Source organism: Biomphalaria glabrata, chromosome 1, assembly GCF_947242115.1.
Source record: "Biomphalaria glabrata chromosome 1, xgBioGlab47.1, whole genome shotgun sequence".
Classification (NCBI taxonomy): Eukaryota; Metazoa; Mollusca; class Gastropoda; family Planorbidae; genus Biomphalaria; species Biomphalaria glabrata.
The window spans coordinates 47,763,899-47,866,311 of record NC_074711.1 but is presented as its reverse complement, the minus strand read 5'-3'; the positions used below and the strand labels follow the sequence as shown (position 1 = coordinate 47,866,311).

Sequence of the window (102,413 nt, the reverse complement as noted above, 5' to 3'; positions counted from 1 at the left end):
TGGCCGTTGGCCATGAACAATGAAGTGAACATAAAGGCAGAGTACCCATTGTTATGACATGATTAGAATATAGTATTTGTTTCGGGAATAAGGGAAAAGTTTTACTTAGTGACAAGTGACGTGACAGATCTTTAAAAAACAAGAACGCTCTAAGTTACGCTATAAACAAGACGCTTTGTGTAGAACATTAGGAGTAATCAGTAGTAGATATACGGCTTTACTAAAAGACATTCGACGGATCCCTTCTTAAGTATTAAAAGTGTTTATTGTTTAACACTAGCGTCGACCCCATTTATCGATTGTTGACCTTTCGTCGGTGTTCATGTTCAGCATTGAGTTCGGTGTTACCTCGTTTGGGATATGTTCCTAAACACCGCGGAAGAGCACAACACCGTCCAAGGGGTGCGACTCTCATCTAAGTAAAATGGATAAGGAGAGGTGTTTAACTAATCTTTCTTAAGCGAAGTCTTAATGCGTTAGAAAGTCATCAAGGCGATCAGCCGAGATAAAAGAAATAGAATAAGATGTACAAATATACACAAGGTTGCGACAATGATCAATTGAGCAATGTAAAGATAATATTAACACATGGTGAATGCAATATATAAATATGTACATATGAAATGGTTAAGTTTCTTACTTAAGACAGTGAGAAATACACAAAATACACAAATTCAATGCAAATGAAATCAGTTAAATACACATTACCAGAGTTCAATAGTGAACATAATCTTACCACAAGGTCCAAGTGAAAAGAAGAAGGGTAAGGGAGCACAATAAATAGGATTTGTAAATGAACGCCCATCAACGTTCTCAATAAAATGTCACCACTGCTCGCGATCGGGGCAGCAGTTTCAGCCTTATATGCCGCTCGGCCGGAAATAGGAATTGGGATGGACAGCACGTGATAGATCACGAGATAGGTCAAGATAGATAGTGCGACATCCGGTCAAGATTAGCTCTTCTCATTCATTTGTCAATTAAGAACACCTGGCTAGAGGTCAAGCGTGACGTGCGCTCAGGGTCTAAGACAAAAGGGAAGGGACAGTCTGGCTGCCTCGCAAGATGAAGGGAGCTTAGATATCGCGCTAGTGATAAAGTCAACAAGAATGATAGACTACATGGCAAACTGGTGAGTAACAAATGTGGTGTGACATTCGTACTAAGAGAGGGGAGATAAGCCAATGAACATGACAACTTGGTCGCCAATGTGGTGGAGTAAATCTAGCGAGAAGAGGAAAAGGTTTGGGGGTAACATTGGACTTACAAAGGGAAAATACTAAGGATGAATAATACATAATAATTAATGTTGTGATAAAATTGAGTGACTCTGTCAGCAAGCTTTTGACCTGTGACAGATCTAATAACACAAATAACAACAATTGGCAAAACAACAGAAATAGTAACAGACCTAATAGTAACAATAACACTAACAACAATGTAAATAGACAGGAATCTGTAGCCTACATGCAACCCAACATGGCTAAGCTGAGTCTATATCCCTCATATGTAAATAATGTGAGGGTGAAGGCCCTCCGAGATACAGGGAGCAGTGTGATTTTAATTCGTTAAAAACTAGTAAAACCTGGAAAAAATTGCCAGAAAAAGTAAAAATCACACCTGCCAATGTAGAGAAATTTGATATCTGTGAGACTTCAAAATTATATGTGGAATCTCCCTGAATTACTGGAGAGGTAGACGTCATTGTCTACTGGATACTCCAGCACAAGATTTGATACTTGGGAATGTGAATGGTGTTAAAGGCATAACTGATATGGAAATCATATCCTGGGTAGGAAAAAGAAAAGAAATATCTATCTGAAAAATAAACAGAAGTACTTATGGTACAAACCAGAGCACAAAGTAAAATTATTGTACCTCAACTAGAGTATCCATCACTTCTATTCAATGAGGTGAGTGTTTCTAGAAATGATTATATTAAAATGCAAAAAGAAGATCCCACAATCACAGATCTACTAAACAAAAACTACAACTTCATTAACAGAAATAATCATCATCTACTCATAATGATCTAGCATATATCTAAATCCAATCTAAAATAGATTTAAATTTATAGATAGATCTAGATCAAGATTTAAATCATGACAATAAATAGAATCTAGATCTAGACCTAGAAGAAGATTCAATAGGCAATAGATCTGGATCTAGACGTTAGAATCATGAGCAAGTTTTCAAGTCTGTACTAAAGCCTAGATCTAGTCCTTGTCCTTATTAAATTCTATTTTTTCTTAGAAATCAATGTGTCAGAAAAAATGTTTTGGCATGATTATGATTAAATGAAGCATTAGCGCTTAAAACCAAACCTAAGCAATAAATGTTAACTATAAATTAATTTTGCATTCATTATTTTCATTTCGTTCTATTAAAACTAAAGGCGATTTTATGTCGCATTTTGGACTTTGCGGAATAAAAAAGTGCCAATGTAGAATGGCGGAACATATTGAGTTTTTAAATTTAAAAAAAAATGTTTTTGAGGGATGGTTCCGCTAAAAGTGGAACGATAGGTATATCCGCAAGTACCACATGAAATTGCACCATATCTAATACCCAACGCAAGGAATTACTGACGACATATATAATAGAGTAGGATGATCAAAAATAAAATAATTTAGTGATGATGTCTTACTGTAATAAATTATATCTACGATATTAATTTAAAAAAAAACAAAAACAATTCTTACTTGATGTTAAAAAATTATCATTACTAAATTGGTTATGAAATTCAATAAACCACTCGACTTAATTTTTATTTATTTTGTCAAAAACATCTGTACTCCTACCTTTCCTTAAGTATCAAACGCATTTCTCTCTCTCTCACACACACACACGCTTTATAAACACTAACTATTTTATAAAGCAAACGATAACTTGCAAATAACAATAACAAGCAAATATTATTAAGACTATTTAATTGAAAGTATAGAAAATGTAGACCAACCAAGATCATATAATATATATATTATATATATATATGTATGTATGTATGTGTGTGTGTGTGTGTGTATAAGTATTTGTAAAAATAATAGTAGATTTAAATCGAAACGGTATTTTGTATGTAAACAAAAAGTTTAAAAACAATGTGACTAGGTGAATGGACTACATAACAGTGCACTGTTTATCTTTCTTGATGGACTCATTCACAATGGTATTGCTGTCTACGTCTTTTTCTGTTTTATTTCGTTCTTGAAGGTTCTCATTAAATGATTTCACTAAACAACTAATTTGTTTATAATTTTCTTTCAAGTCTTTTCTTAACTGATGAGTATATTTTGCAAATGTATTAGCAGCAACAGTGTCAATGGGATTTTGAAATTGAAAGTTATTGGCCAAAATGGATTCAGATTGACGCACCTCTAAGTCATCTCTTCTTTCCTCGGTGCCCTCTTCACTATTTTCTTTTAGTTTCTCGTCTTTGGTGGCCTGTATAGTATTGTAACAATTCCGACATCTCTTGACCTGACACGTACAAGGGGAAGACTCCTCGGAATACGACTTAGTTAATTCAGGTGACCAGTGGTTTGTATTCTTAGTTGTGTTAGACAAACGATCACATTGTTCCTTTCGACTATTTTGGTGACGACGTTTCCGACCATTTCGCCTGTCATCACCTTTTTCATTATAAGTCTCTGTGTGGTCTTCTTGAGTCCATTCTGTAGAACATGCTGTAGTTTCATGACTAGCTTGTCGGCCATTACGTCCAACTACTACACGTCTTCCAACGTGTCTATCTGTAACAACTGTCACGGGTTTACGGTGAAGAGCTTGAAATGTATGGTCTACTTTGTCACTGTCTGGAGTCTCGTAGTCTACGTCCTTTTCATACACATTTTGACTTAATTGTTCATTGTGGCCAATGTATTCCTCAGTGGTCCTGTACTCATCTTCACAAGTCTCTAAAACTGGATGCAACTGTTTACCGTCAGTCATTTTATTGTCTGAGTTCCCCAGTCTCCACATAACTGAGTTTTCATTCCATCTTCTTGTTTCAGAATGTAAATCATTTTGTTTTCTATCAATGATGTCATATGGCAAGGTGCGAGATCTTCTACCAATGATGTCATATGGCAAGGTGCGAGATCTTATATCAATGACGTCATATGGCAAGGTGCTATTTCTTCTATGAATTAGTTCGTATGGTAAACAGGTTTGTCTTGTCTCGATTCCCTCATATGGTAAACTGGTTTGTCTTGTCTTGATTCCCTCATATGGTAAACTGGTTTGTCTTGTCTCGATTCCCTCATATGGTAAACTGGTTTGTCTTGTCTCGATTCCCTCATATGGTAAACTGGTTTGTCTTGTCTCGATTCCCTCATATGGTAAACTGGTTTGTCTTGTCTTGATTCCCTCATATGGTAAACTGGTTTGTCTTGTCTCGATTCCCTCATATGGTAAACTGGTTTGTCTTGTCTCGATTGCCTCATATGGTAAACTGGTTTGTCTTATCTCACGTGACAAGCTGTTTTGTTTTCTTTCGATTCTCTCATACGGCAAGCTGACCAATAGTCTTTCTATTCCATTGTACGGAAAGGTGGTTTGTATTCTTTCGAATCCCTCAGATGGTTTGTTATTTTGTGTTCTTTTTATTCTCTCGTATGGCGTAATTGTTTGTCCTCTATAGATTCTCTCATGTTGATCAATTTTCTCGCACGGTTTGCTACATTGTCTACAATAGCTTTCCTCCTTTTTTTCACCATTTGAATACAGCTGCATTTCGTCAAGTCTATCAGATGCCAAGCCGCTGTGTTTTTCATCAATACTATCACATGTTATACCTTTGCATTTTTCATTTCTCTCTAAATCTTTGTTTACAGTATCTTTCGAAAGTATTTCTTGTCTACCATTTCTTCCATTAGTAGTACTTATTGTTCTATCTTTGTGTCTCTTATTTGTTGTCTCCCCATGGCTTTCATCTGTTCTATTCGCTTCAGTGTACATGTTTTCTCTTACTACAGTGGTATTGCATTGACCTGTTCTCTGGTGGTGGTCAGAGGCTCCAGGAAACTAGTGGAAAAATAAAATATTAATCTTAGTCATTGATAATAAGTTGTTGGCTGTCGAGGCAGAAAAGAAATAAACTTGCTCGTAAAATCAGGATTTGTGAGCGGTAAGGAAAAAAAGAGTTTTCATTTCATTTTATATGAATTAGTATGCTTGTTATTAATATCATCTGATTAGGGTTACTTAACATGAACATGATATGAGTATTTTTTTCTTCCTTGATTGCTAATGACTTCGGTCAGATAAATTGTAATGAGAGACCATCTTAGTATTTATTGTTTAATTTGTATGACCCAAACGTCCTTTGTAGCTTAACAATTGATCTCAAGGCCCTTACGTCCTTTGGAAATTTAGGTTACCGGTACGGTTATTTTGGCACATCGACACACTTTAAGCCAAGCCGTGCCCTTAAATCCTTCAAGACATCTACAAATACATAAATACTAACGTGGCGATAAAATTAACTATCTCAGATTCTGGCAGTAAGCCCCACTTACTACCTTTCGCAAATTACCGCACTCAGACTGCGAATATTTCAAAAATTGTTTCGTAGCTAGCATCTTATACTTAAAATAATGTGTACAAAATTTCATGCGAATACCTTCCAAGGTTTTAAAGATCATATAAGGGGTGCACCGAATAGTAGCTCCGGCTCTGGTTCCGGCCATTTTTCGCTTTCCGACCTTATTGGGCTCCGGCCAAGTATCACTACATGATAGTTGGCCGGATAGTAAAAAGTACACCTTTTTCTATTAATATGTATAAATTGGACCTCGTTCCATTAATGTTCTTATGGAATTTATTAACTTTTATATTCAAAACATAATATTTTCAGTTTCAATATCACTGCCTGGTATGGCAATCTGAGCATTAAAAATAGGAATAAACTTAATAGAATCCTCAATGTTGCTGGCAAAATCATTGGCAAAAAACAAACCCCATTTGGGCAGTTGTTTGAGACAAACATCTATAAAAAAGCTAACAAGATCCTCGAAATAAAGAATCACCCTTTGTGTCAGGATTTCGTGATTTTACCATCACAAAAGAGATACAAGACACCGATAGCAAAGACAAACAGACACAAACACTCTTTTGTTCCCCTGGCAATCAAATCATTAAATAAGAAAAATCTGGTATAAACTTTGTCACATGTAAATTATGAGTGAGTCTGGTGTGAATGTACACTTTGGTTTCTTATAGTTATAATGTTTTTTGTTTGGTGTAATGCACAAATTGTAAGACAAATTTCCTTACGGATAATAAAGATTATTATTATTATTATTATTATTATAAAAGTGAGGCGTCATTTGACACTATACTACCCAGATATGTTAAGTGGTCTACCACGTTAAGGGGCTGTCCGTTTACGGTGATCTTTAGGGCTAAGTAGGTTTTATTGGGTGACTTCTGGAACATGACTTCTGTTTTTCCGAGATTTATAGATAAACCGAAAGAGGCGGCAGCATATGCAAATTCGTTGACCATATTCAGGAGATCATGTTCATTGTGAGCTAGCAGGGCGCAATCATCGGCATAGAGAAGCTCCGTTATGACCATCTCCTTTGTTTTTGTATGGGATAGTAGACGTAGATGCCTTCGTGCAATCGCTGCCTCATTTGACAAAGCATTACGCCAAAGAAGATAGCGAATAGAGTAGAAGCAAGTACACAGTCATGCTTCACGCCATTTTCTATTGGGAAGTGATCAGACAGGTGACAATTGTGTCTGATCTGACCTTTTTGTCCCACGTGAAACTGCTTGATAATGGATAGGAACATAGGTGGGCAACCCGGTCTGGCAAAAATCCTCCACAAGCCATCGCGACTGACCATGTGGAAAGCCTTGGCGAGGTCCACAAAGGCAACGTATATGTTTCTGACAAGTCAAAAGCTTGCTGTCAGAGTCACTAAATTTTATCACAGCATTAATTATTATTATTTATTTATTTTAATTATTTCCCATTTTTAGTCCCGATTTCCCTACCAACCCCCACCCCTTTTCCTCTTCTCGCTAGACTTAGTCCACCACCTTGGCAACAACTAGGCCACGACTTCTCGTTTATCTCCCCTTGACCGGGGAAATCATCAAACAAACAGTCACTTACTTTGGTCTTAGGCGCCGGATGTCCGACTATCACGTCGAAACCACCTGAGATGGAACACGTTTCATTAAGTCTTCTGCCCCACCCACGTCTCTCTTTGATCAAGTAGATTATTCGTGTCACCACGCCTCTTGACCCTTCCAATGTGCATATTTCGTCGGACTTTACCCACGTGAGAGATAATCCTTAGTCAATCGCATTTCCTGTTTCCGCCCATCTATTCCGGACCCTTATAACATAGAATAAGGCGGGACAGACACTCTCTCACTTCTCATTTTCGCTGACCAGTTGAGTCTGGACTATTTCATTCACTCTTACTTCTAGAGGAATACCTGGTGGTAAGCCGAACTTAATCACAGTTCCATCTTAATTAGTCTGTGTATATTTCTCACTGGATATTATAATGTGGATTTTATTATTTCATTTATATTTAATTAGTGCATTGTGTATTTCTTACTGTCGTTAAGTAGAAAACATGAAATGGCATATGTATATATCTATGTATTACATTATTCTGTTAATGCCACGTTGCTCAATTGATCATTGATGCAACCATGTAGATGTTTGTACATCTTAGTTTGTTCCCTTTAAAGGCACATTCCTCGTTCCATATGCACAAATATTCCATGTATATTCCCTAGTGCTATTAGGGCATGAGCTAGCCAGGAAAACCAGTGACTTGGCAGAATTTAAGTCATTGGTTAATATGCATGACTAAATGCATGGCGCGTAGGACGTAATCATCATCTTTTTGAAGTAACGTCTGTATTATATAAGATAAGATAAGAAGATATCTAGGCTGACCGCCTTGATAATTTTACTAGCGCACTAATAATGCGCTTAGAAAAGAGATATGAATTATCTCCCCTTTAGTCATTCTACTTTGACGAGAGTTGCGCCCCTTGAACGGACGCTCTCCCCATTCAAGCTCGCTCCTTTGTTTATGGCCGACGGCCATGTGTAAAAATAAGGGTCATGGTCGCTGACCATCGTCCATTTCTCCCCCCCCCCCTTTTTTCTCTTCCAACTTCTGATGTTTAATTGAGATTATTATCTCCCTTATTATGTACATTTTATATTGCTATTATTAGCCATCTATTTTTCCAATCCCATTTGTCATTTCCCCATTGTACTCAAAAGCAATTTTACCCATCTGACAAATGCTTCTCGGTCGAGGGATCGATAAGATGCATGAGACATGTCCTAACTTGTCTTTGTTTATCTGCAGCCTCCCTCAGGTGTCTGCCTATTTGCCTTTCTAGTATCAACTGCCTATTGAGTATCATCTACCTGCCTATCTATTTGGCCCTACAACTTGGCGCTATCGGCTCTACCTGCCTGCCTATTTGACAGTCCACTGGTCAACCTATTAGGCACGACGTTCCTATTGACCACGTGTCTGTGCGAGACGTCATAGCTTCGCCAAATCTCCGCAACTCACTGGACTTATCCTGCTAACGACGCTGCCCTCGGCAGATCAGCTCTGTCCGCAGTACACTTGTGCCCACGGTAGCCGGCCACCCGCCCTACTGATTGAGACTTCACAAGAACTGTATCACCGGCGACCCTCTACTCGCTAGAGCGCCACCTCCAGCTGTCAGACCTCCGGTCAGAATCACAGCCAGCTACAGCCTCAGCAAGACAACCAGCTAAGTGTAGAGGACAAAAGTGACATACTCTCTAATTAAGTGCTTAGTATGATGATACAATATGCTAACGATTTAGATGCAATCCCCTCCCCCATTTTATTCTACTTTGTATATTTATGTAAATAAATATTCTTTAATTTTACAAATTTGTATCTTTCTCCATTGTTTGTCTCGTTGCGTGTCTGCTCCCGATTTATCTCTGATGGACCAGTCTGTGGCAATTCAAAAATAATCATCCCCTAGTCACCAAACAAGCCAATCACACACATCATACACGAGGTCCGTCACAAGGTTTAGGTTCTGCTCTTTGCATTTTTCTTGTAATTGTCGCAGAACAAATATCAAGTCAGATGTATCTCTACCTGCTCTGAAACCACATTGGCTCTCAGATAACACTTCGTCCACTGAAGAGTGGGTTAGTTGGTCGAGCAATACTCGAGTAAAGATCTTTCCTGCTACTGACAGAAGTGTAATGCTTCGATAGTTGGAGCAGTTAGACTTGTCACCCTTTTTGTATAGAGATATGATTACGGAATCTCGAAGTTCAGGTGGTTCCACGCACTTCTCCCAGCATAGAGCGAACAAGTCTGTTAACCTCTCGCTTAGGGCGACACCACCCATTTTAAATATTTAGCCGGAAGTCCATCAAAGTTAGGTGCTTTGTGTTTTTTGAATTTATGACTACCTCAATTGTCGGTGGGTCGTCGAGCTCCTCTCTCATAATTTTCTTAGGGACATTTGCCAGCAATAAGTGCCTTTTATCACTAAATAGCAGGCTGTAGTGTTCTGTCCAGCGATGTTATATGTCCGCCTTGCTAGTTAATAGGGTAGAATCATCGGATGATCTTTGCGGTGTTGTAGTCTGGTAAGTTGGGCCATAGGCACATCGAAGCGACTCATAGAAAGAGCGCGTGTCACCAGTGTCAGAATGTCTCTGCATGTTTACGGACAGCTCAAGCCACCAATTTATTTTTACTTCCCTGAACTTTGACTGCGAAGTGTGACAAGAAGCTTTGTAGAGAGTTCTGGATGCATTTTCATTAGGGTTCGCAAGAACAGAGCGATAGTATTTGTGCTTTTTTTTAAACAGTTCTTGAATTGCGGTATTGTTCTCATCAAGCCAGTTTCTATTTGGGTTTACTGCAGTATCCCACAACTTTGGCTGTCACGTCCTGTAGTATCGTTTTTAGCTGGCTCCAGTTACTCACTGGATCATCGTCCTAGGGCTTTCGGAGATCACCCTGGAGTAGCACTCTGGTGCTCTCGTAAGTCAGCCAGCCTATCAAAATTTAGCTTCTTTGCCCTAGGCAAGCCACCTTTTTTACCATCCTGATGGTGATGTTCAGCTTCATCCGGACAAGACGATGGTCCGTGTAACAGTTGGTACTCGGCATTAATTTAGTGTGCACTAGACATCACCTGACATCACAATGTCCCACTATTATGTAATCCAACAGGTGCTAGTGCTTTGAGTGTGGATGCATCCATGTGGTCTTGAAACGGCTTTTTGTTGAAAACCTGTGTTGAAGTCACCCATGATAATTTTGTCAGTGGTGTCTACCTTGCACAGGACTCTCCCTACGTCTATCTGACCAGGTTGTTGCAATCAATCGAACATTAAGTCTATGTTTTTTTATTTTGGTAGGGAGGTTGTGGATGAGTTGTTGTTTTTCTTCTATAGTTGGTTTTCCTAATGCTCTTAGATTTTTATAACAGTAGATCTAAACATAGATATCAATAATAGGCCTACAACTAAATCTATGCTTCGCAACATCTAAGGTTCAAGATATAAATAGGTATAATTGATGTTCCCGTTGTTAATGAAATATTGTTAGCCGCTAATGGATTAATAAATATATGACCTGCTACGCTTCAGATTCCAACTATTAACTAACAGCTACTATCAGTATTAAGCCCTTGAAGCCAGAACCAGAAGCGGTCTTTGGACTTTAAATTACAAGTCTGATGAACAGGTGTTGGTCTGAAATTCTTGAACAAGCCAGATTGCACTTTAGTTATGAGAGATTTACATTAGTAACTAGTTAAATATATATTAACATATTTTACATTGACCCTCCAAACACAGCCTTTATAGTTGGTGGTTTCGTACAGACACGCTCATTCTACACAGATTAATTTGTGATAGGCCTATCTGTTTATAAATATTGTTAAGCTCTAATAAATATATCAGTAACATAGTTTAAAACAATAAGGTATATAAAAGGAAAAAAATAATACAAACCAATATAGGTATGTTATTTAACAGTTTCGTAAAATGTTAAGCAACACAAGCTATTTACAAGACACCTAGGTATTAGGCTCCGGCCGAATATCATTTTTTACTATTCGGCAATATTCGGCTCCGGCCGAATAACCAAAGGTATTATCCGGTGCACCACTAGTGAGTATATCTCCAGAGGTAGAGATGAACAACTCCCAACCCCTTTTATTTGTTTAGTCCATCACATTGAGTTCATTGATAGACAGGTGACCACAAGTCAAATAAGAGGGAACTGAGGGAACTTGGTAGCAAATATTAATTAGGGGGCTGGACCTCAAGCCACACCTCTACACGGGTGCCGAGTTTGCTTACTTGGAGATAAATCTCAATTAGTCCAGTAAACCTGCAATTAATTTTGCTGTATATACAAATACAAGGCTCAGATATGTGTATATCAGCGTAAAAGATACTGACCAGGGATATTTTAAGTGAGAGCTAAACACCCCCCCCCTTCAATCTTTATTTTATTTTTTTAGTTCTTGACACTGAATCCATTGATATACATTGACCATATTGAAGTCCGAATGGATAAACGTAACATGCTAATTTAAGACAGCGTACTGACTCTGTAAATAGATATTCTCTCGAATTTACTTTATCGTGTTAATTTCGACTATTACTCCTATTCTCAATAATTCGAGAGTGTCATTATCATCGTCGTTATTTCTGCTTTTATTTTCAAAATATACTTGACCACTATGTATCAGGGTAGGACCCGACACAACGCCTAGTGTACGGGTATAATAGCTCTACATACTTGACTGACCATGCCACTGTGTTATTTCCTTGCCTCAACACTATTGCGTATGCCCAAGCAAAAAAATGCGTGATGGTCATCATTACACTAGGACTACTTGTGTAGGCCCACTACGTCTATCTGACCAGGCTGTTAAAACAGTAGAAAACTGTATATTTACCTTTTAGGTAGGGAGGTGTGGATTAAGGGTGCGTGTGTGTGTGTGTGTGTATTTTTGCCAAGTATTAAAACCTTTAGAAAGAAAGCTTTCATTTTTTCATTCTATTGACTTCCTATCTAGTGGAAAACCTTACAGTTAATTTTACATGACATAAAATAAATTAATCTATTATCTACATCTGGGGTTGCCAACCTTTTGCTTTCATGTGCCAATTTTTTTTTTTCTAATTCAGATGCGCCACCTTAAATTATAGAAGTTTCAGATATTTAAAGCATGGTAAATTATACATATTTGATTTGATACACACAGTAGTGTACAGTACAGGAGGGGATTTCAGAAATTAAGTTTTGTCGTTGTTAACATTTTTAGTCTGCATTTATTATTTTAATTTATTATCTGTAATAATCTGTAATATTATCTGTAATATTAAGAGTTAATTTCATGACTTCAGTTTGTTTTTTGATTATTTTCATGGATGAAAATGCGTACCGTATCTGACAGACATCACTATGGGCAAATAATTAGCATTAAGTATTTGATATTTTGGGTTTTTGGCACATCGGCTCAATTTATGCCATGTCGTCCCCATAATCCCTTAAGGGTTACTTTCCCTTTATAGCGTGCTAAAAGTTATACAAGTAAGTTATTAAAAATAAGATCCTTTCACAACTCAAATAGTAAACATTTATAATTTCATAAAAATCTGTTGTAAATATGTGTATATCAACAAGTACATTGCCAGATCTCAAATCAAATTTGAGTGATGTAGGTGTGGCCAATCCAAAGTCTGGACATGGTCGTGGTTCCACGCTGTGCCAGACTCCCAATGTTGCAAGGCAGGCACTTGATTGGAATCTGCAAGGAAAGAGGAATGTGGGCAGACCCAAGCAAACCCGGAAGAGGTCAGTCAGTGTAGATGAGGATACTGGAATGACATGGGAGCTCAGAACCGAGTTCGGTGTAGATGTGTGGTTGCGGCCTATGCTCCTATGGGAGTGCACAGGATTAAGTCAAGTCAGTTAATACATCCCTCAAAGAAAATGTTTTGCATAGTTCATGACAAGAAAACATCTTTCTATGTGCTCATCTTACCTTTGTGTTTTTCGTTTCACTTTTTTCACTCAGTGTCGATCTTTTGTCTGCTGAATTCTTTCTGTTTTAGAAATAATAATTTTTTTAAGATTTTCATCAAAGAAAAAAACATTAAAGTAGATATATGTTAAACTTTCTAAAGTAGTCCATCCCACGTCTTGATATCCAGACTATTAGACCTTGGCTGAGGATTCAGTGCCATGACACTTGCCTTAAGTTTGTGCACACGTCTTCACTCCTCTGAAGGTTCCGTAGCGTAACACTTCCGTGTGACCTAGAGAAGGTCGGTCGACCTTCGTTGCTTTAGCTACATCTTCCTCTGTTAGATGTGTTTGTGGGATTTGTTGGTCTTTTCCTGGCTGGCGCGCATAACTATTATTAATAGCTTGACTATGTAATCAAAGCAGATGCAACCAAGCCTGCGTTCCCCAGCTATACTCAGTGTTATGGAGTTGCGTTTGTGTGTGTGTTTATATGGTGACGATGGGAAGAGGTTAACAATTGGTTGTGAATGATGCAACACAGGTGGCATTGTCGTCACTAGATCTTAATTAGGACAGACGACTCCAGATCGTAAAACTCAAAGATTGTGTTATTGTAGTGAGATTTTGTGAAAGAATATTATTACTAAAATCTACTACATGTATTTCATTTAATCTCAAGTCAATTTTGCCTATATTATAAATAAAGTTCTATCTATTTAGCTTTGTTCACAAAAGGAAGTTATTCAAGTTATTTGAATTTTTTTTTAGTAAACATACTCTAACGTTTCTCACTATCCAGGCTCTCTAGAAACTACAACACACGACACAACCAATTAAAAGAGCTTGACAACTCAGGGCTCCAAAGTATCGTAACAGTTTAATGTCAAATACATCACAGCCAATACTGTACAATTGGCAACAACATAACACTGACAGTACAAATCTTGCCTCTGTTCCGGACCGACTTAACACCGTGCTGGTTCCGATTTCGCCTTGTAATTGTGACATTGCGAGATAACGTGGAGCCTTGATTCTTGACACATTCGCTATCATATAGAGTCCCTATAGGCCTGCTAGAACCTGATGGAAGTCGCTTGACAATTCTGGTAAATCACATGACTACATTCACCTGCGTACCATTCGCAACACAGGTCCATCCCAAACTGGAGTATACTGTCACTCGTCACGGCTAGTCTAGCACTGGCCGGAGCGATTTGCGTCGGCTAAAAACACACACAGCACTAACCCATCTGAGTCAGCACCATGTTTATAACAATACTTTACGCCTACAACGGTTTGTTGCTTTAAATCAACGACTGGTAACAACACTCAGGCCCTATCGAGAGCACCAGCCTTCCCAGAACCACAACATTTCTGACATATACATGAGGTTAGCGGGACATGTTCTCCGACAAAATGAATTACGCAAAATAAGAGTTGCGATGACATGGAGGCCATTACGAGGAAAGCGAACAGGGACATCCTAGTATAATTTGGCGCCACACTTTCATGGAGGACCTCAGAGCAGGTGGGAAGAGGCTTCAGACATTGTCAGTGACAGATTTTTGTGGAAGCAGCTTGCCGCCCTATGCGACGAACGGTGCCTGAGGATCTAAGTAAGTAAGAATAGAAGATTATGTTTTTGAACTAAAACTTTTTAATAGCATGATAATGCGCTGTAGATACCTCAGAATATGCATTTTGTTGGCTTTCAGAACCGGAAATAGTGCTTGGCGTCGAGGTTCCGCCCCGAAACCCGCTGGGGGGTCTCAGCACTCCCCCAGACCCCCTTGCTGGCAAGGTCGGGGAGTCTACAATTTTTCCACTAACTCCAAGAAAAAGCTGTTATAGGGTACAATAAACGTCTTCCAAAAGAATGAAGGGTCAGAATGTAAAAAAGTTTAATTATGTATACACACACACACACACACACACACATATAAATATATATATATATATATATATATATATATATATATATATATATATATATATATATATTGGCAGGGGTTAGGCCCCTCCCAGGAAAAAAATCTTGGCTACCCCCATGTCACGATGTATTAGACCTACTGTTTCGGTTGTTTTCTGCCCAGCCATGACATTTTGTTCAAGACGAACTTTCCAATCATCGACATAAAAGACTGCAACACTATTTATTTATTTCCAGCTTTCAATCAACGCGATCTTTTTCTAGTTACCATTTTTTCTAATTCGGAAAATGTTTTCCAACTATGGTTTACTATGGTCTATTTCTATAATTGTGCCAGTTATAACATTATGAAATGGAAACTCACAGAAAGCAAATGTTGTAATTGAAATAAAATAAGTTTGAAATATTTGCTAAATGATGACCAATGTTACCTCAGCTTTTTAGCTTTCTTCAAACTGTCTGCTGCAAACATTCGTCCTTTTGTCATTGGAAGACTTTTTATTTTACGCTTGACAACTTTGTCAGAAGTGGACAGAAACTAAAGAAGAAACGAAATCTCAAAGTTCAATATTTGCTGATGTGTATTTCTGTGTACTTCTGATAGCAGTGGGCCAACGCCCGTGCAGGATGTGACATGTGATATGTGACGCACGGACCTAGATTGTGGTTTTGTGATTGTGGATGGCTGCCTGGTCGTGCGGTTTGCGCGCTGGACTGTCGTTCGGACTTATCGATAGTCCTGGGTTCAAACCCTGCCCGCTCCCATCCCCCGTCGTCCTGCGGATAGTTTGGACTAGTAAGTAATTATCTTTAACTCTGAAGGAACATCCGAAATATGTAAAACATTTTACAAACAAACAAACATTTTTGAGCACATCTTGACTATTAATGTTTTAACCATTCACCTACAACCTTTTTATAAAATAAAAAAAAAACTTCATCGCTAGCGACGTTTTTCTGAAGTTGTTTTTTTTGTATAAATATACCATTCATGTCTGTTCATTGCGGAGTCTGAAAAATCAAGTTTAAAAACTTGATTGTAGTTGCTGTAGCTTTTAGCTTTCATGTTGTTGCACTACATGACCTTGACACAAGAAACATCGCTCCCAAAAGTTATCGAAAATAATAACGAAAAATTCTGTCGCGAGTCTGAATCGGCGCAAACACCTCACGAGAAAACACACATCGAATGATCATTTTCTTGTACACTTTGAAATGCAAAAACAAAAAGGCTCAAGAAAAATGTGACTTCCCGTAAAAGCCATAGACATTGCCTCCTTCAAAATGGATGTGAACTCAGTGCTGTTGCAACAGAGCAACACAGACGTTCTGAGGAATTATAATTCTTGCTTGAAAACGTAGCTTGATAACCATGCACCGCTTGTCACTCGTACAGTTTCAGCTAGGCCAACTGCACCCTGTATGTAAGAAGACATAAAGACAGCTAGACGTCTTCGTCAACGTGCTGAACAAACATTTCGAAAGACAGGTCTGACGATAATTCGACAAATCTATATCCAAGAGATAAAAAAAAGGTGAACCGACAAAAAATTGAAACCTCTGATTCTTCCTAGGAGCTATTTAGGATCACCGCTAAAATGTCAAGCGGAGCAAATAACGAACGTTTGCAGTCATCTCTCCCTGTATCTGAGCTCCCTGATTCTTTCAATACATTCTTCATTGGCAAGATTGAGCAGATGAGAAAGGACATGCCATCCCTTTCATCACAGTTTGATCACTATCCAATCTTTCCAAATTCTCCTTTTTGCGAGTTTCAGTATGCCTCTGAAGATTATGTCAAGAGTCTTATTTTAAAGATGCCAAATAAGTCATGTGACCTTGATCCCATTTCAACCTCCTTGAATGTTTGGATGAGATGTACCTACAATTACTAACATTGTGAACTCTTCACTGACTTCAGGCATGGTACCACAGCAATTTAAAGCATGCACTTGTCTGGCCCTTATTAAAGAAATCCAATTTTGACCATGAATGTCTAAAAAAACTATCGCCCGGTATCAAATCTTCCCTTCCTATCAAAGTTTCTGGAGCGCATTGTGTTAGCAAAAATTCTTTCTCATCTTGAATGGTACTGTGTCTTGGATCCTACCTGACTGAACACACCCAAGGTGTCGTTATGGGACAGAATCAACAAGCTTATTCTTGAAGAACGGAGTACCCCAAGGAATAGTTTTAGGCCCAGCAATGTTCGCTATGTATACTTACCCAATCAGCGGTGTTCTACAGCAAACCGGCATCTTATACCACTTTTTTGCCAACGACTCACAATTATATGATTCCTCAGTACCCTCAGAGGTGTCGCAACTGGCATCAAAAGTCAGTGGTACCGTTGCAAGGGTGAGCGATTGGATGGGAACATAAGCTCAAGATGAACGAAGACAAGAAAGAAATAATTAAGATTGGCACTCGGAACAACATCTCAAAATCCCAGAGCACAGATTCACTTTTTATCACCAATTGCCAGGTTCCTTATGTTCATGCAGTTCACCATCTTGGAGTTTTCTTTGACTCAACACTATCTTACGACCCACACATACGTCAGCTCTGCAGTCTTTATTCGCAACTTCGAAATGTTTTTAAAGCCGACATTATAATTATGAACACTATTATACTTCCTTCTGCTTTAAGCACTTTTTTGGAGCGGAACCTTCTTTCGTTGCAGTTTTTATTTATCGATTTAGTTTTATTAATCGCATTTATTTATTTCGAATGCATCTAGATCCTCTTCACCTTCACCATCACCTACCCTGTCTGTTGAACCCGTTGAGGCACCACACACGATCTGTTGACCCTCTTTCTCCTTTCCTCTCTGTCTTTTACCTTGGATAGAATTCCTTTCAATGACTGGCCTATCCATTTCAATAAAGAACTGAAAAGTCGATGAGATTGTATGGAGGATTATTTTCTAGAGCGTAGTGAGAAAGGAGGGGGAGAGAATAAGTGATACGGGTAATCGAATTCAGGGGTAAAAGGTATATGGTTGGGAAAGTAGTTTTATACAACGGGCCGGGCCAATTAGATGTAACAGATTATAAAATTGCGGTTTTTAAAGGAGGGGGGAGCGGAGCAGAATGTAAAAAGTAAACAAGGTTACAAAGATAGTTTGTGTGGAAACACAAAATCGAGATCGTCCTCGATGTGGTCCAGCAAGGCAGGTAAAAGGGCAGGTTTCATTTTTTTTCCAAAAGAATATTAGAATGAAATTCTACCAAAGGGAAATGACAAAGAAGAATGGAGAAAGAAGGTTGACAGATCTTGTGTGGTGCTCCAAACGGTCCAGCAGACCAAGGAATAGGTGAAAGTGTAGTTCGATGTGAGCCTGGCCTAACTAATGTCAAATAAGGATCAATCTCTTATCCACAGCCTCAAAAAGTAAAACGATGGTGTCCGCCGGTTCATAAACGCAATATTCTGGAATTATATAATTATTAATTGATGTTATAAATTATATTCCAATTATATGCATAATAAATAGTTTTTTTTCTCTTTAAAAATAAAAATTTGTTTTTTTTTTTGTAAATCTAGTAGTTACTATGATAGAATTTACAGAACTTAGCAATAAAATTGTAAAAAAAAATTTAAACAAAAAATCTAAAACCGTTTGTGTTAAAAATATGGTAAATAGTTATCTCCCTTACTAAATAGCCTCCCGTGTTTTGTTACCATTAATAGTGAATAGTTGTAAAAATGTTGTATTTTTATGAAAAAAACTGCTTGCATAGTTGATTTTTAAAATTAAGTTTTTCGTTTTTGAAAAAGAAAAAGTAGCCGTTGCATCAGAACTTTGAATGGTCTAAAATATTATGATGTGGGATTTTCATTCTCTTTTCTAGTTTACGAGATCTAAACGGGGCGGACGGAAGGACGGACAGACATTCCACACAAAACTGCTAGCGTTTTTTTCCCCTTTCGGGGGCCGCTAAAAGCAAAAAAAAAAACAGCTTATATATTATTAAAAAAAACAAACAAGTTCGCTATCAGAACTTTGCAAGCTCTAAAATATCATGAAATGGGATTTTAATTAATTTTTTTTTCTGAGATCATAACATGACAGAGGGGCAGAAAAGCCGCTACAAAATAATCAGCTATTAAGGAGCGATATTAAAGAAATTTAATTGGAAAAATAGCCAAACAAAAAAAAAACGTTTTGCCGTGATAAGGTCAGCGTTCTTTTCCTTCATATGTATGTTTGAAAGTTTGAAAGTTTAGATTCGTTTGTTTTAAATTACCTGTTCATCCATCTTAACGAAGAGCTCTACTCCTGAAGTGGATAAGGAAAGGCTCACTGGTTTCAAAGGAACGTCATCTATTTTGATTCGTGTGATTCCCGACAGTCCTTTGTTTAATTCTGCTTTGTCTGTCGTCTGCTTTAAATTTGTGGTAATAGAATCCATATTTCACTAGAAATTAAATATAAAAATAGAAAACAAAAAACAAAAACAAAAAACATGGCAAAAATAATTTGATTGAAACAGAAACTCGACCGATTCTATTGCTCAGTAATTATGGGCCTATTATCCACTACATTTCTCGAAAGGGAAAAAGCCGCTATTTGTCTCGTGTGCTCTATCTATCCGTCTGCCCTTTTTTAGAAAAGCTTCAGCTAGAAATGCTATTGAAAATCCAATTTCATGATATTTTGTAGCTTTCAAAGTTTAGGCTACTTTTTGTTTTTTATTTGGAACTAAACTGTCAATTTATTAAAAATTAATAAGTAAGGTTAAACCTCCTACATTAAAAAAAAATATAGAAAACAATAGTTATTAAACTTCATCAGCGTAGTCATGTGGATTTTGAGATTAAAACACCCCTTCAATAAAAAACTAAAAACTAGAGTCATCAATTTCCATACGCGTAGCCAAATCGGATTTTGAGGTTAAAACACCCTCCAATAAAAAGAACAAAAAAATCAAACAAAAAAAAAACAACAACATCCAAATAAAATCCATGAGCGTAGCCTCGCGGGGTTTTGAGGTTAATTCACCTACCTTCCAATAAAATACTGTAGCAAAACTACTTTCACAAAATTTATGAGCGTATCCTAAAGGGATTTTGAGGTTGACCCCCGTCCAACAACATAAAGTACATCAACTCTCGTCGAACTATTAGACCAGTTCAGAAATTAAAATTGTAATAATAAGACAGTCCTTGTAGCTAGAGCCTGATGGTATATACCACTAAAAAGATTTAAACTAAAATTATGTATTTAAATCATAAGGTAGACAGGTAAAAGTGGTGGAGTTAACTTACACATGGAATTCTGTGTTAAACCGGAACTTTTCTAGTCCTTTTCTTTTTCAAATGCAACTCTAAAATTCTATGTCGATTTGATAAATGCAGTAAAAAGGGACACTACAAAAACGTATGCAAATCAAAACTTTTTACAGTTTACAGACCTAACTCTGATTCAGCAGCATATACACTGTCTTTATCTCGTGCTTTAATGAAAATACAAGCTAACAACATTACACTTGATGACCTCATCGATACAGGTAGTTCGGACAGTTACATTTTTTCCTCGGCTGTCGGAAAGTATAGATTTAGAACTTTTCACTCATCAAAACTTATATCAATGGCTAACATAAACCTCACTGGTTATACTCGCGGCCATGTTAATGCTGACATTAAGAGTAAAGGCTCCACTTATAAAGACTTCAAGCTACACATATTTGACAACCTCTGTGGGGATGTTATTTTATGCCATGACTTCCTTGAACAATATGAGAGTTTAAAGATCACTTTCCAAGGGCCTAAATCAACAATGGTCTTAAATGAAGTGACAGTTGCTACTGTCGAACTCGATCCTCTTTTCCAAAATATGCTTAAAGAGTATCGACCTATCGCTACAAAATCAAGAAGTTATTCTGCAAATGACAATTCAGAGTTTGCAAGACTCTTTAGCCTTTCCAAACGAAAAATGGTAGTGGACTATAGCCAAACTGTAGTTTATCCCTTACCCCAAATTGATGATATGGTCTCTCAAATAGCTAAATACGAAATATTTAGCACCCTTGATCTTCACAACCCATACCATCAGATACTACTAAGGAAGACTGATCGCCTTTAAACTGCCTTTGAAGCTGGAGGAAAATTATACCAATTCTATAGGATACCCTTTGGAGTAACTAACGGGGTAGCCTGCTTTTAAAGGACAATCGACAAAATCATAGAACAAGAGTCACAGGAGGGTACATATGCTATTATTGACAACATCACCATTTGCGGTAAGGACAGAGAAGAGCATGATAAAAATCTGCTTAGATTTCTTGGGGCTATAAAAATATGGACTAACTGGAAAAGTGTGCATAAGCTTCTTCAAGAATACGCTTACTAGGGTATGAAGCCTGACCCTACAGACTACCGCCTTTGCGTCAACTTCCGTTGCCCGATAACCTAAATGCACAAAGGCGAGCTGTAGATCTATTCTCCTACTATGCCAACTGGATAGGACATTTCTCAGATAAGTACACAGCAGAACTTTCCCACTGCCAGAAAGAGTCAAAGATAAATTTAACGCGTTAAAAGAAGAACTAGAAATGGCGTTTGTCACTAATGTAGACCACAAAACGCCTCTGAAAGTTGAAACAGCTGCATTGGATATTGCTATATCCACTACCTTATCCCAGAACAAAAGACCTGTTGCTTTCTTCTCCAGAATACTATCTCCTAGTGAGAGACGTCAATCCTCCGTAGAGAAAGAAGCAATGGCTATCGTTGAATCAATCAAGAAATGGAGACATTTTCTATTAGGGTCGCATTTCAAACTCACCACGGTTCAAAGGTCCGTATCCTTCATGCTTAACCCTCGTCATCACGGTAAGATTAAAAACGACAAAATTCAGAGGTGGAGAATAGAACTATCAATGTACAGTTTTGATGAGTGTTACCGGCCGGGGGCTGACAATATGGCCGCCGATGCTTTTTCTCGCGGCTTCTGTGTAAGTACAACCACCCCTAGGTCTTTGAAAGAACTTCACAACACTCTTTGTCATCCTGGCATAGTGCGAATGCTCCATTTCGTCCGGTCAAAGAATCTCCCGTATGCAGTTGAAGAAATAAAGAACTGTAACAAACAATTGTCCCATCTGAACAGAGATAAAACCTCGTTTTTATCAAAAATCTGCTGGCAGATTAGTAAAAGCTACATCATCATTCGAGAGAGTTAGTGTTGACTTTAAGGGACCACTCCCTTCTACCACTAAAAATAAATGTCCTGATGAGAAGGCATGCGAGGCAAAGCAAACATGATCTGCTGGTAGATCAAGTAGAGCTTATTGAAGCAAATCAGAGCTATGTCCACATACGTCTTCCAAATGGACGGAAAGAAACTGTCTCACTACACCATTTGGCTCCGAGAGGCGACTCATCTTCAGAGTCCGCATTACATAATTTCGCTCCGAGAGACGTTGAGACATCTTCTGGGGTCTCAACATCAATTGGCTCCTGTGGTAACATTGAGACTTCTCCGGGTGTCTCCCAACACTCAGTAGCTTCAAGGGGTGACATGGGGACATCTGCAGAGAACATGGTTCCACCTGCTTTAAGAGCAGAGGAAAACACCATTGAAAATGTACAAAAATCAGTTGCCAGAGAAACGCCCGTTCAGCACTCGTATAAACTCAGAAGTAGAGCGATAACGGAGTGCTGTGTATTTATGTTTCTTGTTGTGTGTGTGTGAACTGATCTGTTCTTGTGTGTCAAAAATCTTGGTGTCCAGGTCAGCTTGCGTGTTTGTGTGTACTGTGTTATTCTGAACTGTTTTGTCATTCTTGTTCAATAAAGCCAAGGATCAAGACAAGTCTTCCTGTAGTATTTTATTAGGTTACTACATCTACCATATTTGTATATCCTCTGTTACGACAAAAATCGGTACATACTCGTGATTTAAATAGATCAGACTACAATGTTCAAATATGTAGTGCAGGGGTGGGCAAATTACGACCCGCGGGCCACATGCGGCCCGCCAAAGTGTTTTATGCGGCCCGCCGACGCTTAAAGAAGTCAGGTGTTCCCACACATTACACATAAAAAAATGCAAATATATTTATATAAATAATTGTAAATATCTATAGATCTAGAAATAATTGAAACTTCTGTTTCTTATCACTTATCATGAAGAGGCTAAAGAAACATTGTCATTAAACGTCATTCTAAAAAGTTTAAAGTAAACGAAGATTATTCTTAATGGCAATATTTCGAAACATTCAGTCAAAAACAAACACAAGCCAGTATTTCTTCAATTCAGTCAAAAACTGTGTTAAAAGAGTTGGGTCAGCTTGTACTAGATGGCAAGTGTAGGTTTTTTAATAAAATAAAGCATTGAATATCAAATATATTGTTGGAATTGATTTCTCAATGATTTTATTATTGACACAGGGCCAACCTTAAGCATAGACAAAGTGCTTAGGGTCACCAATTGGTGAGGGCCTTGCACTGACTTTCTAATTATTTTAGAGAAGAAATAGCGAAACTTGTCCTCAATGTTATTGTTGAAGTACAATAGGTTTTTAATCAATTTAATAATTTTACTGTTGTCGCTTTTTTATTTTATTTTATTTGAGGCCACCAAATTCACTTTGCCAAGGGCCTCCAATTATCTGCCGGCCATGACTGGCAGTTCCGAGAAGTACTTGAAGATTTGGAACAAGACATTCCGATGTTCGATTACACAGTAGTATCCGCTAGCCTAGAAGAATATGGAATCTCAAGGAAGAAATAGTTCATTGAAGGACATTGACTGTGATTTTGTTACTAATATTTCTAATGAAGAGTTAAAGACAGACGTCATGTTTATCATTGGAGACATTGCAATGTTTTGTTTGCAAATGAAATGTATCTGCATCTTAAATCTTTTCAAACAAAGTTAGTCCACTTCTTGAGGCAGCGAGTGAAATGGGGTCTTATCATTTTCCTTAGCTGAAAGGTGAAACTTTTTCTAGTGAAATGGATGAAATTACAAGACTTATTTGGATTTGTTGATTGTGGAATTTGAAAGCAAATTTTAAGACGTCAAGATCTTGGAACTAGTTTTCAATACCATCAGCTCACCATTTAATGCAGAAGCTGATTTAGCTCCAGATGACATACCTCCAAGCAAATTATGATCTGAAAGAGTCATTCCAGTGAGTTCTTTCACAGAAGTTTCATGACTACCGGAAGCTGTATTCACATACTTAAGAAAACTTTGCTGCGAAGCTGTCACATTATTCGGAACCTAATTAATCTGTGAACACACTTTATTTCATTTGTTTGAAAATTATGAAGTGTTAGAACAGGTCGATGCTCACTGACTGTAATTTGACAGCAGTCGCAAGAACAAAACAACTAGTAAGCTAGTTCTACAGTTACAGAACATTATGAACGGATGTAAACAGTTAAATGCTTCACATTAAGTACAATTGTACATTTGTGGTGAAATGTTGTGATGTAAAAAGACAATAGCAAAATTAAAAAAAATATTCGTAAAATTAGTTCAAGAAATCGCTAACTGTTGTTGTCATTCCTCAATTGGGTATAAAAAAAATTTGTTTGCTGCCCCCAGTCCCCAATTTTTTTTAATGCGGCCCTCGGTAGAAAAAGGTTGCCCACCCCTGACGTAGTGAGTCGAATAGACGCACTCTAGTGAAAGTGGACATAAACTCAGCCAATTCTAATTCTGTACTCAAGCGAGTAAGAAAACAGTTATCAAGAGGCGGCAATGGAATACAGATCGTTAACAGAGAATTGTTTACTTTTGAAAATTTTAAAACTTTTTTTCATTTAATTAATTATCGATTTTAATATTTTAATTGTATCTTTTGTAAATGCATTTAAGTTGGTGTTGGTAATAAAATACATTAAAAAAAATAAAGCCCAAGAAAAAGGCAAAAGCCCAATGATTTCAAGGATGTAAACAGCTCGACAACTGATGTCACAAGAAAAACTGAGGTATCCTAAAAATAAATGAAAGAAAAAAAATTAACCATAGACCACCATCAAAACCTTAAGGATATTAATTAACTACTCATTGTAATACTTCACTATATATATATGTAGATCAAATAATTAAAAAAACAACTAGACTAAACAACAGGTTAGATCTATTTCTAACCAACAGACCTGGATTGGTGGTACAGGTGAAATAATCTCTGGACTATCGTTAAAATGCACAGTCAAATAAAATCAGTAACCCGAAATAGAAATCTTACTCCGGAACAAATGAAAACTGACACAACTACACCAAGGTGCATTAAATTTTCAACAAACATTCTTATCAGAAAAAGACATTAACCAACCAGTTCATAAGCCATCTTAAAAACATGATAGAAAGTCAAATACCAATTAAATACTCATCAAACAAAATATGGCCATAACTAAAATACCTTTGCATTAGTGGTTCATTACATCAATGGATTCAAGATTTTCTAATAGGAAGAGAGCAAACTAATTGTGATAATAGCTTCAAAAGGAAGGATGTGATAATATTAGAAGATATTACGTCATTGTTTGTTGTTTATGTTTTATGCGAAAGCAAAGAATCGGACGGAAATAAAAGTTAGTTATATATGTCTACCTTGATAAAGAAAGTCTCGTCATTATCATTATTAATTAGAAACGTCTACAGTAATTTATTATTAATCTGTGACAACAGAACACTAATAATTTATGGCTCCAAATCAACACCAACAATAGGTGTACCTTAAAAAACAGTCTTAGGCCCACTGCTGTTTCTAATTTACATTAACGGTCTACCAAATTGCATTAGTTCAGTAACAAAAGTCAGATTATTTGCAGACGACAGCATAATATATAGGAACAATAAAACAACACAAGATTATGAAATTTACTATACGAATTAGAAGAATTATAAAAATGGGAATCATATTGGAGTACGTCTTTCCACTCAGAAAATTGTCAGTTATTAAGAGAAACAAACACGTTTACAAAGACAATTTGTGTGGAAACACAAACTCATAATCGGCCCCCTAAGTGGTCTACCTAGAATCTTCACCAGGATTCAAACACGGGACTTCCGGTTCCCAGTGCTTTATCCCTCAGCCACAGTATCTCCATATATTCATTTAGCGTACACTTGTATTTTTTAAATTAATAACTATTAACCTTATCCATACATTTAAATTAATAACATGTTACATGTAATATAGAGAAACTAAAAAAAGATTTATTCTTCTTACAAAAAGAGTCTTGGACAAGTCATTCCCCTCGCAAAAAAGACAACAAGGTTACAAAAGACAGTTTGTGTGGAAACACAAACTCAAAATCGGCTCCCGAAGTGGTTCACCCAGGCAGGCTTCAATATTTTCAGAAAGAATATCCGAATGAAATTATATCAAAGACAAATGAGAGATAAGAATGGAGAAAGAAGGTTAACAGATCTTGTGTAGTGCCCAAACGGTCCCGCAGATCAAAGGATAGTTGAAAGTGAATGTAAAGTTAGATGTGAACCTGGCCTAACTAGTTCCCCTTTCAGACCTTGTGGTCTATAGGGCAGATGATGTAAAGTTCATCTGTTTTTGTGGCCTACGGTTAACGAGGGTGTCATGTAGCCAGCACAACGACCAACCGCCGTTACTCTTCCCCAACTAATGTCAGGTACCCATTATAGCTGAGTGGACTCAGAGACGCCCAAAGATTCCAAAGTTGAAAATCCCAGTCTTCACCAGGATTCGAACCCGGGACCCCCAGTTCGGAAGCCAAGCGCTTTACCGCTCAGCCACCGCGCCTCCCCTGGCCTAACTGATGTCTTATAATTCAGGGCCGAACATAGGCCATTGCAACCTATGCGGTCGCAGTGGGCCCCGCACATTAATAGGCCCCGCGCTAAGTATAGGTGAAACCTATCTTAAAACTTGTATATAATAGCAGGTTTTCCACGGCTTCCTGATTTTCCATGAGCTCCCGGAAATCTCCTGTAATTGCAAAATATACCAAAAAGTCATGGAAATCTCCTGAAAACTCATAAAAATCTCCCAAAAAATAAACAAAAGCTTCATTTTGGGGTGCCAATTTTACTCGCGATAAAAAATGGCATTTTAAAAACGAATGTATTTTTCTATTACAAAATCTTAATGTTGACCTTATGCTTATCCCTACCCAGACTGGGCCCCGCGCAATCCGTTTCGCATAGGGCCCCGCCATTGCTAGGACCGGCCCTGCCTGTATTTCATCAAACAGGAAAAAAAAAGGTTTTCCTCAGTGTGTCATCATCCATAGACTCCAAGAGGTGTCTTGGTTCAAAAAGAAACCCAAAGGTGTCCATAAGGTTTTCCAGCCTTTGGACTCTGTTCTTCATCTCCATATGAAGTCTGTCCAGCACTTCTGTCGCAACACGTTTGAATTGCAGTTCTAATGGCAGAACTCACTCCCATCAAGTCTTTTCTTTCTTCTGCTTATTTTGATTACAGGAACTCCGTAGCATTCACTACCTCCTTTTGCTTTTACGATGGATTGGGAGATCAGTTTCATCCGCTACTCATCATTTTGCAGAAAGCATGAAAGGGTTGTAATTTCTTTAACAGCTTCCCGAATGTGCAGTCTAGACGTTTCTGAACTATATTAATTGGGTACAATTTTCCACTGCATAAAAAAGATTCTGTGCACTACTTCTAGTGTCCATTCTTTCAGTTGTTGATTCAGAAAGTTTCTCCAACTGCTTGATGATTTTGTCGAGATGCAAGGAAACTGCCGACGTAGCTTCTTCTCTTGCGGACCACCTTGTATTACTCTCCTTTTTTAAAAAACTCCAGGCTCCAGCTTCTTTCGGTTTGGTGAATCTCTGGGGTGGATTGGAAAAAAAGTTGAACAATTCAAGTACAGTTCCAAAAAAGGTGACCATTGCTGGATCTATCTCAGCAGAATGAAGAGCTGTCACACTGACCTACGCACAGATCAAAGTCCAGTCCAATGTCTCTAAGAGTTCTTCATAATGTTGTCCATCAGGTTTCAAAATTTCAAAGTAACCAATGAATGACTCTTATTTAGAAATTATCAACATCCTAGTAACGAACTATTAGGGCTACCTGTTCTAGATGAGAATTAAGCATCAGAGAAAAGTAATAAACGTGCTTGACAATTGATTCCCTAACTTTATTACCCATCAAGTTAATAAACTCATTTTGAATTTCTGGTAACAAATAATGTGTCTTCCCATATTCGATTCTATGTAAGAGGTGTTTGGTAACTTCATCAAATTCTGCAAGAAATTTCTAAGATGCTAGGAAGTTCCTAGGATTGGGTGAATTCAGTTTTTCGTTGTGACCACGTAAGCTTGAGTTTGTTTTTGCAAAGTACTTAATAGTTCCTGCTACACGCTTCAGAATATCTCTCCAATACTGCTGATTTTTCAAAATTTGCGTATGAAACATATGTGACAGTTCATCTGCTTCTGCCTTAAGCTATTCTTCTTATAACTTTCTCTTTAAAAAAGCTTGTCAGTGTTTTTTCAGTCTCTCAGGTTTCTTCCATTTGATGAAACCAACTCCAGGTTTGCTCAATGCCCTAGATGTCTTTTCTGATGCTTCAGAAAACAGTACACATGTAAAACAAAACAGACATCCTACGTGTGGAGAGAAGAAGAGCCAAGATAGGTTGCAAATTTCTCCTGTTGGAAGCTATCTGGTGAACCATGATGTCAGACTTCGAGATTTATTTTGGGTAAACCCTAATGGAAAAAAATACCGTTCGCAGTTCCTCAGATAAAATTCCAGGCTGGATATATCCGAAGTCTTTGTACTTAATTACAGCATCTTCCTCTTCTGGAGAAAGCAATTTTGGAAGACCATCACTTGACTCATCATCACTTGCTTCAGATGTTTTCTCTGACTATGGTAAAATGTATTCTCCTAGAGTTTCTTCAGCACTACTTCTCTCATCAAGAGACATTTCACTTCTTCGACTGCTGCATCTCTGTATGAATTATCTGAATAGTGATACTTTTCTTCGACACGTTCATGGTATCCTTTGTTTTCAGTGCTCTTATCAGCTTTCTTCTTAAATGATAAGGATGATGAAATAAACTACACATATACCAAGTTACTTCCTGAGAGTAACACGGAACAGAAAGAGTTACTACTCTGTGTGGAATACATGCAACAGGGTCACTGACTTATATAACAACTTGAACAGCAGGATTACATGACAGTGACGTAATAGTTAATTTATTTAAAAAACAAATTTCGGACACTCATTTGGGGCCCCCCTCAAGTGGGGCCCGGGGGATCTTCAAATTCTCCCCCTCCTCCCCCCACCCTCGCTACGCCACTGTCACACAAACTAAAACCTCAAAATATCTAGTTGGAATAAAAAATGAAATTCCCATATTAATGAAATTAACAATATTACAATCTCAGAGAAGGCCCCCCATCAAATTCACCAATTGACCAGGAATATTCAAGCCCTAGTCATTTTTTTGTGATCGTTTAATATTAAAGTAATAAAAGTTTAAAAATCATTGGGCACTAAAATAAAATTAAATTTTCTCTTTTAAAGTTTAAATCTTTCAAAATAAATATAGGTTTTGACCTAGATTAAGCTTAGATTCATTTTTTTAAATTAAGTAAAATACATCTACTTTCACTAAACATTCTTGATCTATCAGTTTAAGGTTGAATTTAAGGTTCAATAAGCTTATTATTTTATGTTAGTATATTTAATATCACCCATATAGAGCCTCATTTGCCTGTCCAATCACAGTGTGTTTTCACTGCGCATGTAAGGTTTGCGCGACACATTAATGAAAATATTAACACGAATGTCAACACGGCATTGCAGCTGCCTATAGCGAACGAAAGTATGAAAAATGCTTTAGAAGAACAAATTTGAATGTTAATTTGATTAAAATATGAAACGAATGGACTATAATTAGTATGTTCATGTGTTAAAGTATAAAACTATCTTTGCGAAGAGAAGTTATATCATCTTAGAGTTGAATAGAGTTTTAGACCTAAGAATGGAAAGATGTGTAACATTACTCATTACGGTATTGTCTAATGAAAGAATGTTCGTCAGGAAATCTGAATTCACAGATATAAGAAACGAATTTATGTAAAAAATGCTTTGGAAACACCAATTTGATTTTAATTTTATTAAATAATGAAATCAATGGACCTTCTTTTGTATTTTCATGTGTCAAAGTAAAAAACTATCTGCGCAAAGTGTAGTTCTTTAAATTAGATCTAGATCTAAATACTTTCGATCTTTTCTCATGTAAACATAGTAAACATAGCCTAGATTAATTAAATAGCATACTTTCATAGAGTCGGACAACTTTTTCTTTTTTTTTTTTTTGGGGGGGGGGGAGGGGGTCTTGAGTTTGTTTTAGGGTTACATTACATACACTCCTGTCTAAGTTAGTACCCAAGGAACATTTCTGCCAAGTTTTATGAAGATTGGTCAAACGGTTTTGATTTCTATTCATACATACATACATACACCTTACTTTCTACTTTATATATATACTAGACATATGTTACCCGCGACACAGGGGTCTTTATTTGCGCATTACTGTCGATATAGTCACTGAGAGTGTTTTGTAAACAATTAAACGAAATAATAATGTAATAAGTAAAGCGAATGTGTCAATGCAAAAATAGTGTGACTGAAGCTATCAAATCAAAATAGCTAATAGGCTTAAATCCATTTTTTCAAATTAAAACATTTGCTTGTAGGCTTACATATATTTGATTAAAATTTGAGATGAATAGACTTAATTTTGTGTGTTCATGTATTAACGTATAAAGTAGATCTTGAGGTAGACACAGATCTAAATCTACACTAATCTATAGTTAAAAATTGGCTTTTATAGAGTTCATTCTGTGTGGCACATGCGTGACCTTTTTCATGAATGAATACAGGCATATCTCAACACGACTAGGAGCAGCTTTAGCGAACAGCAAACGAATGTATTAAAAATGCTTTAGAAAAACAAATTTGAGTGTTAATTTGATTAAAATACGAAATGAATGGACAATAATTAGTATGTTTATGTGTTAAAGCATAAAATTATCTTTGCGAAAAGAAGTTTTATCATCTTAGAGTTCAATAAGAGTTTTAGACCTAGGCCTAGGAATAGACTCAGTAGAGAGATGTGTTAATGTGTAACCATTTGCTAATGTCTAATGAAAGAATGTTCGCCAGGAAATCTGTAGTCACAGATATCAGGAACTAATTTATGTAAAAAATGCTTTTGAAACACAAAATTGAAGGTTAATTTTATTAGGCCTATATAATGAAATCAATGGACCTTCTTTTGTATTTTCATGTGTCAAAGTAAAAAACTATCTGCGCAAAGTGTATTTCTTAAAATTATATCTAGGTCTAAATCCTTTCGATCTTTTTTCATGTCAACATTGTTAACCATGGCCTAGATCCATAAATACTATAGCTTTAATAGAGTCGGAAAACTTTATTTTTTTGAGGGTCTTAAGTTTGTTTTAGGGCCACAATACATACACTACCGTCTAAGTTAGTACCCAAGGAACATTCCTGCCTAGTGTGACAGGTGGGGAAATGTGATGTGTGTTTGGCGCGTTTAATGTCTAGGTGATGATTATTTTTAAAGCTATCACACCCCCACTTATCAGCATATGAATCGGGAGCAGACACGCAACGAGACAAAGCAATGAAAGATAGATACAAAAGTTAAAAATGAAGAATATTTATTTACATAAATATACATATAAGAATAAAAAGGGGAAGGGTTTGCATCTATCTCTAATTAGTAAGGTATTTTGATCATCACTCTAGCACTTAATAAGAGAGCATGTCACTTTGTCCTCTGACTTAGCTGGTATTCCTGTTGATGTCGCAGCTGGCTGTGTCCTGGCTTGAGGTTCTGCAGCTGGAGGTGGCGCTCTAGCGGATAGAGGGACGCCGGTGATATAGTTCTTGTGGAGTCTCAATCCCCAAAATCTAATATCTGTAGTGGGCACAGTAGGGCGGGTGGCCGGCTACCGTGGGCACAAGGTTACTGCGGGCAGAGCGGATCTGCCGTGGGCAGCGTAGTTGACAGGATATGTCCAGTGAGTTGCAGAGGGTTGGCGTAGCTATGACGTCTCACACAGATCTGAATCTATAGGGACGTCGCACCTAATAGCTTGACAGGTGGGCTGTCGAATAGGCGGGCAATGCCGATAGCGCCAAGTGGTAGAGTTGAGTAGATCTCAGTAGGTAAGTGCAGTGCTGAATAGCACTAAGCACAGATGCAGGTAAATAGATCGTTGATCCAATAAATAAATGGGCAGGTCAGTGAGCTAGTGCAGTGCTGAATAGCACTAAGCACAAAGATAGTATGTGATTCTTGATATCAAACAAATAGGCAGGTAAGTAATCCGATAAATAGGCAGACACCTGAGGGAGGCTGCGGATAAATAAAGACAAGTTAGGACATGTCTCTCATGCATCTTATCGATGCCCTCGACTGAGGTGCATTCGTCAGATTGGTGAAATTGCTTTAGAGCACAATGAGGAGATGATGACAAATGGGATTTGGGAAAATAGATGGCAGATAGTAGCAATATAGAAATGTACATAAAAGGGGAAATAATAATATAAAAATGTACATAGAAGGGGAACTAATAATCTCAAATAAACACCACAGGTGGATAGAGAAAGAAGGGGGGGGGATGGGCGGTGGTCAGCGACCCAGAAGGTTTGTTTACATATGACCGTGGGTCGAGAACAATGAAGCGTGCTTGAATGGATAGGGTGTCCCTTCAAGCGGCGCAACTCTCCTTAGAGTAAAATGAGTACAGGGGAGACAATTCACTACAGGGGAGATAACTCGTATCTCTTTTCTAGACGCAGTATTAGTGCGCTAGTAAAATTATCACGGTTGTCAGCCGAGATAAAGGAAATAGACTAAGATGTACAAATATATACATGGTTGCATCAACGATCAATTGAGCAACGTAGCATTAATAGATTAATGCAATACATAAATAAATACATAGGACATGTTTATGTTTTCTACTTACGCCAGTGAGAAATACACAATGCACTAATTAAATATAAATGAACTAAGCAAAATACACATGATAGTCTCCAGTGAGAAATATGCACAAAGTAACTAAGATGGAACTTGTGATTAAGTTCGGCTTACCACCAGGTATTCCTCTAGGAGGGAGAATAAATGATATAGTCCAGACTCGATAGCTCAGCTCGAATGAGAAAGAGAGGGTCTGACTTGATTTAATTTACCTTATATACAAAGGCCTGGAAAATGTGAGCGGAAACAGGAAATGTCCTAGGCTTAGAATTATCTTACACGTGGGTGAAGTCCGACAAGAGATGGGATTCGCACATTGGGAGGTCAATGGGCGTGTTTGTCCTCGTGGTCTCCTAGATCAAAGAGAGACATAGGAGAAAGGGGGGGGGGGGTAGTGACCTACATTCCACCCAAGGGGGATGTCACTGCGGCGGACATCCGCGGATAAGATTAAAGAGATTATCTTTCCCCGATCAAGGGCAGATAAATGAAAGGACTGGCCTAGTTTTCTCCAAGGTGGTAGACTAAGTCTAGCCTGGTAGAGAGGAAAAGGTGGGGCGGGTGAAGAATTGGAGGTAGGATGGGGAAATAATTAAAATAAAATAAATAAATAATGAAAAATAATAATTAATGCTGTGATAAATTTGAGTGACTCTGACAGCGAGTTTTTGACTTGTCACACTAGTTTTATCAAGATTGGTCAAGCGGTTTTGATGTCTATTCGTCACATACATACATACATACACGCCCCCCCCCCGCGGAAAAATATTATATATATATATATATATATATATAGATATATATATATATATATATATATATATATATATATATATATATATATATATATATATATATATACTAGACATATGTTACCCGCGACCCGCGGGTCTTTATTTGCGCATTACTGTCGATATAGTCACTGAGAGTGTATTGTAAACAATTAAATGAAATAATAATGTAATAAGTAAAGCGAATGTGTCAATGTAAAAATAGTGTGAATGAAGCTATCAAATCAAAATAGCTAATAGGCTTAATTAATTCCATTTTTTTTTCAAATTAAAACATTTGCTTGTAGGCCTACATATATTGGATTAAAATTTGAGATGAATAGACTAAATTTTGTATGTTCATGTGTATAAAGTATAAAGTAGATCTTGAGGTAGACGTAGATCTACACTAATCTAGAGTTCTGTGCTGCGCATGCGTGAACTTTTTTTAATGAATGAATATAGGCCTATCTCAACACGGCTACGCAGCTTAGGCGAACAGCAAACGAATGTATTAAAAATGCTTTAGAAAAACAAATTTGAGTGTTAATTTGATTAAAATACGAAATGAATGGACAATAATTAGTATGTTTATGTGTTAAAGCATAAAATTATCTTTGCGAAAAGAAGTTTTATCATCTTAGAGTTCAATAAGAGTTTTAGACCTAGGCCTAGGAATAGACTCAGTAGAGAGATGTGTTAATGTGTAACCATTTGCTAATGTCTAATGAAAGAATGTTCGCCAGGAAATCTGTAGTCACAGATATCAGGAACTAATTTATGTAAAAAATGCTTTTGAAACACAAAATTGAAGGTTAATTTTATTAGGCCTATATAATGAAATCAATGGACCTTCTTTTGTATTTTCATGTGTCAAAGTAAAAAACTATCTGCGCAAAGTGTATTTCTTAAAATTATATCTAGGTCTAAATCCTTTCGATCTTTTTTCATGTCAACATTGTTAACCATGGCCTAGATCCATAAATACTATAGCTTTAATAGAGTCGGAAAACTTTATTTTTTTGAGGGTCTTAAGTTTGTTTTAGGGCCACAATACATACACTACCGTCTAAGTTAGTACCCAAGGAACATTCCTGCCTAGTGTGACAGGTGGGGAAATGTGATGTGTGTTTGGCGCGTTTAATGTCTAGGTGATGATTATTTTTAAAGCTATCACACCCCCACTTATCAGCATATGAATCGGGAGCAGACACGCAACGAGACAAAGCAATGAAAGATAGATACAAAAGTTAAAAATGAAGAATATTTATTTACATAAATATACATATAAGAATAAAAAGGGGAAGGGTTTGCATCTATCTCTAATTAGTAAGGTATTTTGATCATCACTCTAGCACTTAATAAGAGAGCATGTCACTTTGTCCTCTGACTTAGCTGGTATTCCTGTTGATGTCGCAGCTGGCTGTGTCCTGGCTTGAGGTTCTGCAGCTGGAGGTGGCGCTCTAGCGGATAGAGGGACGCCGGTGATATAGTTCTTGTGGAGTCTCAATCCCCAAAATCTAATATCTGTAGTGGGCACAGTAGGGCGGGTGGCCGGCTACCGTGGGCACAAGGTTACTGCGGGCAGAGCGGATCTGCCGTGGGCAGCGTAGTTGACAGGATATGTCCAGTGAGTTGCAGAGGGTTGGCGTAGCTATGACGTCTCACACAGATCTGAATCTATAGGGACGTCGCACCTAATAGCTTGACAGGTGGGCTGTCGAATAGGCGGGCAATGCCGATAGCGCCAAGTGGTAGAGTTGAGTAGATCTCAGTAGGTAAGTGCAGTGCTGAATAGCACTAAGCACAGATGCAGGTAAATAGATCGTTGATCCAATAAATAAATGGGCAGGTCAGTGAGCTAGTGCAGTGCTGAATAGCACTAAGCACAAAGATAGTATGTGATTCTTGATATCAAACAAATAGGCAGGTAAGTAATCCGATAAATAGGCAGACACCTGAGGGAGGCTGCGGATAAATAAAGACAAGTTAGGACATGTCTCTCATGCATCTTATCGATGCCCTCGACTGAGGTGCATTCGTCAGATTGGTGAAATTGCTTTAGAGCACAATGAGGAGATGATGACAAATGGGATTTGGGAAAATAGATGGCAGATAGTAGCAATATAGAAATGTACATAAAAGGGGAAATAATAATATAAAAATGTACATAGAAGGGGAACTAATAATCTCAAATAAACACCACAGGTGGATAGAGAAAGAAGGGGGGGGGATGGGCGGTGGTCAGCGACCCAGAAGGTTTGTTTACATATGACCGTGGGTCGAGAACAATGAAGCGTGCTTGAATGGATAGGGTGTCCCTTCAAGCGGCGCAACTCTCCTTAGAGTAAAATGAGTACAGGGGAGACAATTCACTACAGGGGAGATAACTCGTATCTCTTTTCTAGACGCAGTATTAGTGCGCTAGTAAAATTATCACGGTTGTCAGCCGAGATAAAGGAAATAGACTAAGATGTACAAATATATACATGGTTGCATCAACGATCAATTGAGCAACGTAGCATTAATAGATTAATGCAATACATAAATAAATACATAGGACATGTTTATGTTTTCTACTTACGCCAGTGAGAAATACACAATGCACTAATTAAATATAAATGAACTAAGCAAAATACACATGATAGTCTCCAGTGAGAAATATGCACAAAGTAACTAAGATGGAACTTGTGATTAAGTTCGGCTTACCACCAGGTATTCCTCTAGGAGGGAGAATAAATGATATAGTCCAGACTCGATAGCTCAGCTCGAATGAGAAAGAGAGGGTCTGACTTGATTTAATTTACCTTATATACAAAGGCCTGGAAAATGTGAGCGGAAACAGGAAATGTCCTAGGCTTAGAATTATCTTACACGTGGGTGAAGTCCGACAAGAGATGGGATTCGCACATTGGGAGGTCAATGGGCGTGTTTGTCCTCGTGGTCTCCTAGATCAAAGAGAGACATAGGAGAAAGGGGGGGGGGGTAGTGACCTACATTCCACCCAAGGGGGATGTCACTGCGGCGGACATCCGCGGATAAGATTAAAGAGATTATCTTTCCCCGATCAAGGGCAGATAAATGAAAGGACTGGCCTAGTTTTCTCCAAGGTGGTAGACTAAGTCTAGCCTGGTAGAGAGGAAAAGGTGGGGCGGGTGAAGAATTGGAGGTAGGATGGGGAAATAATTAAAATAAAATAAATAAATAATGAAAAATAATAATTAATGCTGTGATAAATTTGAGTGACTCTGACAGCGAGTTTTTGACTTGTCACACTAGTTTTATCAAGATTGGTCAAGCGGTTTTGATGTCTATTCGTCACATACATACATACATACACGCCCCCCCCCGCGGAAAAATATTATATATATATATATATATATATATATATATATATATATATATATATATATATATATATATATACTAGACATATGTTACCCGCGACCCGCGGGTCTTTATTTGCGCATTACTGTCGATATAGTCACTGAGAGTGTATTGTAAACAATTAAATGAAATAATAATGTAATAAGTAAAGCGAATGTGTCAATGTAAAAATAGTGTGAATGAAGCTATCAAATCAAAATAGCTAATAGGCTTAATTAATTCCATTTTTTTTTCAAATTAAAACATTTGCTTGTAGGCCTACATATATTGGATTAAAATTTGAGATGAATAGACTAAATTTTGTATGTTCATGTGTATAAAGTATAAAGTAGATCTTGAGGTAGACGTAGATCTACACTAATCTAGAGTTCTGTGCTGCGCATGCGTGAACTTTTTTTAATGAATGAATATAGGCCTATCTCAACACGGCTACGCAGCTTTAGCGAACAGCGAACGAATGTATTAAAATGCTTTAGAAAAACAAATTTGAATGTTAATTTGATTAAAATATCAAATGAATGGACAATAATTAGTATGTCTATGCGTTAAAACATAAAACTATCTTTGCGAAAAGAAGTTTTATCATCATAGAGTTCAGTAAGAGTTTTAGACCTAGGCCTAGGAATAGACTCAGACCTCAGAAGAGAGATGTGTTAATGTGTAACCATTTGGTAATGTCTAATGAAAGAATGTTCGCCATGAAATCTGTAGATATCAGGAACTAATTTATGTAAAAAATGCTTTTGAATAATCTAGTGGATTGGATTTATATGTATGTTAAACTTAGCTAATGATCCTTTCACGTTATTTCTCTTTCGCTACGAAAATAAAATTAGGTTTGCGAAAATGGGTTTACCCGAAGTCGATACATTCTTATCTATTAAAAACGAAAAGAGCGATAGCTTTGTTAAATGAATGGGATTATAAAGTGAACAATTAAACGAAATTATATTTAGTACGCGATTCATGAATGAATATAGATCTAGGCCTATCTCAACTCGGCTTCGCAGCTTTCTTACGTGGATGTAGCTTTAGAAAACCAAATTTGAATGTTTATTTGATCAAAATATGAAATGAATGGACTTTAATTAATATGTTTATGTGTTAAAGTATAAAACTATTTGTGCGAAGAGAAGTTTTATCATCTTAGAGTTGAATTAGAGTTTTAGATCTAGGGATGGGATTATAAAGTAAACAATTCAACGAATTAATTTTTAGTACGCGATTCATTACGGTATTGTCTAATGAAAGAATGTTCGTCAGGCAATCTGTAATCACAGATATAAGGAACTAATTAATGTAAAAAATGCTTTTGAAACACAAAATTGAAGGTTAATTTTATTATATAATGAAATCAATGGATCTTCTTTTGTATTTTCATGTGTCAAAGTAAAAAACTATCTGCGCAAAGTGTATTTCTTAAAATTAGATCTAGGTCTAAATCCTTTCTATCTTTTCTTATGTCAACATTGTAGACATGGCCTAGATCCATAAAATACTATAGCTGTAATAGAGTCGGACAACTTTATTTTTTTTGAGGGTCTTACATTTGTTTTAGGGCTACAATACATTCACTAAGGTCTAAGTTAGTACCCAAGGAACATTCCTGCCTAGTTTTATCAAGATTGGTCAAGCGGTTTTGATGTCTATAAGTAACATACATACATACATACACCACACATTCTACTTTATAATATAGATATTAAACAAGATATTATACCTCCATTATTATACTTCAAATATAATAAAATAAATAAAAAATTAAAATTCAATACAGGTATAGAACACGGTCAACTGCTTGAACGTACGCATTTTCTGATTCGACCAGCGAGGAAGGCATACCTCTGAGATTATTTATTGGTATATTCATTACATGGACATCTAGATCTAACACTAGACATAAAGTTTTGATTTAGAACTCTCAAAATCTAGAATCTAGATGTAATCTATAATATAAAGCAGAAAGTAAGGCGTATGTATGTAACCGTTTTCCCAATCTTGATAAAACTTGGCATAAATGTCCCTTGCATACTAACTGGAACAGTAACATATGTAAAGTAGCCCTAAAACAAACTTAAGACCCTCAAAAAAAAAACAAAAAAAAAAACGTTGCCCAACTCTATGAAAGTACTACTATTTCATGGATCTAGGTCATCAGACCTGCCTACCAAAAAAAGTCCAAATGCGTAACGCTGATGGTCAAAATGCGTATTTTGGCACCAGAATGCGTAACACTTACGCGATCCACTATTTTGGTCAGTTGTTGTCCGCCCCTGACGGAATCCACACTGGTAGTTGGAGATCACTTTATTCCTCTCCAGGTACCAGAAAAGCCTTCTGTTAATCATTATTTCCATGGTTTTGCAGATGCAGCTTGTTAGTGCTATTGGTCGATAGTTAGCTGGGTCAGAGCCGTCTCTTCCCGGTTTAGGTATCGGTATAACTGTGGCTTTCCTCCAGCTGTTTGGGAAAGCGCCTGTTTGCCACACACAGTTATAGACCCCTAGCAGGACTGCCAATGAGGGTTCGGGAAGGTGCTTGTGGAACTGGTAATGGATTTCGTCTTCTCCAGGCGCTGTGTCATGTGACTTGTCCAGCGATTCCCTCAGTTCCTCAAGCAAGAACGGTTTGTTGTAGTCTTCATTGTTCTCTGACCTGAAATCAATGGGGTGTCTTTTCTCCCTGGTTTTGACTTTTTGGAACTCTGGCGTGTAGTGTGCAGTGGAGGACTTTTCTGCTATTGAGGATGCAAGGCAATCAGCTATTTCTCTGGAGGACGTGACCGTTCGTCCTTGGTTTTTCAGATGCTCTATTGCATTTGATTCTTTCCCTTTGATTCGCCTTACTGCCTTCCAAACCGCTCTAGCAGAAGTTTTGGCATCCAGACTGCCGACAAAACTTCTCCAGGAATTTTTTTTGGCTGACCGTATGGTTTGTCTAGCCTTTGCTCTAGCTATCCTGAATAGCTTTAGGTTTTCCTGGGAAGGATTCTTTATAAATGCAGCCAGTCGTTTTTTCCAATCGCCAATAGCACTTTTGCAAGTTGTATCAAACCATGGTTTGCTAGGCTGTTTTGGATTTGCGGAGGTTAAGGGGGTAACTTTCTTGGCTATACTAAGTAGCTTGCTAGTAAAGGTAGCTGGGTTCTGTTCATCAAGGATATTTTCTTAGATATCCCAATCGGTCTTATTCAGTTTTCACCGCTGAGGTCGTCCCAATGAGGGGGGATTGTTAGTAATGATGATTAGGAAGTGATCACTTCCCCGTAGATCATTGCTAACTGACCATTTAAAGTCGTCCAGAAGTCCAAGGACGCATACGGTGAGGTCAATGCATGTGAGAGATCCAGTTCCTGGGTGCAAGCAGGTCGGAGATGCATCATTAAGTATGCATAAATCATGTTGAAGGAAGATATCCTCCAGCATACGACCTCTTGTATCGGTATTGTTGGATCCCCACATGGCGTTATGGGCATTGAAATCCCCAAGGATTATATAAGGCCGGGGGAATTTGTTTCAATAGGTCCTCCATGTCTGTTGGGTTTAATGTAGCGCCTGGTGGTAGATACAGGCTGCAGCAAGTGCTAACCTTGTGAAGGTTTATCCTAGCTGCTACGGCCTGTAGTGTGGTCTGTAGTTCTACCCTCTCATGGGGAAGCTGTCCTTCACAAGGATACAGACTCCACCTGATGCTCTTTCTGCATCCTCAATATTCTTGCTGAAAGCACTGTAGCTACGGAAACTGATGCTATCTTTCAGAAATGTTTCCTTTAAGCAGACAGCTACAGGGGTCTCAGAGTCCATCAGTAGCTGCATTTCCTCATAATAGCCTTGAGGCCTCTACAATTCCACTGTACAATTCTGGAATCCATGGCATATTCTAAATGACCTACTTGGAGCTATTTGGCCTTGGGAGGCCCCCGGAGGGGTTTCCCTTTATTCCAGTGACCTTGGTATTTTTATTCTTGGATTTGGATGGAGAGTAGGACAACCCCCTTTTGGGGGAAGTCTTTCTCTCTGGAGAGGGGAGATCCCTCTGGTTAGAGCGGAGGTTATTTCATCCTTTCTCACCTCGGGCATCCTCTCCGCTTTGATTTCTCCCGTTAGGGAGTTGGTTAACCTCTAATTCGGTAGAGGTTGGGGTGTCTGGCTGGGTTCTCTGAGGAGAACCTGTGTCAGACATGATGTCTTCGGGTTCTCCCGGAGTGTTGGTTTTGACATGCTGCTCAGTCTCCATGCTCTCATCAGCGAGCACAGAGAACCCGTTCTTTAGCATGACAACAGGGCTTTCTTTTTCTTCGGAGGTGTGTTCTTTGGCGGTGTTTTCTTCTGAGTTGGAGGAGGAGGAGGGGGTGGTGGGGTCAATGTGTCCGTCTGTGTGGTTATGGATCTTCCTATCTTAGCAACAGCCTGGGCGTAGGTCTTTGTCAAGCCGAATTGGCCCTTGGGTAGGGCCAATACAGCCAATTTCGCCTGGTTTAAGGTACATCCATTTCTTGCCTTGTACTCCTGCACGGCAACCTCCTGTTTCCACACAGTCCTTGGAGTAGGCTGAGTGGCCAGCGTGACAGTTTGGGCATTTGAACTGGGCTGTGCAGCCCTTGTCCTCATGATCCTCTCTAGCACATCTGGCACACACAGTGTTCCTCTTGCAGACTGCCGCGCCGTGTCCATAACCCTGGCACTTGAAGCACCTCATGGGGGTTAGGTATGTAGGGCCTCACTGGAACTCGTAGGTATCCTGCCTTCACATACTCTGGCGGTGTCCTAGTTCCGAATGTGAGGATAATAGAGGCGGTTTTGACCTCCTCACCATCCCTGCTCCTGGTAATGCGCCGGGCAAGGGTGACTCCTTCAATGCCCTCCACTATTTCCTTCTCGGAACATTCCAGTAGGTCCCTAGAGCTGATTACACCTCTGCTGGTGTTCAGACTCTTGTGTGGCATGACTTCCACTTGGAGATCACAGATTCTTCTGCATCTTAAAAGCCCATCAGAGTGTATCTTGCTATCCACCTCTACAAGAAGTTCCATCGACTTGTATAGTTTAAACACACTCTTGGGCTCTCCCACTACTGACTTGAGTCCCTTATAGATAATAAAAGGGCTCAACTTTGTCAGGCTTTTCCCCTCCTCTGTGCAGAAATGATGGCCATGTGGCACAGCTTTTTGAGACCTCCTCTTTTTTATCATCAATTCAAAAACAAATCTGGGGCAAGTAGTTTTGTGTGTGTTTTTTTGTCCATGTACGTAAGTAGTAATTCGGCACCTGTGCTTCCCACCCGCCATCGAGTCCAACAAGGGGACGGGCCATTCGGATGTCCAGAATGAGCCCGCCAGGGCTACACAGGTGCTATACTCAGTCAGCTGCTGCATCGGGCATGTGTCCGATACAGCAGCTCCCTGATTGACTCTCCAGACTTCGCCCTCCAGCATAGGTCTTGGACCATCTGGGAGCAGGCCATCTAGGCCTCAGGTCTAGGGGAACTTGGAGCCAAAGTTTTGTGTTGTGGTGGTTTATCCTCGGATAGCCACCACTCACACCAAGATCTCTTTATCCCCCCCCCTTACCCGTCGCAGTCCACGGCAAACGGACTGGTCTAGGACGTAGTGAGATTTTAAAGATAAGGAGACAGTGATAATTAATGCATGCAGACTGAGGAACAGAGGAGGCAGACACAGTGATAGAAAATAAGTAGGGCACTTTTGAGATCCAAAAGTTCTAAGGAAAGAGGAGAGCAGTTTAACGTCATGTCTTTGGACGTCATTGAAGGTTAAACTTAAAAACGAATAAGGTAACAAAATGAGCTCTATAAAATCCTATGTCTCTGAATTGAAAAAGGATATGGACAATTGAAAACAACAACTAAGGAATGAGGTAATTGAGCTTAAGTCCCAGATGGTTGAGGATGTCGATTCTAAAATTCAACTACATCGTAGTGAAATGAAGGCTGAGCTGGAAAAGAAACAAGATGGCGGGCCCACTGTGACTGAAATGACTGGGAAGACTAAACCGCCGGTGTTTGACGGCTCTGTTTCTTAGTCGATGTATGCAGTTTAAAGCGGCCGCCAAAGTCAACAGATAGAATACTAAGGCAGAGAAAGCAACTGGTCATGTGTTGGCAAGGCAGCCAAATTGTTACAGACAATGAAGGATCAGACGGACTTCGATACCATGGTCAAAACATTGGAACTGCGATACGGCGATGAATACTTACAGGAAGTGTTTAGAATACAATTGAAAAGCCAACATTAGAAGAGTGGAGAGATTCTACAGGAATTAGCGACAGACATTGACGAGGATGACTGCGGGAGGACAAACCTTGTACAACATCGTATTGATACAGGAAATGCCAGACCCATTCGACAACCACCGCGCCGTCTACCGCTGGCAAAACAGCAAGGAGTCACCGAGCCATCCAAAAGCCCGTGGTGTTCTCGGTTGTGCTGGTTAAAAAGCAAGATGGGACTTGGCAGTTTTTGTGTTCATTACCGGGCATTGAATAATGTCACGCAGAAAGACAGTTATCCTTTTCCCCGCATTGATGACACATTGGACACACTCGCTGGATCACGAGTCTTCTCGACATTGGACCTCAAAAGCGGATATTGGCAGGTAAGGATGCATCCCAAGGATAAAGAAAAGACGATATTTTCAGCTGGAAGTGGCCTGTGGCACTTTAAGGTGATGCCATTTGGCCTATTTAATGCACCAGCCCCTTTTGAGAGATTGATGGACCAAGTTTTAAGAGGTCTTAATAGGAATACTTATCTAGTATATCTTGATGACATTATTGTGCATAGGAGAACATTTGATGAACATCTGAATAATTTGAGAGACGTGTTTCAGAGGATTCCAAGTGCGGGCATGAAGCTCAACCCAAAGATGTGTGACCTATTCTAGAAGGAAGTAAAGTATTTGGGCCATGTCGTATGAAGCGAAGGTATAAGAACGGATCCAGACAAAAGTGAAGGGTAAGACAATGGCTTGTCCCTGGAAGTGTACAGGAATTGAAAAGTTTTCTGGGTCTTTGTACTTGGTACTTATTACAGACGCTTTGTTCCTTGTTTCTCTAGAATTGCGAGAGTTCTACATCAACTGACAGATTATTACTCCATCAGTTTGTCATTATAACTTACATTCATATCATTAAACTATTACATAGTAAACAGTGAATCAATTATTTATTGTAAGCACGAAGGTACCTGTTGAATGTCAGGGCCCCGGCAAACGAACAAAGGCTTTAACACAACCCTGACAACCTAGATCCATGAAATAGTAATACTTTCATAGAGTTGGGCAACTTTTTTTGAGGGTCTTAAGTTTGTTTTAGGGCTACTATACATACGTTACGCCACCGTTACGGTTCAAATTAGTATCCAAGGAACATTTATTCCAAGTTTTATCTAAATTGATAAAATGGTTTTGATTAGGTTCTTACATTCATACATGCATACATAGATAGATAGATAGGTATAGAGAGAGAGAGATGGAGAGGGAGATCCATATATGAGGCCATACACATAGACGTTAAATAAATATTGCAGAAGTGAATCTACTTCTTTTAATACAATCTATATAATTTTAAAAGAACGCAGATATAATTTCTTAGCAAATAGATCTACACGGGGACTGTGATCAGTGTTCAATGAAAAGCAAAGCATAAAAGCTGTGTTCGGCGTAGGTGAATGTTTGTAAAATGTTTTTAATGTTCCTTCTGATTTGAAGATAGTTTACTGCTTACTTCCTAGCCCAAACCTCCCGCTGGACGACAGGGGATCGGAGCGGGCAGGGTTTTAACCTGGGACTATCGATAAATCCAAACAAAAGTCCAGAGCGCAAACCGCACGATCAGGCCCCCTATTTATTTAAAAATAAAATCTTAAAGGGAAACTCCGATGGTTTTTCAAATTTGAGTTATTGACATATTTAAATAGGCCCTACTGCGTAAAAAGTTGTAATAGTAAACATTTTACCATTTTGGATTTAAATGCTTAGAAACATTTATATTTAATAAATTAGACAGTAAATTCTTGACATCTCCAAAAAACGGGGTTCTTTGAGATTTTGTTTTAGGTTAGGCATAAGTCACTTCCCTCAATTATACTGGAAGAGAAACTACATTTAACCAATCGTATCGCTTCATTCTTACAGTAGCTGTTAGGCTGTTAAACTTAGTGACGGCCTAGTCCAGAACTATGGTACAGTTGTATATATGTAGAGAGAGAGAGAGAGAGATCTAAAAGCATTAGGACAACCAACTCGAGAAAAAAAAAGTAACATTTTCATCTTAGCCCCTCCCTGTCCTAAAAAAAGTAAATAGATCGTCTGTCTGACTGATTCTAACAAAGTGGTCAGTGTAAGGCTAGTCTAGACTACGTGTAGTCGGTCATGACAAGACAACCAAGCGATAGTGTTTGTATGTATTGAGTGGTCAGGCGAGAAAATACACACTGCCGTGGTTAGTCAAGGATGTAAATCTACTTTCAACACGTATTTTTTTCTTTGGTTACAAGATCTAGATCTAACTGCATAGACGAAGATATATTTTTTTCATGAGAATGTAAACTTTACTGCATGGTCTCCTGTTATACAAAAAGTCAATAGATTAAATTATTAGGTTCATGTAACGTCACATAGAAACTCGATAAAAATCTGATCGTTTTGGATGCGCAGAAAAAATATGTCAGAGAAACATCAATTACTAAGTCATTATTGCAAGTTAAAAAAAAAGAATAATATATTCATTATCTGTAAATCAAAACACATCTATATTAAAAATTGTTAAAACCAGTTTTAACTATGAGTAGTAATACCAAAGTACATAACTATTGTTATTGTCCATTGCTACCGTCAGTTTAAGAAAATGAATCTTCTTTCAGATTTTTTGTAAGTTAAAACTTCATGAAATTAAAAAAATGACCTAGTGTAGGTCTATAACTAAATCTAGCTCCCGAAAGTCGGTGTTGGGGTATAAGAATCTACGATATAGATCTAGATTTAGTTCTAGATAATAGTAGATAATAAATTCTAGAAAAGATTAAGATTCGTACAAGAATTTAGTCAATATCATTATTAAACCGGAAGTATTTTTAAAACCTACTTCAATGTAAATATCCTCAGTTCTACTAGATCTAGATTTATGTAAATATCATCAGTTCTACTAGATCTAGATTTATGTAAATATTCTCAGTTCTACTAGATCTAGATTTATGGGCACACACAAGAGGCTTCAAGAGCAGTACCATAGATCTAGATCTAAGCAAAAATCAGAAACCATGTGACGTCAATTAAAGATTCGCGTCAACAAACTTCCGTTTATAGGGTTTTCAAATCATAAAAGATCGGTATCAAGGATTCTAATGCCACCAAAATGTGGCTCTTTGGCTATGTTTCTTTTTTTTTTTTTTGGCTTATCTAATAAAAGCATTGCCACCTGCTACGGTCTTTGATTTGTTCCAAGGCCATATATTTTTTATTTAGTATCACTCCCTCCCCCCCTCCAACTTTAATAAGAAGTCTTACGTACATTATCAGTGTATCGATCAAACAAAAACTGCAAACGTTGACCGCCGAAACTGTTAATATATTTTACTAATGAATGCTTCTCGTCGCGATGGACAAGCTGTCAATAAAAACTTATCGAACAGTTCTGATATTCTTCTTTACGTTGCAGCTCTTGCAACGTTTTAGGATAAAGACAAAGAAAGTTGAACTGAGCATTATTATTGCTCGAAAAGCGAGACGTGATGAAGAAACTAATGAATCAAGATATATAATTTAAAGGCGTTTTCTGTAATATCCCGAAATCTAAACATGTGGTTTTTGCTCAGTGTGTCTGCCGACTGCCAACTCTCGGCAGCACCAACTCAATACCCGGTACCAAGTTTGTCTGCCATCCATCAGTGTTCCTCAGCATGGTCAAGTTGGTTTTTGATTATGGCATTAATGTGACTGCTGATGTGCTTTGAGCGGTCGTTATGTTAAGTTGGACAGCCTGCAACATCAGGGAAACTGGTTCAATAAATGACGAATAAGTGACGACAATTAACAGGTAAATCCTGCAGATTGTTGGCGATATTTTGCTTTATCATTAAGCCTCCTCCAGATTGCTTGTTTTCCGTGGAGGATTTCCCAGACCAGTAGAAGGTGTAATCAGCTCACCCCTCTGTTGACCTGCCTGGCGTACCTCACTAAGGGGAGAAGTGTCCAGTGCAGATTTCCGCTGCGGGCAGTCATTCGCGTCATTGTCCTGCATTATTCAAATATTTCAACATGCAATTTTGAGAGATAGCCGCTTTTTTTTACTCGGGGGTGATCCGCCATTGCGGGATACCATGAAAGGTATCCAGCCTGAGCTATGTAGTTTTATAGTGGATTGCGCAGACCTAAACCAATCTTTAGGTCAAATGTCGAGCATAGTATCTCAGTATTCTGAGACGGCTGCAGATTGCAGATGGCTCTAAGTTTTATATTGGGATTTTCATCTCCTAGACTAGCTGCCGACCAAGGCTATGGAGCCTAGTCTAACTCTCGACCACAAATATAATTCCTTACAACAGCGTCTTCGCGTAGAATCAGTGAGAAGGATCTATTTTGTATAGCTAGACAATATAAGAACTATCAATAAATATGCGAGGTATTGTAAAAAGACGGAAGTTTTATTGAACATTTGTATTTAAGCTTCATAATTACTGAAACAAAAATATTAAGGACAAAATAAATCGGAAAAAATAATGGATAGAAGTCTGGAAATTCCCGAAACAGGCAGAAAAGATGATAGTGTCCTACCAATGGACCTCATTCACCAATCGTAAACAAACAACATTTAGCCACGTGAAAATATTGATAAAACAACGAAAAAATAGGCATTGTGTATTACGTAATTTGTATAGAAGAAAGAGAATCACGTGGCTAAATGTTGTTTGTTTACGATTGGTGAATGAGGTCCATTACGCAGATATCTAGAATTCGATCCCTATATTTTTTTTTCAATGACAATCCTGTTCGATCAGGTTTGATCGAATCAAATGTGATCAGATCCATTCCAATGATCCGATCCAATCAGATTTGATCCTATTTAATTCAATGAAATCTGATCCGATATGAATCCGATCCTATTCGAACTGATTAAATTCTATCAGATCCGATCATATCCGATGCTGGTTGGGTTTGTTCAGATTCGATGGTCAGATCCGATCCAATCAGATCCTATCCGATATTATTTTGACTGATCAGATCCGTTCCAATCAGATCATATCCTATACACTTCGAACTGATTATATCCTATTCGATACAATTAGGATACGTTCAGATAAAGGCATATTTTTTTATTCCATATGCTTGGACAATTTCGTACGAGTACTTCTTCTTCCCTAGGGCCATTAGAGAATGGAAAGAGATGTCTGAACTAGCTACGGAAACTAAAAACTGAATGTTTAAGTTTCTAGCGAAAACCCCGACATGCGAGACTTGATTAATACTTTTATACGTGTAGGACGTTATTACCTCTCTTTTGAAGGAACATTTGTAATTTATACGATTCGATCCAATCGTATCCAAATAGAATGAGAAATCAGCTTGATATGTTCAAAACTGATAAAAAAAAATATTGCTTGTTTTATTCCTGTTACGTTATGCTCTACTCTCATGTATTGTTGAACAAATACATTCAAATATCAAATATTTATTTTTCAAACATTTTTTTAAATCTATGAATGTATTTTTTGTTTAGGAAGAACTTAGCCTTTAAACCAAAATCTCGCTGGTTGCCTCTGGTTGGTGAAACATTTCCAAAAGGTGGATTGTTTTTTATTGGACGTATCCAACTGACGTATTTGTTTTTCTTGGTAACTGTGCTTCCATATTTGAATTTCCACAACTTTTGATTTTTTTATTGTTGATTTAAGAAAACATTGAAACGCAACTGAAATTGTTTGCTGCGAGAAGTTAGATCTAACACAGGATGAGAGAAGTTATATCAATTCATCTTGGACAAGCTGGGGTACAAATAGGTAATGCTTGTTGGGAACTGTACTGTCTGGAGCATGGAATACAACCAGATGGTCAAATGCCTTCAGACAAAACCATTGGTGGTGGAGATGATTCTTTCAATACATTTTTTAGTGAAACTGGTTCCGGAAAACATGTTCCTAGAGCTGCATTTCTAGATTTGGAACCCACAGTAGTGGATGAAGTAAGAACCGGAACTTACAGACAATTGTTTCATCCGGAACAACTTATATCAGGTAGGAAATGGCGAATAGTTTTGTTTACACATTTGCACACCTATCTACTTCTTAAGCTTTTGAATTTCATAAGCCCATAAAGATAACGCACTTCTGGTTAGTTTTGGCTTGAACCATTTATTTTGTTATCTTTAGTGGAACTGTGCAGCCAGCATTACAATCCTATGACCTATCCCAGCGTGTTTTGGTATCCTCCAGTGGAAGCCCTCCTCCACACACCCACACACTTTTGGACTTTGAACCTTTGTTCTCAAGAATGATACAATTTTGAATAGTGTGACCAGACCCCGCCCCCTTTTTTTTCTAAATCTCTTAATCGAAAGGCCAGTACTGGAAAGTTTTAAGCAAAGCACACACTTCTTTGTGTCATTACTCCTAGATCTAGATTCTAAATGAAAGGAAAGGTAGCATCGTTGGACAGCCCGCATTATAATGACCTTCGTCCGCTCACAGTTTTGTGTGAATAATTGACTGCAATAATTCTGTGTACTCTACTTGATCTAAATATAGATTTATATTGTCTAATAAAAGAATAATATCTACACAAACACGTGCGCGTGATCATAGATAGTTCTTGAACTTGATCTGAAAATACAAAAAAAAATCAATACATTTTCCTGTTTTTATTGTTTATTTCTGCTGTGTCTACCAACAACAACAAAAGTAAAGGAAGTGAGAACGTAATGTGACATCATTTAAAACTGAGTTGTGAATTAAACATTTTAAAAAGTATAAGAAAGAAACTTCTAATGAAAAATTAACCGCTGCAGTTTCAATCTTGAAAAAAAAAAGGGCTTAGATGTTGTTTGTACATAGTAAGTGATAAAATATTCTTTTTCATAATTGTCCTTAAGTTAAGTCTAAGACTTAAGTGTAAGGAAACTTGTTTCCATCTGCCCGTCTGAACAAATTTCTGTCAGGTAACGAACCTAGCAGATTTAAATTTTACATCCCTATTACAGATAGTTCGTATTCTAAGACACTCGGGTCAGAAGCGAGGCCAAAGGCCAAGCAAATATGGGAAACTCGCCCATATTCCATCTCTGTATCACATCAGCCATACAGGTCTCAGCAATAAAAACTACTCATAAAAGAATGGCATGTGGATAGTGACTTTTATTTTTAGCGGCCCCCGAAAGGGCAAAAGACGCTATTAATTTTGTGCGAAATGTCTGTCCGTCCGTCCAGTTTAGATCTCGTAAACTAGAAAAGATATTGAAAATCCGACATCACAATATTTTACATCATTCAAAGTTCTGATGCAACGGCTACTTTTTTTTTTCCTGAAAGCGAAAAATCTAATTTTTAAAATCAGTTATGCAAGCAGTTTTTTTAAAGAGAAAAAGCTAATTAGTATGCATTATAAGTTAGACCTAATTTAAAACGAATAGTAATCTTATAAACTTCCTATTTCTTGAACAACTTCTATGTAGTGCATACTCCGATTTAAAAAAAAAAAATTGAGTCTTTTCAAAACAACTACATTACTTATAAGACTATAGTTAGACCAGGAGAGGCTCGGTAAAGCACTTAGCTTCCGAACCGAGGGTCCCGGGTTCGAATCTTGGTGAAGACTGGGATTTTCAAATTCGGAATCCTTGGGCGCCTCTGAGTCTACCCAGCCCTAATGGGTACCTGACATTAGTTGGGGGAAAAGTAAAGGCGGTTGGTCGTTGTGCTGGCTACATGACACCCTCGTTAACCGTAGGCCACAAAAACAGATGAAATTTACATCATCTGCCCTGTAGACCACAAGGTCTGACAGGGGAACTAGTTAGGCCAGGCTCACATCTAACTTTGCATTCACTTGCACCTATCCTTTGATCTGCTGCACCATTGGGGCACTACACAAGATCTGTCAACCTTCTTTCTCCATTCTTGTCTCTCATTTGTCTTTGATATAGTTTCATTTGGATGTTCGTTCTGAAAATATTGAAGCCTGCCTGTGTGGACCACTTCGGGGGCCGATTTTAAGTTTGTGTTTCCACACAAACTGTCTTTGTAGCCTTGTTTTTTCTACCACAAGTGGGAGAATCAGTGATGAGTCAGCCAGTGAGCTAGGGCTTTAAAATGTAAATATAAGGAGTACAATTTACCTAATGTTATAAATCACCGACAAATCTGAATGAAAATTGGTATGAAGGTCCCTTAGATCTTTGCGAAGCTCCTATGATATGATAAGTTGCCTTCCACATCCGAGGAACTTTGTATTAAAAAAATAAATTTGCATGAATTGTTATGGCATAAGGAAATAGTAAAGATAATTATGAAATAATTTTTTTCAAGTAATTAACTAGATCAGGGGTGGGCAACCTTTTTTCATCGAGGGCTGCATTAAAACAAAATTAGGGATGGGGGCCGCACATATACATATGTATATATGTGTACTTACAATTTAGAAAAAAAATGATAACTAACTATGTATACTATCTTTTAATTCACATATGTACTGCAATATACATTTACTTTAATTTTTTTACACTACCTATTGAAAAACTACAACAAGAATTAGCCATTTCTTAAATTAATTTTACTAATAATATCTTCATAGTGGTCTCCAACATCATAACATTTCAACACAATGGCTTTGTCTGAACGAAATGCGGGAAAATATGCAGGTCGCAACTGGGTTTGCGAAGTCATGTGAAACACTGTACTCGTCCTTAATCTTCAGAATCGAAGACATTGCTATTATAGTTGTTCTCAATATGAAGTATTTGACTGTTTACACTCGTGCATAATGTTCCTGAACTGTGGAACTAGCTTACTAGTTGTTATCCTCTTCCTCTTGACTGCTTACACTTGTTTATTTTCAATCATATTTTCAAAGATATATGTGGACCCTATAATGTGAATTTTAGCAGCAATGTTTTTTTAAGTTTGGAAATGCAGTTTCAAGAAAAGACCCGTAAAACTTCTGTGGAAGAACTGACTTAAACTTCTCTTTCAGGTCATAATTTGCTTGGAGGTGTGTGCTCTGGAGTTGAATCAGCTTCTATACTAATTGATGAACTGATGATATAACTGTTTCTAAGTTCTTGACTTCTTAAAATTTGCTTTCAAATTCCAAAATCAAAGAATAAGTCTTGTACTTTTCAACCATTTTGCTAGAAATAGTTTTACATTTCAGCAAATGACAAACCCTGTCTTTATTTGCTTACCTGGAGAAATGGGATGACTTTGTTTGAAAAGATTTAACATGCACATACATTTCATGTGCAAACAACCCATTGCATTGATGTCGATGGCAAACATGAAGTCTATCTTTCACTCTTCATTAGAAATATTAGTCACAAAGTCACAGGAACAAAACAATTTCTTCCTTGAGATCTCAAGTTTTTCTCATTACCTTGAACATGCTAAGCTAGCGGATAATACTGTAGTACCGAACATGGGAATGATATGTTTCCAAATATATAAGTAGTTCTCTAAACTGCATGTGATCAAGACCCCTAGCTCTGATAAGTTTAAGCTCTGAGATAGTTGGGTCTATAACATGTCTAATATTCAATGCAGCTTTGCACAAACTTTCCAGTGTAGAGGTAAGAGTGTATGGTTGGGACAATATTCTTTATTTTATTAAGAAATCTATGTGTGTGTGTTTTTCTCAGTCAAAGCTCGGACACCATGTTGTTGACTCGCCATCTTGTTACACTTTCAATTAGTTCTTCATAGCAAAAAATGGCCTGAATTTGTGTCTTTGACTAAATGTTTCGACATATTACCAATAACAAAAATCCTCCTTTACTTTAAACTTATTAGAATGACATATAAACACAATGTTTCTTTAGTCTCTTCGTCATAAGAATTAGAAGTTTCAATAATTAAAATAGATATTTAAAATCATTTATCTTTAATATACATGCATTATATTTTTACATATTATGTGGGCATATATAATGTTTGTGGGTGTGGGTTAGGGTTAGGGTCGTAATTTGCCAACCCCTAGATTTAACTTTTTTTTTTGTAAAATTCACATTCAAACTTTTTTTTTTTAAATTTTGAGATCCCATACATTCGTATTAGTTTTGACTCTATATAAAGTAATATAAAGTAAATTCTTTGTCATTTCTGTAATGAGATGTCCAAATACACGTCTGAGACACAGGATGCAGTTGAAGGGTTCCGGCTAATTTATTGGGTGTTTAAAAAAAATAATATTTGGCCAAAATAAACAAGTATAAATAGAAGTAGCATAAAGACTTCTTGTATATTATCTTTTTCTCCTAAGTGTACTTGAAAAAAAAAAACTTGCCTTATGTCACTCCCGCTTCCCTTTAGACGCTGACTAAATAAAAACAACTAAAATACCAAAATAAATGTAGAGAGGGGAACGGGAATATGACATTCAATTGGGGCCTGCGTAAACTGCATTTTTTTCTCTAGGCCTGCAACTGACGGCCCTTAGAAATATTTGCAGCGTCTAATACCGTGCATTGCTTGTTTTAAGATTAAATGATGCAAAACAAAAACAAAAAAAACAAGATTACAAAGAGAGGCGGCCCCCGTCGTATCTGCCTATTCGCAAGGAATATTCAAGACGTGATTTTATTTTGATTGTCAAAAGTAATAATGTTTCAAAGATCCATTTGCCGTTGTAAAAAAAAAGTTTTTTTTTCTGTTTTCTTTTAATTTTATCAGCTTGTTGACCAGAAAAATACCTTTAATTAATATTTACATTCGTTGTGAACACTTTTTGTAGATTTTATAGATATATCGGCCTGTGGGATACTGCAAATGCACAAAAAATTGTCTTTCTTTGTTAACATTTATGTATTGTTTTAGAATTGGTGTATTTTTATGAAAAAATCGCTTGCATAGTTAATTTTATAAATTAAACGGTTTGCTTTTAGAAAACCAAAAGTAGCCGTTGCACCTAAACTTTTCAAGCCGCATTTAATGATGAAATAGTATTTTTCATATCTCTTCTAGTTTTCGAGATCTGAGTGTGACAGACGGACATTTTGCACAAACCCAATAGCGGCTTTTTCCCCTTACGGGAGCCGCTAAAAATCTATATAGAATGCATATAAGTGGAACTAAATATAAAACAATTAAGTAGTTTTTCATATTATCGCGTGAACAGCAAAGTTATGCCAAAAGAAAGGAAGATTTTTTTCTTTTACGGAAATGTTTTTTTCTTGAGGATTTGAAAATTAGATATTCATTATATTACATTAGTTAGGCCAGGTTCACAAATAACTTCACCTTCACTTATCCTTTGGTCTGCTGGACCGCCTGGGCTCCACACAAGATCTGTCAACATTCTTTCTCCATTATTCTCTTTCATTTCTCTTTGATAGAATTATTTCATTCTGACATTCTTTCTGAAAATATTGAAACCTGCCTTTTTACTGCCTGGGAACTTCGGGGAACGATACCAGGATGTCAGGGAGAAATTTTTAAGATTACACAACTTAAAAACACTGTTCGACAGTGTCGACCCTGGGAAGGTACTGGGCTTTGTCCGGGTGGTAGGGTTGTCTACGAAGATCTGATTTATGAATTGTGAACATATAATATTTTACATAAGATTTTTACCAAATTATTAAATTTTTACTACATTTACTATTTTAACTGTGAATAGACCTTGTTTTTAACTATTTAACTGTATAGAATTTAGCCTTTGTTATGTAAAGGGAGAGTGATCCTTAAAGGATTACGGGCACGACATGGCCTAAATTGTGCCGATGTGCCTAAACTCAAAACTCAAACTCAGCTAAAATGTCAAAAGCTGCTATATGCTGATGATATTGTCCTTTTGAAATCCGGAAGGAGCGCAACCTCTATACAAAAGTGTTACAAAAAGATCTCCATACGCTCTGCTCATACACACAAAAGTGGAGGCTAGAAATAAACACCTCCAAGACGGTCTATTCTCTGTTCCCGCTCGGGACTAGCATTCTCGGGCAAACTTTCCAGTTCTCCCTCAACGGAGTGGCTCTCAGCATGGAAAAGCTACTCAAGTACCTTGGTGTAACTTTAGATCGCAAACTAAAAATGTGTGATCCAGGATGTTGCATGAAAGGCCTGAGGGAAACTTTGTATTGTGCGGAAGCTGGCATCCACGAAGGTAGCCCGAGCAGACGTGCTCCGATCCCTGTATTTAGGAGCAGTCCGATCACAGATAAACTACAGCCGACCTGTGCAAATTTATGGCTCTAGGACTGTTCTTGAACGACTTGATAAAATACAGTCCCAAGCACTAAGATTTGTCTGTGGAACCTTTAGGACAAGTCAGTAAATGCGGCTGAAATAATGGCTAATATAGGTCCACTAAACCTTAGGAGGGAAAGGTCAGTACTGACCTGCTATGAGCGGTATAAAAGGCTAGATGAATACCTCCCAGCTAGAAAACTAGTTGAAGGTTGGAGATGCAGAAGACGTATCCAGATGCAGTCTATTATGCATCATGCCACTAGACTATTTGATGAAGCTGGCCTCTCCACCAACCGACAAAACATTCAACGCTTTCATCCCCTTCCCCCTTGGTGTCGCCCAACGACCCCAGACATACGCTTGAAATTAGTAGACCCTAATGCCACTAAGCAAAGCCGTTCATCTAACGACCTTCAAATCCTAGCACTGGAGGCCATTAATACCTTCAAGCCCAGTGCTATTTTTGCATACACTGATGGGTCGGCATCAATAGATTCTGGAAGAGCAGGCTATGGAGCCTACATCGACTTTCTTGGCTCTTACACAGTCAAAATCTTTGGACCATGTGGTAGTGTTTGCAGTTTTGATGTGGAGACCATGGCAGTCTGTGAAGCCTTAAAAGTCAATGACTCTCAACTCGGCGAGGGACATTTGAGGGCAACACAGATTGTTGTGGTCACCGACTCAAAATCTGTACTACAGGCTTTGCAAAGCCCCGGACCATGGCCCCCCAATATCAACACTGTCATCATGGCTTCACATAACATTAAACAACGCTATGACACCCCTGTAATTATGCAGTGGGTACCGAGTCACATAGTCACAATTGCAGACTCTTTGGCCCACCAGGGAGGGCAAATTCCACCCACTGATGAGGCTGTAAGCTTTCATCAAGCCCTGGCTATAATAAAAAAAAAAAAGAAATGGAAAAGTGGTTTGAGTCCCAAAAAGCCCGTGGAGTCTGGGAGCGCATGAGGCGCCCTGACCGCACTTCCCCGTGGTGGAGGCTGTCCAGGCCTGAGCAAGCTGTTGTAGCACAGTGCAGGACGGGCCATTGTCCTGTTGGCTCATATTTCTCGCGGCTATGGCCAAATTTTGATTCACGGTGCCCCCGCTGCAGGGAAGAAGAGGAAACCGTGCCTCATATTCTGTTTGACTGCCCCAGACTTGCTGATCTCCGTCTAGACAGGTCTGGGAAACCCAAAATTCTCGACCTGTATGGCGACATTTATGCACTACGCAAGACAGCAGGGTTTCTGTCCAGGGCTTTTGCAAGAGAGGATTTGAGCCTCTCAAGCCCTCACTCAAATGGAGTTTGATGATGATGATGATGATCAATAATAGGCTATTAGTTTGTAACCAGTTTGTTATAAAGTTAACAGCATTGCCTGGTCGTACGGTTAGCGTGCTGGACTGATTATCTCGACGGTCCCTGGTTCATAACCAGCTCGCTGCCATCCCCCGTCGTCCAGCGGGAGGTTTGCACAATGAAGCTATTTATCTTTAATTTTGAAAGGACATCCGAAACATTTACAACGGCAAATAAATCTTTGAAACATTATTACTTTTGACAATCAAAATAAAATCACATCTTGAATATTCCTTGCGAATAGGCGGATCCGACAGGGATCAGACAAGGGCCTGCTCTAAGTTGGTGTGATCTTGTTTTAGAAGACATTTTACTATGTCTTGGGCGATTCTTCTTCACTTTCCCATATCCAAATGGTCGAATTTCCCCATCTGTAATTAATAATCCTTAGGAGGACTTTAGGGTGACAAATAAAATATTTATATAGATATACTAGCCAGATATTATACGCTGCCCGCGGGTCTTAACTTGCGTATAGTCAATATAGTCACTGATATTAGAAACAATTAAAGAAAATAATAATGTTATAAGTAAAAAGAATGCATGAATTCATGAATATACAAGATTACAAAGAGAGTTTGTGTTACACAAACTCAGAGGCGGCCCCCGTCGAAGTCGGATCCCTGTCGGATCTGCATATTCGCAAATAATATTCAAGAGGTGATTTAATTTTGATGTAAAATGTTTTACACGTTTCGGATGTTCCTTCAGAGTTGAAGATAATTACTTCCTAGTCCAAACCTCCCGCAGGACGACGGGGGATGGGAGCGGGCAGGGTTTGAACCCTGGGCCGTCCATAAATCTGAACGACAGTCCAGCGCGCAAACGGCACGACCAGGCAGCCATCAGATGGTCAAAAGTAATAATGTTTCAAAGATTCATTTGCCGTAAATTTAAAAAAAAAATAGTAGATTAGTTTTAGTATATTAAAACATTACAATATTGATCAAAACGTTTGGAAATGAAAATCTACACTTTTTTTTTACACTTTAAGTTTAGAAATTGAAATTCTACATCTAAAAATCTAGATCTAGTTTAAAAAATCTAGATTAGATCTAAATCAAGATATCATTCCTTTTTTAAACTCGAGTCACATAACGAGGCTTAATAAACATTACTATACCGAGTTCTTTTTTCCTTTGAAGAATTAATTCCATATAACGTCAGAGGGAAAAAAAAACACTACGTCACACGGCCTAGGTAGACTAAAAATCGCCTTCATCTATAAGAGCCATTTATCGAGTGTTCATAGACTTTGGTGCACCGAGTGCGTTCTTTAAGCATTTCATTTAAAGAATTCATTCCATATGACGTCAAAGGAAAAAAAACACTACGTCACACGGCCTAGCTAGAATAAAAATCGCCTTCATCATTACGAGCCTTTTATCGAGTGTTCATGGACATTGGTGCACCGAGTGCGTTCTTTTAGCATTTCATTTAAAGAATTCATTCCATATGACGTCAAAGGAAAAAAAAACACTACGTCACAAGGCCTAGCTAGACTAAAAATCACCTTTATCAACACGAGCCATTTCTCGAGTGTTCATAGACATTGGTGCACCGAGTGCGTTCTTTTAGCATTTCATTTAAAGAATTCATTCCATGTGACGTCAAAGGAAAAAAAACCGCTACGTCACACGGCTTAGTAAGACTAAAATATGTTTTCATTAATACAAGCAATTTTTTCGAGGGTTAATAGACATTGGTGCACCGAGTGCGTTCTTTTAACATTACATTTAAAGAGTCCATTCAAAGAAAAAAAATTCCATTACCTCACAATAGGCTAGCACCGGTACCATAAAAAAAAATGTCTTTATTTACACGAGATATTTAACGAGGGTTCATAGACATTGGTGCACTGAGTTCTAATAGATATTATTTAAAAAGGATCAAAGCCACATTGTTTTTGCGTTTTGTCTGTCAGTCGGTCTGTCCGTTATCTTGATATAAAAAAAAACAACTAAAAGTTATTAAAAATTGATTAACCTTTATTTTACGTTTCAAAACATCGCAATAATTTTTAGGTATGAACACAATTGAAAAGTTTATATAATAGATTGTTCCGGATGTTTGTATAAATAGTAAAAGAAAAAGAGAATTTCAGATAAATGTAATACCGTTAATTAAATTTTTTGGATGGTCTCGTATAAAAATTAGATGTACTACAGCCACGTGGAGAGATTTTCATACCTTACTTTGGTGTTTGGATTCTGTTTTCCTTAAAAATCGGAACATAATATTAACGATAATTAGATTTTTTAATGTTTTAGGTAGAAAGTTAAATGTACTGTAAGAGAGTAGTGAGTTATAATATTTTTCATAAAAATCCGTAAAAACATTATTTCGTAAATGAGAAGATTATTTGTTTATTAATTAGAAGAGGGAGTTCAAACAATTATTTGGCGTTAGTAGATTTTTAAATAAATTCGGAAATTTCTGGCGACGATTTGTAAGAAACAAAATCCGGAACTTTCTTTATCGATTACAAAACTTCTATGTTATGTTTTACAAGAAAATTAAATGTCTAAAAAGTAATTTTCAGTAATCAATTCTAGTAAATTACTTTTTTTAAAAGCCTTATGCGATTTCAAACAATCATTAGGCATAATTCATGTTTTATAAAACAATATTCGGAACATTTTTACACTTAATGAAATATAAGTCAGTATAGAGATTATGATTTAGCATTAATATGCTATTTACATAAAAAACGGAACAACATATTATTGATAATGTGTTTTTGCAACGTTTAAGCATGGAAATTGAATGTAATATAAGTTAGAAGAGCAAACAAACATTTGTTGGCGTTGATTAGTTTTGCACAAAAAAATCCGGAACAATCAATTTTAGATACTTAAAACTATTGAGATGTTATGGGAGGAACATTAAAGGGTAAATCAATTTTCAATAGCTTTTAGAGTTCTAGTTTTTTAAATCTAATCGTGACGGACAGACTGACCAACAGACAAAACGCACAAAAATAAGCTTCTTTTATTCGGATGGGGGCACTAAACAAAAAATAAATAAAATCTGATTTTTAAAAAAAGTTTAAGGAATTGGTTTAGCACCTGATCATGTTGCGACGTTACGCTACTGCACGAAAATCGCTGCATAAAAAGTCCATTTAAAAAAATGTGCGTGATATTTACATACAAAGTGCATTATTAGCCTTTATAAACAAACAGAAATGTTTTCTTTTAATTTTAGCAGCTAGTTGACCAGAAAAAACGTCTTTAACTATTATTTATATTTGTTGTAAACATTTCCTGTACATTTTAAAAATATATTTGACTTAGTGATACTGAAAATACACAAAAATTGTCCATCTTTGTTAGCATATTGTAACATTGCCTCCCTTACATTTACGTAATTGTTTTAGAATTGGTGTATTTTTTTGAAAAAATCGCTTGCATAATTAATTTTATAAATTAAACGGTTTGCTTTTAGAAAACCAAAAGTAGCCGTTGCACCTAAACTTTTCAAGCCGGATTTAATGATGAAATAATATTTTTCATATCTCTTCTAGTTTTCGAGATCTGAGTGTGACAGACGGACAGACGGACAGACGGACATTTTGCACAAACCTAATAGCGGCTTTTTCCCCTTACGGGGGCCGCTAAAAAGTAGTATGAATTGAGCTAAAAATAGCTAATTGACCTAAATCCAATTTTTTAATGAAAACATTGACTTGTGTATAGATATAGATCTATATTTAGAAGCGCGCGATACCAAGAATATGCAGCTATGGCGAACGAATGCATGTAAAAATGCTTTAGAAACACAAATTGAAGGTTAATTTGATTTAAATATGAAATGAATAGACTATATTTTGTATGTTCATGTGTTAAAGTATAAAGTAGATCTGCCATCTAAGAATTAGATCAAGAGTTAAGTTAGACCTAGACATCAGATGTTTGTGTGCAAGCATGGAGCCTTCGCTCTTGTCTTGTGTAAACATGTCTGTTTGGATTCTAAAGTATGTCAGGACGTCTAAATTCGCAGATATAAGGAACAAATTTATGTAAAAATGCTTTTGAAACACACATTTGAAGATTTATTTTATTCAATAATAAAATCGATAGACTATATTTTGTATTTTTATGTGTCTTATCTTATATAATACATACGTTACTTCAAAAAAGAAGATGATTACGTCCTACGCGTCATGCATTTAGTCATGCATATTAACCAATGACTTAAATTCTGCCAAGTCACTGGTTTTCCTGGCTAGCTCAGGCAACCCATTCCATGCTCTAATAGCACTAGGGAAGAAGGAGTATTTGTACAAATTTGTCCTAGCATATGGGACGAGGAATGTGCCTTTATCTTTGTGTCTTTCAGAGTATTTTATTAAATTTTGTTTTTGTATTTGAAGATTATGGTTCAGTGTTTTATGTATTATTGCTACTTTACTTTTGAGCCTTCTGTCCTGAAGGCTTTCTAAATTTAGTGATTTTACTAAAGGTGTTACTCTAGTCAAATGTGAATATTCGTTTGTTATGAATCTCACTGCTCTATTTTGTGTCTGTTCCAGTTTCTTAATGTTTTCTTGAGTTGAGGGGTCCCAAACGGAGGATGCATATTCTATTATTGGCCTAACCAAAGTTAAATAACATTTTAGTTTTATGTTCTTATCTGATTTATAGAAATTTCTTTTAATAAATCCTAATGCTTTGTTTGATTTTTTTGTAGTTTCATCAATATGTGGATTCCATGCCAGTTTTTCATTTATTATAACAGCTAGGTATTTTGCGTTTTTAGTCTGTGTTACTGGTTTGCCATGAATAAGATAAGTGGAATTAATTTGTTTTAGTTTTTTTTGTTACTCTTAACAACTGACATTTTTCTGGGTGGAAAGACATGCTCCAATTTGATTCCCATTTCTGTAATTCATCTAATTCTCTTTGTAAAATATATGTGTCCTGTGTTGTTTTTATTGTTCTATATATTATGCAATCGTCTGCAAATAATCTGACTTTTGTTCCTGAAGTAATGCAATTTGGTAAATCATTTATGTAAATTAAAAATAGTAGTGGACCCAAGACTGTTCCTTGAGGTACACCTGAGTTTACTGTTATCGGTGTTGATTTAGAGCCATTTATTATTACAGTTTGTTCTCTCCCTATCAGAAAATCTTTAATCCACTGATGCAGTGGACCATTAATGCCGAAATATTTTAATTTTTTAAGCAAACTATGGTGGTGAACTTTGTCAAAAGCCTTAGAAAAATCTAGTAAGATAGCATCTATTTGTTCACTATTATCTAAACCTTTTGAAAAATCATCAATTAGTCCTATTAGTTGTGTTTCACATGATCTATATTTCCTAAAACCATGTTGGTATGGTGTGAGGACATTATGTTTGTCTAAGTGGTTTATGATGTTGCTACATATTATGTGTTCTAGGATTTTACATGTGATGCTGGTAAGTGATACTGGTCTGTAGTTTCCTGGGTCAGATTTTTCTCCTTTTTTAAATAGGGGGGTGACATTAGCTTCTTTCCAGTCCTTTGGTACTCTGCCCTGGTTAAGTGAAGCCTGAAAGAGTATTTTGAACACTGGGGCTAGCTCATTGCATAGTTCTTTGAGTAATCTAGCTGGAATACCATCAGGTCCAGACGGTATATTTGGTTTGGTGTTGGCTAATAGTTTTTGAATTCCATTTTCTTGTACTACTATATCTTCTATGTTGTCTACTTGTTTCAAATTCAGTAATATGTCTTTGTCTCCTGGGACTGAGAATGCTGATGCAAAGTATTTGTAGAGGATGTTTGCTTTAGTTCCATTATCATTATGTATTATATTATGTTCATCTTTTAATGGCGCTATGCCTGTTGTTTCCATTTTCTTAGACTTAATGTATGACCATAGGTTTTTGTTATTATCTTTAGATATTACAGTGTTTATGTATTCACTCTGCAGCTGTCTGCTTACTTTTTGGGTTAATTTTTAATTTTTATATACTTTTTGTAAACTCTTTCTGCATTAGTTTCTTTAAATTTTCTATATAGGTTTTCCTTCTGTTTACAAAGCTTCTTTAGTCTATTATTAAACCAGCATTTATTTATTTTGTTTGATGTATATTTAGTTGGTATATGATTTTCTATAATGCTTTTAAGATGGTTTTTAATGAAATTCCAGAGGTCATCGACTGGTTGGTTAATGTCTTTTTCTAATAAGAATGTTTGTTGAAAGTTTAATGCAGCTTGGTGTAGTTGTGTTAGGTTACATTTATTCCAGAGTAAGATTTTTCTTTTGGGTTTTGTATTGGCTACTGCTTTTATCTGACTGTGTCTGATAGACCAGGGATAATATCATAATCAACTACTAATCCAGGCCTGTTGGTTAAGAAGAGATCTACTGTGTTGTTTAATCTAGTTGGCTTTTTAATGATTTGATATAAACTTAGTTTTTAAGGTTTTGGTGTTTATCTATGGTTAGTGTTTTCCAATTTATATCAGGTAAGTTGAAATCACCCATAATCCAAAAAACTGCATTTTTATTTGTCTTTTTAAGTGTAGTAATCTGATTACATAGTTCCTGCATGTATTCTAAACTAGAATTTGGTGGTCTGTAAATGCTGCCTATTATTAGGGATGTTGAGGTGGTATTAATTTTACAAAATGTTGATTCTATATTTTTGAGTTAGGTAAGGTAATTTCTTCTGCTATAAGAGTGTTTTTTATTGCTAAAAGAACTCCTCCATGATTATCAGCCCTGTCTTTTCTAAAAATTTCATAATTACTATTGAAAATTTCTGCATTATAAATTTCAGGATGTAGCCAAAGTAAAAAAAAAACTATCTGTGCTAAGTGTAGTTTTTTAAATTAGATCTAGATCCTTTCGATATTGTCTCATGTAAACACGACCTAAATCCATAAAATAGTAATACTTTCATAGAGTTGAGCAACCTTTTTTTTTCAGGATCTTAATTTTGTCTTAGGGTTACTTTAAATACGTTATGGTTCCAGCTAGTACTCAAGGATTATTTATGCCAAGTTTTATCAAGATTGGAGAAACGGTTTTGATTTCTGTGCGAGACCTACATACATACATACGCCTTTCTACTTTATAGTATAGATATTGACACACGCATTATCCACCGTCTTGGCCCATTGATTTGTTCCTGGTCTATACATATATATTTTTTTATAACTCTGCCATGCGCACCGCCATCATCCAGGCTAGTGCAGAAGGTGCGCACTTCTAGAAACCAGACTAGGAAGGATGTTGACATTAGGAAGAAGAACGAATTCCGCCCAAGTCTAGAGCCGAAGTGAAGAGACTGTGCTAAAGGAAGATGTTATTATGTATTTGTGATGTTCTGTGAATAACATCCTTGTCTCGTTGAGTCGTCTCACATAAGTTATTACATTTGGTGTCAGAAATGGGATTGGGCGACTCAACGAAGGCATTAGGTAGGAGCTTATTTAAAATGACATCTATGAAACGGCTAGACGAGTTGGAATTAAAGGAACTGAAAGTAGAGCTCGAGTGGCGGCGTCTGAAACGCTATGAAAAGAATAAGGACATTCTAAGAGCACGTCTTCGACTGGCTCTGGCTGATGAAGGGGAGGATCCGGAAACATATTTGTTTGAGGTGGATCCAGATATCGGCGAGCTTTTCAAAACTTTGAAAGACTCACTAAAAGACATGTACGACTCGATGCGTGAAGAAATGAAAATGATGGCGAACATGTTCGGGAACAAGGTGGATGAGATGGTAATGAAAAAGGAAGGCCAAATAGACCAAAGTGATCAAATGGTGTCGCAAGCGAAAGAAGGAATAGACTCGTAAATGAAGGAACAGTAACCTGGTCAGGACTGTGGCTGCACAAACAGTGGTGATGGAGGCACTGGGGATTGTCGTGCCGTATGTGACTGTGTTGTGGGCAAGTCATGCGGGGGTAACTTTCAAGACGAGAAACTTGACGAAGATTGCTGCGACGATCTCAACGGGATGTTTCAAATCGAAATGAAAGAAACAAATGAAGAAACTAGGGAAGTCTGCTATGTGCCTGAAGATTTTGTTCCTAATGTATCTGCAACAAGTACCTAAATGAGCTGAACAGATCAAAACAACGTTGGGTCTGCGTCCAAGCTTGTTGCTGTGGACCTTTAAGATCTCTGTTTATCTGTCAGTACCTTTGACGAGAACTCAAACCATGAAAGCCTGAAGACCGTTTCTGATGCGTTGCCTTGGATGCCGTCGGGTGAAATAGTGAATACGGGCCCCAACAATGTCCGAAACAGAAACAACGAACTGACTTTGGCAGCGGCATAAGAGAGAACTCGATGCTTGGCAACTGCACCCAGGCGATTGACAGGAACTTTATATGCGGCGCCCTGAGGGGACGGTACCCATGCCAAGAAACCCATCTACAAGATCTGAACTTAACAGACATTTGTACTTCTGCCCACATCAGTGAGAGTGACTGGAATGGTGGTAAATTAATTCCAGCGAAACCTGATGCAATGGTGGATGAACAATACAAGGGTGCTCCATGGGCATACCTTACAGATGAGGCTGAGAAAGACTATGTGCTTGAAACCATGGCTACCTGTGGGCCTTCAACTGTGTCACACGACGTCCATGAAAAAGGTTTGCTGACTCAGCGTCTTAAAACAAAACCCTGGAATCTACAGTGATCGCTACAACCTCCATTTGTGTTAAGTGGCTGGCAACCCTGACTTCCACTAACTCTACCTGTTTTAGCTGGCTGACATCAGCGACTATCGTCATGAGGTCGAAGCAGCGACCACGATATCGTCTCAAGCGTAGACTGGCCAACTGGAAGAAGAGAATACGACTGCGCGGAAAACTGTGCAAATGGCTTTGTGGGCAACAGGAACCCTACGTCTGTGTTTCCCACCGATCGACATCCACCTGAACTGTCAAACCTCCACTGCACTGTTTCTTTCAGGACGAAAAGCTCTAAGAAGGGGGCAATGTTATAATTTTGCCATGCGCACCGCCATCCAGGCTAGTGCAGAAGATGCGCATTTCTAGAAACCAGACTAGGAAGGATGTTTACATTAGGAAGAAGATTTCCGCCCAAGTCTAGAGCCGAATTGAAGAGACTGTGCTAAAGGAAGATGTTGTTATTATGTATTTGCGATGTCCTGTGAATAAACATCCTTGTCTCGTTGAGTCGTCTCACATACGTTATTACAATATGTATATATATCATTCATTCATTGGCTTCCTTCAGTCGTAGAGCGACTATGGTTCATCTCAGAGCACACTTCCTTATGTGGCTGTGGAGACCTACTTTGGAGAGACACTCCCGTCCACAGATAGCGCAGGTTAAGGTGGCTTTTGCTTCGGTAGTAGAGGAGCTGGCCGTTTTTCGGATTGTGCGTTTTTCTTTATGAGCTGAGACCCATGTACTTTCACTGTCCATAGCTTTCTTGGTCACTGTCTCTCTCCACCTGTTGCGGTCTAGAGCTATGTCTTCCCAATAGTCAGTATTGATGTTCACTGATTTGAGGTCATGTTTTATTACATCTATGTAACGTTTTTCTTGTGCCAGTGGCGAGTTGTCCATAGAGGATGACTTTCGGGAACATGTACAAGCCAGCGCAAACGGCGTTGTCTGAGGGCTGTAAAGATGCTGGGAATACCTGATCGCGCAAGGATCTCAGTATTGCACACTTTTTCTTTCCAAGTGACTTTCAAGATCATACGGAGACATCTCAAATGGAATGAGTTCAGTTTTCTCTCTTGCTTTGCGTAGGTGGTCCATGATTCACTGCCATATATCAGTCTACTCATAACGCATGCCTTGTAGACTTCCATTTTGGTCACCGTAGTTAGCTTCTGGTTTTCCCAAACTCTTGGCCTTAGTCTAGCGAAGGTCGAGGCAGCCTTCCCTATGCGTTATGAATTGTGAACATATAATATTTTCATAAGATTTTTACCAAATTATTAAATTTTTACTACTATTTTAACTGATTTAACTGTCTAGAATTTAGCCCTTGTTATATAAAGGGAGAGTGATCCTTAAAGGATTACGGGCACGACATGGCCTAAATTGTGCCGATGTGCCTAAAGCTCAAACTCTTCTAGAGACAGGTCATCTTTAATTGTGGATCCCAGAAAGCATAATTCGTTTACGGCGTCCAGCTTGTTATCGTCTATGAGAATGGAAGGTGGTGCTGTAGCAGGTGCTCCCATAACATTTGTTTTCTTCGTGCTAATAGTCAAGCCACATTCTTTACATGCCTGAGAGAAGCGGGACATTAGTAAATGAAGTTCCTCTTGCGTGTGTGCCACTACCGCTGCGTCATCCTCGAATAGCATATCTCTTCTTAAATATTGCCAGACTGAGGGCCAAAACTAAAATCAGAGCCACCCTCGTAAGATATATATATTGTCACAACGTGTGTTGTGGTGCCGGGAATTTCACTTGAATTAAAATAGTTGAATAAATGACGATCTAGGATTCACAATAAAAGATTCTTTGTTAAAACACAACTCTGGAACTTTATTTAAATATAAAACGTAAGTACAGCTTATGTACAAGTTACAAATCAAACAGGCACAAAAAACATTACAAAGGCTTTAAATCAGAGCCCTTAGTAAATGCGACTGTCTACTAGGAGATTCTTTCATCGACTGGACTTTCTTTCTACTCTCGTCAATTCTCTGGCGCTAAAATGTCTTTATTTATTTTCAAATCAACCAATAGATTTGCAACATCGTAATTACGTCTCGGGTAAAACCTGAGGCGCTGTCAAGGATCTAGATTTGTGGGGTAATTCCTGAGGCTCAGTCAAGGGTTTATATTTCTATTTACACATAAGCTTTTAAATGTGAAATATACAAATAAATCTATAATGCATCTGTGACATATATATATATATATATATATATATATATATATATATATATATATATATATATATTGCCATTTTTTCTTACAGCAGTACGCTCGTTGATCTGTATCATCATCATCTTTCCTTTGAGTCTCTCATGGAGCATCTATAGGGCCTCGGTAAAAACACGTCACACTCCAAGGTCTCTTGCTACTTTTTTAATGGCTTCCCAGCTCTTTCCGGTCATCTCGGCTTCCTTTTATATCCTGCGTCGCGATATTCTTTTTGGTCTTCCTCTACGTCTTGTTCCCTGGGGGTTCCACTCTAAGGCCTGCCTAGCTCTGTTGTTGGTATCTTTTCTAAGGATGTGACCAACTCAAACTCCACTTCCTCTCTAAGATCTGCACCTCTATATTTTTCTGCTGACTCATCACCCACAGTTTGGTGTTTTCTACTTTGTCGTACCAGTGTATTTTTGGGATACTGTTGATGAAGGTCTGTACTTTCTTTTGTTGTTGCCTCAGTTGTTCTCCGTGTTTCAGAACCGTACAGTAGGATCGCCTTGACATTAGAGTTAAAGATTCTTATTTTAGTCCGTTTCTTTTTCATACTTCACTTAAAGCTGTGACCTTTTCTTGCATATCATTTAGTCTGTGTCATAATAAGGTTATGTCATCAGCGAATTCCAGATCTTCCAGCTTTTGCTTGGGAGTCCTTTGGATGCCTTTCCCTGAATTAGAGTAGGCTTCTTTTGTGACCCAATCCAATACTAGAAGGAACAGGAGTGGTGAAAGAAGACATCCCTGTTTGACTCCTGTTGTGACTGGAAATTCCTCTTACAGCTTGCCGCAGAGGGCTACTTGGCAGGTGAAACCATCATAAAGGTTTTTAATTACTGTTGTTATTTTATTTGGGATCCCGTATGTGTTCCATTACTGTAAAGATAGATTCTCTGTCGATACTATCAAAGGCTTTTGAAAGTCGACAAATGTTGCATAAAGAGAAGATTGAATTCGACACATTGTTCTACAATTATTCTGACTGTTGCTATTTGTGAATCCGGCCAGTTCTTCCCTTAGGTGTTCATCACATGCTCCCTTTATTCTGTTTAGAAGGATTCTGCTGAAAATCTTGCTTGGCACTGAAAACAAAGTGATGCCTCGCCACTTCTCACATTGTGATAGATCTCCACTCTTTAACTGTATAGAATTTAGCCCTTGTTATGTAGAGAGAGAGTAGTCCTTAAGGGAATGCAGGCACGACATGGCCTAAATTGTGCCGATGTGCCTAAAATCAAAATTTTGGAAATTTTATTAGCAAGCACATTTTCCACTCACCGGGGGTGTTTCTGTTAACCAAATTTTGTTGAATAGTTTGTGCAGTTGGTCAACTATTTCACTTCCTCCTTCTTTTAGGACTTCGGGTGGTATGTTGTCAATTCCAGCAGCTTTACCTGTCTTCATTTGTTTGAGTGCATTCCTTATTTCTTCTTTTGTTATTTCTTCCATGTTTATGTCTAGTGCTGGTCCTGCATTGAGATCTGGTGGATTTAGTGGTTTGGGTCTAGTGAGCACTTCTTGAAAATAATCTTTCCATCTTTCAAGTTGTTCATTTATTGAAGAAAGTAGTTTACCATATTTGTCTCGGATTGGAACATTGCAATTAGCCTTTTTGGTACTGAGAAGTTTGGTGATTTTGTACAGTGGTTTTATATTCCCTTTACCTGCTGCTTCTTCGGCCTGTTCTGCGAGAATTTTGTAGAATGATCGTTTGTCCTGTCTAAGCATTTAGTGACTTTTTGTGAAACTGCTTGGTAACCTTGTTTGGATTGTGACTTGTGGTTTCTTGTTAAGCACGTTTTCTCTCTAAATTAATTTCCATGCCTCATCACTAATCCAGTGTTTTTTCTTCTTAGGGTTAAGGCCCTGGGAAGGTACTGGGCTTTGTCCGGGAGGTAGGTTGTCTGCGAAGGTTTGATTTCTGAAATTGTGAACATAAAATATTTACAAAAGATTTTTATTCTGTGAATAGACCTAGTTTTTAATGACTTAACTATATGAAATTTAGCTCTTGTGATTTGAAGGCAGAGTAACCTTTTAGGGATTACGGGCACGACATGGCCTAAAGAGTGCCGATGTGCAAAAGACTCAAAACTCACACACAGCACAAACTAACTCCCAAGTTAAATGCTGCCTTCTGAATAAGGAAGTGTTTCTTTTTCATTGGTTTAAGTAGAGTGGTCGGCCTTACAGGATTCGTTTGACGTTCCCTGCACAGCTTCATGAGTCTCCTTTGTGGAGCTCTACGCTCGCCTCTGACAATAGTTAGTGTTTGTGTTTTTGCTATGGTTTCTGTAACACTATTTTTTCCACGGACAGGTTGTTAGCCTATCGCACAACCCCTGTGTCCACTGGCGGATCCAGGAGGGGCGGTAGGGGGGACGAACTTTAGTAAAAAAATCACACAATTTGTATACGAATGTATTAGTTATAATAATAATATATACTAATTGTTTTTATTTCAACTTATTTTTAGATTATTTCGCTCCCCCCCTCCATTATGTTGGCCGAGTTGGTAGGATGGGGAGGTGGCGATGGCATCGATTCCGCCCCCCCCAAACCATAAACTTTCGAGTGGGGGGGGCAGTCCAGTTTATTTGTAGAAATCTCAGCTTGTTAACAGAATCAATTAAATATCTATATAATTATATAATTGTTATTGATATTTTAACCGATCTTTATATTATGTCTTTCCCCTGTTAGCCGATTGGGTGGGTTGGGGGGGGGGCCAATACATCTACTGCCCTTCCCACCTAAACCCTTTGAATGGGGGGCGGTCCTACTTTTATTTAGAAATCATAGTTTGTGAACAAAATTAGTTGAATTACTATATCATTTTTATATTATTCCGCTACACTTTTGGTATCTTGGCCGATTTGATGAGTAGAAAGCTTCTACTGCCCTCCCCACTCTAGCCCTTTGTGGGGGGCGGTCTTTTTTTTATAGAGAAATCATAGTTTTTGAACAAAATTAGTTGAATACCTATATAATATAAGCTACATATTGATGTTTTAACCCATTTGTATATTATGTCGCATAAACACTCTAATCTCAAATTTTATCATTAGTAAATATAAAATTGAAAAAGGGTTGAACCAGGTGGGAGGGGCGACACATGTAATCACCTTCCGCCCATCGGACAAACCAATACTTTTTACTTTTTGTAAGAAATTTCAAAATTTAAAAAAAAATGTCACTAATACAATTTATATATGCCATAAATTAAATTCTTTTATCGAGTCGCACAACCCCTATTCTTTAATGCCAAAATGCAATCATTAGCAGAAATTATAAAAAGGAGCGAGTATAAATCGTTTTTATTCTACCGCCATCTCCCCTTTTCAGACGAAAAGATGACGTTTTAAAACAGAAAAGTCAAATATGGCGATAGAGTTTATTTCATTGTATACGAATTTATCATAGTTATTTAAAGACTTTGTTTTTGGACAATTTAGAATTCATAGGAAATTTTTCATTATAAGAGTAACAATTGAGATGACTTCTGAACCCAAATATTATTTTCCTAGTCATCTTTTTTCCAACCTTTACTCATGCTGATATTTTTCTGTTGTATAAAAAAAAAATTGGGACAATAACTCACAATGTATGCTTCAATCCTAAAAATGCAAAAAAATTATAGTAAATTCTAATAGGTTCACTTAATTTCTCCTCCCACTTCCGAAATGTTTTTTTTTAGAGCTTTGAATTATGGTTCTGTAACAAAACAAAGTTACAAACATGCCTATTGAACAAAATGTATCACTTACAAATGAGCTTTTTTTTTAAATATTATTTTTCGAATCAATTTTTTTTTCGGTGGCGTTCCACAAAGTCTTAATCTAAATCTGTTTAGTATCTTATCTTTTCAAAAACAAATCGGTTGTATTTGCGATGTAGAAAGAGCCTGTATATTAGAATATTTTTCAAGTAAAACATTATTCAAAAGGTCCTTTCTTAGTACGATGAATAATGAGCTGTAGATGTCAGGAGAATGCGTTTCTGCAGTGAAGAATTCAAGAAAACGATCCCCACTAAGGGAGCTTACAACGTTCCTCCAGACCCCCTAGCTGTCTAGATAAAGGCCTCTACATGGCTATTTTTTTTATTTTTTTTTCGAATAATTTTTTTTTCGGCAGTGATCCTCGAAGCCTTATTCTAAATATGTGGGGTATCTTATTTTTTCAAGAAACAAATCGGTTGTATTGGCAAAGTAGTAAGGGCCTATAAATCCATATTAGAATATTTTTCAAGAAAAACATTATTCAAAATATCATTTTTGAATAGGATGAATAATGAGCTGTAGATGTCAGGAGAATGCGTTTCTGCAGTGAAGAATGCGAGAAAACGATTTTGGCGTCCCCCGATCCCCACTGGTGGAGCTTGCAGCGCTCCCCCAGACCCCTAGCTGTCAAGAGAAAGGCCTCAACATGACTTTTGTTTTGTGCTTTTTTTTTTTCGCCGAAGGTTGAGAAACACTGCTTTTTTAACATTCTAATATATATATATATATATGCTGTACGAGCGTTTATGCTTAGGGTTAGGGTTTACTGGGCCGCAAGTGCCTCTGTCCCGGGGAGGGGGATGCACCTTTCCTAACAGACCTGTCCGGCTTGGTAGTACTTGCCATGAGCGATGAGCTTCCGCCGATATGGCTCTGAGGGTCATTGAGGCACGCAAGCTGTCACACTACGGCAAGGTATGTACATCAGGTGACAGTTGATCTGTATCCACGCTTTATATTATTATTATGGCCGTAACATCCCCTCCTTTTCTTTTGTTGACATTTCACTAAAAGGGCCACATTTTAACGATCTCCTAACATACATTTTAGATAGTGAATTATTGAACACGTCCCACTCTCTTTGACGTAAGGCATTTTCTTGAAGTTCATTTAGTGCAAAAAAACAAAACAAATAAAATTTAGGAAGTCGTATTTTTTGTGCTACTTCTATTAATACATATCAGTGGCGTCACTAGGAGGGTGCGGTCCGCACCGGGTGACACACGTTAGGGGGATGACACCCAAGTACAAATTGCACTATGTAAGTCACTGTCAATTAAAAAAAAAACGACCGTGGCTAAATATTGAAACATGCTATTCACAAGAAATAAATAGATCGTTATCCTTTTTTTTGTCATTTCGACCAAACATATTTTAATTTTTTTTTATTGAATCATTTCAAAAGGTTTAAAATTCTATATCATACTTAATATGTCAAGGAAAACGTGAAGCCCTACTTTCAGATTTTTATCAGCTGCATGTATGTATAGGAATAGGCCTACTACTTTGATTCAAAACAATATTATAATCGAATCTATTGACTTTGTAGCTAGCGCCGTAATATCACGATACCAACCAACAGTCACTGTTTAACAAAGGACGACACTCTTCAGGCATAAAATATTATTGAACTCTCACATGTAATTGACGTAAATTTTGTAGAATTGGAAAGCAAATAAGTGGCCATTGAGATTTCTGAAGATGATGATGTTTTTCATTTTTCTGTTAAAGAAGAAAATAAAAGTCAACAGTGCCTGATTCATTTGCCACTAAACCTTAAAGAATATCTCTAAATCATTTAACAAAGCCTTCAACTGTTTATTACCATCTGCTTATCTACGGTATCATGTGAAAAAAAGGATTTTTAAAATTGAAATTAAGAACTTTTTGAGATAAAGAAAAAAACGGCACTTCCACAAAGGGGAATTTTATTAAAAATGAGATCGTTAAAGACATTAATTTTGATCAAGTTAATTATAAGTTTGAAATCCAGAAGAAACAGTGCAAATTACTTATTGTTGCATTGTTGCAAAATTAAACTATACTATAGTTTAATGGCAATTTCTTCAATTCCAAAGATTAAAGATGAGTGCAGAGTTTCACATGACTACACAAACGCATTGAGCTGTAGATAAATTGTAATAAACAACTGAATTTTAAAATTTAATAGACACTCATTTTGTTGTTGTTGAAAAATAAAAAATCGTAGGTATATATCAACTATATATAACAAACAAATGAAAAATTATTTTTTTTATGGGGGGGGGGTGTGACAGGTTGGGGAATTGGACGTGTGTTTGGCGCGTTTAATGTCTAGGGGATGATTATTTTTGAAATTATCACGCACCAACCCGTCAGCATATAAATCGGGAGCAGGCACGCAACGAAACAAGCAATGAAAGAAAGATGCAAAGTTAAAAATGAAGAATATTTATTAACATAAATATTTACATAAAAGAATAAAAAGGGGAAGGGTTTGCAGCTATCTCTAATTGATACTAATTTTGATCATCACTCTTGCACTATAAGAGAGTATGTCACTTTGTCTTCTGAACTTAGCTGGTTGTCCTGTTGATGTCGCAGCTGGCTGTGATCCTGGCTTGAGGTTCTGGAGGTGGCGCTCTAGCGGGTAGAGGGACGCCGGTGATATAGTCCTTGTGGAGTCTCAATACAAAGTTCTGATATCTCTAGTGGGCACAGTAGGGTGGGTGGCCGGCTACCGTGGGCACAGGTGTACTGCGGACAGAGCTGATCTGCCGTGGGCAGCGTAGTTGACAGGATACGTCCAGTGAGTTGCGGAGGGTTTGGCGTAGCTATGACGTCTCGCACAGATCTGGGTCTATAGGGACGTCGCACCTAATAAGTTGACAGGTGGGCTGTCGAATAGGAGGGCAAATAGATCCGATAGCGCCAAGTAGTAGAGTTGAGTAGATCTACGTAGGCAGTAAATGATACTCAATAGCAAATAGGCAGTTGACTAGGCAGACAATGCCAAATAAATAGGCAGGTGGGTGATCCGATAAATAGGCAAGTGCGGTGCTGAATAGCACTGAGCACAAAGGCAGACACCTGAGGGAGGCTGCGGATAAATAAAGACAAGTTAGGACATGTCTCTCATGCATCTTATCGATGCCCTCGACTGAGGTGCATTCGTCAGATTGGTGAAATTACTTTAGAGCACAATGGGGAGATGATGACAAATGAGATATGGAAAAATAGATGGCTGATAGTAGCAATATAAAAATGTACATAAAATGGGAAATAATAATATAAAACCCCCATCTGTGCCACCACCAGGTTTATAACAATATATCTCCTCTACTCGCAGTATTGGTGCGCTAGGAAAATTATCAAGGCGGTCAGCCGAGATAAATGAAATAAAATAAGATGTACAAATATATACATGGTTGAATCAACGATCAATTGAGCAACGTAGCATTAATAGATTAATGCAATACATAAATATATATATACATATGCCATGTTTATGTTTTCTACTTACGACAGTGAGAAATACACAATGCACTAATTAAATATAAATGAAGTAATAAAATACACATGATAATATCCAGTGAGAAATATACACAAGGTAATTAAGTGGAACCTGTGATTAAGTTCGGCTTACCACTATGTATTCCTCTAAGAGAAAGAATAAATGAAGCGGTCCAGACTCGATAGCTCAGCTCGAATGAGAAAATGAGAGGGTCTGGCTTGATTTAATTTACCTTATATATAGGCGGAAACAGGAAATGTCCTAGGCTAAGAATTATCTTACACGTGGGTGAATTAGACTTGAGATGGGAGTCGCACCTTGGAGCGTCGAGAGGCGTGTTGACTCGAGTAATCTCTTTGATCAAAGAGAGACGTGGGAGGGGGGGGAGAAAGATTGGTTGCGTTCCACCCAAGGTGGTGTCAACTGCGGCGGTCAGACATCCGGCGGGTAAGATCAAAGAAATTGTGTGTTCACCTTTTCCAGATCAAGGGCAGATAAATGAAAGGACGCCAAGGTGGTGGACCAAGTCTACCCTGAAGAGGAAGGTGGGGCGGGTGGAGAAATTGTAGATAGAGAGGAGATATAATTAAAATAAAATAAATTAATAATGGTAAATAATGATTAATGCTGTGATAAATTTGAGTTACTCTGAGAGCAAGCTTTTGACTTGTCACAGGGTGAGACCCTGAGCTGACCGCACCGGGTGACACCCACCCTAGTGACGCCACTGATACATATTAATGCATTATACATACAATGCTTAAAGCTTTAAAAACAAATAAAATCTGCCCATAAGGATGTCACATTCATCTGGGTCCCCTCCCATATCGGAATAGACGGAAATGAAATAGCAGAGAGGCTAAGAGAGCCCTTCTGCTCAGACCTTGGACAGTGTATAACTTGTGTCACCTAGCTAGAGTGGTAGGACCGATCAGAAGCTGAGGAACACAACAACTGAAACAAATTGAGACAAATGTAAGTCGGCGACCCGCATATAAAGGTCTGACACGATGTGGAAGCACAACCATGTCTAGACTTAGGATTGGCCACGCCTACATCACATACTTCTTTGTATTGAGAAAAGAGGCACCCCACTGTGTTATAATTGTTTCTGTGTTATGGACATGGGCAATCGAAGGGGAGTGCAAGGTGGTGCTTTGCACCCCCCTGGATTCTGAGTTGCCAAATTTTAGCCAATTTTCGCAACATCAAATCAATTATCTTCTAAGTAGAAATTGAACAAGTAGTGCTTCCATTGAAGTACATTTGTAAGGATACGTAAATATTGTAGTCGGCTAGCCTAGGCTTATCATGAATTGATGGCTGACAATGTTCGCACATCCCTCTTAATTCTGAGTAGTCAAATTTTAGCCAATTTTTTACACCTTCAAATCTATTAGCTTCTTCTAAGTAGAGATTTAACAAGTAGTGTTTCCACTGAAGTACAGTGAAGGATAAGCTTTTATTGTGATAAAATAGAATAGTTCAACAGAAGTTGATGGCCGACCATGTTCGCTTTATTATAGACTTGCAATTATTTGCACTTGCATTTGATGGCGATTGTATTCGAGAAGACTTAGGTGGTTTTGTTCCTGCTGTTCAGAGACGTACATTAAGAATACATTATGTACAGTCTAGACATAGACTACTTGGCAAAGGCTACGATGGCTGCCTGTGAAGGCTAGCATTCAGAACTGTGTTCAGGCAAGGATTCGTGGACAATGTCCAAAGGCAGTTTGTGTCTGTTGCACGTCCCACAGACTTTATCACTAACCTTAATGACGTTTCAGGTATTCGTAATGCTGTTAGTTGTTAGTGTCATCAAGAAGAGAGCTTTGGTACTAAATTAACTTCTTTTATGTGAGACACAATGTACTGAGAAATTTGAATCCTTTCACGCTTTAAGTCACAACTTTGAGAAGATCTTTGACTGTTTGGCGGATCCTAAAATAACAGCTGAGTGAAACCAGACAAACTGCTCACGTGTTTCTGATTTGTCTTTTCATTGTCGTCAATTATTTCATCTATTCTTGAGTTAGTTTCCCTGATGTTGCAGTCTGTCCAACATAAAGGGCGCTGAAAGCACATCAGCAATCTCGTTGACATAACCAAAACTTGACCATGTTGAGGAACACTTCAGGGATAACATGCCAAGTAAGGCGAAAATGCTGGCAGACAAATTTGGTATGGAGTAGAATTTGCAGTCGACAGACACACCTAGCAAAAACCATATGTTTGGATTTTGGGAGTTATAAATTATTACAAAACACGGCTTTACATTCCTCTTGATTCGTTTTTTTCTTTAGTGACGTCTCGCTTTTCTAGCAATAATAATGCTCAGTTCAACCTGTTTTGTTATCATCCTAAAACGATGCAAGAGCTGGAACGTGAAGAAGACTTTCAGCACTGTGTCTGATAAGCGTTCACCTCCAGCTTGTTCATCGCGACAAGAAGCATTAGTCAAGTTATTGACAACTTTGGCAGCTATAGTTGCAGTTTAATGAGGGACGAGTAGCTCAAATAAACTAAAAACGTGTGAAGAGTAAATATATGTTCACATATTTAGTATTTTTATTTCATGAAACAGTATATATATATCTGGTGGGTTGGGACAGAATTGAACTAATGACCAAGAAAATGTGTAGACCAATTTTAAGCTTTTATTACTGATAAAAAACCTGTCAAAGGCAAACATAAATATAGTAAATAAAATAGTTTAAAGCATAATATGAAAAATTAAAGACATAAAACAAGTTGAGCTTGGCTTACAAAAGACATGAAATACAATGAGCTTGGCTCACAAAAGACATGAAATACAATGAGCTTGGCTCACAAAAGACATGAAATACAATGAGCTTGGCTCACAAAAGACATGAAATACAATGAGCTTGGCTCACAAAAGACATGAAATACAATGAGCTTGGCTCACAAAAGACATGAAATACAATGAGCTTGGCTCACAAAAGACATGAAATACAATGAGCTTGGCTCACAAAAGACATGAAATACAATGAGCTTGGCTCACAAAAGACATGAAATACAATGAGCTTGGCTCACAAAAGACATGAAATACAATGAGCTTGGCTCACAAAAGACATGAAATACAATGAGCTTGGCTCACAAAAGACATGAAATACAATGAGCTTGGCTCACAAAAGACATGAAATACAATGAGCTTGGCTCATAAATTAAGATTAGCTCGACTCAACAACAACAAAAAACAGTAAACTGTAAATAAAAATAGAAACCCAGCTCCAGAGTGAGCTTTTCTTTTAAAACACATATCGAAAACTACATAATATATACAGTGCAATAAGAAATATAAATATTTTCGAATTGGATTATAGCCATAGCTAAGTAGATCCAGTACTTTAGAACTAGCATGGAACTTTAGAACTAGCATGGAGAATATATACGGTACTAGCAGTCCCATGATGGTAAGTTAAAGATGTAAAATTTATATCTCTTAATTAAATAGAAAAATATGGACATCCGAAACATGACATGATACTACTAGGAAGAAATCAATTATAGTTGTTCTTTATCAATAGAACAAATCCACACACACAGGTTGTAAAAATACATTATAATAAGCTTGTGCGATTCATAGCTCTAGATCTAGTTTATCAATGTGGACGAAACCAGACATAAAAATATCCTATATACAAACTACATCTAAATAAAATTATAATCAAAACAAGAAACAGAATGTATTTACCTGCAGCCGTACACGAACACAACTTGTAAACAAAAAACACAAAAGGACAACACAATGCGGTATATCAAGGAGTAGAACCAAGCTTCTGCGAAGGGTGCCAGCGGAAAAGGACAGTGACCACAATGATTCTTTCTTTTAAATCCGTGATTTGGCGGCCTTTCCGGGACCGAGGTCAACTCGATATTTTGCGGACCGATGCTTGGTTAAGTTTGGACCACCTGTATAATTTATCAGCTCCACTACATAACAAATAAATAAATTAAATATATGTACATATACATGTTTATTCCCGATCCGAACATTCGCTTCTATATATAGATATTTGAATAATTTTTCAGGGCATTTAATATCGCATATGGATGAAAAAAAAAAAGGGGGGGGGGGAGACCTGTCCCCCTGCAAAAAATCCTGCAGTCGCCCATGGTTATGGAGTGTGTCTTTGTGTGTTTCTATGGTAATGGTGGGAAGAAGTTAGCGATTGGTTGTAAAATGGTGCGTTGTTGTCAGCTATCTTTGTAGGACAGACGACTCCAGAACCTCAGACTGAAAAGAAGTATTATTGTAAGAAGTTGTATTTTATTCAGAATACCATTTCAAATTATTATTAAAGTCTACTTGGATTTCATTTTATCTCAAGTTGAATTTGTTTATATTGTAATAATTGTTATATTTAGTTTTGTTCTCAAAAGAATCTATTCAAATAATTTCAAATTTTACAAGTTAAAAATATTATATGCCTACATAGGTTTAGTTGTCTACCAGCAGTTTGGCGCTACAAGTCAGCCTCACTGTAGAGCACATCCTGCTCGACTGCCTCAGATACCAGCATATTAGAGGGACATGTTTTATTTCGAACAACCTTAAAACACAGCGTAGTTCCTGGGAAATACTGGTTTTTAGCCTGGGAAATACTGGGTTTTATCTGGGAAATACTGGGTTTTATCCGGGAAATAGGACTGATTGATAAAATTGAGAGTTAATTTGGGGCAAAGTCACACACGCACACACCAGCTACAGCACCACCCTTCATCCTCATAGACAATAACAAGCTGGATGCCGTAAATGAATTCTGTTATCTTGGATCTACAATTCAAGATGACCTGTTTCTGGAAGAGGAGATTTTAAAAAAACGCATATGGAAGGCTGCATCGACCTCAATTGACTCTGGCCAAGAGTTTGAAAAAACTAGAAGCTCACTCCAGAGACCGAAATGAAGGTCTACAAGGCATGCGTTCTAAGTACGCTACTGTACTACTGTGAGTCGTTAAATATCTATGCAAAGCAATAGAGAAAACTAAACTCATTCCACTTGTAGTCTTATATAGCCTTCTAAGGATCTTGAAAAGGACATGGCAAGAGATAGTCTGCAATACTGAGATCCTTGCACGTACCGGTCTTTCCAGTATCTTTACAGTCCTCAGATAACGCCGCCTGCCGGAGGACCATCGCATTCCTAAAGGCGGCCCGCGGTTCTTAATTTGCGTCTCACTGATATAATCACTGTATTAGAAAAAATTAAACAAAATAATGATGTTAGAAGTAAAGAGAATGTGAATGTAAAAATATAATGAATGGAGCTTGTAAACATCTTTATCCCCAATCTTCAAGTGTTCTCGTGTCATAATGCTTTTACATGCAGAAACATGCAGAAATCTTATTTCACAAGCTAATACGAATATTAGGAGCGGTGGCTGAGCGGTAAAGCGCTTGGCTTCCGAACCGGGTGACATTTACATCATCTACCCTATAGACCAAAAGGTCTGAAAAGGGAACTTTATTTTTAAAAAAAATATGCATCACTATCTGATCCGTGCATGATCTCTCCTTTCAAAAGCCGGCTTGTTCATCACGGAGATGTGGATCTAAGGTATCTATCATTCGGTTTAGCAAAATGCGGTTAAACTCTTTTCCTGGAATGGACAGCAGTGTTATTCCTTGATAGTTGGAGCAGGAACTAAGCATGCCTTTCTTTGGGAGTTTGATGAGGTAGCCAGCCTTCCGCTCTGGTGGCACTTCATTTCTTTTCCTAATATCTTGCAGAAGAGAGGGTAGAGTAACTTCACTCTGGTATCAATGTCTGCCTTTAGCGCTTCACCTGGGATGCTGTCAGGTCCTGCAGATTAGACATTCCTCAATTACTTGATTGCGCTGCGAGCGAATCTCTTCCTTGGTGGGTGTGCTGTACTTGATAGGTAGGTCATTTGCAGCTGGCGATATCTTTGGAGAGTTTGCAGGTCTGTTAAGTAGCTCCTGGAAATTCTCAGGATCACTACCATCATCGATACATGGAAGAGGAGACAGTAGAACAGACGTGGCAGAAAGTGAATAAAACAGTAACTCCCAGATGCCAAGAAGTAGGAGTGGATTTCAGAAGAAACTCTTCAGAAGATCAAAGAAAGAAGGGAGAAGAAAGCAGGCGTGAACAACAGTAAAACAAGAGTGGCAAAAGGAAAGCACACAAAAAAAAAAAATATGCTGAAATAGATAGGAATTTAGCTCTTGTGATATGAATGGAGAGTAACCCTTGACATGGCCTAAATTGTGCCGATGTGCCCAAAAACTCAAAACTCAAATTCAAACTCAACTCAGAATAGCATCAAATACATTCAATAATAGACATTAATGACACCACGTCCGCTTTATACATATTAATACAAATATAGTTACTACAGTGTATTTTTTACTATCCGGCCAACTATCCTGCAGTGATATTCGGCCGAAGCCGAATTTAGCGTATAGTGAAAAATGACCTGATATTTTATTTTACCTGACCTCCCCACCCCCTTTTTTTTTTGTAAATCGATATATACCATTTTGAAAACATACAAGCTCTTGTCTAGTATGTATATTGTACCGCTTTATATTTCTTGAACTATGTTTAAAATACAAACGAGGATTTTTTTGTATTTCACAGCTTTGGCGGTGGAACAGGTTCAGGATTCACGTCACTGCTTATGGAAAGGCTATTTGTAGATTACGGCAAAAAGACATTTATTTCTTTATAGGCTCAAATGAAATTTCTATTCCTGTCACAATCTCGATTGACATTGCCTGTTATATGTTCACCTCGGGTCAAGAGGGTGAAAAGACACGTGAAACTACTGACATAGAAACAGGAAGTAAGAATGACTAAATTGACTTTTGGTCAGTAGTAACCTTAAGGGTCGAGAGAGTGGTCACTGACAGTCGGCAGTATCTTTTGGTCACTTGAAGAAAGTAGTATCTTGTGGAAAGTTGAAGACAGTAGTCACTTGAAGTCTTTTGAGACAGTACACGTATTTCTAATAGTTATTATTCTGTACTAAGAGTTGGATACGTATTATTGAAGTTTATTGTTACCCGCTGTGATGCGGGCGTGATTTAATAAGTAAAGATATAAATATATATATCTATTCCTGAGGACTTAGTATATTGGATATATTTGATACCGCTGTTATGCGGATGTAGTAATATTGCAACTGGATATTTTGGTATAACGACTAGAAGTGCAGTGCATTATTATTATTACTAATAAACGTCATATTGTCTGGTCAAGATCGACTTTGTATACTATTCATGTTTGTTACGTGTTAAGTGGACACACGAACCCAGCATTCTACAGCATTACACATTCAGCATGTTACAATTCCCATTGCTCAAAAACATTTTTATTCCTCTTTGTTAATTCATGAGGTATAACTTGTAATTTCTTTTTTTTTCTTCTATAGGAAAAGAAGATGCAGCGAATAATTATGCACGAGGACACTATACAATAGGCAAAGAAGTAGTTGACTTAGTGTTAGATAGAACGAGAAAATTGGCCGACTTGTGTACTGGTCTTCAAGGATTTTTTGTATTTCACAGCTTTGGCGGTGGAACAGGTTCAGGATTCACGTCACTGCTTATGGAAAGGCTATCTGTAGATTACGGCAAAAAGTCTAAAATTGAATTTTCCATATATCCAGCTCCCCAAATTTCAACGGCTATTGTCGAGCCTTACAACTCGATACTAGTGACTCATACTACACTAGAACACTCCGACTGTTCATTTCTTGTTGACAATGAAGCTGTTTATGATGTATGCAGACGAAATTTAGACATAGAACGACCAACCTACACTAATCTAAACAGACTTGTAGCACAGGTGGTTTCATCCATTACTGCATCTTTACGATTTGATGGCGCATTGAACGTTGACCTCTTAGAATTCCAAACCAACCTTGTTCCATATCCCAGAATTCATTTTCCATTAGTTATCAATTCTCCAATTATATCAGCTGAGAAAGCTTATCATGAGCAGTTGAGTGTTGCCGAGATTACTAACGGGTGTTTTGAGCCGGGTAACCAGCTAGTGAAATGTGATCCAAGGCATGGCAAATATATGTCGTGTATTCTGCTATACCGGGGAGACGTCGTACCCAAAGATGTTAATGCTGCTATAGCCACCATTAAAACGAAAAGAACCATTCAGTTTGTAGATTGGTGTCCAACTGGATTTAAAGTTGGCATCAACTACCAACCACCCACAGTAGTACCCGGTGGAGATCTTGCAAAAGTGCAGCGAGCAGTATGCATGCTTAGTAACACTACAGCCATTTCTGAAGCTTGGGCACGATTAGATCATAAGTTTGATTTACTTTATGCTAAACGAGCATTTGTACATTGGTAAGTTCTTTCCTACTAATGATATTAATTCAAGTGTTTGGTTAGATCTACATGATTTGCTATAGGGAAGTAGGAAACAGTGGCGTAGCAAGGTACTCATGGAGACGGGTTGACAAATATGGTTGTGTGTGGAAAAAACAAACAAATTTAGCCATAATTTGATAAGCATCAGTACATTAAAAAAGACCATCCTGTGAAGCATGGGCGAAGCCATATATTTTTTCGGGGGGAAGGGGAGGTTTGGGGTGTGTATATATATATGCGTGTACATAATCATAATTACATTCTGACCCTTCATTCTTTCGGAAGACGTTTATTATACCCTGGAGTAGGTGCTTCCTTGAGTTAGTGGAAAAATTGTAGACTCCCCGCCAATGCCAGCAAAGGGGTATAGGGGAGCGCTGGGAGCTCCCCCAGCGCGGAGCTGGGAGCCACACCCCAGCACTATTTCCGGTATTGAAAGCCAACAAAATACACATTCTGAGGTATCTACAGTGCATTATCCTGCTATTAAAAAGTTTTATTTCAAAACCCTAATGTGCTATTCTTACTGACATAGATACTACCACGCCGTTCGGCGCATTTGGCGGCAAGCTGTTTCCACAAAAATCTGTCACTGGCAATGTCTGAAGCCTCTTCCCACCTGCTCTGAGGACCTCCTTGAAAGTGTGGCGCCAAGTTGTACTAGGATATCTTCGCAACTCTTATTATGAGTAATTCATTTTGTTAGAGAACCTGCCTCGCAAACCTCATGCGACGCTCTATCACAACCTTACTAAGGGGTCGACTCCCAGCTCGGCATAAAATTTCCTTGATTGAGACCCGATCTCTATAACTGACTCATAAAATCCGTCTTAGCCATCTTTGTTGAGCAACATTTAGTGTTTTTCAATTTTTTTCAATGCACTTTATTAATGGAGCCCAGCCACTGGTAGAAATATGTAACCTCTCTTGGCTACGCTATTGGAATTAGGTGATTGTAGTTTGCTTTAGATTTTAAATCGTCAGAATCATCTGTTGGGGTGTTTTAAACTAAAAAATCTGGAGTTTTTTTTTTAAAGTCAAAACTCCATTTAGCTATGCTCATAGAATATGGTGACTGTAGTTTGCTTTAGAATAATATTGAAGAGAGAGGTTTTCAACCTCAAAACTCTCTGTATGGGGGTATTTGAACTCAAAACCATTTGGAGGGGTTTTAAAATTTAAAAAAAGCCATCTGGAGGAGGGGGGTTTAAACACAACCCCTCCCCCCCCCCCTTTGGCTTGGCTACGCTCAAAGAATTTTAGTATGAATTTTTTTTAATGTTGAAGAGGGTATTTTTTTAGATTCAAACCCCGCTGAAAAAAAAAAGGGGGGGGGGTTAAACTCAAAACCCTCTTTGGCTACGCCATAGCATTTTGAGTGTGCAATAATTTTTTTTTATATTGAAGAGGTATTTTTTAGCTTCAAAACCCACTGAGGGGGGGTTTAAACTCAAAACCATTCGGCTACGCTCATATAATTTTTGGGTGTGCAATTTGCTGTTTTATATTGAAGTGGGTGTTTTATCGTAAATTTCGGAGGGGTTTTAAAATCAAAATCTTCCTTAGCTGTTCTCTTGGAATTTGGGGTTTGTCGTTTGCTTTTTTTGTTTTGTTTTATAGAAGATGGGGATATAACTGCAAAACCCCCTGGTAGGGGGTTTTAAACTCAAAACCCCCTTGGCTGTGCTAAGGCAAGTGATGGTTTATTATTAAAATCTCACCTAAAATAAACAAAATCAAAGCAAAAAATCAGTCAATAAATGCTATGAAGGTATTTTCCTCTAAAAGTAATAGTGTTGTTAAGACGTGGGGTTGAACTAAAGAAAATAACTCACTGATTCTCAGATCGTTGGTATCTCTTCGATTGCAGAAGCACAATCCAACTATGATCAATCAATATCCCCGATAAAAAGAAATAATTTCACAACCTCCAAATCAAATTTACATATCCCGATTCACTAACACAATAGAAAGCAATCCTCAATCCTCAGTCAAGAAATCAAAAAATCATAACTAAAATTTCTTAACACATTTACACACTAGTCAATGTCATTTACGCCCAACAGCATAAACAAAAATCACACTACTTTGCACGTGGGAAAAAAAATGGTTAGTCAGGGAGGAACAGGGTTACAACCGTGTCATTATACTCCATTCAATGGACCTCATTCACCAATCGTAAACAAACAACATCTAGCCACGTGGTGCTCTATCTCTTCTATATAATTTACGATCTCATGTTTAATTCATGATGGTTGTCACGTGACAGTTTATTTCGTTGTTTTATCAATAAGATCACGTGACTAAATGTTGTTTGTTTACGATTGGTAAATGAGGTCCATTCTTACGGGCAGGCCTAAAATTGTCATGACATTCAATGCTTATACAAATTATTAAAATCAACAATATTGTTATAGCTCCGACATGCGCACCGACATCTACGCTAGAAGGTGCGCACTGTGATAAACTAGACGAAAAAGGATGTCAATATTAGGAAGAGAGGAGAACGATTTCCGCCCAAGTTGAGAGCATAAGTGGAAAGACTGTGCCTAAGAAAGATGATGTTTTATGAACTTGTGATGTCGTGTAAATAAAGATATATGTGCCTCGTTGAGTTGCCTCCCTTAAGTTATTACAATTGGTGTCAGAAGTGGGATTATAGGCAACTCAACGAGAGGAGGTAGGCTTTGAATACAATGACATATTTGAAGCTATTACATCAGCTCTCAATTAAAGAGCTACGACAAGAGCTTCGGGACCGAGGTTTAAAATCCCTCGGTAGCAGGGGAACGCTAACGGATCGTCTGCGGCAAGCCTTGGTCGATGAAGAAGAAGATCCGGAGACCTACTAATTTGAAATTGAACTTGGGATTGTAGAGTTCTTTGGCAGGATACAGGAAGAAAATGATGCAATGCGTGAACAAATTAATAGGATGGGTAGTAAAGTAGATGAAAGTGTATTGCAAGTAGAAGGCCAAATAGACCAAAGTGATAAAATTGTGTCGCAAGCAAAAGGAGGAATAAACTCGTTAGGGAAGGAGAAGTTACCTGGTCAGGACTGTGGCTGCACAAACAGTGGTGATGGAGGCGCTGGGGATTGGAGCGCTGTCTGTGACTGTGTTGTGGGCAAGACTGGCGGGGATGACTTTCAGGGCGAGAAACGTGACAACGATTGCTGCGACGATCTCAATGGGATATACAGAATTGAAAGAAAAGAAACAAATGAAGAAACTAGAGAAGTCTGTTATGAGCCTGAAACTTTTGTTCCTGGTATACCTGCAACGAGCCGGACAGATCAAGACAACGTTGGGTCTGCGTCCAAGCTGGCTGCTGTGGACCTTAAAGACCTCTGTTTATCTGTCAGTACCTTTGATGAGAACTCAAACCATGAAAGCCTCAAGACCGTTTCTGATTCCTTGCCTTGGATGTCGTCGGGTGAAATTGCGAATACGGACCCCAACAATTGCCGCGGCAGAAACAACGAATTCGACTTTGGCAGCGGCATAAGAAAGAACTCCATACTTGGCAACTGCATCCAGGCGATTGACATGAACTGTATATGCGGCGTCCTGCGGGGACAGTGCCCATGCCAAGAAACCCAGCTACAAGACCTGAACTTGACAGAAATGTGTACTTCTGCCCACATCAGTGAAAGTGACTTGAACGGTGATGAATTAATCCCAGCAAAACCTGATGTAGTGGTGGATGAACATTACTAGGATGCTTCATGGGCATACCTTACAGATGATGCTGAGAAAGACTATGTGCTTGAAACCATGGCTAGCTGTGGGCCTACAACTGTGTCACGACACGTCCATGGAAAAGGTCCGCTGACTCAGCGTCTTAGAACAACAACCCTGGAATTTACGGTGATCGCCACAACATCCATTTGTGTTACGTGGCTGGCAACCCTGACCTCCACTAACTCTCCATGTGCCAGCTGGCTGGCATCAGCGACTATCGTCATGAGGTCGAAGCAGCGACCACGATATCGCCTCAAGCGTAGACTGGCCTACTGGAAGAAGAGGAAGCGACGACACCGGAAAACTGTGCAGATGGCTTTGTGGGCAACAGACACCCTAACGTCTGTGGTTCCCACCGATCGACCTCCACCTGAACTGTCAAAGCTCCACTGCACTGTTTCTTTTCGGGACGAAAAGCTCTAAGAAGGGGGCAATGTTATAACTCCGACATGCGCACCGACATTTACGCTAGAAGGTGCGCACTGTGATAAATTAGACGAAAAAGGATGTCAACATCAGGAAGAGAACGATTTCCGCCCAAGTTGAGAGCCCAAGTGGAAAGACTGTGCCTAAGAAAGATGATGTTTTATGAACTTGTGATGTCGTGTAAATAAAGATATATGTGCCTCGTTGAGTTGCCTGCCTTAAGTTATTACAATATTAATAAACAAATTTGTAATATATACTAGTCGACCCACGGCGTAGAATACTCCGCAAATTTACAGGACTGTCCTAAGGCCACTGCAACCTATGCGACCGCAGTGGGCCCCACACTTTGATAGGAAGTAGAAATAGCATGTATTCATTGACATATATCACAGATTTTACTTAATACATCATTACTGAAACTAGAATTTCTAATATCCTCATTGATTGACCCAGATACCAGGATATATATATATATATATATATATATATATATATTAGAAATGCTCTAGATTGTATTTTTTTTAATATTCGGCCTTAGCTGGATACCGTTACCGTACCTACATGTCTAGTAAATAGTTATATACTGAACATTTTGCAAAACTTCATAATAGCATACCTATGTTATATTTTTATTTAATTTGTGTTTACCTTATTATTTTAACTTTTTGAATCATTTATTTTTTTAATTATTTTTTGTCTCATGAAAATACAGTTAAAAATCGTTAAAGTTGGTATTTTTATAACATCCCCCATAGCACATAGCCTAAGGATAAAATATAAAATTTTAAAATTATCTTCAAAATTAAGGCCGCTTTTAAAGAGTGCCTGATTTTCCGCCTTGTCAAAAAGTGCCTAATTTACTGATGCCTAAATTATCGGTGCCTAAATATGCAGTCCATAAATTACCGGTTCCTAAACTTCCTAGTTTACAAGTTACTACGTATATTTCAGGTCTCTTTCGTTTCAACTATTATTGACTTTGGAAATAGGTTGTTTCATACTAATAAGCATGTATTCCTAACCCTAACCAATACAGTAATATCAGATTCTTGTTATTTGCACTTGTGTTTACAGGTATGTCGGCGAGGGAATGGAAGAGGGAGAATTTTCTGAAGCCCGCGAGGATCTTGCAGCTCTTGAGAAAGATTATGAAGAAGTTGGATTAGATTCTGTAGCAGAGGAAGGAGAAGGAGAAGGGGAGGAATATTAAGTGACGACAAACTCATCGGATGTTTCACTCATCATCGGATGTTTCACTCATCATGTTTTGACGACATTTTTACGCTTATTTACACTTTAGAAATATGGCTTACACCAACACTATATCAACAGGACTGTATAGACAATGACGTAACGATGACACTACATAGTCTTAAAGCAACACCTCTATCAACAGGACTGTATAGACAATGACGTAACGATGACACTACATAGTCTTAAAGCAACACCTCTATCAACAGGACTGTATAGACAATGACTTGAGTACATAGAGTCTAATGTTATCTTTACTCTTTTTCGTCATGTTTTACCACTGAGATTATTTACAGACTTGATTTACAATGATATCAAATTGATATAAACATTCAATAGACGAAATGACCGTCTTGATAAATTGTTGACAGAAAATTGACTGTCTCAAGAACTTTTATCTAATTGTTAACAAAAGACAATATATTCTGAACAGTAAATACGAATTTGTTATTCTTTTTTTTTATTATACACATATTGCAGATATATACTCTTATGTTTTTTATCAACATAAAAACAAATCCAATTCACATAATAAATAAATAACAAAATTATTTTTACTGATCACATAAAAGGTGAGTTAATTTGTTAAATTATTAAAATGGAGCTACTTCAATTGAAATTATTTACTAAACCATTACATTTTTGTTAGATCCGAACAAAAAAATCTACTTTTGAGCAGCAGTGAAATGAAAATTTTGTGTACTACAAGTTATTGTTATAGACTCTGCTGACGTCATCACTGAGAGTACTTGTCTCAGCTGTGCGTCAAGCATCCATGCAACTACTCCAATTCACAGCCATAATAGATTCTAATATGCAGGGGCGGACTGGGTGCCCGGGCCCACAGCATGATTGCATACGATATGTATAAAAATGAACGCATATGTGGCAGCGTGAATTTGAATAACTAATTGTTTCTACGTGTAAATATATTTATAAGCAATGGGAACTTGAAATTTGTACCAAAATATATCATTTCATTATTTTGATAGAACTAAAAAGTAAAACTATACACTTGATGGCTGCCTATACTCGTGTTATGCGCTTTAGATTGTAGTCTCGATAGTTCCGGATTTGAACTCTGTCCGCCGTCTACTCCTCCCCACACGGCCGTCCTGTTAAATGTTTGAAGTAACAACCAAAAAGATAGAGTAGCCCCCACTTTGTGAGTACTGTGACTCTTGCCTCGCCGTGGAACATATCCTCATTGATTGCCCCAGATACAATCATATTGGGGTCAATTTTTAGAGCGCACAACTTAAAAACACTGTTCGATAATGTCGACCCTGGGAAGGTACTGAGCTTTGTGCGGAGGTGGGATTGTCTGCGAAGGTTTGATTTGTGAAATTGTGAACATATAATATTGTAAAACTTAAGTGAGGCAACTCAACGAGACAGATTTTTACAGACATTTACAGGACATCACAGGTACACAAAAGCAACATCTTCTCTTAGCACAGTCTCTCCATATTGACTCTCAACTTGGGCGGAAATCGTTCTCTCTTCTCTTCCTAATGTTGACATCTTTCTTAGTCTAGTTCATCACAGTGCGCACCTTCTAGCTTAGATGGCGGTGCGCATGGCAGAGTTATAACAATATTTACTAAAGTTTTTAATTTAATTATTAAATTTTTACTATCTTTACTATCTTAACTGTGAATAGACCTTGTTGATAATGACTTAACTATATAACATTTAGCTTTTGTGGTAAGAAGGGAGAGTAACATAAAACGTTAAATGTCTCCACATTCAAGGGAGATAAGAACGATTCTTCATCAACAAACTACTCTCTGACTTATCGTTAATGCTTGTGTCCATAACAATTCCTTGTAAACATCTTTATACCCAATCATCAACATGAAATCCTGCAAGTGTTCTTGTGTCATAATGCTTTTTAACCTGTTCTTTACATGCAGAAATCTTAGTTCACAAGTTACTTAACAATATTACACCATTTGAATTAACTCAAAAGCCTAGCTGATTATTTCAAAATACCCTTTGGTTGTTAATTATACCCTCCATTCATTGGGACAGTTATTAACAAAAGGACAACACTCTTTGCTATCATCTCCATAAAATCATCTCCAAAGAAACCATCGTCCTTATATTCCAAATGTCATATTTCTATTCATCAAATCCGTAAGTTAATTATTATGCCTACTCGGGTAAGTTAACATAAACAAGATTACAAAGAGAGTTTGTGTTACACAAACTCAGAGGCGGCCCCCGTCGAAGTCGGATCCCTGTCGGATCTGCATATTCGCAAATAATATTCAAGAGGTGATTTAATTTTGATGTAAAATGTTTTACACGTTTCGGATGTTCCTTCAGAGTTGAAGATAATTACTTCCTAGTCCAAACCTCCCGCAGGACGACGGGGGATGGGAGCGGGCAGGGTTTGAACCCTGGGCCATCCATAAATCTGAACGACAGTCCAGCGCGCAAACCGCACGACCAGGCAGCCATCCGATGGTCAAAAGTAATAATGTTTCAAAGATTCATTTGCCGTAAATTTAAATTTAATAAAAAAATAGTAGATTAGTTTTAGTATATTAAAACATTACAATATTGATAAAAACGTTTGGAAATGAAAATCTACACTTTTTTTTTACACTTTAAGTTTAGAAATTGAAATTCTACATCTTAATCTAGTCTATTTTAGTCTAAACTAGATCTAGAAATTCTAGATCTAGACTCTAAAATAATTTAATTAGAATATAAATCCAGATCTAGATATACTGTAATAAAAATCTGGTCGTGCGGTTTGCGCGCTGGACTGTCGTTCGGATTTGTCGAGGGTTCAAACCCTGCCCGCTCCCATCCCCCGTCGTCCTGCGGGAGGTTTGGACTAGGAAGTAAACTATCTTCAACTCTGAAGGAACATCCGAAACATGTAAAACATTTTACAAACAAACATTTTACTGATCTATACTTAATATGTTAGATATTATATGACATCTACAAAAATTATTATTAAGATATAATTATAGTTTCTAGACTAGTTATATATTATATATAAATAAAAGATACAATTTATGCAGGCCTAGATCCCATAAATTTATAATTGATCCAGATCTATCAGTAAAAGTTACCTTCGATTGGCAGTTTTACCCAATCTAATCTATACAAGACAATTTATAATCCATGCCTTGCCTACACCCCATATATATTAAATAATAGTTTCCATTCCATGCCATACCCAGACCCATGAGTTCATGAAATAATAAATGATGTGGTGTCAAGTTGGATCTATCCCCTGAAATTCAGTGCTTTAATTTAAAACTCACATATCTAGTTAATTATTTGCTATGACACTCTGATAAACTTGGACTTGTGTGATACATATATGTTTCTTATCAGATTTAATTAATGAAGTTTTGGTGCATTTTAACCAGTAATAAGGCTACAAAAGTAGCATCAGGTGTATTCTAACCATTGGTATTTTTCCTGGCAACATTTCTATTCTAGTCTGTGATAAATTATAAATAAAAAAAAATGTTTGTAATGTTTCAGTTATTAACAAGTAGAACCATGGCAACCAGTTCTGATGATGTCCCAGAATGGCTCAAGGATCATACTTATACTATTTCTACTCTCTGGGCATCCATTCAATATTTAATGTAAGTACTACTATACAATTTTTATTTTAGTTATCTAATAGATGTTTTATGAATTGTGTGATTTTCATGGTCAAGCAACATCCAATTATCTGGGATGGAATTTAACATTTTTCTCTAGTTTTTTTTTTTATTTATAACACTCTTAAGCACATTCATCTTTCATGAATGCCTAATATACCTTGGCTGTTGTGCAGGCCATTCCTTTACAATAAACTGTTAGATGAAATTAGGCAAAATTGTCTGATAATTTGTATGTTTGATACAACAATGTTTTCAATTTAATAATATTATTTTTTAATTTTAATGTTTTCAAAAGAAATTAACCAATATGCCTAATTGTATAATTACAGTTATGTTTGGAAATGCAAGAAAAAGGCATGCATTCCTGAAAAGTCAATGATTGGTTGCACCTCTTAAAGGTAAGGTACTGCAATTTTTCCCATGTACTTTTCTCATAAGCTGAAGTACTTGTATTTTTGAAAAACTAGTTTTCCATGAAAATGTAAATCATAATATATGTTATAGTTGCTTTTAGATTAGTTCAATTTGCATCAAATTAACTGAACATCTGCCTTCACCTATAGTAATAATTCATAACTATTAAGGTCAGGGCCATGTCTACACATTAACGCAGTAGCTCCTTTTAGGTACAGACTATTTTTAGAATGGCAAAATTATATAACTATAATTAATAACATATATACGTTTAGCATGGTCAACACATATGTCACACATATTTTTTATTTTTTTTTTAAATCCTTTTATTTATTTTTATAACTAGATAACTTTCTGTTATGAGAAAAGATGAGATTCTTGGACTCCTGCATAGCACCACCAGAAAGGAAAATCCCATCATGTTGCAAAATAAAAGTCTTGGACCAATTTTAATTTAAGATATATATATTATACTGTAAGCTGTATACATATTTATGTATATCCTGTCATTCAGCCAACAGGTTTGGATTTAGTATTTCTTTAAATCTGTTTGATATTGTACTTGAAAACTATTAATCTGAGCCGCATTAAAACAAGAGGGAGTGCAGCGGATGAGTGGTAAGGGAAATTTTACTTTTTTAAAATTAAAATAAGAATCTAACAAAAGTAAACATATAAAATATGGTGCATTCTCCTTAAAACTAAAACCTGGTGCAAAGGTTTAAAATGTTGGCAAAAAAAAAAGCAACATCAATTAAATATTTTTAATTCCCTTTGCAAAACTTACTGAGAAGAACATGCATATTGTTCCCTCATAAGTTTCTTGACAGAGGAAATCTTGTTTATATTAGATTTGAATTAAGCAAATTAAGAAAAAAATTATAATCATTATTTCAAATGGTTGTATCTAAACCTTATGAATTATTTTTCAGTTATAAGTATATTGAAATGAATGGATAATCATGAAATTGTTAAATAATTGCTGCTATCATTCCATTGACTAAAGAACCATAATTTTTTTTTTTAATTAATTTCAAAATTTATTAATTAATTTTCAAGCAGAGTTCACATAGATCTTGAGTGAAATTTTTCTTTTTTTGACTAATGCTTCAATTTTATTGTATCATTAGTTTTTTATTACCCAGAATATTTTTAAAATGAGTACACTATTTTCATGTAATAATGTAACTTGGTATTCACACATCAAAATACGCTATAATCTTTAGGCCATATAGATTTGTATAAATATAAATTAACTTGCTTAAATACATTGTAAATGTATATTGTTTGGATAAGAATAAAGTTTTTCTGTAGACAATTATTGTTCAAGATTTGTTGATGCTCCTGCTTAATAAATTATATACACAGGTCATTAGTTTTAACACACTACTGACACAAGAAAAACTGGTCGCCCCCACTTCCATTACATAGATGTAATAAAACGTGACCTCAAATCATTGAACATCAATACTGACAATTGGGAAGACATAGCTTTAGACCGCAACAGATGGAGAGACAGTGACCAAGAAAGCTATGGACAGTGAAAGTACATAGGTCTCAGCTCAGGAAGAAAAACGTACAATCCGAAAAACTGCCAGCTCCTTCCTACCACCGAAGCAAAAGCCACCTTAACCTGCGCTATCTGTGGACAGGAGTGTCTCTCTGAAATAGGGCTCCCCAACCACACGAGGAAGTGTGCTCTGAGATGAAACCTTAGTCTTTCTATTTCTATGACTGAAGGAGGCCAATGATGATGATACAAGTCATTAGTTTTAACACGTCTGATAATAAATGACAGTACAAGTTATTGAATGAAAATTTGTCATTATTTCAGGTGCTTTAGGCCTACATCAATGTGAGGTACCAGTACTTTGATTGTGTCATATAACAATTTAAAGCAACATTTTGAAATGAATAGTGTGTAGAATTGACAGTAAATACATTTAAGTGATGGGCTGTGATCTGCATGAATTGAATTTCTGTTTTTTATCTTTACTTCAAGTAAATGTTAATGAATTTTTAATGAATAAATAATTTAAAAATAAATACAAAGAAACCATAAACATCTACTTTATTTTAATAATTTTTTTTCATCAGAACAGAATTTCCAACTTTGCATTCTTAAAATAAAATATAATTTATTTAGAGTAGAGTCAGAACACAAAATCATAGTTTTGAAATTAAGTAAATTAAGCTAAGCTGTCATCTCTTATAAACATTTGTATATAGACTACACTATTTAATTATTATTTTTCATCAAATTGCAGGAACTAGTACATGTACTTATGCATATTTGACAATAAAAAAACCTTAGTCAATGAAATAGTAATACTAGTAAATGAGATAAAAGTAAACTAAATATCATCAATGCTATTGAAGCCACACTTGTTTCTTTTTATCTTGTTTGGTGGACTGCAATTAAAGTTGCTATTAATTTTACTGATTGTCTTAGCTGAAATGCCAGTGTTGTCTCTTTGAATCCTAAGCTTATTTTCTTGGTTACTGGAAGTCCAGATGTTTGGAGTTTCATTTTAAACACCTATATATTCCGAAACCTATTTGCCTAACATGTCATATGCACATAAAGAGGTACCACAGAAATGCTTTAAAGACAAGCTTAGGCGCCAACTTGCTTTAACTGATATAGAATTAAGAGAGCACTTGGTTGCATACAGCTTCAGAGCGAGACAGCTGGAGGTCACTTACAAAGGTGTGGTATACACCAATGAAAATTAATTGCCGAGGGTAGACGGCAAAAAGAAAAAAAACAACTGATTCTACCACAGGTGGACAATGGTTATGCCTGTGCTCAGTGTGGCATAATATGTAGGTCACAGCTGGGGCTGAGTAGCCACTGGAAACATAGCATTCCTCATAAGTCTTCGGAATCAAAGACAAGCCTATCATTTTTGTAGAATAGTTTGTAGCTTCTGTAAATGCATGAAATGCCGTCACAAATGACACAAGTCCTCTGTGAGTTTGATCATAGTTTGATGGATTATAAACATCTTACTTCTTTGCCTTATATTAAATGGTCCTTCTGTCTGTTCCACTAGGTTTATCTAAATATCATTGATGTATCGTAACATGTCATCAAAATAAAAACTAGAATCTCTGCAACTGGTTTACAAGTCAGAAGTCATCAATAACATTTGCCATTTAAAAAAAAAAAAAAACAATTTAGATTACTGATTAGTCAAATTAGTGACTGATTATTCGATTCATTTTAGGCCTATATTTTTTTTTATGTGAATATATAATGATCCTTTACACTTTGTGACTTTACTAGTAGATCTATACTTTGGAGTAGACTTGTTTGTTGAGCTAAAGTCGGAAGTACACATTGAATTTTACTGTGATCTAGTAATCATCTAGTCAAATGTAGTGATCTACTTGTACTAGATCTAGAGTCTAGTAGTAGAGAGAGTAGGTCAGTAGGCCTATCTGTCATATCGTGATCAGTAGGTGGCTGAAGTTTTATAAATCTATTCCATGACAAAAACCCTGGCTAGATTTAGATCTAGTGGTCTAGACATCTAGATCTAACTAGAATTAAACTAGAAAACTGAATTAGAGAAGTAGCTTTCTGGATCTAGAAGTAGAATCTATATATTACTAATATTAGATCTAGTTGCGTCAAACGCTTAATTTTTGGTTGTTGTTTTTAATAAATGCACATAAAATACATTGTATTTTGGCAATAAAAATACCCAGTTGGTAGTCAAGTAATTCTAATAATTAATTAATGAATGACTCTATCAGTATTTGTTTTAGATCTATCAGATTCATATGACTTATTATTTATACTTATTTTATATCATTCTTCCAAGAAAATCTAGCTCTAGATCTATTTCATTTTAGATTAGGCTATAGTTGTTTTTTTTTTTTTTTTTTTTTTTTTTTTTTGTCATTTTATTTAGGCTACAATATTATCAAGATTAACTTTTTCTTTGTTTCCCACGAGACGTGTATGCCTATAGCCTAGTCCTTTCGATAATAAAAAAAAACGATTAGAAATGCGTAGCTTGGAGTGTCAAAACTGTATTAGGCCTCCTATTTTTATTTCGTGCAATTTAGTATATCGTAACAAATACGCATTTAGCGGAACGGTAGACAGGTCTTCATCCAGATTTAGTGTAAATAAACCAAACACAGAAACACTGAAAGATTGTATTTTCGGAATTTAGATTCTATTTTTTGGAAAATAAGTGGCATTTTATAGGGTGATCGAAAAAAATAACTTTTGTGACGATCTCTTATTCAGGGAAATTGTATCTATTTTATCAGATAGTCAGAAAATGGATAAAGTTTTTACAGATCTAATAAAATATAGTGTGGGGAAGTTTTACTCTCAATGAAGGTCAATCCAAGTGGCTCTCGGAGTAAATTTCTTCTTTGGCATCCTCATCGATTTTTCAAATTGGTATGGTGCGCGAAAAAAGATGCGCGACGGCACTTCGACTCTCTTTGTCTTTGTAAAAAACTCGAAGCTGGTGTTCCATTAGTATAGTTCCATGGTTAGACTAAAATATGTTTTCATTAATACAAGCAATTTTTTCGAGGGTTAATAGACATTGGTGCACCGAGTGCGTTCTTTTAACATTACATTTAAAGAGTCCATTCATATGACGTCAAAGAAAAAAAATTCCATTACCTCACAATAGGCTAGTACCGGTACCATAAAAAAAAATGTCTTTATTTACACGAGATATTTAACGAGGGTTCATAGACATTGGTGCACTGAGTTCTAATAGATATTATTTAAAAAGGATCAAAGCCACATTGTTTTTGCGTTTTGTCTGTCAGTCGGTCTGTCCGTTATCTTGATATAAAAAAAACAACTAAAAGTTATTAAAAATTGATTAACCTTTATTTTACGTTTCAAAACATCGCAATAATTTTTAGGTATGAACACAATTGAAAAGTTTATATAATAGATTGTTCCGGATGTTTGTATAAATAGTAAAAGAAAAAGAGAATTTCAGATAAATGTAATACCGTTAATTAAATTTTTTGGATGGTCTCGTATACAAATTAGATGTACTACAGCCACGTGGAGAGATTTTCATACCTTACTTTGGTGTTTGGATTCTGTTTTCCTTAAAAATCGGAACATAATATTAACGATAATTAGATTTTTTAATGTTTTAGGTAGAAAGTTAAATGTACTGTAAGAGAGTAGTGAGTTAAAATATTTTTCATAAAAATCCGTAAAAACATTATTTCGTAAATGAGAAGATTATTTGTTTATTAATTAGAAGAGGGAGTTCAAACAATTATTTGGCGTTAGTAGATTTTTAAATAAATTCGGAAATTTCTGGCGACGATTTGTAAGAAACAAAATCCGGAACTTTCTTTATCGATTACAAAACTTCTATGTTATGTTTTACAATAAAATTAAATGTCTAAAAAGTAATTTTCAGTAATCAATTCTAGTAAATTACTTTTTTTTTAAAGCCTTATGCGATTTCAAACAATCATTAGGCATAATTCATGTTTTATAAAACAATATCCGGAACATTTTTACACTTAATGAAATATAAGTCAGTATAGAGATTATGATTTAGCATTAATATGCTATTTACATAAAAAACGGAACAACATATTATTGATAATGTGTTTTTGCAACGTTTAAGCATGGAAATTGAATGTAATATAAGTTAGAAGAGCAAACAAACATTTGTTGGCGTTGATTAGTTTTGCACAAAAAAATCCGGAACAATCAATTTTAGATACTTAAAACTATTGAGATGTTATGGGAGGAACATTAAAGGGTAAATCAGATTTTCAATAGCTTTTAGAGTTCTAGTTTTTTAAATCTAATCGTGACGGACAGACCGACCAACAGACAAAACGCACAAAAATAAGCTTCTTTTATTCGGATGGGGGCACTAAACAAAAAATAAATAAAATCTGATTTTTAAAAAAAGTTTAAGGAATTGGTTTAGCACCTGATCATGTTGCGACGTTACGCTACTGCACGAAAATCGCTGCATAAAAAGTCCATTTAAAAAAAATGTGCGTGATATTTACATACAAAGTGCATTATTAGCCTTTATAAACAAACAGAAATGTTTTCTTTTAATTTTAGCAGCTAGTTGACCAGAAAAAACGTCTTTAACTATTATTTGTATTTGTTGTAAACATTTCCTGTACATTTTAAAAATATATTTGGCTTAGTGATACTGAAAATACACAAAAATTGTCCATCTTTGTTAGCATATTGTAACATTGCCTCCCTTACATTTACGTAATTGTTTTAGAATTGGTGTATTTTTATGAAAAAATCGCTTGCATAATTAATTTTATAAATTAAACGGTTTGCTTTTAGAAAACCAAAAGTAGCCGTTGCACCTAAACTTTTCAAGCCGGATTTAATGATGAAATAATATTTTTCATATCTCTTCTAGTTTTCGAGATCTGAGTGTGACAGACGGACAGACGGACATTTTGCACAAACATAATAGCGGCTTTTTCCCCTTACGGGGGCCGCTAAAAAAACATTACTGTTTAAATAATAATTGTGGTTTGTCAATGACTTCGTAGCTGAAAAATCATGGGATTTGCGACGAACCGACCAACCCAAGTATATAATACACACTAGACATCTACGAGTCTATTTTGGATCTACAGATTGCTGGAAACATAACTAAGCCTACATAACTACTTCCTAATTTTTAAGTTTTGGGCCCCGTTCACAATATGTTCACAGTAGTTCGACTTCTATAAAAAAATATAGATCTTCCGCGGTGATGAGCACTTGAAATAGGAACAAATCCAAATGAAGTAACACCAAACCATAGACATAAATAAATATAGACTGGCCGATAAAAGAGTTGTATGAAAGAGTTTTATGAAACGAAAATTTGTGACTTGCAATTTTGTGTACTATATTATACAGTGTAGTTTTGTTTAATCTCTAAGACTGAAGATCATGCAACTTTTCAGAATTCGGAAATCTGAAAACAATAGATATACATACATGTTTTCAAGTTACATGAAGTTATTTCCTTTTTCCAGTCTATATTTATTTATGTTTATGCACCGAACTCAATGCTGAACATGAACACCGACGAAAGGCCAACAATAGATAAAAGAGTCAACTCGGTGTTGAACAACAATAAACACTTTGAATACTCAATAAGGGATCCGTCCAATGCCCTCTAGTACTAGCCGTCTCTATATTACTTCGTATTCCTACAGTCCTAAGCAAAGCGTCTTGTCTATAGCGTCTCCTAGAGCGTTCTTACTTTTTAAAGATCTATCACATCATTTGTTACTAAGTAAAACTTTCCCCTTATTCCCGAGACAAATACCTAATTCTTAATCATGTCATAACATATCCTAGTGTTAATAGAGGAATAAAAATCACAGCAGCACCTTGTAGGGGTATAAGCAAATCTATTAATTTGGAATATGTGACTAATTACACAGTTAAGAATGTAGGCAGGCTTTTGCACGGTTGCCCATATTTCAACTCCGCCCCTGCTAATAAGTCAATTTTTACTATGAAAGTAATCAACATGGAGAAAATCATATTAACCTCATGTTTTACAAGTTAGCGTAATATTGGTAGACTAAAATAGCCCTTGGCTGCTATTCAAGCATTAATTTGGTATTATCACTTGCTATCAGAGTTTCTCAAAATTTACTCTCGCTACCCTTTAGTGAGTCTGGAGTACACCTAGCGGTCTCTGGGGCGAATTCTCGGCGCCAAGAGTTTTTCGGTATTCTAAGTTTGTGAAATGCATCTTCCTGGCGTCACCTTCTTGTTGCAAGAAGAGCGCGGGTCAAAGCTCAATGAAGAAGAGATGTGAGATACATTCAAGGTAGTAGAATATGTACGTTTGTTATGGGTGTGATCACCGCAGTGGCCTATATGCGGGTGGTGCGGGCCGCACGGGGCATCAAACTGAGGACAATCTTTCTCAGTAAAACTACACTTTTATATGTTTTGGTAATTTGTTATGTCCTTATTCTTTCTTAAATAAAATAAAATGTTAGATGTAGACTAGCTTGAATCAAATTTAACCAGATTTGTGTAATCTCTGAAGGCAACGCAGTTTTACACTTTTTAAGCCTTACATGATGTTACTTCATTGTTCAATGCACTAGTGTATAATAGTGTGTTTTTTTTTTAATTACTAATTAATAAAGGTCCAATCTTTTTGTGGACCAGTGGGGTAGGGGGTATCTGGGAGAAGGTTTTCCAACAAATCAGCAAACACAGCCCTGCTAGAGTCCGAATTCGAATTCAAACCCCCTTGTAAGGTGGCCAAGCCGTAGCCAGTGGTTTTAGCCTCTCAGCCACACATCACTTGCTTTGGGTGAACTTGAATTTTGTCTGTGACTAGGCAACAATAATGACAACAAGGCTCAAGATTTAAATAAGCAAGAGGGGAAAATCTGGAGAGATTATTTGTAGAGAATCTTGGACATTATCCGTTTTCTCTTATAGCAGAATCTGGTACTCCGTGGGCATCGCGAACGAGTTGAAGAAGAATTTGGCAGTACAAAATCAAAGAAATACCCTGTAGTGAAAATATCCAAGTACGATCCATTCCTGAGAGACCAAATACGTAGCCTACATGTCCCAATAAAATAAAAAACACGAGTTTATTGTAATATAAATGCTCACGAAAACAAAACAAAACAAATCATACAAAAAGTAGCATATAAAAAGCAAATATTTCTCATTACATCTCAAATCTGGATCAAAATTTTTAGGGTACATTGTCATGCAGAAAAAAAGATGAAGATAGATTTTCTATCAACACACAAGAAAAAGCTACTGACGGAAATACCTTCATTGGACCATATTGTTCATGAACTAATAACTTCATAAAAACAACGTCATGATAAATTTGAATTTTTGTCGCCTTGGATTCAATCCTCGGACGGAGATCAAACTCAATGGTTCTCCCAGCGACATAGACAAAATCGAATTTTGTCTGTGGGCTTAAAGTAATTGTCGCAGTTTCTCCAGAAGTCTTCGAACTTCCAAAACAAGAATCTGTTGAGCTTTAGAGTTTTCTAAACAAAAAATGTCAGTCCCCGAATATTGTCATCTTGATTTGCATATTTGTGTCACTTTTGTGTTAAGTGTGGCTACATGCAAGTGAAGCTTTCCTAAACTTACTTTGATGAAGAATTACTTACAATCAACGATGAAGAATTTAGAACTCATTAATTTGGCTATTTTATCTATTGAACAAGACGTAGTGGAAAAAAACTTGATTTTTAAAAATATTATCTATAGTTTTCTGGCGAGAAAGCACGTGAGATTCACTTGTATTATCTTTTTTTTTTTTTTTGTAAAATCGATTCTTTGCGAAATAGCAATGCTTAAATAATGAATACACTTTATTTTGAAATTAGAAACTTTTCGCTGTTTTAAAACTTTTTTTTGGAGGGCATCATGAGGAACTGCCGCACAGGGCATCAAATACCCTAGTTACGCCACTGGATCACCGTAATATCATACTTGTAT

At 37.1% G+C, this 102,413-nt stretch overlaps 2 protein-coding genes and 1 long non-coding RNA gene across 4 annotated transcripts; 2 read left to right on the top strand and 1 right to left on the bottom strand.

Moving 5' to 3' along the window:
* Positions 1–2,913: 2,913 nt before the first annotated feature.
* LOC106065986 (uncharacterized) lies at positions 2,914–46,429 on the bottom strand. Of its 2 annotated transcripts, XM_056040669.1 has the most exons (5): positions 46,237–46,429; positions 19,224–19,394; positions 15,405–15,511; positions 13,060–13,120; positions 2,914–5,022 (listed from the first exon to the last, which is right to left on the bottom strand). In XM_056040669.1, exons 2-5 carry the CDS (start codon positions 19,386–19,388, stop codon positions 3,118–3,120), a joined length of 2,238 nt encoding a protein of 745 aa, XP_055896644.1. In that variant the 5' UTR covers positions 19,389–19,394; positions 46,237–46,429; the 3' UTR covers positions 2,914–3,117. The 2 variants fall into 2 exon arrangements, with proteins under 2 accessions (XP_055896644.1, XP_055896652.1); XM_056040677.1 differs by lacking the exons at positions 19,224–19,394; positions 46,237–46,429 and adding an exon at positions 17,741–17,866.
* A 2,482-nt stretch (positions 46,430–48,911) lies between these two features.
* LOC106069294 (tubulin alpha-1A chain-like) lies at positions 48,912–89,305 on the top strand. The gene is made up of 3 exons (XM_056040652.1): positions 48,912–49,381; positions 82,485–83,421; positions 88,692–89,305. Exons 1-3 carry the CDS (start codon positions 49,099–49,101, stop codon positions 88,825–88,827), a joined length of 1,356 nt encoding a protein of 451 aa, XP_055896627.1. The 5' UTR covers positions 48,912–49,098; the 3' UTR covers positions 88,828–89,305.
* A 2,585-nt stretch (positions 89,306–91,890) lies between these two features.
* Positions 91,891–94,241, top strand: LOC129928101 (uncharacterized). The gene is made up of 3 exons (XR_008779718.1): positions 91,891–92,488; positions 92,839–92,907; positions 93,270–94,241. It is a non-coding gene; the product is annotated as an uncharacterized LOC129928101 (long non-coding RNA).
* Positions 94,242–102,413: the final 8,172 nt, after the last annotated feature.

What these genes read in the sequence shown, in the direction of transcription:
- LOC106065986 (XM_056040669.1), bottom strand. Translation starts at nt 19,388, where the DNA reads ATGGATTCTATTACCACAAATTTAAAGCAGACGACAGACAAAGCAGAA. An exon ending in AAGAAAGCTAAAAAGCTGAG is followed by an intron (nt 13,121 to 15,404) that starts GTAACATTGGTC and finishes TTTCTAAAACAG; the next exon opens with AAAGAATTCAGCAGACAAAA. An exon ending in GTGAAACGAAAAACACAAAG is followed by an intron (nt 5,023 to 13,059) that starts GTAAGATGAGCA and finishes TTTTTCCACTAG; the next exon opens with TTTCCTGGAGCCTCTGACCA.
- LOC106069294 (XM_056040652.1), top strand. Translation starts at nt 49,099, where the DNA reads ATGAGAGAAGTTATATCAATTCATCTTGGACAAGCTGGGGTACAAATA. An exon ending in TCCGGAACAACTTATATCAG is followed by an intron (nt 49,382 to 82,484) that starts GTAGGAAATGGC and finishes TTTCTTCTATAG; the next exon opens with GAAAAGAAGATGCAGCGAAT. An exon ending in AAACGAGCATTTGTACATTG is followed by an intron (nt 83,422 to 88,691) that starts GTAAGTTCTTTC and finishes TTGTGTTTACAG; the next exon opens with GTATGTCGGCGAGGGAATGG.